Source organism: Anarhichas minor, unplaced genomic scaffold (genome assembly GCF_050575085.1).
Source record: "Anarhichas minor isolate MPS153535 unplaced genomic scaffold, ASM5057508v1 ptg000058l, whole genome shotgun sequence".
In the NCBI taxonomy this organism is placed as follows: Eukaryota; Metazoa; Chordata; class Actinopteri; order Perciformes; family Anarhichadidae; genus Anarhichas; species Anarhichas minor.
This window is the reverse complement of record NW_027466504.1, coordinates 7945154-8089332: the sequence shown is the minus strand read 5'-3', so window position 1 is coordinate 8089332 and position 144179 is coordinate 7945154. Positions and strand designations below refer to the sequence as shown.

General features: G+C 43.1%; 4 protein-coding genes and 2 long non-coding RNA genes across 13 annotated transcripts; 2 read left to right on the top strand and 4 right to left on the bottom strand.

Moving 5' to 3' along the window:
• Positions 1–13671: 13671 nt before the first annotated feature.
• Positions 13672–14622, bottom strand: LOC142933258 (transmembrane protein 121). The gene has a single exon (XM_076077409.1). It carries the CDS (start codon positions 14620–14622, stop codon positions 13672–13674), a length of 951 nt encoding a protein of 316 aa, XP_075933524.1.
• A 60616-nt stretch (positions 14623–75238) lies between these two features.
• LOC142933019 (phosphofurin acidic cluster sorting protein 2) lies at positions 75239–117437 on the top strand. Of its 3 annotated transcripts, XM_076077154.1 has the most exons (25): positions 75239–75658; positions 92366–92453; positions 98118–98207; positions 99108–99233; positions 100949–101111; positions 102423–102514; positions 102841–102921; positions 103283–103342; positions 105285–105436; positions 105597–105690; positions 106765–106848; positions 107500–107627; positions 107817–107949; positions 108037–108141; positions 108368–108474; positions 109539–109693; positions 109772–109882; positions 110837–110939; positions 111504–111536; positions 112759–112801; positions 112890–112932; positions 113197–113335; positions 113482–113705; positions 114302–114415; positions 114584–117437. In XM_076077154.1, the coding sequence occupies exons 1-25, from the start codon at positions 75252–75254 to the stop codon at positions 114697–114699; spliced, it is 2991 nt and encodes a 996-aa protein (XP_075933269.1). In that variant the 5' UTR covers positions 75239–75251; the 3' UTR covers positions 114700–117437. The 3 variants fall into 3 exon arrangements, with proteins under 3 accessions (XP_075933269.1, XP_075933270.1, XP_075933271.1); XM_076077155.1 differs by lacking the exon at positions 111504–111536; XM_076077156.1 differs by lacking the exons at positions 111504–111536; positions 113482–113705; positions 114302–114415; positions 114584–117437 and adding an exon at positions 111311–111429 and having other exon boundaries at positions 113197–113293.
• On the bottom strand, positions 98455–106197 carry LOC142933023 (uncharacterized). The gene is made up of 2 exons (XR_012947548.1): positions 101395–106197; positions 98455–101269 (listed from the first exon to the last, which is right to left on the bottom strand). It is a non-coding gene; the product is annotated as an uncharacterized LOC142933023 (long non-coding RNA).
• Positions 107505–114785, bottom strand: LOC142933022 (uncharacterized). 2 transcript variants are annotated; one of them, XR_012947547.1, is made up of 3 exons: positions 114559–114785; positions 107738–110924; positions 107505–107648 (listed from the first exon to the last, which is right to left on the bottom strand). It is a non-coding gene; the product is annotated as an uncharacterized LOC142933022 (long non-coding RNA). The 2 variants fall into 2 exon arrangements; XR_012947546.1 differs by lacking the exon at positions 114559–114785 and adding an exon at positions 113410–114431.
• Positions 117411–120686, bottom strand: mrpl2 (mitochondrial ribosomal protein L2). The gene is made up of 8 exons (XM_076077157.1): positions 120532–120686; positions 120021–120116; positions 119766–119934; positions 118864–119005; positions 118667–118782; positions 118445–118555; positions 117797–117870; positions 117411–117713 (listed from the first exon to the last, which is right to left on the bottom strand). Exons 2-8 carry the CDS (start codon positions 120093–120095, stop codon positions 117504–117506), a joined length of 897 nt encoding a protein of 298 aa, XP_075933272.1. The 5' UTR covers positions 120096–120116; positions 120532–120686; the 3' UTR covers positions 117411–117503.
• Positions 120687–121188: 502 nt separating this feature from the next.
• On the top strand, positions 121189–142861 carry klc1b (kinesin light chain 1b). 5 transcript variants are annotated; one of them, XM_076077394.1, is made up of 16 exons: positions 121189–121258; positions 127471–127741; positions 128058–128288; positions 129045–129123; positions 129374–129602; positions 129757–129844; positions 130567–130668; positions 131180–131353; positions 131708–131807; positions 133841–133893; positions 134160–134227; positions 134511–134619; positions 135063–135188; positions 140864–140988; positions 141171–141228; positions 141349–142861. In XM_076077394.1, the coding sequence occupies exons 2-16, from the start codon at positions 127493–127495 to the stop codon at positions 141424–141426; spliced, it is 1869 nt and encodes a 622-aa protein (XP_075933509.1). In that variant the 5' UTR covers positions 121189–121258; positions 127471–127492; the 3' UTR covers positions 141427–142861. The 5 variants fall into 5 exon arrangements, with proteins under 5 accessions (XP_075933509.1, XP_075933507.1, XP_075933508.1 ...); XM_076077392.1 differs by having other exon boundaries at positions 135063–135215; XM_076077393.1 differs by having other exon boundaries at positions 129042–129123.
• The last annotated feature ends 1318 nt before the right edge of the window (positions 142862–144179 follow it).

Genomic DNA, 144179 nt, shown 5'->3' with positions numbered 1-144179 from the left:
CATAGATTTAATTGCTTTGTACACTTGTTTCCTTCAAGTGCCCATAATAACAAGCTAGATATGATGCAACACTTTTACTGAAGTAAATACTGTCAGATCAGGCACGGCTTAAGTGCCTGCAAAAACAATTTAGAAGACAAGCAGAGAGCAATCTTAGCATCTCAGTGCATATGATTTGCAGGACCATAGTAACGCCATCTCAATCCCATCTGAATAAATCTATAACAGGCCATTCATGAAAATGGGAAGCCCTCTATTAAAGCCATTTGACAAAGTGGATGCTTGCCTGAATTCATTAATGCCAGGGGCCGTTCCTTAAGAATACTGATGCACTCTGACTTAATGTTTGGACTTAGCCAGCGGCCACAGAAAACCACAGTTATATTTTATGTTCGAATTATTAGAATGCATCCCCGGCAGCCCACTGAAAATGTGTTTATTCCTAATAAATGTGCCTTGTGCACAAATGTGCTTGTTTTGTTCACAGACAAACTGCAGTGCAACAGCTCGCAGTGTTTATCACCTGAGATGTGGGACACGAGGGACACAAGGAGCTTTTAAAATACCACTAATATTATTTTTCAAACCTGACGTTCCTGGAATTGACCACCAGCTTTTTAGTGGAGTTAATTGTCTCCAAACATTTTTCATACCTCTGTTAGAGCTGTCAGAAGTGTGTGTGTGTGTGTGTGTGTGTGTGTGTGTGTGTGTGTTTGTGGCCTTCATAGTCTGTTTCCTCCCTGGGTGCTCATGCGACTCCCTCACCGGAGCTGTGAATTAATCTGCTGGTAGTGAATCATCATGTCGCCTGCTCCCTGGCATTGGTTCACTCTAATCTAGTTCAACATAGGTTGTCTGACAGCAAGAGAGGGATGCTAGTTCAATATCCCTTTTTTACACTTCATAAATAAAAGTCTGTTTCAAGACTGGACTTCTTGAAACTCTGCTGCTGCTCTGTGATATCAAATATCTCCACCGTGTTCGCATTGAGTGAGAAGGACAGCCTGTGACACCGTACACAGAACCACAAATGCCTAACCAAGCCAAACCTTAGTGTCATCTAACCGAGAGCCCAACCGTATTTTTATCGTCTTTTATGATGGATGTCAGATTTCTGCTCATCTACTTAATAAATGAAAGTATAAGAAAGAGAGTTGCGGCGGATGATTATTTTGGGGGCGCCTTTATAGCTCTCCCCCTTCTTGCTGCCTGCGTGGTGTGATTTGTAGAGAGATTGAAATGAGGCTGGCTGGCCGGGCAGAGATTCACTCTTGATTTACACACGCTGTTAAATCACACAGACAGCTGGCTGCTGCCGCTGCCCACCGCCCCGCCTCAGACACAGATCTATCTCCGAGCAGGATCCCCTCCAGATTTCAGAACCTTATGGGCAGCTATAACACACAGTCCCCGAGCTGAGTCCCAACTCCAGCCTGCTGTTGACACTGTTGGAGGCTGTGAAACAACTGCCAGTGAATGATTTCTGGCCCAGGATTGCTTAGATACGTTGGACCAAACCTCAGAACAGAGAGGGGAGAATCGGCAAGGGAGAAAACAGAGAGGTTCAGAAGAACCTGCTGGTCAGGTGGCCATTGTTTGTGGTGGCATGGATAAGTACAATGACTCTCTGCAGTCCCGTCTCCCTGAGGAATATGGATGCTTTTCTTTCAGTGTGGGGAAAACAATTATTTGTTTGAATGAACCCGTGCTTTGTGTCTGCATGTGTGTTTGGTTGTAGAATGCAGCCTGGTCCCTCTAGAAAACTTCAAAACTGCTGATTTTTTTCACATAAAATCACAAAAGCAGTCCTTTTAAATTTGAATGCATTGCAAACTCACACATGTTGTTTACTTATCTGGCAGTGTTTTCACATTATGTTGGTGCTGTTGGATCTAGACGGATGGTTCTAACACAGACGGACACATTTATTCACGTTGGTCAATAAGTTCTTCATACTAAGTCGGGGTGCAGATGACGCATTGAAGACAGCAACAAGAGTCTTCGGTCACACTGTAAAGAATCAGGACACTGCATGAGTATTTAACAAGCACATCAATTACAGTGATAATGACTTGTACACACAACAGTCAGGGTGACTCAACTCATTAAATTGCAATTTAGCATGGAGCCCCCGACCTATTAATTCAATTTTTACATCGCCAAAGAACACAAGATTAGATTTTCAATTATTTTTTTCATTGCATTCAAATTGGGAGACCTGTTTTTGAGGCCAAAACACTTATTTCACAACAGTTTCTCGAGTACAGGAGGAAAGACTGTGTCATCTGGCGAGAGATTTTCAGACTGAATTGTTCAGGACTAATCTTGTCCGTTGAATTTTTTAAAAGCATAGTTTAAGGAGTCCTACTGAGTGAAGAACTTTCTTGGCTCTGGCGCATAAAATGGACCATTAAAGTCACAATCATCATTATGTCTCGACTACAAAATAGTTGCGTTGCATTTGTACCATTTACTCAGTATTTAATCAGTAATTGCTTTACAATGTGAGGTTATTTATAATAGTGTAATTATTGTGCTTTAATCACCGTGCTCTCACTGTGAAGCTTAAAAAGTAACAGTTTCTTTAATGAGACGGAACATGTTTCAATCTAAAATAGAAATCACATATTACATATTATATTATATTATATATTATATAACAATATTCATCTTTTCCAGTTGTAGGCTACATTTGGCTTATCGTTTTGCTGTAAGTCTGCAACACTGTATTATTCTTATCTGTATCTGAGTTGCTCATTTATAAGAACTGCTTTAAGCGAGTCTAACCATTCTGCTGCTCTCGAATGGTGCATCTTGGGTTCATCGTTAAAACATGTTGCATGATCAAGAATTGCACCTCACGAAGAAATAGGTCATCTATAGGGTAGCAATATAGACAGAAATAGAGCTCAACCTCCCATTGATATTCCCAACAGTAATACACACTTGTTTTCATGCCAGCGTTGCTTACTCAGGCTGTCATCACTGTAACAACAAAGCCTCCCCTTACACACTACACAGCTGTGAAAAAAACCCTTATTTACCAGATACCACATTGAGATCACTCGGAGCACACTTTACATGCATAATCACTAGCTGAGCACGGTGCTCCATGCAGGAAATACATTCCTTTGCTAGATCCAACGTTGACATCCAAACATAGTGTAGATCTCTAACATAATCATTCAGTACTTTATCCAAAGTATTCTGGTCTTTGACATGGACTGAAACATTATAGTTGACATGAGGGTCTCATTCTGGACAATGATCTGTCACATCAAGGCTCATTTCTCATATCTGAAACGTTGCAGCCAACCCTTTTTTTAATACAGGCTTAGTGTCATGGCGGCTTATTACCTTATGTGCTGCATGGTTGGCATGAAGTACCTGCTGGCAGCTGAACTGAGGCTGCTGCTGGGAACTTTTCTGTGCTTAATCTTATTAGTGCAAAAGACCTCTTTTCTTGAGGCCACTGTGTGTTTCCCCAAGTAATTCTGTGTCACCCTTGAGTGACAGTGTAATGCGTAATAGATTTTACTTATGGTGTCAGGTAGTTGCATGCAGTAAAGCCAATGACACACACAGGATTTGTCAGCCCTATCTCACTCCCAGGTTGTCAAATACCGACGTTTTTTCACACAGGGCAACCTTAAGTGTCTGAGATGCACCAGGCTGTCGACGAACTCCAATGTAAAACCCGTCCACGGCATAATTAAACACTCAATGCAACTGCTCCACGAGTCCTTTCACTCAGTCTGCATAGCTAGGAGGACGGGGTGGTTGGATGGGTCAAGCATACAGGTCTTTCCTCCAGGACACAGCTGTTCCTGTCCCGTGTTAGTTACGTACATAAGTTAACTTCAGTAATGTACCTGACTTACGTCACAATAACTTGCAACACATGTGTAACGTATTTGATTACGTCATGATGACTTACATGAAGCACATAACGTACGTAACGTACTTAACTTTCGTATGTAGCTTAAGTTATTTAATGCACAGCTAGCCTGGCTCTGTCCAAGGATGTCCTAAAGCACATTCATTATGAAATTATACCTCATTTTTTAGTCCATGCATCTATTTAGTGCAAAACTGCAGGTTGCGGGGTACAGGGGTTATATGCTGGACTATTTCTTGGCTCTGACCCGTAATTTCCAGCTTGGCAGAGAAATAGGTTGGTACATGAACAGTAAATTGCCATTTTTACATGCTGTTATTTGTAGACAACAATATACAGTTTGTGTTACTTAGTGAGCTTTAGACCTGCTGGCGGGCGGATTTTCTTATCATTGGACGGAGCCAGGCTCGCTGTTTCCAGTCTTTATGCTAAGCTTAACTAGACTTAGACAGATATAAGAGGATATAGATTTTTCATATTACTCTCCTCCAGAAAAGCAATAAAACATATTTCCAAAAGTGTCTAACTATTCCTTCAAACCTACAAGCTGAGGATGAGCGTGGGAGTGTTACCTCTCACCTCAGAAATCCACGATGAACCAATAAACTCTTCTGCTAGAATGACACACTTAAACAGAGGTAAGTCATCAACGGAAATTCAGAAATCATCCGCATAAAATCTCATAGATTTTCAGTGCTCAGCTGTCTCTTCCTCTTTACCTACCAGCTCCGAGGTTCTGGTTTCTGACCATATCTCTATCGCATTACGTTGTCCATCCCCCCACCCTTCATCCACCCTGCTTCATCTTGATGTACTACTTTCCTGTCGCTAATTAGGTTACACGAGCGCGGGTTCCAATGGAACGATTAAATCCCACAAGGTCGTGTCGGTGTCAAAGCTAGAAGTGAACTGTTGGTGGAGAAGAGTCAACATTATACTGTATGTTAAGTCTTCAACCTACACAGCCTGCTGTGAGCTGGATATATATTGCTCATCAAAGCATAAGGTGCATGATTGCCTATTTTTATCTACGCTATTTTATCAGCTTGGCAAGTTGGGTGCTTAATATATGCCTCCTACTCATTGTCCAACAATGTTTCAGAATTTACGGTTTAATGAGCTTATAATTAATCCCCCTTGTGTCCACAGACACAAAGAAGGTTAGGGAATGTCACTACATGGCCATCGATACAGAGGCGGGTTCGGTGACGGTGGCCAAACGTGTCCTGCCCCCTCATTATCTTTTTGGCTAAACGGTTTCCCAAGGGACATCTCTCCGAGAGGGGTCACTCCTGTGCTGTGAGATTTCGACTCATCTTTCTCCTCCTCCTCACCATCCTTGTGGCCACAGTAAAGCTCAGCTCACTGCTTCCATCTATATAAGCAGTATATTCTTTAGTCTGCCTTCTGTGAACGCCACCCCCCCCCCCCCCCATCCCTCAGTGAGCTGCAAGCTGCTCCGTCTTCTCCCTATCTCTCCACAAGCCACCCCAGCCCTCTCCAGAGGCCACTATACCACCCTGGCAGTCTGGAACTATATATTATAGCCATTTAATACACCTTTGACTTTTCACTTCACATTAATAAAGTTGCTCTAATGATCAGCAACCTTATGTCCTATGGCATCTCTTTAACGAGGCTCAAAAAGGTTTGCATCATCAAAAGGCCTCGTTCTCTGAGTGCATGTAAAGTTTAGAGATGTTTCCACTAGTGTAAACAACTTTGCTGTCAGGTACAGGCTGTGTGTTGTATTATAAGCCAGCTTCATTGATCAGCTCTCTGCTGCTGTAAGTGGTTTGCGTTTCTGTTGTGACGTGTTTTCATCAGCTGTGATCTTTCTTCAGTTTCTTATTATTTAAAATGTGACAAAAAGTTCTGTTTAACAAAGAAAACAGGAAAATACTATTATTTAGAATTTCTGACTTGTTTTTTGTTTTTATCTCACTTACATAAACCTTTTAATAACAAAAAAATTCACTGTCAGTTATAAGGCTGGACGATATGGCGATATACTGTATATTGTCAAATGATATTAGAAATGTCTATCGTTTATATTTTTTCTATCCCAATGTAGAAAAACCAGCGGCCGAACAGCATTTGTGAGTATAACCAAGGCTCAACTCCAATGTTAACCAATCCGCGCCATAATTATATATTATACATTAGAACTGGAGGAGGGGTCAAACAAACACAGGACTTTCACTTCGGAGACTGGCATTCATTTCCCGATGGATTTTTACTGATGACGTTATGTTAAGTGACACTATGTCAAGTTTTTTCACAAAGTAGCTTTGTTGCGAAAACCGCCACCGTTTCACAAAGTCAACCATGTGAAAACCTTCTGCGTCAAGATACTACCCAATAGATCGCCCCTGGCGTCGAATTCTCTTTTGTTGATAGACGAGTGTGTCGGGATTCACTACTTGTGATTTCTTCCCTTTTGTACGACTTTTCTCTTTCTGTTGATGCTTTTTGTTTGTCGTATTTGCTTATATAAAAAAGGAATAAAAGATTAATACAGTGGATCTCAGTTGGACTTGAGTCCTTAAATGGTATGTGTCACAGACTAGAGACAATATAAAGGTGAGATACTGCAGTAATAAAATTATGGAACATTAATAATTTGAAAGTTTTTCACATGACAAGATTCATCAGAAGCCAAGGTCAGTCAGTTAATTCGTCGAAAAGAGAGATTGATGCAGTGTCCCCAGGCTTTGCAACTGCAGTAGCTAATCCTTCAGGGTGAAACATTGTTTTAGCTACAAAGAGACTGAGGTAAGAGGCTGATTGTTAAGTTTTCAGTGAATTACAAAGTCCGACTGAAGTCAAACCAGTTATTCTCGACCTTTTGCTGTCAAAAATTATGTCATGGTTATAATTTATGTATAAGTATTATCTTTTTTGCTATATATAATTCAAAGGAGGATAGAAATGTATTTGGGTAGGCCTTCTTCTATCAAGCGTCTGAGTGGGCATATTGAGGCAGAGGCAAAGAAAATTAACTTCTGCTGATAACTGTTACTGAAGAGCCAAGGCTATATAGAATAAAGACCCATACTCAACATATATGCAGCTAAACGTTTAACCTGTTTTACAGCTAGACATCTAGCCTGCAAACTGACGTTAGCAGTGCACTTTTCCATGTTAGGGGCAACCCAAGATGTAGGTTATTTAAATTTATATGAATTATTAATTATATGTATTTATTTTGGGGCACATATGTTTTTCTCAAATTAAATATATGTATAATATATATGATATGCAAATATTTTAAAGTAAAATAACTAAGTTGAGCTAAGTTTGGATAATGTTGGCAAAACCTTGACAAGCAGGCGACAGAAAGACGGCTAGCCTAAACTACCAAAACCTACATGGCACCAAAGCAGTTTGGATTCGTCCCCTTTTGGAAAATAGTCTTGAGTGATGTGATTATTGTGATTATTAATAAGCAGCATCTGTAGTAGTGTAGAGCATCTGGACCCGTCTGTTTGCTCACGTAAAAACACATTGAGTCAGTCAGTCCTGTTTTCTTGGATGAGGTTCTCTGTCTTTCTGCTTTAATCCTGAACATTTCACACCAAAATCCTACCCCGAGACAAAGGCAGTGAACAACAAACCAATTGCACTGTATCTTGTTTTACTACAGCCATTATATGCCATTAAAATTAATTTGAGAGGGAAATATTTAAATACTCTACACTGGGGTTTTAACACAATTCAACAAAACACTGATTTCCATTTGCTCCATTATTTCTTAAATCCCCTCTACAAATGACCAGCTCCTGGGTGGAAGAAGAATCATTATGTAATTGTGGATTAACCGGTGAGAGTTGGAAACCAGTTTTTAGAATTTATCGTTTGAGCAGAAGCACCAGGCTCAAACGGTCTGAATAACCGTTTCAGACTGTTTGAGCCTGGTTTATACCTCACTCATTTACTCTAATGTGTTCATGTGGCTTACCAAGAAACCCTGTAGAAGTCTTAAAAATGAGAGATGGTCTTGTCATAGTTCATATAGTGAAGTGGAAATTAAGGGCATGGAGGTTGGGTGCAGTCCAATATTCACTGACCTTTTAGATCTGATTTCCTCTTCACCTGCTCATGAGAGAAATGTCTGCGTCTTTATGTGATGGAATTCTTAACCAGCTGCCAGTTTGCTTCAGCTGTTTTGTAGAAACAGCTTGTGGGGTTTCATTAGATAAGATACTCAACTATTAAGTCTACATGTGGGACTAAAAATGAAAAGAACGCACCGGCATTGTCTAAAAGCCGAGCAGTGGGTGGCTATAGACTTTTTGACATGTCATAGCATGAACAGCACAGGTGTTACTGACCATTCACTTTTCCACACGCATCTGAAAGAACCCACACGCTTCAATCAAGCTGCCTACACTCACGCTATCCGCACGTTAACGAGAGCCAAAGTGTATTTTTGCGCTTCAAGTCTATTTTCATTTACACATCTAACTACAGTGATTGTGTTGGGCTCTGAGCGCTGCCAAAACACAGGTGACCTACACTCAATAGTGTGCCTGAACTCATCCTATGTAGACCCAGATGGCAGGAAAGCTAAGCCAAAATTGGCTAGGTTGTCACTGCTCACGCTAACTTGTTGCTCACGCTAACAGGATGCTGTGTAGACACGGTGTAAGCCGTGTTTTAGCTTGATAGCAATTTAAGGTAACGTTAGCCAACGTCCTAAAAGCAGGTGTTGCACTAATCACATTAACTATTTATGTGTCCCAGTACACATGCCGAATACCAGGGCCCTGAAACTGAAGCAGCTAAATGGAATCCAACATTCATTAAGTTTATTATTTACACCTGTGCTTTTCCTGCTGTGAGATGTCACAATGTCTTCTGTGACAGTGTAGGACCTAAGGTTCAGAAACCTGTGTTGTTTTTTCTTTCTCATCTATTTAACATAAAGAGGTCAGTGATAACTGTCTGGGGGAAAAAGGTTTACATCAGTAAAATTACACGAGAAGCTTATATTAAGACACCCAGGCATATGGACCAAGCATTTGGAATGACAAACGTGTCAGCAAAATATCTGCTGACGCTTGTAAATGAGATTCATTCAGTGTGTTAACACGTGTAATTGGGTTTTCCTTCTGTCTCAAAGGAATAGTTCAGATGTTTGACACAAGGTGCCCCTAATATTGATGCATGCACGTACTCTAAAGATCCTGTGGACATAGATGTTTCAACATCTGACACTAAAATATTTAACCCTTTTCTTGGCCAGATGCTCAAAAATGACCTTAACTGAACACATCATCCGACATTTTTAACGAAATACTGACTGTTGCAGGGATATCTTTCCTCCTCTGTGAGGCTCCATTTAATCTTTTAGGACCCAGCTGAGAAGCGCCCCCAACCAACAATTAATGCTTAGTCAAAATTGTCTGGCTCTAGCCACTGTCATGCCAGCGGCATGTTGTGGAAAAATTCGAATGTCAGATTTGCCTCATTAGAATGAAAAATGTTAACACTGGTCCTCGCCAACAGTATTACAAATGGAATCAAGGAACTACAACAACATACTGGGATAAACAAATACCCACGATTGAAGCTATACTAGTCAGCATACATCACACGCTAACCACTGAAGTACTAGCTCAGCTAAATATATCCTGAATCTGGCTTTTCAATGTTGGGCTGAAATCCATTTTGCGGCGGGCTGGTTTGTGGGAATGTAGCGCGGGGAGGTCATGGTAAGAAACCATTGCCGTTTCTCCTAAGATTTGCCAGCACTCACCATCTGTTTCATTAATGCCTGCGGTGGTTGTTTTGATGGCAGTTCCCTCACCCTTGGGCTGGATGCTGTTTCAAGGTAAAACGGCTCATCAGAATGAGTGACAGGTGTTGTCGAGCGGACTTGAACGTCTGCAGGAGGCGGAACTGGCAACGAGGTGAAATGTTTAATCCCGTAGCTTCAACCAAACACCAAGGTAAACACGAAATGAAAGACCTCTTGCTGTTTTTTTAAAACGGTATACTGCATTTTAAAACCAAATGATTTGAAATATAAATGAAAGCACAGTCACAGACAGTGATCAGTGTTTCCTTTGACAGTATGACACTGAGCAAATGTTCTTTTAGGTCTTCAGGGACTTGACTAATACATTTGCATATAAATGGGTGCCTGAGAAAAAAAAGCACTGTAAGCAACCGAGAGAATCATAAACCATCTGAATCTTTTTACAGGTCAACAACTTCTGACGGAAAACAAACCTGCAGAATTGCCGGGGATTGAAATGCTAAATCTCGAGAAACACGTTTAAAATATTTAAGCGCCTCTCCATAATTCACATTCAGCGCTACACGGGGCCTCCAGCAAACCGGCTCTCATCTCCGACACCTGGGTTCCCTGTTGGGTCGACCGAAAGTTGCTGGCAGTCCTGCAGAGTGACCTGATTATTAGGATGATCATACTGTAGCTGCGAGTCACAGGCTTGATCCTCCACCGAGTTCACACTCCACAGCTGTTGTTAATCCTCGCCCGAACTGTGCACGAGCAAGATAGTGAGACCTTTCCCCCGTTACAGCGGCGCCTGTGCTCTGCAGTCAGATCTCCTCTCATAAAATGCATCCATGCGTGTCTGAGGGCTATATGTGAGGAAAGCGTCTCGTAAATACGCTGGCTGTAATTTGGTGATTGAGTGCACTAGAGAAAAAAAAGATAAGTTGCACAAGTGTTTTGACTGAGGAACGGATAATTGCAACCGCTCAGCGAAAATAGTTCAAGGATGTCAAATGTTGCCGAGAGCTTCACAAGTCCTTGCAAAAATCTGTGTACGTATTGCATATTTAGTAGGAATTGGATGAGTCTCGAGCTCTGCATAATGGTTCCCTGACCTCTCTGTGCTTTGCTCATGTGCACAGCATCTACATTTTCAAATTAAAAGCCTTCATGATCATGCGAACTGGCCACTGTTTGGAAGATGCACAGTGCTTTATGTGACAGCGTCACGGAGGAGCATTAAATACACGCAGTGCAGCGGCATCACTTTTCCTCTGCTCAGTCAAAAAAAAAAAAAGTCCCCGCCAGTTATTTGTTTTTAGACAGTGGTCTTTCTAAATCTACAATCAGTTACCCTCCGGACAAGGGAATCGATACTTGATGAGCATTCATTTTCTGTGCTGGTTTGTTCTCCTCGTGCTTTAACATGTCTTCCATGAAAAATACATTTGTTTCCCAGGCCCTGTTGCCATCCCAGACCGCCGAAGGTCGAGCCGTGAATTTACTGCAGCCGTTTGTCTTGCTCGCTTGGCACGCGTCGCTTCTGTCGGCGTTAATGTGGTGAGTGTGTAGGTGCATCCAGCAGCCTACCCCAGTTTATTAACATTCGAGAGTGCGCAGCAAAAGAAAAAACATGGTCATCTGGATGAATGCAACATTCATTCAGGATCTGGCAGTGCGGGGGAGGGTGAGGTGAGGCTGGGGTGGGCGGGTGAGGGTAGTTTAGGTTGGGTGTCTGCCCGAAGGCCCACTTGTGGCTTCCAGACGAGGTGATCATCACTTTGTTCTTAAAACCATTGTTCTTAGCATTAGTTTCCATTATGTGCTCTTCTCGTACCCACATGCTCTTTTTTTTCCTGTCAAATACCTGCAGGTTACATGAACTAGAGACTGAGATGTTGGTTTTTGTTGTTTGTTAGTTCCACAGTGCTCACCTAGCCATGGTGTGTCTCTGCCCACCGTGCATTGCATGCTGGGATGGATGCACTTATAATCTTATATTTGAGATCTGCTGGTTGAATGGCAAATGTTCTTCTCCACATTTTCGGCTTTTGACCATGAGGACACATGCGTGCCTGAGATTGAATGAAGAGGATCAACCCTAAAGTCAGCTTGCACTGACTTGAATGCCATCTTTTTGACAGTATTGTGTACATTGTATGTAAATCTTTTGTCTCGACTCTAAAGCACATAAAATTATTTTTAAATAGGAATTCTTCGTCATCCACACAATGAAAGCTGCCGGTTTCAGCAGAAACCTCATTCAGCACATTCTGTATCAGGATGAACGCTATCCTTTCATTGCTACCCTTCTGTAAGAACAATCCATTCCAATAGTATATTATAGTGTCTAAATTGCTGATGTTACTTTATAAGACATCAGCACAGACAAATAATGCTGCAGCAGTCTTAATGTGATGGTTTGGGGCACATAAAGTTACCACCTTCCTGTAGCTGTGCCTGGCACAGATGAAAATAACCAGCTGTTCTCTCGGGGTTTTAACAAACACGGACAGCCAGTCTGCTTTAAATAATGTGAGCAGTCACTGGTGAGAGAGACATTATGCAAAGGAGAGTACGAGAGAAAGGGCCGATTGTAAAAATGTAGTACTTTTTTTTTTTTTTTCAAACTGTGACACCTGTGACAGTATAATTATTTTTGTCTCATTTACCACCTGACCGCATTGTTCAACTTGTCTTTGCATATCTGGCTTTGTTAGTCACCCTCAGTAAGAAAAAGAAAAAGCATCCTTCCATTTTTCAGTGGCCTTTTGACAATCATCAGTTGGTGTTCTATGAAAGTACTAAAATGTCTCCATTAATGAAAAGCTCAAAATATTCTGACTCAACTGGTGGTGATGGAAAGAAAAAAAGATTGCCTGAGACGGAGAGAGATTTGTCATATTAGAAGGCATGATGTTTTCTTGGCTGTAGTTTGGATTCACATCGCTGGACCGAAGTATCCATTTTGTCCTTTTGTGTGAAGAAGAAAATAAGAGTGCTTACAAAGATCTGCCGCTGCCGCTAAGCACAGATAGTCACTGAGCGCCTGAGGAGGATATTAAACAGGTTTCCTTATGTGGGAATCATTTATCTATCTGCAGTGTTGCCCCTTGGCTGTGTATTCTGTCCTATGGCTACGGCACCACAGTCACCCTTTGCAGTGATCTAACCACTCGCAACTGCACAGAGAATGTATTAAGTGTTCCCCTCCTCGCTGGAAATATAAGCTGGAATATGACTCTCAAGATGAATGACATTGCACAGGCACCACTCAAGCAATAAAGTAGTTCCTAATTGCCGACTGAACCAGAGCGGGAAAAAAATCATTGTCTATTTTCTTTTGTAACCCAGGTTAATTAAAGGACATTTAATTAAAACGTGAAATGAACTCAATTGGACCAATAACTTTAAAATGATTTCATGAAAAAAAAACAAATCCCTTTTACAGCCAGTGAAAGAGCAGGGAAGCCTTTTATATTGTACACAATACTTTATCAAAGAGTCACATATAAAAACACACTTCTTTCAAGAGAACGCTTTAACTGATATTTTCACAACTTTGATTCTCCCGTTGGCTGCTCCTCCTGACTTTGACGCGTTAAAGTCCTCGACTACTAAGAACATCCGAGCAACAGAAATACACACCACGGCACACAGACCCTTAACTTTAAGATTAGAATGCAACACACACAATTCAAAAATATATCCTCTAATCCTGCAGTAGTTTGCTTCTTTTTTTTTTTTTTTATCTTTTGTACAATTAGAAAAAATACACAGTTAACTGAATTCGTCGGAGGAAATGCTTTAACAAAGTCTCAAGTGATTTTGCATCATGACAGCTTTGGATACGTCACTTCTCTATCATCGCTAACTGCGTCCGCAGTGTCCCGTGTGCAGTCAAGCATCAGCGGAGATCATGGTCGAGTCCGCGTGCCCTAAATGGGGTGGGGCGTTGTGCCCTGTCGGCATCCTGAGGGTCATATATATACATGTAGACATCTCCAGGATCCGCCTCACCCTCCTGTCATGTGTGGTCACATGTTGTCACCTCGGGGAGGGGCGTCTGGTCCTGCATAACCACTTGAGGAGGGGTGGGGGCGGGGCGAGCGTGGGCCACCGAGTTCTTTTGCAGCTCCACCCCGAAGGCGGGAGAGGCGTTCTGTAACTGTCTCCTGTACTGAACGAAGCTGCAGGTCTTTAGGATGATGGCAAGGATGTTCTTGCCTATCAGGATCCCGGATACCCTGGCGTCCCGGTACAGAATCATGTTCCCCCCTCGGATGAAGAGAGTGATGACGTTGATGGTCACCATGCTGAGGAGGGGGTACAGGAGCATCTTGTGGGGCACAATGTTGATGCCCTGCATGCTGATCTCGCTCAGGGACACGCAGGGCAGCACGAGCAGCAGGATGTAGCAGTAGAAGAACATCAGGCCCTCCGCCCACAAGGGAAGCCCCTTCTTCTGAGGCTCCCACAGGTTGGCCTGGATGTCCAGTATGTCCAGCAAGTCCACCACCACCCAGAAGAGGCGGTTGCGGATCTCCTCACGCTTCTTGAAGGCGCGGACGTACTCCATGTGGTCGATGGCCACCAGCACCACAAACAGCAACGGGATGCAAACAGACAGCAGCAACGTCAAGGCTTTTCTGGCCAGGGCGTCCAGGCTCTTCCTGTCCGCCTTGTAGTTTTGATACACAAAGTAGACCTTGATCTCCAGCACAAAGATGTAAAGGAACCAGAGGATCATGGCGTAGCCTCGCTTGGACGTGCGCACCTCAGCACCCACCCACACCGCCACGTAACGCAGGACGATCAGGAAGCAGATGTCTCCCACCATCACCATGATGCAGATGCCAATCTTGCGCGGCCCGTGGTTCTGCTCCACGAGGTAGGCATCAATCAGCGCCATGCTGCTCATGATCAGGATGGTGGAGAGGCACACGTGGGGCTTGTTGGTGGGGGGTGGAGGTACCATCCTTGCCTGGGCGAGAAGAGGAGGAGGAGGAGGAGTGTTGTTGAAGAAGGAGGGAGTGAAAGCGGGTGCTCAGTTTGTCCAGCGAGGAGGCAGATCAGATAGTGCTGCTAGACAGCGGCGTTCCCCTCCATTGCTTCTGCCTTGGCCAGAGTCCAGCATGCATTAATAGGATTCACACAGAACACTTCAATCAATCTCCTGCGTGTGCCCAAGCCACCTGCCAGGTAGACGGTACCACTCATTTAGTAAATTATGTCCATTGACAAATGGTCTGCAAACATACAGGTTTGTTATTGTGCAAATGAATTAATCTCAGGATGTGTCTACCTTTAACACCTTGGCAAGCATTTATCAAACACAACACAGCAGTTTAATCAAGGAGTTGCCTTTTCTGTTATTAAAATAGAAAAAAAAGAAGAAAAAAAAGCTGCCGCGATGCGTTCCCACTCCAGCTTCACCTCCTCTTTCGTACAAGCTTAAGCCTGCAGAGATAAAAGAAAATCCAGCGGAATACTCACTTGTGTCCCTCTTTGTACTTTATCCTAATGACTGGCAGCGAGCGATCATCCGTGAGACTGCACTGGGAGATCACAAAGCCCATCTGTAATCCACAGGAGAAGAGAGGAGAAAACGCATGGGATCCTCTCCTTCTCTGACAGACGTAAATCCACCAGTCATGGATATATTACTCTTCTTTTTTTTTCAAGCAAAAGAAAAATCCCAAAATATTGCCGTCATAATCCACTTACTGCTCAGACTGAATCAGGAGCAGACCGCTCTCAATTCCTGCAACTAAGAATAGAGGTTGTTCTGTGTTGTGCTTAGATAGAGGGTTTAAACCTCCAACTCCCCCAAAACGAGAAAGTTATTCTTATTGGAGAAATCTCTGCAGTAAGTCCTCCTTAAAAGATAATTTCCTCTCCAGAAGTTTTCCTCTTCATCATCCAGCATCCACGGACAAGAAAATGTAACATTTTGCATCTGTGCAAGTTTGTGTCTCAGCTGAAGAAGGGTTGTAGGTAATATTTGAAGTGCTGCGTGCGTCTTACTGTCCGTCCCCAGTCTGCTGTGTGTGTGTCTGTGTGTGTGTGTGTGTGCAGGTTTCAGCTGCCTCCACGCTTGGCTGTCGCTGTAAAATGCTGCCCCCCCCGGCGAGATCCTGGCTGCTGCACCGTTTTCTGTCTCCTGCTCAAGCAGCTTTTGCCAGGGACACCAGGATCAACAGCGCCAGTGGATTCCCCTGTCTCCGCTCAGCAAGCTCTGCCAACACCGCCGGTGCCGTGTTGCTCCAACGCCACCCGCCTCCGTGCACTTCTCAGCCCTCGTGCGAAGTCAAGAAGAGAGAGAGAGACACTCCTCTGGCGCGTTCGGACTCACACTCCCGGGACAAGCTCTCTCTCTCGCAGGCAGCCACCCTCCTCTTCCTTCTCCCTCTTCTGCTCAAGTAAAGGCACTTGCTGTGTGGAGGTGACGCTCAGCAGACCACAGCTGCAGAGCGAGGCAGAGAGAAAAGAGGTAGAGAGAGAGAGAACAGTTTTCAAGGAGGAGGAGAGAGAGAGGGGGGGGGGGGTGAAGACGAGCCAGCCTTTTTGCAGCTTAGCTGAATGCACAACTTCTCTCCATCACCCTGATTTATTTTTTTTTGTTCTCCCTCTCACATCCCTCTCTTCTTTTCACATTGTGTCTTGTGCTGATATCCTATTTTCTCAGGCTGTTTCTTTTTTGGCTCCCCGAAAGAGCCCTGATTTCCTTCTTCCTTGAGGATCCCCCTTTTTTTTCATCGGGTTTGAGGTGCAGAGATGACAAGTGATCCAAAGAGGAAAGGGGAGGGGGGGGGGATGCTCTCTAGCATAGGATGAAAAAAAATGTAAATATACAAAAAACGCTTCCCAGCAGGCTGTGTGTCTGCAGTCTGGGGAGACATGGGAGAGGGGGGGGGGGGGGGGGGGGAGTCGTGCAGTGGCTCCTCCTGACAGAGAGCCTTTCTATTGATCTCCTGACAGAGCGGTGAATCAGGAGCCTGAGATGGGGCCAGGGACCAAAAGAGATGAGGGGTGAGGGGAGATGGGGGATGTACAGATGTGGAGAGAGCAAATGACAAAGGGGGCAAAATAACAACAAGACGAGGAGGCCGAGTGACATGATAGGAAGAGAAAAGGGAAAAAGAGAGAGAGAGAGCAGGGGGGACGTGCGGGGTTGGTGCTAAATGTCAAGGGAACATTTTTATCCACTGAGATGTAATAATGCCTGGGCTGGCAGATAATACTTGTGCAAAAATATATAAAGGTGAGGAAAGGTTGGTGCGTTTTCTCCACCATGCAGTATGTTAACGTCGACTAGCTCTGTTTATCCAGCTGGGCCAATTAGCAATAATCCTTCCTCAGAGGAACCAAACTGCTTTCATTGCTATACAGTGTGAAGCCTTTGTGCTGTTCACTCCATGAGTTGCACTTATTGAGGAGTCAGAGAGTATTGGTTTTTCTATGCAGTGTGGCTGCACTACACATCCAACTGTGTCATGACAACTCAACATAATTGCAATCAATCATCCAGATTTTTTCAATGAATATGGTTAAGGACTTACCAGCTGTGGATCAGCTGACAGCCGCCCTCATGGCTGTTTGACTTGCCTTTATCATGGAAGCATAAAAAAAAATCAGTCAAGCGAAACAGCCGTTTGCCTTTCACCAAGCTGCTCTCTTATTGACTATTTCCTCTGGATTTATCAGCCATAATTAAGCCACGACAAGCGCAGTGATGAGTTGGATCCTGCTTTGCCAGCAGTCTACCGCTACTACGACACGTCAAGAACAGATTGTTAGAGAAGGTGGCCCCCCCATGGTGAGAAGACTGGAATGAAAGGTCACAGGTCTGATGCCCGTGACAGGCAGCGCGCCCGTTAACAGCCGCGTGTCCTTGAGCCGGACACCAAACTGCTACCTGCCCACTCGTTTGCTGTGTAGCAACAGCTAAACGCCTGAGTTGTGAATGCATGTGAGTGGACGGCTCGTCTGTTCCACGAGGGAACAGCTCCGAGATCTTAATAGTTTCACTCCCCCCCTAAAATCAGTATGGGAGATTGACACAGCACCTCTATCACCCACTTTGTTATTCCTCCCATGTCTCACCCAGTGATCTATAATGTATATCTTCATTTACATGCCTTTTGTAATACACAGTGGAGTCCAACACCATGATAACCTCTCCATTTAAAAGGGCAGTAGACCTGAGCTCGGACTCTGATTCTCATCTGCTGAATATCTTCTCTTATACATACTCAGCATTTTGTCTTTCTTCACTCTGTGTTTATAATTCATGAGCGTAGAGGGAATCCCATCGCTGTCTCTTTAGGGTATTGTCTATTTTAGATTGAGCCGATTTAATGCACTGGTTCATGGTTTATTACAGCTTGTTTGTGTCACAGTTCTCATTCCTGATTAATGTAATTATACTGTAGTAACAACAGGAGGCTAAATTTCTTATGATTTACGAGGTTTCGGCCAACAGAAATACATCCAGGGGTCTTGTGTGTCCTCTTCTGCCCTTTCTCCTTCGTCCATCATGCCTCCTACAGAGGACTGTCCTTGGCTCCTGGACAGGGCCACTGCATCATCCACTGCAGGTCAACATACAGCAGATATCAGATGACAAAACACCAGCTACATTCTCTGCAACATAAAGCATAAAACAAACGGAGACCTTAAAGTACGGAAGCTGCGGAGAGGCAACGCCCTCGCTTGAGGAGAAAGTAGTTCTGTTGTGAAAAACTAAAATGTTTAATTCAATAATTTCGCCTTTTAAATGTGATATTTGCCTTCATGCAAGTATTTGAGCATGTTTTCTCAGAGCATAGCGCAGAAATGTTCCCTTGACAACCAAGTGCAGCAGCTTGAGAAACGCATTTCCTCGTCGCATCATACAAGATGTCATGGGAGAAATTCACCAATGCAAGCTGCACCTTCAACTCAGCTGGAATAAATGCATAAAATATGTTTTCTAAACATTGCTGGAAGAGTAAAAACAAATGACACCTCACCATCGCAGTGAGAGAATCGGGCTTTCAAGAGCAGTTCGTTCTTTTGGCTGATTGCAATTGTTGGCTCAATCAGCAACCTATTCGTCATTTTGTCTTTGTGCAAATGTCTACACGGCTTTTATTTTCAGACGACTGTTTCTGTCTATGAAAAGCACAGTATGCCGATGACTTGAGGGGTTTTTCTTTTACAACTTTTAAAACACATCATGCACTGTTGAGGCTGATGTGATTTCCTTTGTGTTTCGACTGCAGATGATTTACTTCAGAGTCAAGAGTGAGGCATGTTTAATTCCATTGTGCTACGGAAACCCGATAGAAATACCTCCCAATTGGAATTATCACAAGATAATGACACGGGTGGAACGTTTCTATCCTTTGTCTCTTTGATTGTCGTCATTGCACGGAGAGACATCAGGTTTTCAGTGTCTTGACATTCAACACGTGTTTTGCAGGAGTTGTTTGCTGGGGGGGAGGGGGGGGGACAAAGGCGATGGACACAAACATGGATTAATTGCTCGGGTTTGTCAGCTGGGATTCGGTGTCAGCAAGTTGTGAAAAGATTGGGGAATTTACATCACCAAAGACAATTTGTACATGAAGCATAACAGTGGAAATAGGACACATAAATCACATTAGCTGTAACCCTGAGTCTGCCATCGATTACCTACAGGAAAACAAATGGGGGCGTTAAGGCTTCCCATCCTTAAACATCCCCATCAGGGTTATAACCAGCAAATGGGAATGCATGAAGTGGACAGACTAAGCTGCTCCCCCATGTGGCTATTAGATCAGGGGGGGGGCACTACCCCCCCGCCCCCTCACCACCCCCCCAAAACCCATGCTGGAGGTCATTTCAATCCCCACGTAGCTACGACATTAAACTGACGGTAACATGAAGGAAAAAGAAGTGTATGCTGGTATCTTTGCTGTATTTGACATGACGTCAGGTCAAATGTGAGACAAAGCCTCGTCAACAGCTCTTACAGAGGATTGACGACTACAAAGCAGACCCGGATCCAACAGTATTTGCATTTCATTGATCTCGCTTTAGAGTCCCATGTGGGTGGGCTGTGCAACCGCGGGGAAGAGAATGATTGCCACATTATTGCCACAATCCAGAAATCAACAGAGAGACATCTTGATATCCATTTGTGCAATTCAGAAACCTTCCAACTTAACAAACCCACTCCACCCAGAGACAGACAAACTATTAATCATCTGCATTATATCATATTTAACATTTAAAGTTCACATCTTGTTGTTGCATAATATAAAGAGGGGGTGGTTCTTGCATCTCTCCAAATGCTACCTAGAAACACAGCGAGTGATAGATTGCTTATGATCACTGCTCATGAGCACAGATTTTATTTTTTTATTTAAGCCTCCCCCGGTGTGAGAACAGGTGGGGAGAAGATGTCCGCTTTGGACATGCGAGATGAAACACGTGTAAATGATATTTCCAGCACAAAGAACCCTGGACACACAAAAAGAGATTTGATTCAATAAATTAATTTATGGTATTAGAGGATTTTTGTCAGGTTCAATGTTTACTCCCTTCTCAGTTTGTATCAGCATTTTTTTGGACTGTTGTTTTATCCATCTAGGAGCAGTATTTAATTCTGACAGTTATAGCTGTGGCATTAGGTTTTATCCATGTCTTTAAATCACAAAGCTTATGGTGGCCTGTAAGTGACATCAATAATCAGCCACACTATCCTCACTATCGCAAATTCTCAAGAGAAGAGCTGATGTGCCACCAAAATAATGTTATCATGATGCCTTGTACATTTCATCCTCATCAAACTGTTAAGTGCTGCCATCCACTTACTCATGGCAGCATGATCACTGCTGAGCAGCTGAAAATGCAAGGAGGTGATTTGGGGGGGGGGGGGGGGGGGGGGGGGGGGGTGAGAGGGTTTGGAAATCTCGACGAGCAGTAAGATTTGTGTCGAAAACAGACGAGGAAGTGGGTTTCAAAAGCCAGTAATCTCTGCACCAGATGAAGTAACTGTTGGTAGTGTACAACCTTCAACACATATTACTGTACATATTTTTGATTAACGTTTTAAAACCTTCAACGAAACATGATTTTGTAGTATTATAAATATTGGTGGTGCTTTTAAACTAGGGACCTTCTCCCAGTCTCCTTTGTTTACAGTGAATACTGAGATGATAGTGGCGGTGGAGTTAGTGTCACTCTGGGACGCTGTGTTTTGATGAGCTAATTGGCAGCGCATTTTCTTAAAAGGCTTTTTGTTAACCTGTCGACTCTCCGCCAATACGCAGCGTACATCCTGATGGACTCTGCAGCAATGATGTTGAGTGACTGAAACGGAACAGATTGGAAGAAACAGAAAATATAATGGTGGAGGTTGTCAGTCAATATTAACGACTGTGACTCTTTTGATAAAACGAATGAGGTTACAGGCTCCCTTTTTAGAATTTTTGTCTCATGAATCTTCTTTTTGAACGCAACACGGAGCCGAGAAAGAAAAGTTCACTACATTATTAAATATAAAGATAGTACGTAAATGGTGGTGTGTAGGACAGCGATTTGTCTACAGCCTTATTAGACTAGAAATCATTGATGAATTTCCTATTTGTGCAAGCCGCTCTGTAGTTTCCTCTCACTGGATAATTGAATGCAGATTACAACTGTGATGCAGCCATTTAACCACAACGAATATTTGCTCCCTTGAGGTTGCTTGTGTGCACAGAAACGCATGGTATTGATGAAGCTGTCCACAATCATAACTAAAAGAGAAGATAGAAACTGCCATGTTCGTTGCCTCTTTGTCATGGTAATTTTGCATGCACCACTATTACTTATCAGTTGTTTTTCTTCTCATGCTGCTGTGTAATCATTTGGATATAAATATATATATATATATTTGTATTTATGAGCGCTGAGGTGAATAAATCCAGTGCAAGCTTTTTTTTTAAGAATAAAAAAAGGAAAGAACTGATTGATATCACAAAACTAAAATCTAAATAGCAGTTTTATCGCAAGCAAACGATGGGCACCGGCTTGCATCATTGTTTGTTCTGACTTATGAAGTCATCTTCACGAAAAACAGCACCACAGAACATTCACATTATGCGTTTCTTCCTTTTTCAAAGCACTGAGCAGGGCTGCCTCTCGATCCACATGTGCATTTTCAGTGGCAGGTTTGCCAACTCTCCTCACAGGGGACCTGGCTGATTTAGGGAAGGAGTTTATAAATGGAAGACACTGTACATCCCCGGCTCACCTTTCTTTCAGAGGACGACTGCTTAGTTAGCTTAATGAGGCGCGCGCGTGTGTGTGTGTGTGTGTGTGTGTGTGTGTGTGTGTGTGTGTGTGTGTGTGTGTGTGTGTGTGTGTGTGTGTGTGTGTGTGTGTGTTTCTGTGCTTCTGTGCTTGCTGAGAAAAGAGAGGGTACAATTGATGAGGAGACTTTGCTGAGTCCACTTGGGGAAACGTTATCTCGCATGCTGCTATTGTTATGAGAGTATTATCAACTATCATGTGGCAGGTCTGGTTTCAATCTCTGTGTAGCACCTGTACGATAGCGTTCAAACAACTCCGGTTGACGCGATATTTCCTACTGATATGTATCTTGACAATAACTCACCTTCTCTGGGAGCAGAACACGGTAGCAGCGTGTGCCATCCTGTCTGCAGAGCTCGTACAAGACGCAGCTCTTGGTAAATGGCTGCACTAATATTGCGCCATGACTGACAGTGGCCATTAATCACTCAGCCTGTGGAGGATGAGTTTGTTTAATAATCATTGTAGCTTTTACCATTGCACGTGTATTCTAGAATCCATGCACAGTAGTAATGAGCTGAGGTAGATGAGAAACATGAGCGAGGTCGTAAATCAATTCTGACTGACTGGAGATATACAGAAACAAGTTTTATGTGGTTAGATTCTTCACTGAGAACAGCTAGAGGAGGGTCTGTCGGTGTGTTTACTGTGCAGCTCATGTGGAAACTGTGTTTGATGAGTTGTAAACATTGAAGAAATGTGATTATAATTAAACCATAGAGTACCCCACCAGTCTTTACCAGGACCAACCAGGCCTGTTTACGGAGTCCTGCCGTCCTTGTTGCTGGTGCTACACCTGTCACGTTCGTACGAGGTCATATGAGGTTTACAGTGATAATAGTGGCGGAATTGTTTATTTCTTTTTTGAAACCGTGTGTCCATGATTTGAGACATAGCAAGACAAAAGCAGGCTTCTTGTTTCTAGCCAGAGGCCAGCTGAAATGACAGCTGTTTGGCATATTTGATTAGCTGGAGCTAGCTCGCTAATTAAGCTAAGGTTAGTTCCGTGAGTTGGTTAAAAACGTTGTCTCCGGCTGACTATTTTTATGTTTCTAGGTTGCTTGTTTCAAAACAAGAACACTGTAGAAGGGGGTTTGATGGCTACAAACATGATATACTGCTAAAAGACAGAGGCTAAACCTGCATAACCAGACTATATGTTATCAGTTGTTGATATATTATATGACACATGAAACTGAAGGAAGAGTATTGTCCTTGTACTGCAGTGTTGTAAGTATAAAAAGCACAAAGATAAGATATGTAACCGTTTGTTTCACATTTAATGTTACAAAAGAGCACCGTGGTTTTACATTAGCCGAGGTTGGTGGAGCGCAAACTTCCCAGAGAGCAGCTAATGTTCACTCAGTAATTAATGTGGTTCTAGTATAACTGTGCTTCTTGGACCACGTGTTGGTTAGCTGGACTTGCTAACAGTTTTAGCTTACTTTAGAGCAGTTAAACACTGTTCAATCCATTTCTAAAACTATGTCTTCTGTGGTTTTGGTTGTGGAAGGCTAAGAAAAAGGACACCACCATCCAAACTCTCTATATGTAGTCATAGTCTGACTACAGCCCCAAGCAGGCCGCTTCAACCGGCAAAGGAATCCCAAGCTTCAGAACTACCAGCCTCATTAGCAAACCAACATCGTCTGTGAAGCTGAGATCAATCCACTGGGCCATAGATACAGGAGCGGGGTTGTGTACTGCATACATACTCTGTCAGTATGTACTGCATACTGCCTACTACATTAGCATTCAAGTATGCCATTACCAGCAGACTGTAAACACTGAAGTAATGCCTACTCAAGAACAATACGTCTGCTCTGCGCATCGATCACAGCGTTGCATCTGCTGCAACACATTTTGGGGCAGTTGAGACTGTCCAGTAAGCTCACGTCTTATAGGCTACTCAGACATTTTTGCTTATTTTGTATACATCCGGACATTTCTCGCGTACACGATCTACATACGATGGAGTTGTAACACACTGTATACTCAATTTCACATCATACTAATTATGAATACTATAAATAGTATGTTAGTATGCGATTAAGAACACAGCCGGGGCTCGCTGTTCGGAGATGAACTCGGGTTAAGTGGAATGACTTAAGCGGGATTAGGTAACCTGTGATGGTTATCAATATCGACTGGACTTTAGCGCATATATATATATATTTTTTATTAAGTTATATTTTATAAATATATATAAAGTAAGCTAGCTAACTAGGGCAGAAAAAAATACAGCAGAAATACCGCAAGGAGTCAATATATCACTATGCAAAATACTTTAGAGAGATATCTCTCTTTCATGTGCTTTTTTGGCTGGAGAATGAAATGTGCTCGCTGGCTCGTACTGTAGCTCCATCCTCCATCGCTAAGCAGGGGAGGATGCAGGATGGTGAGGGGGAGGGGGGGGGGGGGGGGGGAGGTGGGCGCTCAGAGATTGGGAGTGCTTTGAAATTCCAATGGGCAGGGAGGTTTGGTTCCAAAACAGAGTAGGCAGTTTTTTTTTTTGGAAAGACAGAAATTTGTGTTGTGTAATTCCAGCAAGGGAGGAAGGAGAGAGGGGATAGGGGGAGAGGAGGTTCGTTCCCAGATTTGAGAGACTTAGCAGCTACAATCAGCAGGTCTCAGCAGCTGGTCAGGTTGCAGCAGAGTTACTGATGTTAATTCACAACCTTGGGAGACCCATGTAGATGTATTACGGTCAACTGTGTTCTACGAGATATGAAAGCTGTGTTCTACGAGAGATGAAAGTTGCACCTGATGCACCTTTTAAAGGACATTTAAAAAGAATACTCTCACTTTGAATCTTTTCCATTCGGTAGAATAGGGTCACAATACGACACAGCAAGCATGATCACTGTCCCAATGGAGACTCAAAAGTAAACCATTTAATTTGGCACTGACTTGCTCACGATGTGTGACTCACTTTCTCTCTGTGAAAATGTGCCACCGCTACTCAAAACAAAGTATTTGGGTCAGTCAGAACTCGCAGTCCTGTGAGACAGAGGGACGCCACCCAACGGCACCAGCGCTCCGAGGCGTCGCTGAACATAACCAGTGTGTGTTTTTTTGGCTAAGATGTAGCGCCAGCAGCGCTTATTTAAATGAATTGGAAGCTGGGCTGCGATTCCGACCACCCATCACAATCTCCATTGTCTCGTGCCAGAGGCATTTGGTGCTGGCTAGATAAGGGGAAATGAGATAGATACACATGGAACAAAAGAAGAAGGACCCGTTTGACTGAGATATAGTCTGTTAGGAGAAATCTGCTTTGATTAAGGTGCGTTTATACTGAAGTGACATTATTCATTAATGCAATTTCTGCAAGCAAAGAGCGCTTTTGTTTTAGCTTTTGTGTGTCTGAGTTTTGCAAGAGGCATTTAGTCCAGTTTCATAACAGGGGAGGCGGAGGAAAAGCCTCTCATCAGAGCTGTATTGGAACACCTCGTTTTAGCCCAAAAGATGCAGAGGGGAGGGAGGGAGGGATTGTAAAGGAGGTCTGCCCTACATTTTTGAGTTTCTAATGCTCAACATGATGCCGAGGGGGAGCACAGGCTAGTCTGCCCCGCAGTTAATACAGAAACCATTTCCTTTTCTCATGATCCTTCCGGCTCCAAAAAGAACCTCATTTCAGTGTCATTTCACTGGAGAAAAAAAAGCTTCATGAAATATCATGAGTTTTCTTCAGAATTTCACCCAGAAATGGAGGCGTCTGAGCGAGTCCTCAATCCAAGTCTCCCCAGGACACTGTTCCCTGTCGCACTGACACTTTGCAGGGTTTTTTCTTATTTATTTTTTCCGCATCACTGGGCCTGAAGAGAAGGATCCTCACGCCCCGCGCTACAGACGGCGGCTCTTTGTCTGTCTGGACTCCCCAGCTTTCACATACTGTTTTTTAAATGACTGAGCTGTTAGAGGAAAGTCAGCATGGAAAGCCCATTACTCTGCCATCATCCTGGCTCTTAGAAAGAGAGCATAGAGAAGTGTGTGTTTACTGCTCAGGCAGACAGGAGGAGCACTGAGTACATTTATGCAGAGCTTTGTTTTTCTGTACAAAGCAAGGAGCAGGAAAAAGCTTTTGAGACGCCGTGCGCTTTAGATTAAAGTGAGGGTTTCACTTAAACATTTCGCCCTTTAAGCTACAACAACAGATTTCCAGGTACCATAATGACATATGTGCAGTTTGGCATTCGCTTTAGCACTTATGTTACGCATTACGGAGACAGCTCCTTCTGTCAGCAGCAACCCCTCAAGTAGTTTGGCACTAGCGTCACATGAAGACTATAACATCCTCGTGGTCCCTGGAGTGAGGGAAGAGTGATAAAAAGGACAGACATTTTAAAGTCAAAACTTTGAGAGGGCCTTCTTGTTATGCATGATCTATAATGGGCCCACCTCTGCTCTGCAGAACTCCTCTTGCCAAGATTAAATGTGCATTAAGTGTATCTAAATCACACAATTTCAGATTGGCTTTAAGCGCTTCCTCGCCATCTGCTAATTCTCTAAGTGTTGGATGAGGGAACCGACGCCATTAAAACCGGTGTGTGTAATGTAATAGTGTTACATCTCATCCGATTAACCCCAAATGATTGTGACTCCACACATCCACTCACATCTTCTTGACGGCCTTGGGTTTTGTTTTTACTGTGGAATTTAAAAAAAAAGTGAAATGAGTTTAGAGTAAGTTGAAAATGTTCCTTTCTCGTCAGCTCATCGTCAGCCTCTTCAGTTCATTATAACCAGCTCAGGTGCAGTCCAACAAGCTCGGCTTCATTCTCTTCTTCAAATTAACACCCTGTGTTTGCCAGAGTCCTCTCCACAGTTCTTTGACCACCATCAGAGGAAATTATAGGGTACCTTGATTGAGTTATCAACCTTGGCCCACAATCAGGATCTCGCTCTACTATACATAATGGAGCACGGCTCTGACGCTGCCAAAGTGTAACATAAGCCTCATCGGAAGACTTTAAAACACAATACAATCCTTTTGTGAAACTACTTCTCTGTGATGTACTTGCTTGATAAATTACACCGACAATGATTTCATGTCAAACACTTAAGGATGCTGTTTAATGCTCACAAATGACTAGTGTTACATCGCTCCTAAAAAGAAATGAGGCGTTCAGATTGTATCGTAGGTGCAGTAGATATACCATATTAAGCTTTCAATATGAATAGTAAACCACAGAACCACTTTTTTAGCTCTCAATAACTAGCTGTGCAGGGTTTCTGTTTTTGTTTTTTACATATCACTGTCTGAATATGACAGATTGAGCTGTTCTCCACTCGTGAACTTTTTTCTGACATTGCGACCTTCTGCTCCGATTAAAGACTGCAATGTGAGCGTACAATGTGATCAATCTGAACCAGCCAGATGCGGCTGTGTGATCTTGTGTCTGTTAATTTTCCACGAAGCTCAATATTATGTTTCTTTTAAAAGTGTAACAATTTATTCTAATGTCTATGTGGAGGCAAACTGAGTGTTGTTATTCAATAAAACACAAACAAGCTTTCCTTCTGCTAATGTAAATACTAATGCTAATGCTCAATGGAGCACCAGACAGTGTGGTTAAGCATTTGAATGACAATAATTATGCAGCATTTATGTGAGCGGCCTGCCAGAATTAATCCTCGCTCTTACAAGACTATAAATGCAGATACAGATTAAGGCCAGACTGGTCTCTGCAGATGGGGGGGTTCAAAATTGACTCCGCTCACTGACAATAACTGGAAGGAGGTAAGTAGTTCACGGGAGTCCATCCAAGCTCTCCTCTCTCCACACTGGCAACAAATGACGGAAAATTGCTTATTTTGATAAACGCCGCATAACTGTTCAGTATGTCCCATTAAGTGGAATCTGCACTAAAGAAATATGGAAACAATTTACTGCATGTCTGACTCATGCATAGGCAATTATTTGAAAACATAAAGCACATACATCAGCAATACGTCTAAGTGAAGGGTAATTAACCAAGCAAGTCATTCAGATCAGCACGACCGAAATGCATAATCATTCTAATTCAAAAAGTGCATATTCCCAAAAATATATAGGAATGTAGAGGCGAGGTAAAACACTGAATAAAATGTTTATCTGAATTAACTGGGGCATAACGGGAAGTCGAGATCAAGGGGAGAGTGCTCAGTCAAACCATGATCCAGCAGCATGGACTGAGGGGTGAAGGAGGGCGGAGTCCCCGCGGTCTCGGCCTCTTTCCCTCCGTCTCTGTTTCCAGCATGGAGATGTCAGCCAGTGTGCAATCAATTTCTCCACTGGCCGTTCAGGTCCATCTACATTTTTCAATTCATTTATACTCATTACCAGGAAATAGCCGGAGGCAGAGGCAATTTAAGCACCTGTAATATAAGGCACCTCAAAATCATTTCCTGTCGCACTGTTTTGGTTTTGAATCGATGTCATCAGCAATCAGGGGAAAGGGAAGGTTTTAAGATTGTTGTGGTCACAAGCAAACGTGGAATAGCGGCAAGCCATGAATATTATAATAGTTTAATCCTTAGTGTTATTTACCGTATTCAAGGACTTTGATTTGAAATGATGCAATTTTAGAAATGCTTTTGTTCTTCAACAGTTAGCACTTCAAAATGCACTTTTTCGTGTGAAAATGAACATGATGGATATGCATATGAATGCAGAAATGAAAGATCAGGGTTAGGATTAGTATTGTGAGTAAAATGATTCCAGTAATCATATTACAGATCAATAAATACTTCACCAGTTTTTGAACGTGTGCTCGTGGAAAAGGGTCGGTGAAAAAAAAAAGAGTTAAAAACATTATTTTGTGCAGACTGGGATAAAGGTTCATGGGATGCAGGTCATGATAATAGCGCTGTTGAAATTTCAGTTTGGGAGAGCAAGCCCGACAAAACAACTGACGCACCTTAAATGCAGAAAAGTCGACATTTGTAGAACAAACGGCAAATGTGCAGCATGTTTTCTCTGTGGATGGGAAGGAAAGGCAGTCTGAGCACTGCCTTTCCTTTATAGAGATAAAAGTGGTTGATAAAGTGGTCTTATCTGTGACCCGGGTCTACACCATCTAAGGCTGCTTTATAGAAAGCTGCTAAAGCTGGCCTCTGGTAAGATGTGGAGGAATGTGCAGCACAATAACTGGCTTGTTGTACTGCCATGTCCTTCTAGGTTGTTGCTCAAAGATGTTTTCAATGAATGATGATGACAGAACATGACCTGTCAATTTGAGAACATACCGTTCACAGTCACAAAGTACAGCTGTAAGGCAAAGCAATGTAACTTTTGAAAAATTAAATAACACATTCATCCTCAAATAAAAAGATGAATTCCTGAGCAACCAGAGATCTGCACTCGTATCTCCGCCAGGTGTGTCTGCAACGACCGCTGTATTGTGACATTTGAATGAATACAACCCACGATCGGCTAAGCTCGGTCAAGTGAAATTGTATCACTTGCACGTCTCACACGACAGGTTCGCTCGCTGAGCTGTGCGATTACTTGCGGCCCCGGCCGGCCCGGGGGGCTGGGGCGGTATAGCGAGTGAGGACTCGGCACTCGATCAATGGCGGTGTGAAACAGGCAAAGTCTTTTGAAAGTGTGTCAGTCGCCGCAACCACGAGAGGTCCTCGAGCCTGCAGCCATTAATGAGCACCCAAAATATTATGCAGTTTGGTTCGGTAGATTGCGAGATTAGCCGTGGACGGACACAGAGCTACACAGGCATGCATGCACAGACTCACTCACACTCACTCACTCTCATCCTGGCGGAGATAATAATAGGATGCATCTTTTCTCTTATACACTCGGGGTTAGCTCTTACACCTTTACTTGATCTGGTATGACCAGCAGCTTATGGTGGCTAATGTTAGCTAATGCTGTGTAACAATACTCAATCAGTTTCTTGTTCCTTAGACTACATTATGTAATTTACGATTAAGCCTGTGTTTGTCACTCGTGTCCGTTAGCAAAAGGTATGTAGTCTCAAAATTATACTTTTGTTAGGAAAATGATCATAATTTGAATGACACCTAAACTTTTTGTACTTTTCTTTACTTAGTTGATATTCTTAACTGTTTATTACTTATTTATATTACTAGTTGCTCTTGATTTTTACTCTGTATCTTGTGTGCACTGTCCACTTTGCTGCTGTGATCCTGTAAATTTCCCCACTGCGGGACTAATAAAGGATTATCTTATCTTATCTTATCTTATATATCCTTTATTTCCTTCTGCACAGTACTCAACATCCTTCACTGGAAAACTTTAAATTGCCCTGTGAGTGTTTTTTAAATAGCCCACATTTAGGCTGTTTCCTGGTATAGACAGGTACATCTGTAAGTAATCTGGAGAAAATGAGACTAACTGCATGCCTCATGTAGCTTCGACTGCAACAATTTCTCCCTTGGCTACAGATCTATTGAAAACGTAAAACCGTGTGTCTTTTCCCCCCAGCTGTCTGAAATTCCTTCTTTTTTTTTCCTTCCAGCCAAAAGCCAACTACTCCACCACATAATAACCTGGACTGGCTGTTCAGACAGTGCGAGCGGAGCTTATAATGGCCACTGTCACGGTCTGTCAGCAAGAGCAGGTAATGCCCGTGTGTCACCTCATTGTGATACTGGTCAGTTGGGGCTGAAGCCATTCCAGTGCACGGCAGATGGGTTGCAAGCACACTGAAGCCGAAATGAACAGCCTTTTTGTTCACTCTAAGAATAGAAGAGTGCCTTCAAATTTGTAAAAAATAGTTTATGATTTTTTTTGATGACGATAGGCTTTGAAGAATTGATCCATAAGAGGACAGATGACAGTCTGCGCCAGATACCTTTTGCCCTTTACTATTTTTCATTCTTGGATTTTCTGCCAGATTAACAACAACAACAAACAGCGCTTTTCTTGCGTCGCTTGGTATTTCTTGTTTATGTGCAACTTCTTGTTTGACTCTTAATATGCAAACCCATCCGCAGAGACAAACTCCTCTGCCTCAAAATGCTTTTCTTTATGAAGACTGCAAACACCTCTCTCACCCTGCACTCACGTCCTACAATGCACATACCGTCTGTGTTTCAACCTACTCATTAAAGCTATACTGTACCTCTCAGAAACACTGCTGGGCACTCATCATAGATGCAGCCACACTGCATGAGGCTGGGATGCCTGCTGTCTGCTGCCTTTACTGAATGCTGAATGTTGAGAAATGTCAAGGACTCTGTCAATCAAGTGTCTCCTTGCACATGTTTTCTGCACCAGTGCCACGGATATAAATCTCAGATTCCTGACAAACTCGGATTTTTAAATAAGAAATACCAACGCTTTTGTAGCTTATAACAATAGCCTGAACAGCCTAACACACACACTGGGTGACGGTGTTAGTTAATCTTAAATCTTCATGTATTATTTGGTGATTTTTCAAAGAGATTTGCATATTTTGAAGCAGTTTTTCCTCTCTCTCTCTCTCTCTCTCTCTCTCTCTCTCTCTCTTTCTCTAGAAAGACTCACTAGCTGAGCCCATAATCCCTGAGCATGAAACATCTTGAGTAAACTCTGAGTACATGCGACTGCACATTCGTGAGTCATGACACCCACTTCTACTGAGCATACACATGAAAAAAATTCATTTCCCACAATTAAGTCCGTCTGTCCGTCTGTTTGTAAAAGAAAAGGTCCAAAAAATGTGGCCATTTTTCCAAAACACCTAGGCGTTCCCCAGGATGAGCTGGAAAACGTGGTTGGAGAGAGCTGGGATGTCTGGAATACCTAAAGTGAAGCGATACAGAAGTGCTTTAAGCTTACATTCTTGGCCAGCATGGAAGCGACTCCTCTGGTTGTATGGACGTCTATGAGACAATGACTTGACTTCTCATTGAATTTACTTCCTCAGTACACATTGTAATCATGACATCATGGGCTCAATCTCTAGTTTTAAGTCCCCTTCAAAACAGCATGATGTTCATTTAGTAGATTATGGCCCTTTGTAGAGTAATATAGATGATGAAGCAGGGTATGCTTTAGAGCGTCCAGTTGGCAGCTTTAACCCTTTCACAAATCTGCACTGCTCTGCTGCTGCTGTATGAATCTAACACTTTTAGTTTACAATGTAGAATCCATCGTCTGAGTATATACGCGGAAATGTACTAAATGGGTTTTATGTCTAAAAAAAAAGCTTAACAGCGGTGGTGGGGAGTGATGTAATTGATGTATGCCCGAACACCCACTACCTCTGCAAAGCCTACCTCATTCTCAAGCCAAATTGTTGCAGGTTAATAATATATTTTAGTTTACTCTTGTCTGCTGCAGCCAAGGACTCCTCAGGAGAGAGAGACTAACTTTGCATCCTGACACGATATGTCTCTGTGCTGCTGCAGCTAAACACAGACGACATCACTGGCAGGGACTTTGTGGTGACTCTAGCACACCATATTCTGCTCAAAGAATCATGGAGGCCACCACACGCCAAACCTTTCCCCAACTAAGCCTGATGTTTTCTCCACTTTCCACTCTCTTTGCTCCTGGTCTGCTTTGGCACAATTTGAACTTTGCCACTTACTCTTGGTGATGGATTGTTTTGTTTTTTTCCTACAATCAATTTCCACTTTCTGGGGCTGTTATTTTGTTCCTTTGAGGGTTATCTCTGCAAAGACCAAGGCCTGCATGTTGTTCTTGCCCTGCAACGTCCCTCTCCCTATCATCAGTCAGGCTTGTTGCACTTTAAGGGCTCCATTGACTTGGAGAGTATAGATCCCCTACACTTCTAACTTCTTGTTGGATTCAGTTAACATCCACTCCTGTCTTAGTTTTTCGCGTTTCACTGCCTGTGTTGATCTTTAAACTGGACTTGCTTCCTGCAGCATGCTACGCTGCAGAGACTGTGAGTAAATCCTATACTTACTGACTAAAGCTGATCATTCCTGTGGGTGTCTTACGTTATCATTATCAGTGGTAACATCAGCCAATCTCAAGCTTGCTTTTTAACACTCTAAAGCTCTTACCAGTTCTCTGCACAGTTCATGTTACACCCATTTTTTTGTTAGAGCCATTTTCTATCAATTTTCCATGTCTTTGGTAGCTGGACCTTGCAGCAACAATCTGCCTACCAACACGTAAAAAGCTCAGTAATTAACATGTTGTAACTCGTTTGTTTAATGCGTACAAAAAACACGAAACCCCAGGAAGGCACTGCTTCTAGCCAAGAAATAGTCCACAACATAACCACAGTGAAACAGCAACTTTTCTTGTATGAGATATTATAAGGTAATTAATGAATTTTAAAGGAGTTGGTCGACAGCTTTTCTTACCTTTGGACGGAGCCAGGCTTGCTGTTTCCCCCTGTTTTCAGTCTTTATGCAAAGCTAAGCTAACCAACTGCTGGCTGTATCTTCATATTTAACAGAGAGAGACGCGTGAGTGGTATTATCTAAATCTCTGCGACGTTGAAATGCGATCCCTACTTGGAACACTTTAGTTTAGTCTTAAGTTACAAATAAACTTGAATCTATCTATATGTGGATATATTACACAGGTAGAAGTTACATCTCAAAGGTGCAAGATTCGAGATTGGGAGCATTTCAATTGCCTCTCAACGGCTCTCAACACGGCGTCGCCTGAGCCGGCGGCTAACGGCGCGAACAGGACAAACTGCAGCAAACGTGCTGACAGAGCTAACGGTGTTTAACTGAAGGGGGAACTGGGGGGTGGGTCCTTCAACCTATGCTACGACAAACCGCCGCATGATCTCAGTGCAGAGCAGCGGCCGTGAGCGTTGCCAGTATAGCACGCTCACATGCACTAATGTGATAACCAGCTATGTCAGGCAAGCAAGGAGAAACAACACACACACATTCTCTGCTCAGGTACATTACTCCACTATATCTTCACACATATAGTAGTTGTTTGCTGCTATTTCAATGCTCTGAATCCCTTTTATTGCGCCTTTAACTGCAGTCGTGATGGATAGAAAACCTCTAATGGAAAACTGGAGCAGAGCTGACAGCGTGTTCGCAAAAAGAAGAAGTTTTAAGTTCGCTAAGAAAATAGGTCTGAATGAAAGATGATCCCCTGTTCCTCTCTGAATGTCTCATCCTCCCTCTGTGCACTTCCAGACTCTGCTCGGGTTTGATACTTTATGCTGTTACACTCGACAGCTTCACACGCAAAATGGCCGGCGAACCTGAAACTAGCACTAAGCTTGTTTTTGTTTGCTTATTAATGCAGGCAAAAAATGGAAATAAGCAAAGGATGTGTGATGAATATTGAACAGTTTTAAGCTTTGAGCAACATATGCCTATTCTTGTATATAAATGCATAAATTAGTATGTAAATGAGGAGCCCTTCTGCTTAATCTACTGATGTGTCAGTTATTTAGTTCATTACAGGTTTGTCAATATCTTCATTATCACAACAAGGACATGATTTTCCTCCAAATTAAAGAGGGGTCTTCAGTTTGGATGGAGCATTGCTCGCATCATGATCTACGGGGTATTACTCAAATTATTCTGTGCAACTCTCAGAAGTCTTTAGAATAGATACTAACAATGATGCGTGAATATGAATGAATTTATGAAATGAGTACACAAAGAACCTCTGCACTCGTACAGCAAACTGAAACTTTATTTTGCAGCTGGAAAGCGTTTGATGGAATAGAATGGCCCAATTTGTTTTATCATTATCTGTCATTTACAAAGTTTTCTGCAAGAATTCAAGGTGACCGGTAGGTTTTAACTGGTATACAACATTTCTTTTTTTGTGAGTGAAGTGTTCCTTCAAAGTCTTTTGATTTAAAATGCAGTGATGAATGAATGTAACCTTGATGAAGCGTATCCACTTCCTTCCCTTCCCCCGAACACTTATGATTCAACAAGGATACTGGGAGCAGCCTCTCATATTGTCTTTCTACAAGCTCTTGGGCAAAAGTGTCGACAGCTGACGTGTTAAATGAACAACTGGCTTAAAACTGAGGAAATGGAAATGGAGAATAAATTTGATTCAGTCAGTGTGACTGACAATTAATTGGTTTTACACATTTTCCCAACTCATGAGACTTTTAACTAATTAAACTCAAGTTCAGTGTGTGGAATTTAGTGGCATCTAGTGGTGAGGTTGCAGATCGCGACCAATTGAATACCCCTCCGCCCACCCCTCCCTCTCAAAGCTTGTCGGAGCACTACGGTGGCCTTCAGGTAACCTAAATACGCTAGAGGCCTTCTGTTTGGTTTGTCCGTTCTGGGCTTCTGTAGAAACCATACGGAGACGTAAAGGGCTCATTCTAAGCTAACGAAAACGCAACGATTCTTAGTTTCAGATGATTATGCACTTGTGAAAACATATCTGTATATTATATTGTATTTATTCTAGTAAATACCTGTAAATGCTACACACTGGCCCTTTAACACATTTAATGTATTTTTAAGGCAGCAGGAAAAAGCTATCCCTCTACTTGCTTCTAAAGTTTTATAGTACAGTAAAGTTCAGTACACTGCGTCTGCATACAACATTTAAATAACTGCATATTGGCTGCAAATTGAATGAAACCTAAATCATTCACTTGTATACAATTCAACTTAATTGTTAACTGTGTTACCTTGTGAACAGGTTTTTCACTATGGCACTTGATAACTTAAGTAAAAAACAAATAAAAAATAAAAAAGCTGTTCTAAAAGCTTATTGTTCTTATATTTGTGTAAAAAGCAAGTTGGAATATTGCATGCATCCAATATTTTGTCTTATTATGAAGTAAGCTAACAAATAAATAATCCTTTCAGACATTCCTGTGTAGTTTAATGTTGACACAGTGCTGCACTTGTAATGCCTGTTTCTATGCTGATGTGTGACATGATACCTTTGTGCTGCACTTGTTCCTTCTGCTTTTCATCTCACTTGAATCAATCATTTCAAACACTGCTGTTTGAAACATACACACACACACACACACACACACATTCTTGGGACTTGTTTACTATGTGACCTTGAAATAAGTTTGACAGATAATTGCAGTTTCACACCGACGCTGTCCGTGGAGGAGCAGTCATTATTATTGAGCGGCTGCACAGCCGTGTGAGCGAAGAAGCAGGCGATCATGAGGGGTCGCCTTTGCCTAACGGCACTCTCAATATCTTCGGGAACCAAATCCGTCGCATTCCTAATCATTAAGCACAACCTCAATCTATGGCACAAAGAACCTAAATTAATTTATAGCCGGGCTTTTCACACATACTGATTGGCGTGCCCCAGGCCGCTCCACGTATCCTCGTACAGGGTTTTCAGTGTATCGACTGAGTTGTAATGACAGCGCTTGGAGCAGACGAGAGGCCGGCTGTGCAGTGGGGGAAAGGAGGGACGTGAGGCCGACACACCGAGACGCGGCACTCGCTGGCCGAGATTCCAGCAGCTTCAATTTGACAGGCTTGATTTGATTCGGTGTGTGCGAGGCTGTGGTCTCCACAAAACGGTCTTAGATGCAATTCACAGAGACGAAATGGCTCGGCCCGTTTCTCCTTTATGTCAAAGTTCTGGGGAGAATGTAGAAGTCTGAAAAAAGCCTTTGTAAAGTCTCCTCAGCTTCACAAGACATCCTTTGGGAATTTCAGACTTTTCAAACTTTGCCTGGATCATCACTTGCGCCCCTAAACTTGGCGAGACATGAGTAAAGATGGTTTTGAAATGTGTCCTGTGTGGACTTTGTACTTTTTAAAAGGCAGTTATACAGATTTCTCAGCATCAGCCACTAAACAAAAGTTCTTCCAAGTTTCACTTCCCGGAGAAGCTGAAGCATGGCCTCCAACACAGAGCGCTGCAGTACCAAACATAAATAGTATGAGGGTGGCTTCCTCAAAGCCTTGGAGAAGACTGCAGACACTAAGAAGAGATTGTAGAGCGAGGTAGGAGGAACAGCATGTTTAGCCGTATGAGAGGCCTGTGGGGTGTGTTGAACTTCTCTGTTAAGCCCTCACTTGCCACCACACCTGATGGTGAGCCAACGCTAGTATTTGATGCTAAAAATGTTACTTCTGTCCCGTAAAGTAAATGAATTTTGCAGCAGAGTCTTTGTTCAGGGTTCTCTTAGATCTGTTTACATGTAAGCACTAAGATGTCACAGCGTCTTGTGAATTTAACAAATGCCCTTCCCGGCTTTCCATTTGGAATGAACGGAGGGAAGCAGAGTGCAAGAAAACACACTGTTTATATCTTTATTTGCCATATGGTAATCACTCCACCTACTGTACACTTCTGATGATATCAGCAGGCACATCACACACATCTACATGACGCCCATGTCCACTTTTGCCACTCCATTTTCTATTTGTCCAAGTAAATCACTTTCAAGACCGTCTCATTGAAATGCAATTTTCTGTTGCCAGACAACAGGGAAGCACCGGTGAAGGTCCATCGAGGGCTTTATTTTCTCTGTAGGAAAACAACATTAATGTACTTCCCATTTGTTTGATTTGTTCTCTGTCTCATACCTATTTTAACGGTATTTGTACTTCAGGCCTTGTCGCTATATCCTTTAGGACAACGCTTCTCCAGCAATGTTAAACGGCGTGTGAGGACAGTTTTTCTCCCCGTTCAGGTCAAAATGCAACACAAGAGATTTTGGGATATGAATAAAAAAAGTCACAGTTGCCATATGGGCTGAAAACGAAATTAATGATAATCTTTTGCAGAGTTAAAAAAAAAAATGTCATAGGTTGCCTAGTGTCTTACAATTAGTCTCCCCAGACTGAGCGGCGAGCCGACACTGCTTTTTCTCTGGAGGTGAAGCTTTCATCCTGCACATTTAATTCCAGGTGTTACTATCAATAAAAAAATCAAGATTATTTGGTGCATAACATTAATGATAACTGAATAAAAAGTCCTCCTGCGTGCGGAAATGATTGCCACACAAGTGCCTCATAATTGAATGGTAATGGCCTTTTTTTCTAGTCTTTAAAACTCAAAGTGGATGCCACCTCGGAGTCTTAATGACCACAAGTGCCAATCAATGTGTGAGAAACGTCCCGCGGGTTTTCATCAAGACGCGTAAAATAGTAGACTGTAACACCGGATAGCTGCACTGCAGAGCCAAACGTTTTTCACTTCAATCTGTGGCATTTCAATATGAATAAATTATCAGTTGGCTTCTTGTTATCCCCTGCTGATATACTGCAACACAATAATGCAATGTACGTAAACCTGCAAACCGTTATATCGTCTGTTGTAACCCTCAAGCACACAGGAAGTGGTGTGTTGAACATCTCCAGCCTTTGATTCCCTGATAAAGTCTTCAAATGTAAACTTTATTCATATACAACACCTCTTTAGCATTACAAAGCACTCGTTGATTAGTTATATTTTAAGAACTGCTTCTTTATTAATCTTCCTATTTCATGGGAAAATAGAAACAAGAAAGTGGGAAGAGACTCATGCCTCAACAGTCAAACGGTTTCATATTCAAACTGTTGATGTCATCGTACTGATCACGTTGACCGATCAATGAGAGATCCGTGGCACAGAGCAAAAACACCACATCAAAGATTAGATTGATTACTTTTTGTTACTGCTTTCAACTTTAAATGAAAAAGAAAGGATCTGAAGCTTTGCCAAATTAGATTTTCCCACAAAGACGTTTATCAGAGTATACGGACGAATGGCCTGTTTTTGCATTGTACTTTGCTGAAATCTTCCCTCTGTTACCAGTGGTGATGTCGCCATAGCAACATCGGTGAGGCAGCCATGAAGTGAACTCCAGTCCGTGTGAACTTTTCATCTCTAGAAAACTCAGTTGCCTTGCTGCTTTGTGGTTTTCACGCTATCGATCCTGAATCAAATCCACACAGATGTGTGCGCAGCGAGAGACGGCCTTCTTGTCTCACCTCTGTAAACCCAGTTCAGAGAAAGGACTGTTTCAGAGGAGACTTCAAATACGCTTTCATTCCTCCAGACAGCCATTTTATATATATATATACTGTATATATATATATATATATACAGTATATATACATATTTATATAGGATAGCATAAACTCTGGCTGAAACTCATTGTCCAAAAGCAAACAGTGAGGATGAGGATGAATGTGACAGCAGCTATAAAACTAACCGTGATTGTGGCCTTAAACACCAACGCTTCAGCATAAATCGCCAGAGATATATTTCAGTTATATTTCATATTTAGTTTGTCCGTTTACGTGAAATGCCGACTCCTTACTTCAGCCATTGTTTGCCAATTTTTATGGCTCATTTTTGGTGCTCTCTGGGCCTCTCTTGTGGCGCCGCAACAACCTCAATCAATTGTGTTTGTCGGCCGGACGCGGCAGCAAATCCCCCCTCCGGCAACACAGAACCACCTGACAGCTTGCATTACAGCGAAATTGTGGCGGTCACTTCTCTAACATGGAGTTTGAATTAAGCAGTTGATTATCACTTGTGAAAAAGCTCTTCTTTCAGCTTTCTCATCAGTGTGGAGGATGACCTTCAGAGCTGTGTGGACGGAGGAGGGAGCCATCAGAATTAATTAAGGCTGCTGCCCTTGTCACAGAAGTCCTGCTCGTGGTTGTGATAGGGGTGTGTGATTCTCTCTCTCTCTCTCTCACTCTCACTCTCTCTCTCACACACACACACACTACTTATAAAAAGGACACAGAGTACTGAGGGCTACAATTATTACTGTAAGCTCGTTGGGCACGTACCAGAAGTAAATGAGACAGAATAAAAAATTACAGGTATAGATTAGCTCATAAAAGAGCTGAATATATCATTTAGAAAAAAAAGACTTGAATCCATGTTGTGATTTATCACCAGAGAGATTTGACAAAGGCAGAATAAGCAGGGGGGGGGGAGTCGAAGGGATTACCCAGCCTGCTCCAGCCCTCTAACTCGCCGTGTCAAATCTATCATAGCCCGGTCTCATTGCCGGGGAGTCAAATACCGACACTTTGTAACGCCCCTCGTTACGATGTAAACCCACCCGCTTCATTATTAGACGCTCAGAGAAAATGCTCCGGGAGTGTGATGACGTAGCATTACGAAGAAAAGCAACAGGTGGATTGGTCAGACACAGGATTTGTGTCCCAAAGTTAAGTTAGGGATGGTTATGAATTGTTTTTTTAAACCAACCACTATGGTTTTCCTAAACCTAACTTAGTGGTTTTGTTGCCTAAATCTAAATCAAATGATTTAGTTTAGCCCAAAGATGATTCTTTTCACTAATCTTACCAAGTGTTTTTTTGCCTAAACCTAACTAACGGGTTCTGTTGCCTAAAACTAAAATATAAATACTTATTTCAGCGCAACCATCATTCTTTTTCCAAACTAAAAGCCTAAACCTTGCAAGTTCTTTTGTTAGAATGCACAACATCAACCATTTACCTGTGACTGTGCGTTCCAGTGGGTAGGGGTAAGTGTCAGTGTGGAAACGTGTTGTCTGTCATTGAGTGAATAGAGGGTCCAAGGCCGTCATACAGCCCATCATCTAGCCCCCAACCTTTCTTTCATAATTCGCCCACATCTCACTCACTGTCTGCCACATCCAGCTCTCACATTCACATTGATTCTCTGTGAGATTTCTTTTTTTCTGTCTGTCTGCTTCTCTCAGACTGCTCCTGATCCCAGGAGTGGATGGCCACATTTTTAAAGAGCCATAACTAAGGTTTTTACTGGCCCCAGAGCTCTGAATGACCACCATCCATCAGCAGGGGTAGCCGGCAGTGTTGTTGATCAATATCAATGACTCGAGGATCACTTCGCAAGGCGCTGACATTTCCCCCTTTCCAAGCGTTAAGATCTATTTTGGAGACTAATCACATTTTTCAGCTGTTCTACGAGGAGCTGGCAATACAAGATGTTTCAGTTACCAAGTAAAAGCCGTGACGGAAGCCAAACATTACAGCACTTAGATTTTCTAACATTGACATCGTGATTAATATCTTCATTAGATATTTTCTAGATAAAAATCCAAGCCTGACTGGCATTAGCAGAGATAACTCCATATATATATATATGGAGATATATGTAGGTATAGATATACAGTATATATATATCTATATAGATATAGATAGATATATGTATAGATATATAGATATATGTACATATATATATAGATCTATAGATCTAAATATATATAGCAAAAAGCAAAAACTTTGCCGTCTGTTTACTTTATTAACATAAAAGTTAAACCAAAATCTGTCCCTAACCTTACCCAAAGTGCTTTTGTTGCCTAAACATGAAGGTTTGCATGTTCTGCACTTTATGCCCTATGTCTCGACTCTCTTCTGGTACAAAAATGTAGCGCTTTCATCACTCACAAAAAGGTTTCTAATTAAGATAATCAAGGCTGCAATTACGTTTCCCACCACAGCAGAACTGGCAAAACAAATAATCACTGTACAAATGTAATTTTTTCAAGACAGGGATACATTATCTTTGAGTCAGAAAGATACAAATCTGGGCAACAAAGTGGAGTTTGAATTGAGCTACGTCTAAAGCCAGAGGTGTTAATACCTTATCCAGATGGCTAAGTAAAGCCTGCAGTCATAAAAAGGGGTGAGATGCAATCAAAACTAGGATAAGGTCACGCACTTTCTGGCAGTCTCTCCTCAAAGTAAAACATGGCGTTGCACTCAGTTTAACACGTAAAAAGTGTTGAATGAAAAAAGAGAGCTTGGGAGAAAAGTCAAAGCCCTGATCAGTTCTCGCCACCGCACACCTGATGAATCGCTGCGTGAAGTGGACGTGATTATCGTATTGTCAATTATGGAAAGCATCCATAATTCCGTAGCAGCCTTCCCAATTCTGACATCCGAAAGTTGTGGTGGAGGGGGAGGATTTCAGACGCTGCACGACTATCTGACAAGGACATCACTTGAGCCACAGAGATATGTCAGCAACCACGCCCAGAAACATACATCTCCCCCATTGTGAGGGTCGCAGAACCCGCACCTCCGACAGTGATCACGATGCATTTTGCACAGAACAAAAGCTCCACCAAAAGCAGGAGGCCGCATGACTAAACTGTAGTCTTTCTCACAACTGAACTTTATTTGACATCAGTGAAGCTAACAGTGGCGCACATGAAAGCTGTCTTTATGATGTAACTATTTGATCTCTTCTTTGAAATAACAAATCTATCAATGGAAGGCTGAGCTAAAATACACACATGGAGGAAGAAACAAAACAGAACCTCCCCTGCTCTTCCAAAAAACTCAGACTGTCTTCTTTTCAGCATGAATACAAATTGAAATACTTTTTCAGAAAGACTCGCATCTGATACGGGACAAAGGAAAATCTGTGGCTGGTGAGTGAAGGGTATAGCTGTGCAGCAAGTAGTTAGCATTTCTGCTAACAGCAATCATGCTAACGCTAACTTATGTGAGGCTCTGCTAACCTAGCATGATGCTAACTTCCTTAATCATCTGTTCGACATTTCTGGACCTAAAACGAAATGAAAGTGTGTTCCTGCTAGCCTACCGGGACAGAAAAGTGTTTGCTAAAATTGTGTGTGCTGTTTTTTCTCATCATGACTATTAATATAGTCCTCGATTCTGATTGGTTCCGCGCTCGTTACTTAGCAGCTCCTCGCAAATTTGTGTACCTATTGTGAAGTGTTACCCCATTGGCAATATTAAAGGCCAACCATGTTATAAGAGAATATCACCCAAACAAAAAAAAGATAAAAATGTCTCCCTGGCAGTGCCAGAGAGCTGTCAGTGATGTTCCACAAAGTCGAAAGTGCAACAGTGGAGAAAAGGTACATATTGTTTCTTGGAGACAATACAAGAAACTCCTCCAAAGGTCTGAGCCACTGTGGCAAGAAGAGAAAGGGAGAAACAGGAGGAAACAGCACTTGTAATGTTGAATATTTTTGAATATCCACGTTATGAACATATTCCACCAACAAGTGGTGTACTAAAGACTTAACTGAAAAATAGTTTATTTGTTATCTCTCCATTCACAGAAAGAACACAAACTCACTTGTATCCAGACAATTGAACAACACTGCAGAGAGAGATGTCCCTGTGTGTCCTTATGTGTCTGGAGGGATTGTGAGTCCTAGACTAGAAAGACGGATTCATCGATTCTTGTCTTCTCTCCAGGTGAGTTTTGATTAATTCCCATTGAGGTAATTGGACTCCTGATCCACATTAATTCAAAAAAGAGACACCTGTCGACTGATAAAGAACAAGTCAGTGTTTCATCAACATTTTAATCACAGTGTAAATTAGTAAAAATGTATTACTATTTACCACGGCGTTGTCACCCAGTCGGCACCGGAAAGATCATTAAACTTTAATATTAACAGTGTGAGTCTTTTTAATAACTTATTGTTTCTTGAGAACAACCGCAGTGTTAAAAAAGATAGTAACAACCCAGTGTGAAGTAATGGGTGTTACAAACGGCACACAAATTAAACCTGAAGTGGGATTTAGTATTTCTTGACAGTATTTCAGCTGAGCCAGTATGTTAAAAAGCCAAATAAAATGACTGAATGTGGAATTAACCGTTTATTTTCAACTGAATTACCTAAGCAGAACTTAAGCAAAGCTAGTCAATATCTATTCATCAACAATGGGTCAAATGATTATGTGTAATGTTTAACGGGTCACTCGTAGGGATGAACCCTAAAAACATACCACTCTACTCTGCAGTTTCCCTCAGCTCCACTAAACATTTTATTTTAAATCACTGTTATACAGTATAGTAACATATGGCTATGAACTTTACTGTTTTGGTTCAATCTCACCGCTCTCACCAGTGTTGTTTCCAGTTGCAGCAGGCAACTGGAAACCAAAAACAGAGCTAAAAGCGAGTGAATATTGGGCTTAGATTCATCAGGTGGCCAGAAACCCGACTCCAAGTAAATGATCATGCTGCTCCAGAGTCATCGTGGCAAAATGTGGTCCAGGAAACTGTGGCGGGAACTACAGAACCACAGAGGCGGTTTTGAGTGCTTTGCCAAGTGTTTATATTTCTGTCTTTATACGGTGCAAGATGGTCTCTAATTTGTAATAATGTTTTGCTTCTTAAATGGAATAGTTCAGTGGACAAAGCATTGAAGACTACGGACTTACAAACACATTGAATAAAGTACTGTAGGTTATAGTGTTGATGCTGCTCTGATATCACAGGAGTAAGATCTATACTCCTTAGATAGCAAGCCAGCGTTAGAGGGTTCTTCTGTTAATATCTGTGGTTTTATGCCACAGTTTCATGTGTACTTTATCGGATGCACACAACATGTCTAGATCGATGCATCAAAGTTTCTATGAGCCTGTCATTCATCCAACATTTCGCCTGGTTTCCCTCGAAGTCTTTTCATGCAATATCTATTATACTGCAAAGTTGAGCAGCATTAGAAATAATTAGTTCATTATTTTACAATTTAAGATCAAGGGCCTCACTGCCTTTTTTCCCATATTAAGTGAGACGCCTTTGCCAAAAAGAGCGAACTGTGACAGCACTGAAGAGCCGCATCAAGCCAGTCACACAGCTCACTCTCTCTTCATGTACATTTTCAGCTTAATGAAAGAAGTTTATAAGATGTGCCTTTTTTCCAGAAATAGACATTTGGGCGGGGGGGGGGGGGGGGGGGGGGGAGGGAGGACTGCGACAGTATCCATTGGCTTTGATGTAATGTTAATTGGCTGTAAATGTTCTGATTGATAGCACTAAGGCGACGTAGACAAGCTCTTAAGCTCGTACTAACAGGCCTCCTGCTGCTTTATTGCAGCGCATCAATAACCCTGCAGTATCTCTAGCACTGTGTCTGCACTCACACTGTTGCTCTGCTTGTCTCCTTTCTTTCACTCATCAGATAGGGGCCTCCCAGGGCTCCCTCAGTGAACAAGTTACGTGCCTGTTTTGGGCTCCTTTATGAACAGTAATCTATCGCGGCTGGCATCTTCCCTGCGTACTCGTGATGAATGCAAAAGAAAGAAAGCTTCAGAGAGCACGGAGCGCAGCTTTTTCATAATTCTGATGCTCAAGACAATATATCAAAGCTTTGCAGGGGAAGAGACAGTCTTTAATGGTTGCTGAAATTGTCTGTCATTCCGAGCATTTTTACATTCGGATCAGCCCAGTGCCGATTGTTGATTCATTGTGCCTCCTTTCGACAAAGAAAATCCACTTATTATGCTGACCGACGCAAAACAAATAACCGATTTTTACAAAGATGTGTTCCATGTTGAAGACACTTTTCCCAAATAAGCAACTGTGAACTGTGTTTTCACATTGACTGAATCATGAATGCTGAGCTGTTTATTTATGCTTGCCAGAGGGGCAAGAATCTCGATTTTGTTTGGACGTTAAAAGGCGTTTTCAGGGGTTCTTGTTAAACTGTGCATGCCTGACTTACACTTTTGAATAATGAACAGATATCTAGTCTTGGATAGTGAGAGTTGTTCTCTTCATACTATGACTGACAACTCTGTCAGTGTGACCAAAAACAACAAAAAGCATAAGAGTGTGATGTGAAGAGGCAAACAATTGTGTGGCAAACTTGTTCTCATTACAACCCGACAGCAATCAATAAATCAAATGCTCTGACAAATCTACCTATTTCTATCTACTTGCCTGTGCATATCCTGCTCCTGCACTCACTTGCGCGTCACCGGAGTCTTAAACCAGCGGCTAGCTTGACAGCTGTTCAGTGTTTATGTCCACAATGATCATTTTGGGGGTGTGGCTTTGGAGGGAGGCCTGAAGGGATGGTCTGTCAGTGTTGCCGACTCAGAGACATTCTCGCTAGATTAAGCGACTTTTGGAGCTAGGGCTGCTCCTCGCTACTTTCATTGGTAAAGAGTTGGCAACAGCGGGCTGGACTTTTTCAGTTGCATCATTTTTTTTAAATCTAGCAAACTGCTAGTTTCTCAAGATTATCCACCCTAGCTTTAAATGGGAGGACAAAATTGTGACTTATATTGTAAGAGTATAGTACTCTTATTAATGTTTTTCTGGACTAATGTTTTCTTCCCACGCATGTTATAAGTACAAATGATTTGGAATTCCAAATACCAAAGAGATCCATTTGCGAACACATTCAGAAATCGGAGGAATGTGCAGTTCATATTTGAAGGTTATGGTAAGCCTACTTCTGTACAAGCGCCGATGTTTATGGAAACTCTGCAGCAACTGACTGCAGAGTTTCTGTAAGCACAGGGACTTTCACAGCCTTAAAGGCCTTTGAGGGCTAATCCGCTACTTTTTAAAAAGTCAGAATAGCTCTCTTGCCTGAGAAAACAACATAACCTTTATTCACCTAATACAGACCATCTTAACACACACACATTCTAGCCTTAGGGAATAGCACATTATGCGTGAGAGTGTGAGTGTGTATATGTGTGTGTGTGGTTAACATTACTCTGTGTGTGTGTGTGTGTGTGGGCACAGTGGCATGAATGCTTGTCGTTTGTGTGAGCTTGAACAAGTGCCCGAAAAACTGATATCCAGAAAGATCTAAAGACAAATAGCTGCGAAGGTAGCGCGCCTCGCATGACAAGTGTGGATAAGCGATTATGTGTTGGCTTCAGCGGAGCAGGTGATTCCTCAGTCCCGCAGGCAGGAGGTGAAGCATTTCAGCAGCGCCAAGTGATGGCAGAAACATCAAAAACTCAGCAAGCTGGGAGCTCCGGCTACGCCTTGCGAGATCAATGATAGGGGTTACATCTACAGCTGTTCTCTCAAGAGGGTTTTGTTGCTAGAAGTGTGAAAAATGAATCCCGGCACTGATGTGGTGTGTTCATTACGTCCACTTTTGATGTGAAAAAATAAATAAAACCCTCATTGGTAAACGAGACAAGAGCCTGGAGGAGATTAGAAGAGGTCGCTGATAGAGCAGATAAACAAAGGTTTCAAAATGGACCTGCTTATTAACTACGTTCTGGTCTTTTCTATGCGGCCTACGAATGAGAATAGTACATTCGAAACTCTATTTGTTAACATGAGAAAGAAAGTGTCTCTGGTTTTCCTTGCTGCCCTACCTTACCATGTCCTATTGATGAAGCCACAAACCTGGTGTCAGCATGACCGTACATCCTGCATCCTCCCACTGCAGCAAGACTTGAGGCTCACATGAATAATTTGTCCATCTGGGAGCAGTCGATTTAGCATAACTGACTCATCTATCTGTGTGTGAAGTGCTGGGCCGCGCTAAGATTGCCACCGACACACAAGTCAACTTTTTTGCAAATGTTCATGGGTGATTTTACGCCAAACAGATTTGCGGAGAGGCTCTGTTTTTCCAACTTCACGGCAACATCAAATTGCCTGTGAAGGCGCCGCCCACTGATACATGAATAACTGATCCACCTCGGGATGAATATAAGATGTATGGCACATAGTTGGTTTCCATATGGCAGCAATGCTGGATAATTACTCCGTAATTACCTTGAATGTTTGCACTCTGGACCATTTGCCTCGCCAGCTGTCACTGCCGAGGCATCTGCAGGATATCGCAGCACGTAGCAGCTCACACCTTGGTCCCCCTTTGACCACCCAGAGCCACATGCTCATTAACTAACTCATAAAAAAGTACAGGCAGCACTGCCTCTACCTCCCCTTTTAGCTTATTTGTTCCTTTACCCACTGGTCCTCTCGATAAATGCCATATCTTCGTGACTTAATAGGAACCGCATTGCATCGCGGCGAGTTCATCCATAATAAACAGAGGCGGCTGCTCCTTCGGCGCCTGCTCGAACTGAGACCCCACTGCAAATCAGCCAAGACTAAGAATACGATAACTGAACATTCACGAGTGGATTATTGTTCTATTGTTCTAACAGGAGATTTAAAAGGAACGAAGAACATACTTCTCTTCCACACAATCAGTTCACACATCTCTCATGTCTGGCATCACAGACATAAATATGCTTTCAAAGCACCTGAAACAATGTAGTCGATGTTTCTGAGAGGTTTTTAGAGCGATACAGTACGCGTCTTTTCACCTTGAGGTGCCTTCTTAGTTGCTCCCTCTCAGTTGGTCAAGTTCCCGCCTTTATATTTGTCACTCATCTTGTCTCCTATGACTGCATCTAAGGCTGAGTTGCCATCAATACAGACAGCACAGGCACCGTCGGTGAAATCTGAAGATCTGCAGTGTGTCAAGTAATTATGATACTCACACCGGTATCGAGCTCAGATTCCCAAAGAAAACGCCCCCCAAAATGTCCCTCAAGCAGCAAAGAAAACTGTATATTTATACATATTTACAGAAGGTGTGCTGCTGTTATTAAGTTTAGATATTGCACCTAAAATGTATCTGTTTAAAGAATTAATGTGTATCTGTGTCTGGCAGACGAACTGCTTCCTCTGCTTTTTTACTGTGTGTTGTGCTGCCGGATGATCTCGGAGGCCTCACTGGCTCATATCTGACAGGCATATCTGATTCGTGTTTTGCAGTGCAGTGGTCCAGGGACAGGTGTAATCAGTTTGGATTTCTTGGATTGCTGTCAAGACTGCTGCTGCATTTCCACCGAAGTCAATTTTTTTTCAGTCGTCAGATAAGCCTTGCATTAATTTCTCCGCACAACGCTGCTTCTGCTGTTTTGTGATTTGCAAGCGAGAGATTGCCAATGTCATGGCTTTATGTTATCTTTAAAAAATCAAAAATCACAGATTCCGCTCCTGTTCTTATTCTTGACACACAATTACTTCAGGAAAAGATAGTTCAGTCAATAATTTACACGTCCGAGTCTTTTAGCAACACCAGTATGTTTTTGTCATGAAACAAGTCGAGTAAGATGTCTCTGGTTTTATCGGGCTCTTTTCCACATATCAATAATTCATCCAAAAAATGTATTTCCACATGTTCATAACCTTGTAACCGAAAGATGAAACACTGTGCATTCCACATAATCATCGTCTGCTTTTGAATGATGTTTTCAGTCAATAACTCGCTTACATCCCAGCAGGAATGCTTGCCGAACTTAGTGGGAGTGTCTTTTCAGGGTTGAAATCTTATCAAAGACTCAGTGGGAATCAGATGACATCCAGCCTTTTTGTGTTGTTTGACAGAGATGACGCACTGCAAACAGCATTTAGGCAGAGGGAAGAATTTCATTTTTGTTCTATTGGTTCTCAATTTGTGAGGCTTTACGTATTTATACGGTCTGTGACTGCACATAGCTAATCACTCAGGCTGGGAATCAAATTGCCAATCACATCACTTGTTATTGTGACTATACTCCACGTTGTCGCGGCACCGCTGAAGAAATGCAGACAATCTCCTCGCTGCGCTCCCAGTGAAGCAGAGGAGATGTGCAGAACAATATCATTTGATTTCCCCGCAGTGCAGCTCGCAGGCGTGCCAGCCAGAAACCACAGTCCCCGAGGATCGACACCCCGGGGCTCCTCCAACCACCGGACTCCATGTGAACTTGTTATCCGCCATTTTAAAAACTTGGAAAGTGTAGAAGTTTTGATACTTTCCAGTGTTTACAACTTAAAAGAGTTGAATGAAATGTACTCATTATATATTCATGCCAAGCGTTAGATGAGAAGATTGATGTGCACTCTCGTGTTCGCTGGAATCAGCAGGCGGTTAGCTTAGCTAAAGAGCTATGGCTCTTTTAAAGTTCCGAAATATGCCCGCTAGCACTAAAATCTTTACTAATAAACACATTATATCTCATTTGTTTAAGCCGCATGGTGACAAAAAGACTCTAGGAAGTCCCTACAACCAGCTCCCACCCTTTATGCTAGGCTAAGCTAACTGTCTGCTGCCTCTAGCTTCATATTCAGCAAACAGATATGAGAGTGGTATCAATCTTCTTATATTTTGGCAATACAGCAAATTAAACTTTTCCCAAAATGTTGAACTAACATTGAACTTATTTGATAATATATATTTGCAGAGGACGGAGGAAAACAGTAGAAGTAACACTTTTGGGTGTTTATCTGATAACAATTGGATTACTTTTCAATGAAACAACACAACCTCAAAATATTAATAATTCATAGTTATTATGACACCCACTCAATATTATAATTATGCATTCGAAACAAAGTCACCTTTACTTTTCGGTAGAACAATCTAGGTAGCGATACCCAAGGGTAGTGGCCAGAAAAATCAAGGTCACTGGCTCTGCAAGAAATTATTTTTGAAATGTTAACAGAAGGCTTCAGGTGCTGCTGTGCATAAAAAGAAAAATAGAAAAAATGATTTACTGGAAGAAATGCTCACAGAGGCTGCATATCGGCCTACCCAATAAAAAATATATTAAAAAAAGTGTATAAGGCCATTGGTCTTCAAAGAAAACGGTGTTTGTTGGAAATTATTTTCACCAGCACTCCCTTTACTTCTCTCGGCCTCATAAGCAGCCACACATAAAGCATCTGGCATGGGCAAATTAGAGGATTAATGGTTGCATGTATGAAACCGAAGGTTATTCTACCGAGCAGGGGTCAGAGTCAACCATATATTGCATGCTGAATGAAAGTGTGAGGATTTAATGAAAGAAATTGTAAGGCACACCTGAATTGAGGGGATTAAAGGTAATTACAGTTCATTAGAAAAAGTGCTTCTGGAGCAGAACTCTGACATTCCCTTTAAGGGAAATTAGATTGCAGGGGATCAGCGTGACCTGCTTCTTAAATGGCTTGTATAGTTTTCTGGAGGAACGGCTGCCTCTTCCCATTATGATTCCCTTATATAAGTCTTGATTGGTTCTCAAACCTCCTCAGTTAAGCAGCAATTAATACTCCGCTAAAACACTTTAAAAGTTTGCTTTGCCCCTTGTTAGGATTTCATGCCGTGCTAAGCATTGGAGCAATGTTTTGACTGTGGAGAGGGAAACTACTCATCCTGCATTTTCTGTAAAAACAAGCATCACAACATCTTTTGACCTAAGGGGCTGCAAACTTTCTGATAACTTAACCACAGGCGTGTACTTTAAATACTCAATTCTGTTTGCATGTAAACAGTGAAATTATCCCAAACTAATGCCATTCCTCTACTGGCTGTGGAGGGTTCATTTTCCATTTGATTGCATTAAAACAGCATGTGTCACCTAATTATTAAAAGGTAAACCGTGTTTTTCAGGCTGTGAAACTGGTCTCAAAGTGTTTGGTCCAACAAAGAAGCAACTGTAGGCTGTAGAGACATCCATTAAAGGAAGAAGCTCTTTTATTAAGAATACTACAAAAAAATAAAAGAGTAACATTGAGCATATGGGAGATTCTTGGATAGCAGTGGAAACATAAACTAGTCTTTTATTTCTCCTCTTTGGAAGGCCTTTCTTGGAAGCTGCAGCATTAGCAATAAACTGCACATTAAAAAAGGGAAACAAATCCAAGTCTATTAAGTCAAACAGCAGCCCGCTGAAACAGAAAAATAAAAAAATCCAGTTGAGGATTTAAATATTGGAAATCACACGGTGCAGAATCTGTAGGGAAAGCTTGTGCTTTAAGTATCAAACGCATTAAAACCAGAGAGGACCAAGAAAGGAACATGATCAGAAGAAACAAACAAGAAGCTGACAAACTGGCGTTGTGTCTTTCCAGAAGCTCCTTTGACACATATCATGCCCTGACTTTCACTGTTCTTCCCATGTTGTGTGGTGAACTTTGTTCTCAGTGTGGATCTTTGTGCCTCGTGAGTCATGTCCGTCGTGTTTTATATTCCACCTGCGTGCTCAGTAGAGAGCACAACTCAGAGCTTGTCACTGACAGAGGATTGCTGCGACCTATAATAATACCAAACCTGTCCACCATCAGCATCATTCGTGAGTATATTGTCAGTCAGTGCAAGAAAACATCTCTCCTATAGATTTCATCTCTGTGTACAGTATGTGAATCCAGAGATCCAGCATTTACAAAACTACACAATGGGAGAATTATGATATTGTTGCTAGAGATAGTGTTAGGAAATTACACATGTGATAACTCTTTCATCTTTTCTCGCCAAATACTATAATATACAAGATTCATTTGAACACATCATGATAGCGTTATAATTTACCTTTTGTCAGTACTGATTTTTACTGAAAGCATTACTTGATCGCCTCATAATGTAACGTTAACTCAATGAAACCTCCGCACATTAGCGGTTAGCTCCGGTGCTGCTAGTTACGTTACCTATTCCAACATGTAGCAATATCAGGGATTGGCAAATACAAAGCATTAATGCCGACATCTCGATCGCATATTTTGCCTGAGTAACGGTCGATAACGCTCGTCATTGAAACTTGAATTCACACTATGACGGTTTAACTGTGTAATTACTCTGATTCATGCATGTGTGGCACCCTGTACCATTTAATGGCTACAATTATTTGCACAGTTGTTATTGTATTGTGAATCGGATTGTGATTTTAATTCACTGCCGCTGTTATTCTATAAACTGCCTCTGAACAGCAGATCAACCACTATACTAATTGATTCACAATTTAATGTATATATATATATATATATATATATACACAGTATATGATACCTAAGTTTTTAAATGTACGTATGTAAACATAAATGTATAAATAAACACAGTAATAAATAAATACATGAAATATACAAATGAATAAATACAGATACAAGGACCTGACTTTTTCCGTCCCTATACCGATAATGAAACCTGGGTTTTGTGTATCGGCCGATACCGAGTACCGATCTGATACCGGTGTTATTAATTAACTGTATGCCTCACTGTGTGGAAGTTCCTATGATCATTATTTTATGTCTACGGCCAAATCAGGCTCGACTTAAACATTGCTTTCCTAACTTTGAAAAACAAAATTAGACAAATAAATACATAGATAGAAATGTACTGAATTGTTAATTATTTAAATATTGGTATCCAATACCAGATCTGCATGTCGTCACCGATAGCTGATTCAGCTATTTGAGTCAGTTTTGGACTGATATCAGGAATATGTTTCGGTATCGATGCATCTGAATAAATAAATAATATTAACGATAATTAATACTATACAAGCGTTGGCGCTCTGTGCAGCAGCGTGGGCGGGGCTTCAGGTCTCTTCAGACAGTTGATGATGTCGTCAGCGGGTCTTTACAGCCCTCTGCTCCCTTCTGCTGCTGGATGCTGGATATATTAACCTTTCTAATGCATTTCCTTGCCATAAAACCTTGAATTGCAGCTGTGTTTGAAAGGTGCTGTGACATTAAATGAACCTTCTTGCCTTAAAGTTCTCAAGCCACTTTAGACTCGTACTAAACCAGCAAAATGTTGCAGAAAGTAATGTTCAGGTGTTTTTCATTGAATTATTCTCTTTAGATGACCAACAGACTATAGACACTATATTTGGGCCAACATGTTAAATCAGTTGAGCCAACTTACTGTATATCTTCAGGCTGTTGGGTGCAAATGAGAACTCATCAGTGATTGTCCCTGAATTTATACATCAAAATGTATTTTTACACATTAAAATATTAAACATGACCATAGTACAACTTAGAATTTTCAACAACGATTTACAAGCATGACATAATTAAAACACACATTCAATTAAAAAAAAAAATTTTAATTTTATTTTATTTTTATTTTATTTTTTATTTTTATTTTATTTATTTTTTGTATAGCCCAAAATCACGAGTTACAAATTTGCCTCAGAGGGCTTTACAATTAATTTACTGCAAGGGTACTTCTACTTTTGGTACTTTAAGTACATCTTGCTGATGATAACATACTTGACTAAGGTTTTGAATGCAGGACTTTTACTCATCGTGGATTGTTTCATCAGTATGGTATTAGCACTTTTACTGTAGTGAAGGATCTGAATAATTTTTCATCATCAATCTGGACGGAAACTAATTATATTACAGCACTAGATACTGAACTGATATGAAAATCAACAATTTTGCAGTTGCCATAAAGTGATTATAACCAATTGTAACATGAACATTTTTTTTTGTTTTTATCGTTTTTCAGTTCTTTAAATGCAATTTTACTTACAATTGCTGAGTACTTAGCCTCAAACTAATATGTAGCACCAAATTTAGGTGCATTAATGTCACTGTTCAGGGGGTATCATTTCGATCTGAATGTCTGCAGTAACTCTGCACAAAGGTACGGTCATCGGGCACATTCATCTTCCAACTGCTACTGCTTACATATGCAGCTGCAGAGTGCTGTACATGGAAGTCCCAACTGAAAGCACTTGCACCTCCCATGGCAACTTTTCTTACAGGAACACTAGGCCAGTTCCTGACAACTGGCTGCGATGGGGGGTAACGTCGACCAACATACCTGCCATTTCTCTCCTTTCTGTGTCCACCCCCAATCAGTAGGACTGCCGATGTCTGGCCTGGAGATAGTTGTCTGGCCCCAGATGATCCCAGCCTGATAAGCAGCATGCTTTGCATGTTCTCTCAGGGCTGCCTGAGTTGGTGGAATAGTTCAGGAACTAGCAGGCAATCTAACAACACAGCTAGCTAAGAGACGAGCAGGTACTTGTCTTTTTCATTAGCTGTTGATGAAAGCACAGACAACACGGATACAGCGCATCTATCCATGTTTATAAGACCTGACTCTCGGATAGCTGCCATGCACGGGACGACGACGGGGAGGGACATTAGTGATGCAGAGAGGTGACAAAAATAGCTTTGAACAAAGTTAATGTAATAACTTGTGTTTGATGATATTTGTCTTTGTTATTTTCGTTAAAAGTTTGATCTTTGATAGAGTAATGTGGGTTTGTTAACCCTAAATTAAAATGATTTATGTTATAATAACAGAAATGTGCTTAAATATCATTTTACATTTATATAACTGCATTTACAATATTTTTACACTTGAATAAACAATAATCAAACGCAGAGACAGTTATTTAACAATATGTTAGGAGTAGTTACAGTTATACAGTCTTACAGTTACAACCGGCCCTTTGAGGGAAACCATGATGCTGATGTGGCCCGGAGTGAAAATGAGTTTGACACCCCTGCTGTAAGGCGTCAAAATGTCAATGTTGTTTTTGTAGCTTTGTTTTATCAAAGTTTTATCAGCTTAATGTAAGAAAGCAAAATGGCCTGTTTCAGAATGTATTGTCATTAGACTAATATTGCTAATGCATGCTCATGGAATAATGTATATACAGCCTTTTATGTTTGTTTGTTTTTGCCGTTGGATGCCGTGCCACTTATCAACCACCCTGTATACTGTTGGGCAGTTTTAAGGTGCCTCTCAATGGCTCTCAACATGGCGGTGGCTGAGCAGGCAGCGCTATAACCTGAGGGGGAATCGGAGGGTGGGCGCTATGATTCTGCGACACACTATGATGCAGCGACACACATCCACACATTAGCTGTCCTCTCCCTCTTGTCCCACTTCCTCATGCCAGTCCCTCCTTCATGCGAGCGTCTTGTTCCTCTGATCTCCTGCCTGCGATACGAGGCTCTGGGCACATTGGCCCTTGCTGTCCCGTGGGTCCCCTGCACCATCAAACACTCAAGGGGCCCGTCCTGCCTCCCATCTTCCCTCAACCCTCTGCCACTCAACAATGCTTATTTGAAGGAAGCTCATTCATTATGTAATGCCGTCTTCAATTATTTATCCTCCGCTGAGCTTCCATTAACATGCAGGGAGCTCATCTGTTTTCCACCGTGGTGTTCGACAGTGGTGATCCGTGTGTTTGCCACCTTAAATGCTAATAGTTGTCACGCTGTATGTCATACAACTCCCTGCAGACCAGATACGAGACTTACAATTCATGCCAGGTGTTAAATCTTTTTGAAGTTTTCCTGTCTAATGGCTCGGAAGCGAGTGTATGTGTGCCAGTGTGTGTGTTTAAAGGCCTTGGGACTTTTAAAGGTAGCGACAGCTTTAATAAATATGTATCTATAATAATCATAATTACTTGTGTATTCATTCGTTTTCATTACTTGTGTATTTTTTTAAAGCCTCAGTAGACTCTTTAACTGGCAAACCACTTACAGTTGTTATCTGTCCATGTGTTTAAGCGCTCAGTTCAACAAGCTAATACGCTGTTTGTAGGACGTGACCTCCGCTTTCTCTTCAGACTGCTGTCTGCTCCATCATTTTGTGTGTCAGAGCGACTCGAGCCAAGCGATGTGGTTGAATGTTGGATTCCCTCCAAGAAGCGTCACTTTATTGATCTTTTATTGCACCATTTGTAGCCATTAGGGCTTTTGTATGTTTTTGTATTTTTATTATACTTCTTCATTAAATTGCTTAACCTAAAGACGCTGCGGTTAACTCAAATTGTTCAGCAGTGTTTAAAGTTGAATCGAGCTGATATTGTTTTTGCCTTAAACTATCTCGAAGACTCTGAAATATTAATTTGTATGGACTCAGATCCATTGTACTTTTTGTCTATGGTTTGAATCATTTAAAGTGTGCTGTATGGCCTAATTAAGTCTGATCACTGTTTCCTTTGCACTCACAAGTCTAATGTTATTACCAAGAGATCTCACTGCAGGATGTGGGAGATGTTGGATTGAGAAAAGGTTTGCAGAGTGACATTATTTCTATTTTAATTTTGGTCAAATCTATAAAGAATTGATCACAAGGATGTTTAAAAAGAAAGGAACTTTATATACACACTAGAAGGCTTGACTGTAAAGTTTAGAGGAGACTGTTTGATGTTGCAGATTAAAGAAATGGTTAGAGACGACTAAGAGAAATCTTTCAGGTTGTTGCCAAGTTTCCAACTGTGTTTCAAATTACTGGACAACAACAATGATTTAAATAAAACGTTGCCATTTTAATAAAGTAGTTGCTAATTGCTCTTGATTGTCTTTGGTTATATTCTGCTTGTGGCTTTTCTTTCTTTTCTTGCACTTTTGTGTCACTAAGTAAACTGTATGTTTGTCACCAGTTGGCTTCTATTCTGATTTCTTTCTTTCACGTTTTAGTCTTTGAACCTACGCACCTGAGACATCCACTCTAAAAAAAAAAGAAGAAAGAAGTGAAGACACCTTCACCTCCACATAAAACAAATGTGCAGCTTGGATCTCACCATCAACAGGTATTTGGAGATATCTGCTTCAATATCATTTTAAAAGCAGGGGCATAAAGAAGCTGAACTGAAAGACACGAGGAAATTAACTGCAAATGAAATATGTTAATTAAAAGCATTTGTATAGGAAATGCTTCACAAAGGCCTGTATATTTTAACCAGCTTGGTTCATGTCAAGGCTTTTAGAGCCTTGACATTAACTAGCTATGAGTGTTTTTGTATTTTGCAGTCATGATAATGGTTTGTTAGCATACATATTTATTTTGGTTTTAAAGATAAGAGTGATTGGAAATCATATTTCTCATATTATGACGTCAAAAATCACCGTGATTGTATTTCCTGCAGTCGAGGAAGTTAGAGTTTCTTTTCGGTTATCTTCGAGCCGGTTCGTGTAGCTTGTCATCCCTGTCGTTTTAGTATGAAGGACAGAAAGGTCAGATGACAAGCTGTGAACGTGACTTGTGTCTTTTTGAAGTTGGTAATGGAAAAGTTGGGATCGCGGTCTTCTGTGGAAAGAGGTCAGGTGAACAGTACAGTACCTGAGCCAGAATGGAAGCTAAAATGTCACGGGAGATCAAGCGCTCTCCTGTCAAGGCCTCTGGCCCAGAATACCTGTCACAGGGTTACACGGCGTAGTAGGCAGGAGGTGCTTCCGAATGCATACCCAGGGACCAGCACAGGTCAACACTTTGAACCTCCAGCTCTTCACTTTTAGGAGGGATCCGAAGGACCTTGAAGTGCTAGAAGCGACCGCCAGCGACTGCTCCCATGGCCTTGTGGCAGGAGAGGCATCACAATGACATATAGAGTCTGACGGCAGCCTTAAGCTGTCTGTCAGCGTGGGACATCCTGCGGTGCCCAGAAGCCCAACAGGGGCTAAGGCAAAGAGTTTGACATATTGCTGCCCCCGTTGCAATATTGATGTCCATTGCGATGTGTGAAAAGCCCGTCTGAACTGCCCGTTGTGGTGAATGTAAGCAGGACTGACCTTCGTCCCACCTCATCTGTGAGGTATTGCTTAGGGGCTGTTCTAGATCATCTGTAGTACCACTTTCACTGTATTGTATTGCAAATACATTCATGTGGACCCCAGGGAGAGGAGCTTCAGTTGTTACAAGAGCTAAATATGATGTAAATAAACAATCAAGCCAGATGGCGCTATAGCTCAAACAGGAAGTGTTTTAATGACATTTTGGAATTGGCCCTGTGCATGTGTGTTGTGAAGCCACTGCTCCCAAAGGCATGAATTATGGAAAGCTCTACATGGAAGGAGGAAATAAATTTTTTTTTAATGTCATGATTGCAATACAGATTTAAGACGTCTAGTGGCCATATGAAATAACTCTAGTCCATCAGGAGTAAAGGAGGAAGTAGTTGGATGTTGTTATAGAAGCACAAAACATCTGCCTTTGGTTTTTTTAACCACATAAATGTTCCCAAGTCTCAATCATTCTTTTAACCACAGAGATCAAGACACAATTTGTTATTTTGACCCAAACCAGAGTGTTTCACTAACCTTAATAATTTGAACCTTCACCTAATCCTCATTACGATTTTGCAAGGGACTGGCAAATAATGCTGTCCTGCCGATTGGGCTGTCAGATCGGAAAACAAGTTGTCGTTCTGGAGGGCAATGGCTAATGACGTATTTTGCAAGCTGCAAACTGAAAAATGAAGCCAATGCAGAAATTCCAGATACTCCACTGATGTTTTCTGGGTCTGGGCCTGCGGTGTATCAATGGGTTTGAATGTTGGTTAGTTCTGATGGGCAGGTGGCACCTTGCATGGTGGCCCCTGCCATCAGTGTATGAATGTGTGTGAATGGATCAATGACATGTAGGGTAAAAGCGCTTTCAGTGGTCGAAAGACTAGGAAAGCGCTGTACAAGTACAAGTCCATTTACCCTTTACCATATCTCGCCTTGTACTTTTGGTCCTTTTCGAGAATATTGGAGTCAATGATAAATGTATCACGTTGTGACAAAAAGCATTTTTTTACATGAACATTTCACCCAAGAATGAAACATTATTCATCGCTCCGGTGAAAGGTGTATGTACATGACACATTTGAAAAATGAGAAAAATGTCCTCATTCAATAACTAATACTAAGGACACAAAAAATCAATATCATCTTTTTGTAACTGGAGTTATTATTATGGACGATGAAGAACATGTAGGTCATTAATCAGTTGCCGTCACCACAGACTCCTCAGGGGCCCCTGCACTATCCGACAAAGGGGACTGGTTTCATAAAACAAGCATCGCTCCGTCCTTTATGACAAGCTACCTGTGTGCAGCTGTGAAAGTGGGGCAGCGGCTAAAAGAAGTGACAACCTTGTGCATAAAACTGATGTCCTTAAATCTCTCTCCATCATGTGAGGGAGACTTCTGAAAGCGCTGACTCCCACAGTCGGTTCAGGCCCTTAACTGCCGAGGTCACATCTTCACATCAGAACAAAAGTGTCAGACAGATGGTGCCAAGAGCAAAACTTTGACTCGGCTTTGTCTATCATCTCCCATGAGTACCTTGGGCCGTCACCGCCGGGGGAAAGGCAAACTTTCAGATGATAAAGATGGATTTGATATATAAGAAAAAATACTGAACATTAAATTTGAAAACCTGTCCCATCTATCAATTCAAGATGCGCTTTAACGATAGCACACCGCTCCTTTCCTCCTTAATGAAACGCACCTCCTTTTCTGATAAGTGTGAGATATATCTGGAGGTGACTCTTTTATTTGAATTTTTTTGCAGAGACTAGTTTTGTTTTTGAGAAAATTGGGCAGGAGTAAAGAAACTCTATCCCTTTGATTTAAGCCCAGGATAGACAGCTCTGAGGTAAAGTAAGCTGTAAAGTATAGTAACTCTCACAAGCAGTCGCAGAGTGCCAGAGAAAGAGTTTGTTGAGGTCATTGTTAAACCCTGTAGTATAGGCTTCACATCAATAGATTTACTGAAGGGAAAATAAAACGCCTACAAAATCTGACCTCACAGGGGAGTACTCTCGTTGCGCTTTAAAGTGCTAAACACTTCACAGATCCCCATTTGTCTGGACCGATGTGGGTTCAGAAAAAAAGAAGAAGAAAATAAATCTCGGCTGTTATCCTGTCTTGCACGAACGAGGTCTATTGTTCTGCCTGCTCACTTAAAGTTATAAAAATGATTCAAAACAGCATCAGCTGTCCTGCAAACTGTGATTCCACTTTGCATTCTCTGTTAGCTCCCCCCCCCTCCTCCTCCAGCCCTCTTCACTGTAAACATGGCTGATTAAGGATAGAACGCTGTTATATTTTAATGACTCCTGCAGAAACATAGTATCCGGCTTGTTGTGCGTTTGAAGGGTGAAGTCTTAATCTACAGAGCCACATTGTTGCAGAACGAGCAGCCTGTTTGTTGGCAGCGACTTGGTGTCAGTCAGTGTGAATTCTGCTGACTTTGTTCTCCTGGTGGGCATCAGAGGAAGCAGGAGAGGAAGAAGATAGAGACCTCGGAATCTTGTGCGAGCAGCCAGCCCTACACGGAACTGGAAAAGCAGTCCGCAGGACCTTGAGGGAAAGCCCTGATAAGAATTTTGTCTTATCATAAATCCCACAACTGAATTATTCATACGAGGCAATTATATTCTATCTCTTATTTGATTCACAGTAGAATGTGGGTGTGAAAACAGTTCTTTGAAGTTTGGAAATGTTGGCCGTTGGCTGAGGGAATAAGTTAACAAAAACATTTTTTTGCATTAGCGGATGCTGGTGTAGCCTGCTTTGATTGCAAATGGCAGCTCTTATTGTCTTATATCCGTTTTTTATTCCTGAAACAAGAAGACAATACACATAGACAGCCACTTAGAGAGAGATGTGATTTAGTATTTGCTTTACATAAACTAATCTTCTGCTATGCAGACATCGTTGGACTGTGTGATTACATTTTTAAAGGTGCTTTCATGTAAACAATCATAACTGAACTGTGAGACTTGTAGTCTCACAGTTGCTGTTCGAATTGCGTTTAGATAATGATGCTCAGTGAGAATAGCTTTTGAAGTTGTAATCCTTTGTGCGGTGTGATATTATAGGTCCCAGAATTCATGCGACATTGATAACTGATCCGCCATCAAAAAAGTGCAAAAGCTACCGTGTTACCGCTTCATGTTTCCTGTGGCTGCTTGACAATAAAAGCCACCCCGTGTTTCGCCGTTAAACGCCTTTAATGTGAAACAGCAGCAGTAGGATATTCTGTTTGTATAAGCAGTAACTTAATACAACCCTGCTATGATGTAAAGAGAATGACTGGTAAACATCGAGGCTCTTATCAACGGGATAAAATCACACTGGATTACATTTCTGTGACTCTTGCGTGTCTGTAGCGGCAATTTAAATCCAGGGCAGGAATGACGGACTCTGCCACAAACCATTAAATCTACTACATATAGCTTAGGTAGATTTCAACATTTCATATCTCTCCTTACATTTACGCCACACTTAAAGCAGCAGCTCAGTAACACTGTTGTGTATTGGGTTTTGAGCTTGTTGTTGTTGAGTATTGTAATCTCATGTGTTAGAAAGGATTGTGTAGCCGGTGCTCCTGCAGTGTGTGCGTACTTGATATCTGCCCAGTGGGGTTTCATAGTTCAGGCCAGTCAACACTGTAATTTACATCCAGATGCGTTAAACTATTATAATAAAAGGTATAGTTAGAGCCCTGCTGTCATTAAAACCGTCTCACAGCACAAACACACCGTGGCGGAGCTGCTTCGTGGCTTGTGATGTGTGTGCAACACTTCTTACTCAACTCAAAGGTCTCCCTTGAGAGCTTGCAGGCATTCAAGATCAAAGAGGGTTTAATAAAAAAGAATTTCAGGTTAATTTCAACATAAACCACATTTGATATTAGAATAATTTCATTGCTCAATAGAAAGTGACTATATCCTCACTGAAGTGGGGCGAATTCAGTCGACCAAGGGCCATGTGAGTCTTGGATGTGTGATGTGAGAAATTAATTTCACTCAGCCAATCTCAGTATCCTCTCTTGACCTCGTCACCTTGGTGGCAATCTATGTTTTCTATGGAGAACCTTCAATGTTCAATTTCTTTGAAATAAGCTGAGCTTGGAAATGTATGTCTTAATGGGCAAGGTTACTCCACATATACACAAGGCAGCACCTTGTGAGTCTGAGTGCATTCCCCTTTCCCTAACCCTCTTTTATTTTCTCTCCTATGACATGTAATACTCACAGCACCCATTACAGTGTGAGCCTTTATAGTGTGAGCCAGCATCTGTCCTCGTGACCGTCAGGCTATGAGTGAGTGCAGAGCCTACGATTGCTCTCCTTAATATGCAGCTCCGGCTCATTGAATTCTTTGGGGGGTGAGGGAGCGAATGAAAACACCAAGCACCTGCCTCGCTGGGACAAGCAAAGGTTCACGGTACAAATGCGAGATAACATCACGTCTGTGTAGACGGCTGAATGCAAAATGCTCCTCCAACATGTTCAGATTCAGCCTGCTGAAGTTGTGGAAACAAATGCGGATCTTGTTTTTTTCTCTGAGTGGGAAGTTCACATCTCTCTGCAGGGGTTGGTTACAGCGGTCCAATACGGCGTCATGGACTGGAATGAGGGGGGGGAAAAAGAGCTTGGAAATTGACTGCATCTGCCGCGTGGTGATTTCACGATCGATTGCTGTGTTGTGTAGGTGGAATTATCCAATTGCTTGAAGATGGTCCCCAAAACGACCTCCTCAAATCACATCTAATAACAGTCCATTTGTATCGACCCTGCTGTGTGTGGAGTTTTTGACAGTGGTTTTGAGATGTGTGCGTATCCGACTTCACGTGGACAACAATCATCCTCCAGAGAAATAGGAGCAAAATACCATGTGGCCAATTACACTCTCTGTTATACATGCCAGGCCCTATAAGAGGAAGAGACGAGCGCGAGACCGAGGTTTGAGCTCAGCAAAGAGGGACAAGGATGAGATTGCTTTGGTAAGCCTGTTAACGGGTCTGTTTGTGTGTTAGGACACACACACACACACACACACATAGACATGGGAAGGGGCTGCGTGTTCAGCAAGCCAGTGTTTTGCATGGTCTGTTCATCCATCACCATGATGTTTTGCTTGGCTGAAACATTTTTAGAATTTTTAGCAACTCCCACTGCAGCCCAGTTCTTTTTTCTGTAACAAATGCAAATGAAGTCTGTGAAATATCAGAAGTTGTGTTACTGAAAATACTGTCAACATTATGACTGGTAGTCAGTTTTGCCCATGGCATGTCTGTCTGACCATTTTTCTTCCTATTTTATTATTCTACCTATAGCTGCCCAGTGACTACGGGCAGAAAGTAGCAATTTGCTAAAAACCTGCAACTTTACGCCTCTCCTTATTTTGTATGAGGTTGATGCTCTTTGATCAAATAAAGAAACATTACATAGTGTGTGTGTTTGTTTCAGGGGAATGACGTTTGGATGAGTAAATATAGATTCGCATAGGAGAGATACCCCTGCTCTATGGGGCCCCAGGGCAAAAGTGAACAGTAGGATCCAAGCTCAACCCATCATCCTTCACTTTCTGTGCACTGTGTGTAAGCAATAGTTATTCACTTTAGTCTTTGGTAACTTGTTAAAAAGGGTACTGCAGAAATTTAGTATTGTACTTCCATGAGGGACTCACAAGAGAAGGATGGAGAAACGAATGCTCATTTCCTGACTTTTCACCCGTACCATGATTTAAACTTTAAAAAAAATGGATCCTATGTTGATGACATCACCAAGATATATTCTTAGACTTTACAAAGCTCTCTCTATTCATATGAATAAAGCAGTCTTAGCATGTAAACTCTGTGGAGAGCCCCTTTAACACCTTTAATATGCACTAAGTGATTACAACATTGATAGATAGATTTAAATAAGAAAGGACTTAAAACTAGACTTTAACTTCCTTCTATGAGGAGGGACCTCATTACATGAAATTACAAAATAGACTACTAACTCATAGAGCGGTGCAGGAATGAGTCCTAAAACACAGGAATGAGTCAGCATCTGGTTCCCTCACCTTGAAGTCAATGGGTTTTTCAAATTGTTTTTTGATTAGATTCCTGAAATAAGGTCTGTAATTCACACAAGCTTAAGAGATTTTAAAGTTTTCTTCTATGATATAAAAAACCTTAACATCTGGGAAAGCAATCAGACGTTTATAACTCATCTTTTGGAATGTCTAACTGCAAAGTGTTTCTCACCGTGAGAACAAACTAGAAGCACATTTGACTTCGCTGTCATCAAAACCTTTCAACCCTTTAAGAAACATACTCTAATGACAAAAGTTCCAGATCAAATAAATGCAAATGTAGACTCAGTGGCAGAAATTTGGAGCTGGAGGATTTAAAGCAGTCGGCGGCTGCTCTTCATGTGTTAAGGTTGAGGCTTTCTCTTCAATAATAAATGACAGGAGAGCTCTGCAGGATGGGGTGCTGGGCAGCGGGATGAGAGAAGGGTGTGTGTGCAGTATGAGGATCAATAGATGTTTGTGCATTTGTCAGATCTTATGGACAGCACATGCTGTGTATTAGGTCTCTACCACACGCCTCCACAGGGGTCTCCAATATAATAGTTCCTGGATACACTTTGGGTTTACCAATACATATTACTGGGTAAAACTCTTCAATTGTATCAATTGTATCTGTACTCTGTAATATATTGAACAGAAGATATACAGCGCTGAATCCCTAAATGTGACGTTAGGCACCTTTTGTCTATAAACTGTACCTACAATCCTGTAATGTGACGTTTTCCATCAGCAGTCAACGGTTTATACCCCTGACATCTTGATCTACATCTATTGCATTGACAGAAGTGACACAGCTGTCAGCTACAAATACAAATCGAGCATGCAGTGACAAACCATTGGCTTTTATGTGCCCCCCCACACACACACACACAGACTCCCCTCACCCACTCATTGACCTCTTGTGAATTTTAAGGGATGGCTCAAGGGATGGCAATGTCGGTCAGTCGATCGTTCCACCACTTTGGTCCAGACTGAAACACCTCAAATGGCCATGATGTTTGTATCCTCATCAGCCTCAGCTGTACTTTGTGTTTAGTGCTAATTAGCATCAGACCCTTGCACAGTACATGTTAGTTTAAAACTTAAGGATTTAATGGCCAGCATATAAAGGACTGGCTTTTTCTTTTGGACTTTGCTGTGGGATGATTACATAACCAGCAATATCTCCGCTCCTTTGACACAATCCCACTTTCATTTGTGCATGATAATGTGACAGCTCGCATGGGTCCACAGAATACATTTTAATCCCCCTTCTCGGTGGCTAGAGTGAGACAGACAGGCAAAGAAAGTCAACACCAACTTAAAGTTATTTTAGTAATTAAGCCAGCGGCTGTGAGGAAGTTCATTTTGATTAAATAAGGGGATCATTTAAGGTGATAATCGCTGTGAAGAAGAATGCAAATCCGCACATTTGTCGATATAATGCTCAACCTCCTTTTTATTTCCTCGTTTGATGTGTCAGTGTGGTTGATCGCTCATTTGGTTAGATACCGGCTAAATGAACCAGACCAAATCTTGCCTCTCGGTTAATTGTCCTGGCAGATTCTCTGTTATATTTTGACATCTGACTCGGTTGCCGTTAAATGGTTTGACAAGTGCATCTGTCAAGCCATTCAGAATCTCCTTCTAAGTCGCAAAAGCCAAACAACCATTAACCATTTCTAATCCTCAAACTGTGGCCAAGTAAATTCCCCATCTTCCCATCAGCTTTAGAACTGCAGTATGAAAGTTAATCACTGGAAAGTCATTGCTGGACTTCAATGATATGTTTATGGTGATACGGAGCTATTAAAATTGGTGTGAGAGGGTAAATGAGGTGACGGCGAGTAAGCTGCTTTGTGACTAGGCATCGGGCTAAGGAGAAGGAGCTGAGTCATTGAGGTGACAGTGTGTGGACAAGATAATGAAAACTCCAATGATATCTAAGAGAGGGAGAGAGGGACAATAAATCTGTAATCTGTGCCTGGAGATGTGATAACCCATTACCCACATAAAGATAACATCTGGTCCCCACACTCCTCACTGGTGTGAGATAACAGACCATTTTACATTTCAGTTTCTTATGCTTTTCTAATCCCTGGGCCCAGGCAGTGAGAGTCGCCCCAGTAATCATTCGCACAGCCACACACAAACAAATTTAAATCTCCTCGAAACTTCAGAAAATTAACAAGGCTCATTTTGTGTAAGCATGCCCAGCTGTTTCCCATACAGGCCTGAAATGACCGGAATATACCGGCGAGCCAAGGCTCTGTTCCAAATTGACTTTCAGCATTCACCTTTGTATTTTGCCATATAATGCAAATCCATTACATATAATGACCTTGCGTCATATGCGATTACTGCAACCATCTCGCAAGTGATCTTGAAATTGATATTCTACCTTAGCATTGTGGCTGTTCCCTTCTGGTTGTTTGACAGGGTGATAGAAACTATTTCATCTGGTGTTTTGAAATAAATCCATTCTCCGTCATTTCGCTCTTGGTCCAAAATCAAAGAATGACAGTTCGCTATAAGGAATAAGAAAATCCTTTTAAAAAGTTCATTCAGTATATTGTCAGACACTAAAACACCCAGCAATATTTTTTTTGTCTTTCACAGATCACAACTCTTCTGTGCCTCTTTGCTTTTTTTTCTGCGAAAAATGCAGCATTCTAGGTAAACAGGGAAGAATACTGGCAATGACAAAGTACAACCAAAGAAAAAAAGTCTTGAAGGTGAACATCAAAAAAGTTTTGTTTCATTTGGTGAGCTTTTATTCGTCCGAAATTAAACACGTCTGCACAAAATACATCAAGAAAGTGATTGTTGGCCTTGATGGGAACAGAATCAAACATCCAGCTGGAGAGGCAACAACCTTGCAGCTTCATTGTACGATGAGATGGATTGTGTGGGTGTCTCGACGTATAAGTGCACAACCTTGCAACGTCGCACCGGTGAAGAGTTCAGTTCAGCTATATGCAGAATTAACAGAATACAATTTAATGAGTGTATGCTTTGGATCCGTGCTTGGCACAGCATGCAGCTTCAGGTACTCTGTTCCACATATCTGGGTCAGAAATCCCACTGAGAAGCTACCTAAGTTGTGTTTTCTAACAGAGAGAACACTTTGATTTGTCTGTCTCGGTTCCTTGCCTTTCAGCTTTCTGTGATAGTCGACTGTGTGTCACAATCTGGTGAGTTACCGCATGTGATTTTGAGCCGGCTTAAACCTAGGTCACACAAAACACACTAGAAAAACCTGTGCTATACCCAGACAACCCTACTGTGTCGGACCAGGATTTTATTGTCATAATAAAGTTATATACCTAAAATCCCTAAAAAGGAAATGGCGATACATGGTATGTGAAGAGCATTGCCAGATTAATCCCTTGACAACCTCCCAGGATGCATTGTGTATGCAAATTGTTGTATTGTAGGTCAGCTGGAATACTAGCTGCCTATGGTTCATGTTAAGCCAGTTAGTTTGTTTTATTTAAATTGAATACAAATTTATTTTAAAATATCCATATGGGTACAATATCAAGTGAAAATAATATAGGTAATAAAACTAGATTTGACGCATCGGCATACAAGACAAGAAATAATGTGTCATTTTCTTCAAAACATTGTTACCGTTGCAACTTAGTTGCGTATAAATGTAATTCCTAGCAGACAGGAAGTCACTGCTCCCGGCCAAGAAATAGTTCCAGCACATAAAATCATTATGCTACTTGTCGTTTTACACTTATACTAACAGTATAAGTAGCAGAATGAAACAAATCAGATATAACGTGTTAATTATGAGTTTTAGAGGTGATGGTTGGCAGATTTTGTTAACTTTGGACAGAGCCAGGATAGCTGTTTTCCCCTGCTTCCTGTCTGTATGCTAAGCTAAGCTAAAATAAGATAACCAGCTGTTGGCTGTAGCTACATGTATTCAACGGACAGAGGTGAGAGTTTTTTATCGATCTTTGCATCTAATACTGTGTCCACTACATCAGCTTCCTGTTATCGCCTGCTCGCTCCTCACACCTATATGTCACCTAATGTCACCCACACAAATTAAATAATTTAGTGAATTAATTGGCACAAGGATTTAAAGCAGGTGGTGATTTTAATGAGCCAAGAGATAAGGAGATCCTATACAAGCTGCAAGAAATGAAGTATGTGTTTTGTAAAAGAAGAATAAATCAAGACAATGTGATTGTTGCCCATCAATAAGGATGGAGCACCACATTTTGGAGGCATTTTAAAGGTGCAGATTGTGCTTGGCAGAGTAAAGGCAGTGTGCCTAGTTTTATGGTCAGTTTTACTGTTGACATCTACAGTGCATATTCGCAGTTTATGTCGAGCTTTATACGGCACAAGCCTCAAACATAATTCTTGGCTGAATATGTGCTGCTTTTATGTTCTCTCAATCTAACGTTGAAGGTATAGGTTGTCACACACCAAAAGCACAGGCTTACTTTGACAGCATTTAGTTTGGACAGGGGTCAGGAAAAAAAAAAGCTTCTGACATTTAAGGCTCACCGACAAGATAAAGCCAGTGCTGCTTTTCTGTTTTAGCAAAGTGATCCTTACGCTGTTCCTGTTCTGCTCTGTCGCTTACATTCAGACATGTCAGTTTGCTGCCCTGCAGTGTCCACGAGCAGAGCGGTGAGGGACGTCTGTGACATGTTATGGACAAAGGTGAGCGTGGCCTGTTTACATTCACAGTGTGCCGCGTGCGTCCTGTCACAGCTCAGTGCCTGCTGAAGGGCAACTTGAATCAAGGACGAGCAATATAGTATATATAATGAGCATATCTGGCAACAAGTTCCAGCCTCTTCTGTTGGCTCTCAGGAAACAGTGGTGCATTCACTTCATAACTGTCCGCTTGGATAAATGTATCATCATCTACAGTACAGTGTGGGTGGTATTAGAAAAAACGGTAACATCCTGTCAGACTTAATCGCAGCTATGCTATTCCCTTGAAGTGCCCGTCCATCCTTTTACCGCAATACAACAAGTATGGACATTTGAGCTGGGGGGCAAGTACGCCCGTTCTCACATCAAAGCAACATTGTTTGGAATTCCATGGTCCAGTCTGTTTTTTATTACAGTACAGCAGTTAGTTGTTAAAACAGCATCAATCTTGGAGTGGCAAGGATGCGATCCCTCCCCAGCGTGCCACCAATACAAACTTAATGAAACATGACCAAGGCAGAGGTCTTACTACACCAGGGATCCAAACCAACTCTCTGCGTTGTTGGATGAAAATGTTTGTCTCCCCTGTGTCCTCTGACAAAAGGCTGATAGCTTTTCACACACATGGAAAAAGGAAAAGATGAGTAAACTATCTAGCGTTCAACTGCACATTTTTCAAAAGCCAGAAAATGTCAACTGATTTCAGGCCAGATGGAATCGTCAAGTTGTGGCGCTGCCGCCTATGAAGAAGATGTTGCCCACCATTGCAGGGCTTTTTGAAATAAGCTGATCGGTGTTATTTTTTTACTTTTGTTTACCTCCGCTTCTTTTGTTTTTGTGAAAGGCTTGCATGCTTACAAGTGATAGCTTCCTTCAGAAGTGGCATTGAAATTATTTGACAAACCTGCAAGAAATACAAACGTTCTACCTTTCAGGTTGTCCCGGTATAATGATGAGAATCTGTCTGTCATCACTGAATATGTTTCCACTGGACAGAAGACTAAAAAAATAAGACTTTGGATTTGCTTTGACAGCTCATGTTTAGTGTTTTGTGGCCTACGCTTGGATGGGCGTGATAAACACACAGGCTGCACTCTCTGCACCAACGTGGCTGAAATATTTGCACGTCTGACGGGTAGAGCAGATGTGCTGTCGCAGGCATGGCGTCAATCCACGTTCAGAGATGGCATTTCGAGACAAAGACTTGTTCCTCACTGTGACTTCGGGGAATGCTGTGATAGACAGATACCTTTTCAATTTCGTGGCGAAAAGTAGCAGAAGTTTAGGGCTGTCTGATTGCAGTGGAGTTCAAAGGATTGGGGAAGAGCAATCAAACGTACCCCGGGGCTGCCATTTTGGATATCTGGGTTAATGGCAGAGAAAACATGTACTCGCGATCCAGCTACAACTCCAAAGCAGAAAATAATCAGCTAAGCTTAAAAGGGCTCATTAGGAGGAGCTTTTTGTCTGAGAAACATGTCGCCAAGCGGGGAGTTTCCCTCCCCGCGCCTCTTTTTACTCTGGGAAATCTAAATGCAAAATGATTCCTTTCAAACAAAGGTTCCCATCTGAAGGCATTTAGGAGAGGGGAGGAAAGACAGCAAGCTGGCAGGTGCTTTTCCGGCTTCTACTTAACTGAGAATTAGAATGGCAGCAGAACATTTCCCCTAATGTTGGCGCTTGTCCAGACATGCCTTTTGTGAGGCTGGCAGTGCAGTGGGACCTGGTCACAGGAGATGCTGTAGGTCTTTAGGACTCCTGCACGGCTTTTGTCTTGCCTGCCTGGCTTGTCTCTGTTCTCTGCGGCTGACTTTCATGCAAATGGATGTCATAGCTCTCCAGTCTCTCTTGTCTTTCCAGGCGGCGTTGTCCAGAGCGGGAAACACAATGAGTGTCGGGGGAATCTGCCTGTGCATTCTTCAGAGATCACTGGCGCTGCACTGGCACCACTGAATGGATGAGAATTATGAACGGCCTTTATGCAGAGTTCATGTGCGGTGAGATCAGGATGAGATTCAAGGCTGGCACATGATGTCCCTCCTGATTTGCATACTGTGTGTTCTAATAGGATTTCATCGACTCATTCCATCACTTATTCCATTCCCCTTGGCTGTTACCCTTCTTCTATCCTCTCCCACCACTCTCCACTATCTGCGTTTCCTCAGTATGACGCCGTTAGCGCAAAACGGCAGACGTATAAGGGGTGATTTTATGTTAATGCGCTCTGCGTAAGGAGAGTTTCCATAAACAAGCAGCGTGTTGGCTAGCTTGAATGGGAATGTCGGTGTCACCCGTCCACCCGTCCACAGCTGCTGTGCCGCTGGATATCCATGTACGCCTTTGTACAGAGTCAAGCAACTTAATTTACACTGTTGTTGTATAAAGTACTGAAGCAATAAAAGGCCAACTCAACATCATACGGATAACTTAGATTGGTCAAATTCAGACTTGAGCATCCAGGCCACAAAGGATAATCCATTAATCAGATTATCAGGTTGTATTCTGTCAGTCATGTGGTCCAAGCAATGGAAGTTCAAATGAACGACATGGAAACATGACATGTGCATTTGTGGACCCCACCTTGAAATGACCTTTCAAAGAGTAGAATTTAAAACCACATTAAGTCAGACAGATGATTTTCAAAGTAAAATATCTTAAGTGCTATGAGCAAAGAGCAGATATTCGATTGTTTAACCTGACCTTGGATCTACATTGACTGGTCAAGATTGGGAATATACATGCAGAATGATGTGGTCCTGTTTCTCTCTATAGATGTTTTTGTCTTCCTTTTCACGGCAGGAAGTGAAAATAAAGTTCAACAGGATTTTACAGTATTGTTGAGTTGGAAGGATCTCGGGTTGGGTTTGTTCTTGCCGTCTTCTCCTCTCACATGTTCAGTGAGCTTTAATTTCACCTCCCCCACAATATGTTGCTCTCATTTGTATTATCAGTTTTTAATCAGTGTCGCAATCCAAACCACGCAGGAATAATGATAATACCTGAGATGAATCAAAACACAGGAAATTGTACATCGATTGTGCTGTTATGAAGGATAAAATCCACAGGACATAATATCCTTAATTTGCCAGGCTTGCAAAACCGTAATTAGATCAGCAGCTTATCTGCAGCCCTTAGTGTTTTGAAGCGTTATTAGTAGTGAGAGGTGTGCCGAGATGTTACGCAGGAGACAGAGATGTGCCTTGGATTGATCTGCTGTAGCTACTGTAACGGGGCATGTGGCAATCTTCCCAGCAGATTACAAATAGACAGGAACTTTAAATTGTGTCTGACTGCTCAACGGAGACCAATCACTCTGAGGCGAGAGATGTGTGTGAAACGGGATGGCATTACAGTGAAACTGTGCACAGTTTCCCTGATGAATTTAGACCCCTTTAAACTCACGTGAAATGCTTTGGCTTTGATAGATCAGACATTTTCTTTCACCGCAGTTTAGGAGATCACTCCATCAGTCTCCTCTGGAACACCAACCACTTCAGAGAAAGCTGACAGCAACCTCAATAATAAAAAAACAACAACTGGAGTGCATGTGCATGTTGATATTTGTTGGTTTTAAAACTGAGAAAAGCACTGCTGAGATATGCATGGAGGCAGTTCAGGGCGAAAAATGATTAATGTCTTCGTCTGTCTCATTTAATCTTGTCCAGTTAACGTCTTTATCGCGGCACAGAATGAAGCAGGAAGGCAGGTGTTGACTCTGCCTCCAGAGGCACCAACTCAGATAAACACTGGCTGCAGGTATTATACGACTCCCACGCAAACTCATCCACGGCACGACTCCACGGAGCTCCTCGGGGGGGTCAGCATATGGCTGCCCATAATTTCCTCTGTGCATCTGAAGTGGCCCCAAACACTTCTCATTAATGCATATGGTCCAGCTTTAGCTGCGTTACAACTGTGATTGACAACACTAATATTCCCTCTGCTAGAACAATGATCACATTATCAGATCTGATTGGTTTGAGCCGTATCACCAAATTGCAGGACGAAAATCCAGCAGACACAAACTTACTTCCTATTATCCCCTCCATTGTTCCCCGGTGTGAACTGCAATATCTGGTGGCAATCCTTGAAGGGAATTACAAAGCAGACCCTTTTCTCTTCTGGTGTTGCTGTTCATCACACTCACACATCACAAAGACCTGATGCCCTTTAAGCTCTACCAACAAGAACATGCGTAGCTGCAATCGCAAAGCCCCCTTGCAGTGATTCAGAAAAAGGTTTTTTAGCTTGTAATCCAAGGCTCGCTCATTAAAAATGTCTGACTTTGATGGCGTGGAGGTGGCGCAAGCCGAAAACAAAAGCTCCCGCCTAAAAATAAAGAGGACGCATTTGCTTGTAACCACTCTGGCATTTTGAAAGATACTGTGGCTTTCAGTGAAATATCTGAGAGAGAAGACGCTGTTACCTAACAGATGATAATTAGTCATGTTTGTTGCCTGTATGCTTCCGTCAGAGAGATGCATTGCTTGCTCCCCTCTAACAGGAAATGCCCTGCAACCTTTCCAAAAGATTACACTACGATGCAAACATTACTTCTTTGATTTTGTGGGATGTTGCCTGCCGCTGAGCAGATGTTATCTGACAAACTGATACTTGGGTATTTTATTCTCTCCGTGCAGAGTGTAACAAAGGTGAAAGGTGGGCTCATGAAACGTCAGACTTTTGGTTGTGCAAACATCGAGGGTGTCACAGTCTCACAATATATGCACCCACCCACTCACATAGGAGGAGAAGGTTCAATCAGGAGGGCAGAGCGAGAGAGAGAGAGAGAGAGAGAGAGAGAGAGAGAGAGAGAGAGAGAGAGAGAGAGAGAAGAAAAGAGATGCAGGGAGAATAACGTGCAGACAGTCTGCCATCTAGTGGATGAATCACAATGTGCAGGTTAGTGTTTCATGTCCTACATTTTCTTGTAGTGCTGTTTTGCAACACTGGGAGGCGATGCACTCCATGCATGTATTCATTAGCCATTACGACCATTCTGGTGATCTTGAGGCAATAGCATTTCTTTAGGGCAGAAAATGATGATAAAAAAATAAGAAATACCAGAGGGAAGCCAACACGCACTGCAGATGTATTTAGAAAAAACTCTAGTCTTCATCTCCCGACACCTTGATATAACAGTTATTTCCCCCTTTAACATTACTTGTATTGATACAAAATATATTATCTAACATCTAGCTTTCTCTTTGTCTTTTTTAATTTGATTTAAAGCACATTGAGTTTTACTCTCTGTATAGAAACTGCTGTATATATAATATGGCCTTGCCGTACCTTGCCACACATATATTGATGAATTCTACATAAGCCTAATCTTGTTCAAATGTATTGTCGGAATGAAGAATAGTAAGCTGAGGAATGGCCCATTTAGGAATTGCATCACGATTTGCCATCATCATTATTATAGCAGCAGATGTTGCCACTGTTCCAGTCTGGAAGACTAAATGCTGTCAGGTGCACAGAGTTGCCTAGCAATGATTAAAGATGAGATTGCTTACACTCACGGCATTTCTTTGCAACAGCGACCATATGTCCCATGAGCTTGTAGAGAAGTGTAGAGTTTAGTAGCATATTTCACCTGTGGGTGTCTCTGTGAGCCAATGGTTTACCGCTTTACTGAAACTCTAAACAAACAGTTGAAAAGAACAATGAAGCAAAGGTGAACCTGACAACAATAATGATTTGATAGAAGTATTCATCACTATTACATAATAACTGATTGTACAAAACACAGTAACAACATTATGTGTTCAAACAGTCAGTTTAAACAGGCTCACACACGTTTCCCAACCCTCCTGAGCATGTCAAGTCAAGTCAGTTTTATTTGATTCCTTATAGTCACAGTTACAGTCAATGGCTTTCACAACACTGGCATTTTGAGGACAATGACTGAATCAAATGTGTCATCGGAGACTGATGATGAATCACGAATAACATTACAAAAGCAGGTTCTGCCCACTTGAAAGTTTGTGAAAGTTTTAATTTAATGGTTAGACACAACCATGCACAACACTATGTGTTCATTGTGTAGCCAGGTATTTTCATTGCAAAAAAAAGGACCAGGAAAACAACTGTTTGTCTTAATCCTTGACAGAAACGCAACTATGTCAAAGTTCTACTACTCCCCGAATAACCAGTTTGAAGAGCATTTACATTAAGCTATACTGTATTTGCACTACCTCTCCACAACAGCTTACAGCAGTACACCTACATGGATCTAAAACTAAATGCTGCATTCATGAGCACGAAGAACCAAATCAACTATAGTACCCCTGCATGTGGTTACAATTTAAAATCCTTTCAGTTTAATAGACTTGCCTTTATTTGTGTGAGAACTGTTTGTCTCATAATAGGGCATGTTTGAGTTAATATGCTCAGCTGTATACAACACGATTGCCACTTTTAGAATGTTGTTGGTCTGGCATGTCTGTCCATGCAATGTAAGATTATATTATGCATGCCCAATCTTCTTTATTAACAATTCACACAGCCAACAAAACAAATGATGGAGGAGGGAAATGAACAAGGCTGTGGCCAAGCTGATTATTTTCTGTAATATACCACCTGTAATAGCTACGCAGTATTTCCCTGCGTGCATCCGTAATCTTTACATGTAAAGTGAGTATAGCGTTGTGTTGTGAGGCCTGGTTGATAGTACAGATGTCCCACCCTAGAAGCAGGGACGTGCTGCCCCCTATCAGATCAGTAGTGGCATGCTCCGCCCCGCCTATCAGCATCTCCAGTCAGTGTAGAGGAGCTGGGAGTCTGGAGGAGCACGAGCAGGCAGCGCAGACTTCAGCGGCTCGCGCGTTCGTCCGACACTCAAGAGCTGCTCCCCAGGCAGTGGAGGTGATGATGGCGGCGGCTGTAGAGAGAGGAGGCGTCCGGGCCGCTTTCCTGAACCCGAGCAGCAGCGGCGGCGGTGGACCAGCACCGACAACCCTCCCGACCGGAGCGTTAGCCGCCGGGGCTGTGGTCCTAGGCTCGGGCTCCGGCAGCATGCCTGTACCCATGAACCTCTTTGCAACCTGGGAGATAGACCGATCATCCCCAAGCTGCGTACCGAGGTAACGTTAACAGTTGTGTCAGCGTAAAGTACCACACAGTGTTGACAAACCACCACGTCGTTTAATAAATAGTAGGCTAACGTTGGGCAAACAACGCCCTCGTTGACTGTAACGTTAGGCGAGAGTAATGAGCTGCCACACATTTCCAAAACACTGTTGGGCTGGATTACTAGCAGGCTAACTAGCAAGGTGGCTAATGCTAAAGCTACCTAGCAAGTCGCACTGGTGTTCGAGTGTCTCTCATGTTGCATGCTGCAAGCATTTGACTCGAATTTAAATTTTTTGGCAATAACTAAGCAGTCGGCCACAGTGGTCAAGGTGATGTCTAATGTACATCATCATTTCAGACGTGGTCTCCAAGTGTGCACGTTGTTTTGTTCACAGTTGGTGTATCCAATTTTATTCCGACTGTTATGATAACTAGCTAGCGTTAACAAAAGTTCAGCTAACCTACGTTAGTTTATTGGTCAGAGCTTTGTGGCTTCTGCTTTGTGGCTACGTTAATAAAGCTTGGGAATACATTACATTTTCCTTTGTCCACGTAGGCCCGTGCTTGAACTGATTTACGGAATGCATGCCACCTAATGGCAACATAACTATCTATAAATACAGTGGCACGGATGCCGTTGGGCTCATAACTAGTAAACATCCTTTCCATCCTTTTAGAAGCACTGCGTGTCGCGAGCTGTCAGGGCGGCCAGCTGCCTGTGCAAGTGAAGTCCTCGTAATGTCGTGTTTCGGGTTTTGCGGGCTTGTGTTGTGTTTATGTTCCGATGCCCCTGCGTAGCTTCAGGGTTTGGCCAACCGGTCACACTCGCAGCCATAAGGCTAACTCAAACAAAAACCTCGGATAGTGTTGACATGCAGAGAGTAAACTGTTTTGATCGCCACTTTTTGTGTACGCAAATCACAGTCACCCGCATTGTCCAGGTGTTTTTCAGTAATGCTCTGCATCAGTATTCATTGTCAGTGAGCAGGCACTGATGCCACCTGACCAGAAGCCTCTCGGGAGCTGTGGGCACATTAATCAGCTTTGACCTAGATCTGTTCCACTCATTGGGAGAGAAGTGGGCTGGCAAAGGGGAGGGTTTCCTACACGGTCGATGAGCGCGTGCATGTGTGCCTGCATGAGTATGCAAGTGTCAATGGCAGCATAGCATGTGGAAAACATGGATAATTTACAGTAAATCTTTGAAATCTCCGTTCAAATATTGTTCTGTTTTGCGGGTGGAAACCCAGCTGATTTGAAGCCAGCCAGAATGAGAATGTGAGCGTGTGATGTGATAGCGTTGCTCTCTAATTCGACAGCTTTATTGCCATCCCTTTTTTGTGACCTCAATCTCATGTCTACCATGACAAACACTATGAAGATCCATGCCATTTGTCCTTGCTGAAGGTTTCGGAGCTCCTTTCTTTCAACACAAACGGATAAAAAAACAACGTACAAGCAACTACAACTGAGCAATCTTCTAATAACCGTATCCATTAAATGTTAAGACTCCTGGCAAGCAGAGGAAGCTGGAGACATGTCGGTACATTCATGTAGTGTGCCATACATAGCGCATTGATTTCCCATATTTCTGCCTCTACACTACGTGCATACAAGGTGCTGTATTAAAGATGAATAAGGACAAGGATGACAATGGATTATTAATGAGGCACAGTCACTAGTCATTGTTCAGCACAAGACTGCAGTGGCTGCCTGAGTTGATGTCTGGGGTAGTTTGTTAGATCTGATGTGTAGCGGTGTAGAAGTGGCAATGATGTACGACACAATCGTTTATTTAGGCTAAAGAGTCGTAGTTTTTGTTTTGACATAGTGGCTTGAAGTAATTTGCTAACTCTATTTCTGCCTTCTGTGTTTTTTTTACGCAACTGGTGTGAAAGGTCTAGCGTTGAGCCCAACCCAAGGCCTGTTTTGGGGATTCTGCCTTGGCATGCTTTCATGGGCTGGGCCATTTTGTGTGCAGCTGTTTGCTCCTCTGCTAGCCTTTAGCAAATGTGGGTGTCCGGCTAAGGGGCAAGGTTTCAAATGAGGGCGTCGGGCTTTTAGAAATTGACTGTTTTTGTCATTGTAGTACTCAACATCTCACACACAGCTCTGGTTAATATGACGCTGTATTTAAAAAAACAAAATCATTAGTCCTCCTAAACCCCTGCTGACAGGCACAACTATGGCACTGGGCTGCTAAATGACTTATTTTTCTATATGTTTTGACTGTTGCACAGGATCAAGCTTGATTGATAGAGATATTTGTTATATCTGTTATTTACACAAGGAGTATTTTACTCTTCCACTTCGTTATCGATTGCTTGTTATATCTCAATGCTACATAAGCTGGCACATAAAATGTTATTGCTGAGTGTGATACAGTATTTGACTGTTTTTCCCCCTCCGGCCGAATGTTGTGCTTCCTTAACAGGCCTGTTGGGGCAGTTGGATTGTTTTTGACTTCCCTGCCCGCCAGCCTGCCACCATCCAATGTTTCTAATACCATGTGGTGTTAGTGATACAGCTTATTTCTTATCAGCAAAGTTTTTTTTCCTTCTTGTGTTATCCATCTTCTAAATATCTGGAGGGTGTGCTGGGAGCTAAACAAATTGCTGACCAATGCTTTGGGAATGTTGCTGAAAAACCAAAGACAGCTTTGGGATAAAATGCACAGGAAGGATACAGTATATATACTGTATCCGGGGTTTAGCGGCCTGCTCAGGAATCCAAAGCGTCTGCATGTATCTATAGCAAGGCACGCATTAAATGGACATGTGCAATCGATGGATGAACGTATTCGTTGTCTTTTTTTCTTTGCTCTGATGTTATACTGGCGACACGGTGATGTGCAAGTCAAATGTATCTATGTCAACTTATCTATTTGTTGAGGGAACGATTTGGTATTTGCAGGAATGGCACTAATGCAAAGGTCAGAATGGTCCTGTGTTTATCTACGAGCGATAGAGAATGTGTAGCAGCATGTGAGGGCTGGCTTCTTACCAAGTTCAAAGATCTTTTACAACTTGGTGCCAAAAGTCGTGACCTTTGCTCTCATCGCTAACATGACGGGGGGCAACCTAGCAATTGTGTCGCGTTTGCCGTTCAACGTCACCGGGCTTGATTGTTTCCAACATGGTTGTTGTTTTCACGCTCTGGAAATATCTTTGCGTGACATTTTCAGTCCGTGGTATTTTCTTTGCTACAAATATGTGTCTTGTCTTTTAAGTTTGACCGTCTGGGTTCAGTGAGGGGAAGAAATGGCAAAGGTTTTCTCTCGAGGGACAACATCAACAACATCTTTCCTCTTTTCCTCTGACGTTTATCTCTCGAAGGCAGCAGAGCATCCTTCTTTCTGTCCGTTTGGTTCATGCGAGTCCTGAGATGAACTTGTTCTCTTGTGAGTGGCACAGCTTTATCTGGATAGTAATTGAGTGTCCTCTGCAGCCTCTGGTCAGATGTTTGTTTTCTTCTACCCCAATCCTGTATATTGGATCAGATGGATGCGTGCTGTCTGTGTGTGTGTGTGTGTCATCAAATAAATAAGGAAAACAAACTCATGCCTGGACCGGACTGCCACATTATTGTGTCCTATTTGTTCTAGGTCAGTGGATATAGGGCTGAGGGCTTCATAACTCTTTACATGTACCGTATGCTGCGACACACGCAGCTATTTATAATATCCGGAAGGTTGAATTGTAAGCATGCAATCTCCAATATCATCCCTGGCCTTAATCTCTTTGATTTAATGTCTTATTCTCTGCATGTTCATTTTTAAAACTCAAAGATGAAACCATTAAATCAGGATGCAAATAAAGGAGGCTTGTCAGTCAAAAAGGATGAGCTTACTGTCCCCTTTCAGCCCCTCGCTAAACCCTCCATCTCAAGGCTGGGATATTGTTTTTCCTAGTGGGGGAGCTGCAGTAATCTGATTTCATAACAGGAAAAGAAGAGCCAGTAATCCGATGCTGCACACAAACTCGGTCTGCGTAATCCACCGCTTCCTTTTGCAATCATGAATAAGGCCGGTCGGCCTTCTCCGGCGCCCTTCAGGATTGTGACACGGCACTCCGCGTCCGTCTGCGTCTTGTTTTACAATCTTTGTTCGGCCACACCGTCTCTATCGATATCTGATGCAGAGCGTGTTGGCACAGGAATGTCCCTCTTACTGTGATGTCAAAGTCAAACATCTCTTTGGGGCCATGTCACTGTTCCTCTCCTACTTGATGAGTTTTTTTTTTATTTAACGCTGAATTTGTACGCTGATTGATTTTGTACCAGAATACAATTACTGAATGTTGCTGATGATGAACTATACTCTTCTTACATTGAAGAGTTACCCCAACAGTTAATTGACATTATATTAATGCCCAGAAGCCACACTACAATAAAAGCATTGGACTTCAGGGACAGGAGTTTGATAGATACCCGCATAATGGCCATGGAATTTAAAGCTGCAGTGTATTTGCTTTTTAATGGTAATTTGTTTATCACCACATCCATGGTATAGGGAACTAAACGATTTTGGGCTATTTAGTCGTTTTTTTTTTTTGTAGGTCCTTCTTCAAATATGTTAGTAGGGTTTTGGAAATATGAACCGATAACTGGTGCAGTTCCCCTTTTGTGTTATGCTATCCTTGAATAACACGAGCCCTAACTCGACTACACGCTCCATCAGGCTGTTCACACACTTTCCTAACAGTAGACCAATCAGCACCCCCCCCCCCCCCCCCTTTTTTTCATGCTCACTCCCACTGCCTGAAATGTGTCAAAATTCTCTTGGTTTCCTTCCCTGGCTTCCTGGAGGAGGAGGAATTTCATCGAGAAACATTTCACATTCCTGGCTGCTAGAGGGGCCGATGGTGCAGATGAAGCCGGGTTGACTGTGCTCTGCCCTCGGCCCCTCTTTTGTTTTCTACCTGCTCTCTGGGGAGGGAGGGCAGGATCGGAGCTGTGGATTGCCCACCCTGTTGAAAAGTTTTCCACATTTGCAAATGTGCTGAACACTCATGTTGAATTCCTCACAAAAGGGAAGAAAGGTTTTGTCCCCCTCCCTGGACCTCAGAATGGGAGAACGGCCAGATTCGTTTGTGGGTGGATACCGGGGGTCTCTGCTCGTGAAGAGATCCAACTTCCTGATCCAACAAGTGAGGCGAGGGGAGCTGTCCTCTGACACGGGGAGGATCCTGCCTAAATAATCACTTTGGGGACAATGTGTCTCTCAGCTCATTTCTCTCTTGTTCTTGCTCTACTTATTTCCCACCTCTCCCATTCAGGCATTTCCTGAGCTGCATGTGCCAGCAGCAACACAGAGACTATTACTTCAGATACAAAAACAGCGTGGTGTGGGTGAACGAGAGCACATGAGACAATCATTTGAAAACATGAAGCATTTTCAGAATGGCAGTCAGAGCCCCCTGTGCCGCATTCTAGCAGGCTCTACTCTAGTAAACAAACACAGGTGGGTTACCAAATAGTTTCAAATGAAATGGTGAAAAGCGTTGTGTTTATCCCGCTCAGTCAAATGGGGTTCTTTTTAAGGACAAAATATATTGCTAGCCCTATTCACGGAGCATTTATTTAATCTCGTTGATGTGCTCATAAACCCAGTGGAAATGTTGCCCTTGTCTTGGCTAAATAACACCGAGAGGAAACAATCAACACCATGCTGTGTGGTTGAGGACATAACAGTCCCTGGAGTGTCAACTCTCAAATAGCATTGAGCTGGATGGCCTGCCCACTTGTCTAATCACAGATTAAGGCGTCTGAACTGTCTGGAGTCCTCGTTTTTCTGCTCATGTTTCCTTTTGCTCGATTAGCCCCACACTGCATCTGTGCCACTCTTCTCGTTTTCTGTGCAAAAAACAGTTTTTTGATGGTTTCATGGACAGCAATTAGGCTTTGTTCTAGACTTGAATGAAACCCAATAGATATGTTCACTGGGGACAAAAAGCATTTGGTCTAGGACTAGGCTTTAGGGCTTGGGTGAGTGTACTCCACCAGAACTAGTTCTTAAGACCTGCTGTCAGACCATGTGGGAAATTGAAAGTGTTTTTCCAAGCAGAGGATGGAGGACATGAGTCCTTTTAATGCGATAAGATATTCAACCATCTGCCAGTTTACCGGCGTAAAACTGGCCCCTTAATGCTTATCCAGAAATATAATTTTTGGGAAAGACCGGAGTTCATTTTACTGCTTTTAAATGTGTTTCAGTCTGCCATACTACGAAGCGCTGCGCTGAACTTTGGATGGGATTCTCCGTAGGAAACCTCAGATTGTCTTGCTGTTTGACTCACACTGGTTGGCTGTTTACCCATTTGGAGTGGGGCCTATCTTTAAAACTAAGCAAGAGAAAAGCTGGCTTACTATTTTGTTTTTATTTTTTAAATCTTTTGCACCTTCTCTTTTTTGTAGCTCGCAGTCTGTAGAAACAATCTAGCTCTATCTGTCCGTCCTGATGGAGTCATTTCTTTTCAGATGAAAGCTTCCCGTCTCTACGGCGGCTCTTTTCAAACTGTAGAGCGTTTGTTATTTAGTAGCATACTGTTAGCTTTGGTCATTACTCTGACCTAATTAGCGTCACCTTGGCTTCACTAATATTAGAAGTCCTGCTGCAAAAGGAAAAAATACAGATACTGTGAGGAAACTGGAGCTCGGATACATTCAGCACATTAATCATTTGGACATATTCAGCCAGGGGGACGTGGGCTGGGAGGAGGAGTCAGAAAGCATTTTTTGGCCGCCGATCACCGTTGCTCTTCTCCAGTAATAGTGCCGAAGCAGTATAATTACATGCGACAGCTGTTTTAACAGCTGCATTGATGTCTATTACAGCAATAGACGCAAGTGGCAATGCATAGCTTGTTTATTAGGTATCCTTCCTTCTGGGATTTTTATTTTTGTTTTATCTCTTTATCATCAAAAAAAGCAGAATCATATTTGCTGATGCTGACCATTGTACGTGTATTGATTGCACAATTCCCTGTTCACAGCGGCCCTTCATTATTCTTTGTGGAAGTGTTGTCTACTTTGCAGAAAGTAGTTTTGAGTTAGAGTCCAGTTGTGAAAGGACTGTTTGTCAGCTGCAGTGCAGCAGGCGTCGTTGGCACAGGTAATACACAGCAGGCTGTATTCCTAAGGTTATACCTTCTAACCTTGGTTCCGCATGCTTCCATAGTATGTGCAGTAACCTCTTTACCACAGAAGTAAATACAGATGCATGACAGCTGTTTGTCTTTGCTCACAGGCAAATGAGGGTGTCGGGTCTATTCTGTGTAAAATCACTGATGAGAGCCGAGAGATGGATATGATGGCTGCATGAGTTAAAGGGCAGGCTTAATCCTCTTTGATACGCCATATGGCAGCATGAAATATGTATAGTGAAACTGGATTGAGCCTTTGGATAAAATGTCAGCCGTTTAACTGGAAGGCAGCACCTTATTTTGCAAATTTTCACACCCTCTAAAGAGGTGAATGGGATTAGGTATTAGCTGTAGTCTTTGCTGGCTCTTAGATTTCAAACAATAAGTAATGTTTTGATTTATTCAATTAGATTTTTAGCCAAATGTGATTCTGACGTGTGAAACCTTCCAGGGGTCAATGCAGCTGATAGGCAGCATCTTTTTCATTGCATTTTAATCCTTGCCCAATCCAGCCTATTCATCAGAGCTTTTTTTTTAAAGATGAATCATTTTCAGCGATTTTAGAAAATGCTGACATCAGCAAGCTATAACTACTGTACCCTGACATACTTTTACTTTTTTTTTTTTTTTAACATTTCCAAATAATGGCTGAAATGATAATCACACTTATTTTGCTCAGTATTCAGCAAAATTGTCAAAATATTCTTTATTCGTCTCTGGCAACTAAGTAACTGTTCTGCAATTTAAAATTGACTTCATTCGCATTAACCGTGTATACACTTTACAACCTTTGCTACAGGCAAAGGAGTGTTCCTACCAGTATAGGACAACCTTGTCACCTCACAGGTGTCGCCTGTATCTGTTAAACTGGTTACCACAGACTCATTGTGAAGTCATTGTGAAGATTGCCTGCAACAGGCCTGAAGTTGAAGAGGACGCATAGCTGATCTTGTCAAGGTGTCTTACTTTTGGCTCTGAGTTTGCCTGTAAACATGTCACGTCTGGCCTGATCTCGTCTCGCAAGGCCACCGCAAACACGGGCCCGCTGACCTCATCAGTTTTGCGGTCGACGGCGAACAAAAGAACTGTCTAGCACTGCGAAAACGGCAACAAAGGACGACAGCCACGTACCGAGTTCCTGAAAATGATTGTGAGGTCACTGACTGAGGTAGTGAATGCAGCACGTGGTTGTATTTGCTATTAAAGAGGCTGAGAGTGTTGAGAAAGAAGCAAGAAGTCATCTGACAGTCACATGTATCTTTCGTTTTAAGACTTCGTCTGTTCATTTGGCGTCAGTAGAACTGGGAGACGATCTTTTTCACAGCGAGTGCTTGACTTGATGATGAAACATGGGGACAGGTTCTCCCTTTTATTGGGGAGGGAGGGGGGGGGGGGTGTCATTGAACACCAAGCTTCTTTTTTTTATTTTATTTTTGGCCTTTCCTCAAACAACCCTTTTCCTTCTGCCCTGTATTTCTCAATAGGAAACAGACACACTAGCACACCCTTCATTATCAGAGGAAAGTCTACCTCCCACACAACAAGAGCATACTGGTCAGACCTCTGAATCACACTCCACAGACATAGCTTTCTTTTTATTTTTCAAATGGGCGTATGAGGGAAAGCACAAGCTTAAATCACTAAACAGAAATAAAATCTGGCACTGAGCTCTAATGCACCATCCCTGTGTAGTATTACATAAAAATGTGCCGGTAATCCCGTCAACAGTCGATTGTGCCACACCTCTGGGGAGCCTCATGACCACAGAGTTCACAAAGACCATATTACAGAGTATTATGACGGATATGAGTGCAGCTATTACGTCCTCTCGCGTTCTCGGAAACAACCGGTTTATCTGCTCCGCAATCCAATTTTTCTTTTCGCAACACGTCCCTCTGGCTGGTTTCCTACCCGACCAATGACACCTGTCCTGTCCTGCCTTCCCATTGTACCAAATCGCTCCGTCGCAGCTCGTGCGTCTGCACCAGCTGGGCCAACAAAGCTATAATCCATCCTGGCAATGACTGGGCAAAAACTACATGTTGAATGAGGGATATGAAAAGGCTGAAGGGATGTTGTGTGGTTGCATCTTAATTACCAGAGCCAGATGGAATGGATTCTGTTTATCATTACGTTCAGGTTTTTGTACAATTTTGTCATCTTTTTACAGTTAAGTGCCAAAGTGAACCAGACTGTAGGTCTATTTCAGCTGTGTTTCTGACCCCGATTAGCCGCGCCTCGGGTGTGTGACGCAACTATGTCATGGCAGGTGTATTGCTCAGGACCCGAGAAAGCTCATTGTTGGGTGGGACATTGTTTGTACGAGTAGTTCTCCAGAAAGCTGCAAACGCCACAGGCCAAGCATGCAGCCCATTCTGAACAGGCATGTTTTCACGTGCACTGCACAATAATATCTAAATGGGGAAAAAGGTTTAAAAAAAGAAAAAAAGTACTCGTCATGGATTTAGATCTGTGTGTAGTTTGCGTGTTCTTCCTGTGTGGGTTTTCTCAGGTGCTCAGGTTTCCTCCAACAATCCAAAGATAAGCAGCGTTTAGCCACAGCTTGGCTAAAATACGGCCGTTGGAACACAGTGAGCATACAGGTGGAGAGTAGAGTAGAGGCTTATTTAGTGCATGTAAACATTTCCAACAAGAAAAAATGTAAGATGAGTAAGGCTTTTTGCTGCAGGCCACCTTTCAAGCCTACACGGGTTTAGTGTTTGATGCTCACATCATTTAAGCCTACATAACATTGTCTACATAATGTCTACATAACATTATAAGAACTCTGTTTAGCTTAATCACATAACTTCTGGCCAGGCTTTGAGCTGGCATCTCAATACAACATATATTGTATTGTGATGTGGTTAATGAGTGCACACCATCTATTGTTTTGCATTGTAAGAATTAGTGCCTGATGGGAAATGTTCATTGTTACAAGTTTAGAAGATTAAAGGATATATTTGTAATGTCTGTCTCAATTCCGACCTCTGACATTCAGCAATGTGTTTGGCAGAAAAACTGACCTCTTTGGCACATTGCCGTCATATGAAGGTTTCTTTCTTATCCAAAGGTCTGGTCGACTTCAGTCTCAGTCAGTCTGTTCTTATGGTGACCATTAGGTTGTGAATCACACATAAACATAACTGTCACAGAATTGCCGAATTAATCGTTTCCTCTTGTTCTTTGTGCACCCCGGTCACGGCCTCTTCCTCCTCCGTCACTGTGAGCCAGAGAAGATTTCATTCAGGGAATTAAAGCCCAACCAGCATATGGCCATCTGGCAAACACAACCAGATATTTGAGGGCTAAAATTCCCTTTGAGCTTGCATGCAAGCCTGAGTGCAGACTAAGCTCCTATGGCACTTCCTACTGTGTGGACCTGTTAAAACCAATCTATGCAGTCTTTTGGATTTGTCTTCATCGCTCTCAATGGAGATTGGCTCCTGAATTACTCTCCAAATATCTCCATTTCTTTGTCTAACAACTGTGAATTTAATAACCAAAACTCTAAAGAGGATGATTTGTGCTTTCTCTGTTTGTTTACAATATGTCAGAAAGTCTAAGAATAAAATGTCAAATATAAAGAAAGGAAACTTGTGTGTATTGCCGCCGGAGCAAATCTCACTGGCCGCATGGGCCTCACCGGGAAATGGTTTGCCCCCGTTTTTCATGTCGGAGAATAAAATATTCGGAAGAGATAGCTTTTATACCAGCATACCCTTTATTTGGTCTAAATTATGCAACTGGACATGATCAAATAATAGTCTTATGAAAGAACAAAGTGCTATGGCTTTCCTCAGCAATGCCATGACTGGAGAGAAAAGGCTTCTTTTTGTTTTGTCAGCCCCCCTACATACAAGCCAATACCATACACAGCCTCCTTAAGAACTCCCTGCAGAGCATTATGTGAAAGCATGCTTTATGAAAAGAATGTGACCGCCTTCACCTCTCAAACAGAAAATAGGAGAACCAGCACATTGAATGCACTAAAAGCATGACTTGAAGTCTTTTTCTTTCTCGAGCTTGGAAGCCCCCCCCAGCACATACCAAACATAGACAGTGTCTTTTTCATTCAGCCCTGTTGTTACATCACTCATCCTCCACTTCCCCACTGCTTTGTGCTGCTGATAATTGCCGTGCAGTGATCCGAGGGCATGGAACTGGCAAAACATCAACGAGAACGCTGACCAGGGGGAAAGAATTACAAAAGTGTGTTTTAGTTTAGGCTGCATACCATTCAATTCAAAGGGTTTCATGGGGTCTCTCTCTGTGCCGTGCACATTCATTTTCATGTGAGCGCCGTATCCCTATTTAATTTTTTATGGCCCTATGAATGTTCCGATGTTAAAATCCCTGCTACTAATTCTTCAATCTTTCCAACTGAGACGAATGACAACGTATTTATCAATACTACCATTGTGTAAGCAGCCACATCTCAAGATGTGTCTGTCTGCTGTAGCTGCTGTCTCTTTGTAGGCTCTTGAACTTAAGGGTGTTTCCATCACATGTTATTTGAGATGCTGCTGTCACTGGAGTGCTCCAGAAATAGCGTAGAGATAGTAGCCCCATGTACTCTTACACGCCAGCATATCTTGGACTAATGGCTTTGGAGGATGTTGACGTAGACGGGATCTGTGTTGCTTGTTAACACCAGGCAGACAAGAAAAAACACTCCTGAGTGATGATTTATTGTTTTTTAACACGGTAAGCTAGACTTTTTGGAACAAAAAAGAATTTCTGTCATCTGAACATGGAAACATTGAATATTTATAGCTCTTAAAGATTTCCTTTTTAGAATATAAAAAGATCTGTGAACTGCCTCTTTTTATTTTGGCTTTTTAAAAGCAAGTAATCGACAGAGCGAAACCTCTGTGATCTCAACGTTGTCGCCTTCATCTTGAATGATATTCCCTCAGTCACGTCTTCTAAAGTCTGAGGCAGAGTGCCGTGGGAGTTGATTTCAGATCTGGGTTTTACATTTTATAAATACCCTTTTGAAGTCGGTGTTATATATATATATATATATACTGCGTCTGTTGTCACATAAGCAGTCTCCAGACAGACATATCATTTCCGCAAAGAGGCCAAACTCAAAGCGGCGACTTGCCGAAGCTCGGTGTCGGGCCAGAGGTTCTCTTTGAGACCCGACTCCAGAGAAACGTATGTGAGGCCCGTGCGTGGGTTAAAGAAAGCCTATCTCAGGAGAGGGTGAGGTCAGAGAGGGGCTAACAAAAAGGATTATTCACTGTGTGTGTGTGTGTGTGTGCGCGTGTGCGTGTGTGCGTGCGCCTGGGATCAGCTGCTCCCTGACTTCCACCCTGCTGTTCACCTTTAATCCACCTCCCACAATTGATTTAGTTTCCTTCTGATGTTCCAGCCTCGCTTCAATACAGGTGGGCCAAGTTATTCAGTCTGCACTGGAAGCGAGAGAGACAGACAGACAGACAGACAGACACATCAATAGTGTTAAACACTGGTGTGTACAATGTTCAGATGTAGTTGCACGTGTGTGTGTCATACATTTCATTTTAGCTTCTCTTGTCAGCGGATGAAAGAAAATAGATGAAGCAGCCGAGATAAGATAATGCACCATCATGCCGTATAACCCGCAATCGCAGGCCTCTTATCTAAAGGTAAATATTTGACCACGGCAGTTTGAGTGCACTGCCTGATACGTTGTTTTGTTTATCCGCGACAGATAAAAGTGAAAGGATTTCAGCGTAGCTCACAATCACCGATGCGCCGTCTTTCTGAACTCTGTGGCTCCTTCTAATAATGTGTCATTAGACGGAATACAAACCAATATTCATTGATGCTGCCTAACTAAAGTGACATGGCGCTTATATGGTAGAGGTTTTTAATGCTTTTTTTGTCCTCACACTAAACACAAATAGGATTCACTTTGAGCAGTATAATCTAAAAGAGGGGAAACGGCCTCGTAATCTAATGGCCTTGCTTCACTTTAGATGCCTAAAAGGTCAACAGTTAATGACGGTACAGCGAGCGTCTTGGACGCACTAATGGGCTTACGTGCAGCAGCACTACTTACACTGCGGTGAGTGATGCCATGTCGGCTAAACCTATTAGCCGTAGAGTGCTCTGGCACCTATTGGGCACCCTCCGTCAGAACAGCCAATAACGGTTCGGTTTTACGTGATACGACACTCGGTTGTTTTATGTGTCCATGTCAGTAATTGAAGATGTCATGTAGAAAAAGATTTGCACGTCTACTGTAATTAGCCTGTCGTAGGACATGCATTCTGATTCCTGCATTGCCTTAGAGCTGGATTGACCTCCACCTGATCTAAAATGATTAGTCCCCTCACGGTTTTGAAGGATAAAAGTGAGCTGAGTCCTGCATTAAAGGTGTTATCAGAAAAATATCAAAAGTAAAAGTAGTGGTTCTAGTGGTAGTGGTAGTGGTAAAACGTCCCCATGTGACTGATGTATCATTACTGATGTCTCAATGTGTAAACAGCATTTTACTGATCGAGGTGGAGCTAGTTTTAACAATTGTATATACGCAGAGTTAGGTAGTTTACTTCACTAGTTCCCAACCTAGGGGTCACAATATAATATCTGAGTGGTTCGGAGAGGAAAGATGCAAGAATTTTAATTACCTTTTTAGACTTTTCCCTAATCTTTCCTATTTTTGTTTGAAAAATATTAGAAAATGTTGCTCTTTGAGCCTCAAGCTATTTTCTTCAATTAATTTATTTGAGCAGGTTTGAGGGAAATGTCTCTTCACAATATAACAAGGAAGACTGCGTTTGTAGAGCAAGTCACGAGCCACAAAGGTTGGACACTACTGGTTTAATCTCTAACAGTATGTTGAAAAACCCTATTTTGTAAAGTTCTTGAAAATGGTATCTGTCAGATAAATGTAGTGGAGTTAAAGTATAAAGTAGCATTACATTAAAATATTCAATTCAGGTAAAATGACTGAAAACTGTACTTAAGTGCAGTGCTTGGGTTGATGTACTTATTTTCCACCTCTGATCCTCCGGAGTATCAAAACCAGCAAAAGAGTCAATAATAACCAGGATACCAGCGTGCATGTGATGATCAATAGACTCAGTCGATACCAATGATGACCCAATCAGAAGAGCTCGGCAGGCACAGATATGTTGGTTTAACCTGCGCACGCACCAAAACTGAAGGAGGGATCCCCCCCCCCATGGGCTCTTATCAACTGGGAAACAGACAAAGATAAGTGAATGCTTCACTTATCTTTGCTTTCCACCGCCTGGTCAATGAAATATTGAACTAGAGACTGCTGTATGGATTCTCCACCCACCCGGTCTTCTCTACAGATTGATAACACTGTTGTGTTTTGGTCCTGTTTGGCGTAGAGAGGCGTTGCTTTGATCCCACCCCAGGCTGTCTCTGGGAATGTGGGAATGACATGCCAAAATGGAGGATTAATGCATCTTTCAAGTGGCCTCTGCAAGCCCTTATTTTGATCTCGAGTGTGTGCCAGTGTCTGCTGACTGTACCATAAAATAACAGCCCCTCCCCCCCACCGTCCTGTAACGGCAAACGCACGGTGCATCCATACCGAGAAGGCTTTCTAAAACTATCTGAATTACGCCCGACTCAGTGTATGCTCCTTACAGCTATTTTAGCCCGGTGATAAGTGAGTCTGTGCGACACCTGGTCCGTCTCTGCAGGCACCGATCGGGTGGCTAAGTGAACTGGCACAGGGGCAGACTGGCACCGGGCCAGAACAGATGGCTACGGCGTTTCACTCGCACAGTAACACAGTGGCAGACAGGAGTGGAGCTAACACCTCTGTCTAATAATAAATAAATAAAATCCCTGGTTCCCTAGGTGACCCCTTCAGCGCCTGCAGCCTTTTTTAATTACATCTGAATGCCAGTCTACTGAGAGAGAGAGAGCGCTGGATAGAGATGTTGTTAAACCATCAGCAACGCTTTCTGCCTCCCTCCCTCCTGACAGAAAGCTGTGGCTGACTGGTGACTCATCCCCACCATAACATAAGGCAAGCTGGATCCATGCGCTACCTACAAGGTTTAGCATTTATTTCTGCCAGCCCCAAATAGATTTGCTTTTGTTATTCTAACGCAGACGAGGTTAATCGCGCAGCCGTGTGGATTTGGCAATTTGCGCTCGACTAATTCCAGTAAAATGTCGCACGGTTGTGTCGCCACAGATTTGGGCCGAAGGGAGATGAAAATGTGATACTGTCGTCATTAGGCGTATTCTGTCGGCTGCTTGGATAAACATCTCTTCAGGCTGATGAATGAAAGAAAGTGATGGGTTGACATTTATATTAGCTAACATATAGACTACCATCTCTTCCCAATGTCAAAGTTGGTGGAACTGGAATCTAAGTAGAACAAGGGACATGAAAATGCATTGTGACAAATCAATATTTGACACATTCACTTCACATTGTTCAGTTGTATTGAACCTTTAAGACTTAACATTTATTTATTGTTTATGCCCCACAATATCAACTACTAAACAGACCACCCCATTGTTGTCGTCTCTAACTCGGTGATCTCCGTTCTGCTTGAATGTGATGATTCTCCGTGAATCATACTTGCCTAGCAGCACGGAGTGCCCGTGGCTCAGGGAAAGTGGGTGACTGGATAGCTATTTGTTTGCTTTGTCTCTCTCTCTCTCTCTCTCTCTCTCTCTCTCTCTCTCTCCCTCCCGCTTGGCTCTGGCTCCGACTGATCACAGTGTAATGCAGCTGGACTTGTGGGAAAAGTGGGTCAGGAGGAAGTTTAGCAAACTTGGCTTGTGTGTTGTTGACTTGCTGTGGAGTGTCTCGCTGTAGAGCCAACCCTGAAGGTTTTCTGGAGGGGTGGGTCTAAAGGAAACGGGGATTTTGAAGGTTACAAATTGCTGTGGACCCATGAACGAGGCGTGGAATTGAGCTTGTGTCTGGCTCAGTTGTTGTTGTTTTTATCTGCCTCTGTGTTCTACAAGATAGGCTGGACCTGAGGGGTCACCAGGGGCCCTCTGATTAAATAATACAGGTTATTTTACTGTACTTCTTGACTTCCTCCTACTCCGCCCAGTGTGGATCTCAGCGTGCCAGTCACACAACTGTATTTCACTTCTTTAGAGGCATATGTGGGTATATGTTCCTTACTTGTGTTATTTAATAATGAACAGATGTCAGTGAGTCACATAGGCCTCTGTGTTCAACAAGACATTTTACTGCACCACGGCTCGTCAGAGCATCTGTGCCATGTCACCTTCCATGAAGAATTCGCCCCATAAAGCTGACAACGTGGATCCTGATTTAGTGGCACTTTGGTGAGCCACCCCTTCACAACGAGCCGTAGATTCTTTCCTTGATGACGATGGACACAAAGCGGAGTAGAGTAGGGTTTGATTACTAAGTTGTTCACTCACTTTCCTGAGTGAACAACTATCATAACCGCTGACTAAGGAAGAATAAAGGCACAAGTACGGCCATGCTTTTCATCCCCAGATGCTGCAGCGTGTCATGAATGTGTGCTCACATTGCGTTAGCCATGCCACTAATTTGTTTATTTTCCTCTCTCCCCCTCTCTTGTTCTTTCTCTTTCCCCACAGGCTCTGCAGCCTCACGCTGAAAAAGCTGGTCGTCCTCAAAGAACTGGATAAAGAGCTGAACTCCCTGTCTATAGCTGTCAAAATCCAGGTGGGTGGGTTAATCTCCCATGTGCAATGTGAGCAACGGGCTCACATTGCACAAAAACATTCGATAGCAGCGTGTCACGCTCTGGAGCCTGTTGGGTCTCTGTCTCTCGATTCTTTGCCGGGGCTGCGCTCTGTTGAAAGTAATCACAAAGCCTAGGCGATGATAAAACATGCTCCTAATCCCGACAATTGATTAAAAAAAAAAAAAACCTCCTTAGCTGCGCAGGAAGCTCCGGTGAGTCACATCCTCTCAGGTGCTTCTAAATGACAGCCTAGCATTACCACTCTAAGCAGGAGCATTAGCACCTTAAGGCGGATTGTGCATCTTACATTGATTGCTAATGCATTTTTTGTGACAATGGGTGTGCAGGCCTAACATGCCTGAACATTCAAAAGTACAGCGTCATCCTCCTTGATACAAATGCATAACTAGAGAGAGATGTACTGCAAAATCTATCTTAATTGATAGCAAAAACCAGCAGATGGCTTGGTAGGAGGCAGATAGCAGATGTTTCAATGTGTGAACATCTGCCGTGGTGCCTGTGTTCATGGCAAAAGTTAATTTTACAGTTTGCAGCTCGCTAAACAAGCATACATTTGGTTCGCTTGCTGCTGTAGAGTTACAACTTACTTCCTCTACACTGCAGAGCAGCGGGACGATAACTGTGGAGATGAGTTTAGTTGTGCTCCACTTTTTAAAGTCACGGAAGCAACACGTTCCCATTCAACGATCACCCACAATGAAGTGTGCCTGTATGGAAGACTGAGAAGGAAAAAGAGACAAAATATATATAATGAAGCACAGATTAAGTTATTTTTTATTTTTTTTAATAAGCAAAACTGCTGCTGTGAACTGATTTCCTTGATTATATTTCAATTTTTTATCATGGAACACTAGACCCTTAGTGTTGATGTAAAATAGTTAAGACACACTCATAGACTCATCCGGAGTGTCGGAGTGTTGGAGCCCTGCCTTTCTTCTGCAGACACATGCCTCACAGTTTGAAAACGCACACTCAGCAGAAAGCCTGGTTGCGGTTGTAAAGATGATGGTCCGCTGCTTCTGAAACCGTTGATTCTGAGAGAGAACTATGACCGGCGAGGGCAAGTGTACACAGACACACGTACGAACACTCTGCCCTGAGGTGGCCGTGTGGAAATAATTCTCAAAGGAAAAAGTCTTTCAATCTTTCTTGACTGCAGTCGACCAGAAAATCCACAGAGAAGAGAATTTGAGAATTAGACTCACCTAAAAGCGAGACGAGAGGACGGAGACAACTTTTTCTGTAACTTTTAGCTGAACGATTTAGTGCCATTGAAAGAAGAGAAAAAGCTTTTCTGCTACCCACACAGAGAGAGATAATCTAATATATAGCCTTAAAAGACCAGTGCTGTATTTTACAGATACTTGAACTGCCTTTTTTAGACTACCTTTTAAATCACATAGTTAAAAGAGCTCTATATAAAACTCAGAGAATATACATTGCCTCTCAACCGTTCTTAACATGGCGACGGCTGAGCTGGTGGCCTGCTGCTAACAGTGCAAACAGTGGTAACAGTGCTGACAGAGTGTTTACTTTCATCAGCTGTATGAGCGCAGTGCGGTGTTTTTGGCTAAGAGCCTTGAAACTTTACTGGTTGTGTACTTACTGCTCTCTGCCTGCATGCCGTAATTCACCATTTTTCTTTCCCTCTCTCAATATGCACCCCCCCCCCCCCCCTCATTTTGAAATCAATTTTAAAATGTTAAAGAGGCGTTTGTCAATTAAATTTAAATAGAAACAAATCATCTCCCCTCAACTGTCACCCTGAAGGAGAAAGCTACCAACCAAGTGTGGCTTTATCCGTTAGCTACGTTGTCTCCGGAGCGTGAAATCTCTCCGTTTCTGTTGAGCCGCCCGGAGGACAGCCGAGCAGAAGCCATGTTCACCGCGGCTCCGGAACTGGAGCATTAAAAGCAATTTCCAGCAGGTTTTGGTTCGGGAGAACAGAGACGCTGAGGGGATGAAGAGACAGTTGGAGGAGATGACAGGGGAATAAGAGGGTTTTGTTTTCAGACAGCGAACGACAAAGCCTGTTTAGTGCACGTCATCGCTTCTCTGTTCTGCATACAGTGGGCCGTCTCTTCTCTTTCTCTCTCTCTCTGGGTCTCATCAGGTTAAGTGGCCTGCGTACACACACACACACACACACACACACACACACACACACACCCCCTATAATGGCTAACCATTTGGACGGTCTCCCAAAACCACAGCAGCCGGGCTGATGAGGCTGCAGTTTAGTCTGCAGGAGGCTCCGTTGTTCCCTTGGAGATGGTCTTCTGTTTTCTCACCCCGGAGACCGCTGGGGTCACTTCAAGTAGCTGAGGCCTCCGCCGACAACCCGCTGCTACATTTTCTGCACATTTGGTTGCGATGTGGTCGGCTACTGCGCGTGCACACGTGATTATGCAGTTTGTGTCCCGTCTTTTCTGTGTGCGGCCGCCTAAAGGTTGTAGCCAGACATTGATATCAGCTGGATTATGATAGGAAACGCGAGCAATCCTCATTTCAGCACAAGCCGCTGTCCAAGGCACTTCCATTTGCAGTCCACTCTCTGTGTGTGTGTGTGTGTGTGTGTGTGTGTGTGTGTGTGTGTGTGTGTGTGTGTGTGTGTGTGTGTGTGTGTGTGTGTGTGTGTGTGTGTGTGTGTGTGTGTGTGTGTGTGTGTGTGTGTGTGTGTGTGTGTGTGTGTGTGTGTGTGTGTGTGTGTGTTGGGTGAAAGCAGAGGCCTCAAAACGCCTTTAAAAACCTCTTCATTACGGCCGCACATTGAGCTCTTGTCCCGACCCTAAATCACTTCCTGCCTTTGCTGCAAACAGGAGAGACAATTTAGTGTCTTTTGAAATAACCTTGAGAAGAAGTGTAAAGTTGAACTTTTCCCACAGGCTCGGGGAGCGTAGAGTAGAAGGGCTGTAACACCCCCCCATCTGGCCCCAGAGAGACAGTGGAGAAGCTTGTAGCAGGAGAGAGAGAGAGGGGGGGGGGGGGGGGTGTGAGTGAAGGGGAGGGGGCCAGAGGACATTCAGTGCAAGCTTTCCTTGCCAAGGCTCTGTGTTGTTAATGCATGTCAGGCAGTTTGAGAGTGCTCGCCTTTTGTGCCTTGATTCATTGTACCAGCCACAGAGCATAAGAAAAGGGTGCATACAAGGCCTCTTTGTGGAGCTCAAGTTAGTGACAAGGTCAGACTGGGACAGAGATCTACCCCGTGTTTCTCTCTGTGTACAAAACAAAGGCCGCGGCTACTGTCAAGGTACTGTTCGCGAGTCCTTCTGTGGAACATATTGAGCCCTCAGGCTGGATGGAAAAATGCTTTTTACAAGTGAATGCTTTGCAAGTATGGGCAAAGCTAAATATTTTCCCTATAGTCCTTCAAAGCTTCGCTTTCATTGCATGCATTAAAAACTATTGACATTGAAATACATGTTCTTCTTTTAAGATATTCACTTCATTTAATTTTACGAGGTACGCTGAAACAGTGTTATGTGTTTGCCCAGATGCACGCACGCACGCACGCACGCACACACACACACACACACACACACACACACACACACACACACACACACACATATATATATCACCCCTGTGCTCCAAAACCTCCACTGGCCTCCGATTGAACAACGCATCCATTTCAAACTTCTCCTCATTGCCTACAAAGGTTGCACACTTGTTAATAACAAGTTTGTAGACTAAGACTGCAACAGCCAGAACATGCAAACAGTGAACAAGAATGGCCGGGGCTAATGATCAAACCCAGCAGCCTCTTCCTCTCTGAGACAACAGTGCTAATGGGCCACTGAGCCTCCCGAAACATATTCAGCTCACTCGCAATATTCGGAGGATGTTTGCCGAAGATCAAATTGGAAGTTAGATAATGCCTTTAACGCGCCTTAGTTGGCAAAGAGCTTTCGGTTTCAGTGGAGAAGAAAATGTGTGTGCGTGTGTGTGTGTGTGTGTGTGTGTGTGTGTGTGTGTGTGTGTGTGGTGTCAGTTCTGTGCGAGAAATCACGCTCTATGCAATTCATCCATTCAGCTGTTAACGCTGCTTGGGTGATCGCTGGAAGTGTGCGTATGAACTGCACTGTAAAAGCTCTGCTTTATTGTGCTTGTTTGAAACGTACATAATGCAATGTGTACAACTCATTTCAAATCGCTCATGCATGTGTTGTACCTAAAGAGGCACCACTGCTACATCTAACCCCCTCTGGTATCTTGTGATGATTCCTCAGCACACACCCGGCCATTTAATTTGGTGTCTTGGTTTCTGCTACATGATTTAGCAGCTCTGATGACATCAGGATCCGGTGTCGTAGCCGCTGCATCCGACTATTCAAGAGTTCGTAGGCTATTAAGCCAGATGAAGGATATATTTACTGCTCCACGCTGCTCACCAAGTCTTACTTAATTCTACTAGCAGGTTCAGCAGACACCTGAACTAAGCTATGGCGACTTATGAAATCTGCACAGCAGTTGATGAGTTGCCAAATATATTACACAGCAGATGCCTCTCTTCAGCGCAGACATTAGATCGGGAACTTGAGATTTCACAAGCTGTTCTTGTTCTCACGTTTACACGCTGACTCCCGGTTTCAAGATTAGAAGAGGGAAAAAAAAACTTGCTTGAAGAGAATTAAACTGTAACTTGACGAGGAACATGATCGACTTTAATCTGAGGCTTGTAAGAGAAACTCGCCAAAGGCTGAGACGGGTTCTCTGAGGACACGCTGGGTGTCTGTGTCCTTGCATTTGGAAGAGACTTCCACAGCCTGTGGCATCTAAATCCCTGTGCTGTTTGGCCACAAGAAGTTTGTGCCAGCTCCCAGAATTATCCTCGGCGACGAGTCGCTCTCAACCAAAATAGCAAGCTTTGGGTAATATAGTTAAATTTGGTTACAGTCCTTGTTTCACCTGGACCAAACCTCCCTCTCAAGGCATGATTAAGAGTCCTCGCCAGTTGTTCCTAAGATGCTGAAAGTCGCAGTAGCTTATACCCTTTTCCCCACCGTGTATATGCAAGGGTTTATAAACACGGAAAAACCTGCTAAATTGGGAGACGGACTCCTTTCCCATTGCAAGGATGCCTGTGATTTGTGGTTAGGAACTTCTTTTTTTATATCTGTTATTGAGTGGAAAGTCAAACAAAGACAGTTTTGATGAGTCTTATGTTTCTGTCGAGTTTGAATGAAGTGTGTTTTACAACAATCTGCAAGATTAAAATGACTGGAGTCTGGTGGCTTTAAGGAGAACAAATTAATTGTAGGCTTGTGATTAGGTTGCTGATTTTTGAATCCTTGTGTCAGTTAGGAAAACCTCATGGTATGTCTCTTAGCAGGCCACATGACCCATATTTCAATTTTTTCTAGTAGCACTGTTCTCTACAAAGCAGTGAAGGAGGAGAGGACTATTTGTACCGGACTGCCTCAAGGTGTGAATCTGCACAAATGTGTGAATGTGAAGCAGGCTGGTCCTAAAATAAGGCTTGCACACTCGGGCCACTGTTGTCTGATAGAAATTGGCTCAAGAAACAACATAAGATGAGGGATTTGTGGGATGTATAGTGTTCTATATGTTGCATTTGTAGATGTGCTTCCAATCAAACTTGGCTTTTCTTTGTCATCCAGGGTTCGAAGCGTCTTCTGAGATCAAATGAGTACGTCCTCCCACCCAGTGGACTGATGGAGACAGACTTGGAGCTCACATTCTCACTACAGGCAAGCACTCTGACATTATACTGTGAATTCTCACACTGACATGGCAGTTACTTGGCGGGGAGGATTGTGTTGAAGCCTGTATTCACACTTGTGTGTGCCCCTTCTAAACCCAGAGCAAAAGTGTTGAGTTCAAAGTATCCACGTGTATCTAAATATGTGTGCTTACAGTATTTTGTATAAATTAAATGCTGTTTCATGTTATTTTGTAGTCAGAAGAGGTCTTCACTCACAGAAAGTGCAGCCTTACTCCGTACAGAAATACATTTTTATTAAAGTCACTGAAGCAGAATTATTTTATGATAGAATGTTTCACATTTTAAATAATAGACACTGCATACATGCTGACTATTTGCGGACTTGATTAGACGGACAACTATAAAGGTGAACTAAACCAGGACAAAGTTATGGATTTACCCATAAAGTACGGTGGCCCAGAGAGCTCAATGCTCTGCAAATTACAAAAACACATGCAAATACACTCAACACAAGCAAATTAAGAAACATCTTCACCAATTTGAAATTCGATGCGCAGCATTTAGATAACCTCAAATAAAAAAAACAAGAATTTGACGTCATATGCAGCATTTCACCGTGTGAAACTTGATCTTACAAGCTATTATTGTTTGAATATTAGAGACCAAGAAGGCAATGGTGAAAAGTCAATGTGAAGATCAAGTTCTGGCAGCCAGAGACGATATGACTCCAGAAGAGAACAGAGAGAAATATAGTTCTGAAGTGATGAATGTTCGCCAACAGTTCAACCGCAGTCCAGCAGACAGGTTTTTTTAATAGTTCAGTCAGTAGGACTGCATAATCTAACACCCATTTTTGTTTCCATCTAAAGGCTGATGAATCTATTATATGGTTTGCCTCATCTGACTTTATATTTGTTATTTTCAGTACCCCCATTTTCTGAAGAGGGATTCCAACCGACTCCAGATCATGCTGCAGAGGAGGAAACGCTACAAAAACCGAACTATCCTGGGCTACAAAACGTTGGCTGTGGGAGTCATCAATATGTCTGAGGTACCGTATAGTGTTCAACTGGGGCATCACTTTCAATCACTTCCCGTTGTCAGCCCGGTAAATTTCTCTCGAGGAACATAATTTTGCTCTGAGCTTGTGATTGCCTTCTGCTGTTCTCCGACAGTGACGGCTGTCGGTGTCCGTGTACCACGTCTTGGTTTGCCAGAGAGAGGGCCTCATGCGTTGCATATCATTTCAGATGACTCATGGTCATCACACGTACTGCTGTGTGAGATTATGGGCCATCTGGACCTGGCTTCATATACACTTTTCTAGAAGCAGTGCATTCAGCCATGCTATGCAGTGATAATGGAGCTGATAGAATGCCACCTATGGATGCTTGCTTGATGTAGATATTTACGACTAAGCTTTTATTTGTCCTGATCCGGGTCATTTCATGTTGAGTACTGCCAGTACATCCCTCAGCTGGACATGCAGTGGGGACTTTGCAGTTATGTCAGACTGAATGTTTAACCACCGGGCCATCAAGATGGCGCTTTTTGCTTTGGCCTGTTGTCGGTGTGGATATTGCACATTGAAACGGCTGGCTGGTCTTAATTGTGCCACTCTGTGGGTCATTCACTTGCAACACTGTGCAGAACAAATGTCTTCCGGTGTTTTAACGCAGGGGGGGGGGTTGATAGCAGGCTTACGAACATGGATTGCAGTAAACAAAAGATTAGAAATTGCTCTTTATATAGCAGATACAGATCAGTTTAAAATCGATCAGTTAATTGTCGTCCGATAGTGGGAATTTTATAAATGATGTATTATTCCGACAATGAAATTATAGCCATCCAACCACCACGTAACGTTGTATTTGAGAGAAATCGGGATCAAGGCGGAGATAATGAAAGTCACGCTTATTTGGAATGCACCTGTTCATGCTCAGCCCATGTGACTCTCCACCAGTAGCCCCAGGACAGGAGTTGACTGACATATGAAAACAAGGCTGATGCTTTATTATTACATTTTGAAATAACACTCAACCGCTGTGCTGCTTTTGGTGCTTGCTGCAGTGAAACGACCCACAGACTTCTATGAATGGAGCTAGATTGGCCATTACTGGATCCTGTTGGGTAATTATGTTGTCATCCGCTGTAGTGTAAACTCTCCCGTGCCCTCATTCTGAATCTGTCGGGGCATTACGTGGGAGGAAGTCACTTATTGGACTTTGCATGCAGCGTTTGAGTGCTCCACTGCCAGTGATTGAGCAAAATGATTCTACTCCCTGTGCAGCTATTCATCAAGTGAAATACTGAAAGCGCCCTTTCGCTTAGAATGAAAGCTCATCCTGACTGGATGATATGAGCGAATTGTCTCTTTACTTAGAGATAGCATAGCTATCATTTGCTAAATCTGCGCCAAGAAAAAAGCAGTGTAACAGAAGCAATGTCACTCTTTGTTCTGTCGTTATTGGCTCAGTAAAGCGAGAGAATGTTCTTCCATCCTGCCTGTCGGTAGAACAAATGTTATTTGTTCCATCTGCTTCGACATGGCTCGACAGAGTGATTGATAGACACGGGAATTGCACAAGACAATGAAGGCATCTCAGCTAGAGAGGACTTTGTATTTTTTCAAGAAACGATATTATTAGGAGCATTGCAGGGGAGGAATGAAATAACAGTGTTTTGGGTACAATTGGTTTAGAACCCGTTTTTGAATGGATTCTCAAAATCAATGTTCAGACTCGATATTAATCTTCCCGTGTCCAGGTGATGCAACACCCGACAGACGGAGGACAGATTCTGGGTCTCCATAGCAACGTGAAGGATGCGCCAGTGCGTGTGGCGGAGATCAGCGTGTACTCTCTCTCCAGCCAGCCCATCGACCACGAGGACGGGAGCGGTCAGGCCGGCCACAAGACCAAAACCTCAGGTGAGCACAGGCGTCCCCCCTAACGTGGGTCTGTCGGACAGGCCTGTACCAACGCTGCCCGGGCCAATCCCGTTTGTGATTTCAGCCGTCACTCTGGAGCCAGCCCTTCCTTTCCAGGCCCCTCTCTTCCCTCCTTCCACATGGCTCCTATTTCCCAACTGAGGACAGAATAAACTCCATTAATCCCAACCCCGACCGATGGCCAAGGATATGTTATTCTCCTCAGCTGAGCTATGGTTGTAATGTTGATTTTTGAGAGTTGAAAAAGATCGAGGGCTATTACCTTACGCTGTTCTAATTCTTGACGGGGAGAAATGTCGGGCCCCGCTCGGACTCCACGCCTTCATCCCGCCATGCTGATCCCCGCTGTTCTGGATGTTATTAAGGAGGCCGTTCAAACATAACAGATGAGATCATGCACCGAGTATTAATAAGAGTGTCACTCTGAGGCGAGGAGAGATGTTTATCTTTTTGCCTTTCTCCTCTGCAGTGATCCTTAATCACATCCATCCCATCTAAGAGCACAGAACAGGATGTTTCACAGGCGAAAGGAAGTCTGAATTGGCTATTAAGAACAAAAAGATCTTCCATCACCTGATCAGTCCTCAGCTGTCAAACACGCAGTAAAAACCACATCTTTAGGAATCTTGGCTGACATTTAACAATCGTAAAACTTTCAACCGCTGAAATGTCATGAAAACTTAATCGAAATGTGAGACACGGATCACAAAAAGAGCCCTACATTCTAATCTGTATTCAGCATGCACATTAAGCATTTGATTATGTCCACAGATATGTTTTTCCCCCATTACCGTAGCTCATTATTCATGCCAAGTAGTCCAAACTATTCTTTACTGATGAACTGTAAACAATAGGACAGGATATTAAGCAACTTCATCCACAAAAGATGGAAAATTGTCTTTGGGCTCAAACTGATATTTTTGAAAATTAAACTGAAATCATCATTTACAAAATCAGAGAATTAAACAGTTTTGTATGTTTCACTCATTGTGTCTTCCAGTGGCAGAATGAGAACACCATTTATTATTGAGTTGAGGAGGCTTGTTTTCACTCTGAGCAAATTGCAAACTAGTCGTTCTTTATTCCGAAAGACAGTCTCAGCACTAATAAGGCAGTGACCTTCGACCTTGACCCATTCCTCTCAGCCCACGTTTTTAAAGTATGTGGCCCGGGGGAGACCTGCAAATTTGAATCTTCACTTTGTGTATTGCTGGCTGATATAATGCTACACATGTGTCCCTGTGTTTTGATGTTTTTCTGTGTGTGTTCCCGTGCTTTGCCTACCTCCAGACCGCTCCCCAGACATGGATAACTATTCTGAGGAGGACGATGACAGCTACTCGTCGGAGCAGGAAGCCAGCGATGACGCAAATCATGGCCAGGTCAGTGCCAGAAAACGCTCCGGTGCAAACAGATCTGCAGCACCCAGCGAGATTAAATACATATAAGAAATCCAATGAGCACAATCTTATACAGCCAAGCAAAATTAAAGAGTCGACTTGCCCTATTGAACATGCTGATGCATGGTATACTAGTGATGTTGTATAAGAAAGAATAGCAGATTTTTGTCAGAAGCAGTTGTGCGTTCACAGTTTTTGGTTTGTATAATACAGATTTCTACATTTAGCTTATATGCATGCAGGTAGAAATGCAGGGGCACTGTTATGTTGAGGTTTCAGATATCTCATCCAGCCTCTGTGTATTTCAGGACCTTTATGATGAAGACGACGAGGTGAGGAAGCCCAAGAAAGCCCGCAGGAAAATGATCCGAACGACCTCCATGACCAGGGTTAGTTGCCTCCTTTCCCACCACACGGAGTTTCATGCTCGCCAATCATTGACTGTGAGAGTAACTCAAGACCTGCTTTTGCTGTCGTACAAGCGTTTTTTTTAAGGAAAGCACACACCGTGTTCCATTTGTCCGAGCCATTAGGACGATGCGGATGAGCACGTCAATGAACCCTGTGGGCTCACTGGACTGATCATAATGGTCTTTACATAGAGTGGCTGCGAATGAGTAATCCAGTGGACGGTTCCTGGGAGAACCGATGAGCCCGAGCCCAGCTGTCATGTGTATTTAATGATGACAGTTATTCCCTTTTCTGTTTTATTTTCCCTCCTAATTGCATGTTTGTTTTTTTCTGTTACAGCAACCTAACTTCAAGCAGAAGTTTGTGGCCTTGCTGAAGAGGTTCAAGGTAACGGATGAGGTGAGTGTGAAAACAATAATTGCTTTTGTTTTGATTGACACCCGAAGAAGATGTTCAATGTCAAAGCAAACGGCGTGGGGTACAGCGTCCTCTCTCAGGCCACCCTCCTGGAATCTCAGTCCGTCTGTTTATGAAGCTTTTAGCGAGTCGACTGTGAAACATATCAGTTAATATATTGGCCTAGGGGCCGGGGAAAACAATCTCGGTATTGACTGTCTAAACAGCATATTGCTGCGGCTAAAGTGCCCCTGACTGGAGAGGAATCGTCACCACAGCGGAGGTACAAGCATCATTATGGTGCTCGGCTGCGTTACCTCTGTGTTCCTGGATGTATGATTCATACCGTTCCATTAGCAGGATCCATTAACGACCCTTATTCTCCGCCACTTAATCTAGTGATCAATGGCGGTTTGTATGCACGCCCCGTTTAGGTTTGTGTTTCTCATCTCTCAAAGTCCTTTTCGAATAAATGTTTCTGCGGATCCTACATAATGGCTTGTAATCAGGTCATCAGCAGGAAGTCAACCATTTTATTTGCAACAACCCCCTAGATGTCCATTAGTACATAATCTGTGTTAGGCCATTATGATGTTAATAAATCTCCTTGAACTGTGAAATATATTGGAGTAATTGAGATTTCCATTGCCTTGTTGCTCATCTTTCTGACCCCAAAAACATAGATGACACTAGAAACAGATTAGGCTCTGTTTTAAACTACAGGTTTTCAGACCTTTAGGTTTATCTGTACCTTCTGTAGGCTTTCAAGAGCCTCTAGGCCAGGGGTCGGGAACCTTTTTGACTCAGAGAGCCATGAAAGCAAAATATTTGGAAATTTATTTCAGTGAGAGCCATATAATATATTTTAAGACTGAATTCAACTAAATGTGAGTATAATAAGCCTCTGAATTTATTGTTTTAAATAATGTTGTTGTAATACTCACAATTAATGCGACTTCTGCGACTTCTGCCGCTTTACATTCGACCGTTTCATCGATGCAATTTTGTCATTGCAAATTAAGCACACCGCAGAACCTGCTCTCTCCACAAAGGCAAATTCTTCAGTCCATTCGTCCTGAAATGTACGATACTCCTCATCCTTTTTTCTTTTCGCCATCTTCTTCGTCGAAGGGTTAGCTTTGAGCTAACGACCGAGAACACTGAGTCAAAAGGGGGCGTTTACCTGTTTACCCAGCAACGGCCAACGTCAGCTATTATCATCCAATAAAAATAATGGACAATTGCTCCTGCAGCCCTGAACAGGACATGAGCAGTGGAAAATCGATGGATGGATTAAAACAAGTGATAATATTTTATGTTTTATCTGAAAAGCCGAAATCTGCGAGCCAGATGCAATCATCAAAAGAGCCACACCTGGCTCGCGAGCCATAGGTTCCCGACCCCTGCTCTAGGCCATCGGAGTTGTGTGTTGCTGGATGCTTCTAGAAGCTCCAGGTGGCCCGCAGATCTTTCATCACCTCCCCTGTCTCTAATCCCTTCCATGTGGCCGGCCACAGTGCAGGGCCACAGCTCTATAAATACATAGCCGGGAGGAGGAGAGGGGGACAGACTGTGTTTATCTGCTCCCTGCCAGCTTCAGGAGTGGCATTAATCACCTGATTAGTCCACAAGCCTGCCTGTGTGCAGTTCCTATGATATACATCCCCACCATGCAGCTGGCAGATCAAGGCTCAGCACCTTAGCACTCCCTTAGCAATCACTTACCTTTTAATTGGCCTGCTTAGGACCAAGGCAGGGATGTATTTATAGCATAGATTTTCTAATTTTACAGCCTTCAGTGTCATTCTTCAAGCTCCATTAGCCCAGCTGTGAAAGTGATTAGCTAATGGACAGCACCAGCCACTCCCTCCATCCATGGCCGTGATAACAAATCCCTGATCACTGTGTACTGATGTGTTGATGGAGTGTCTGTCCCGTGCACCAGGTCCTGGACTCTGACCCAGTTGACCAGACCCAGGAAGTGGAGGAGGATCTGGACCTACTCTACGACAGCCTGGAGGTGTACAACCAGAGTGACAGTGGGCCAGAGATGGAGGACAACGAGAGCGTCCTGAGCACGCCCAAGCCTAAACTCAAGTATGTCTGTACTCAACCTCTTTCATCGAAGGCCATCTTCTCCGAAATAGTCTTAGTATTTATAGATGTTACATTATTTCTGATCACACCCTGTATGTTGTTATAATAAAAGCATTTTTTGTTAGTTTTGTCTAATTCCAATCTTTGTTTTTGTTTTCAGGCCGTTTTTTGAAGGGATGTCTCACTCCAGCTCCCAGACAGAAATTGGAAGCATACACAGCCAAAAAAGCCAGCAGAGAGAGCTGTCGTGTCCTGTAAGTTGATCGCCCGGCACTCTATTAAAAAAAAAAAAAAAACCCGTCGGATGCCTTTCTGCCCCATCGTTCACCCACAAAGGTCCGCCTCTCGGTTGCTGGAGAGGCTCTTTTTGTACACAGGGTTACGTAAAGGAATTGCCCCAGGACAGTGTTTAAATGTCTGGCAGTCCTCTGTGCTTCGTTGTGGTTCAGGGAGTCCCAAGGACCATGATGCAACAGGCAAGATATTCTGAGCATGAGTGCAATGCTGCTCCCACCCCTGCAGAGGACGGGGGGGGGGGGCTGTAGCCCGCAGCCCGTACCCCGCAGCCCGTACCCTATTCACCCCTACAGCCCTCTAGTATTTATAAGGACTAACACAGAACGACCTCTCCACCACCATCAACACACACTCACACACACATATGCTCAGAGAGAAGATTGGATGGAGCAATCCCTGAACTTCTACTCAGATTTATGGCCCATTGGAAACAACAAGGACAGACAGAGAGAGAGAGAGAGAGAGAGAGAGAGAGAGAGACATGTTGAGTGTAATGGTTAGAGAGGGAGTGCTGTTTATAAATATCAGGGAATCCATTTTAGCCTGTAATAAAAAAAGCCCGGCGCATTTCAGACTGCTATAGCCTTCTATTTCGCTCAATAAATGTCTCCAGTCGAACTTCATAAACCCGTCTTGCAGGCAAAATGGAAAGTATTTGATCTAATATTGAAATGAACTAGATGTTACGAGCTGCACTTAAACACTTTTTGTCAGGCGAACTTGAGCTCACAAGTGAGTCCGTAATTCTCTGGGGGCTTATGTATTAGCAGGCGCCTGGGTGAAACGTATAGAAGCTTTGAGAGATATTTATACTCCCCAGCTCTGCCACCGTCACCAAGCTTGACGGTGTGGAGCTGCCACTGTGAAATTGGCCAGTTACGCGTCCCAAGAGTGGTCAATCTTGACCCGAGCAGATGGAGCGCAGCACTTCCATAAGGAGCTGTGACAATTTGTCATTTATATTCACCAGAGAAGTGACCTCCGTGGTTAAAATGGTCGTGTGTGTGTGTTTGTGTTTGTTTACCCTGCAGAGTGGAGACTTTCTGACCGTGGACAGATGTAAATTGCAAGGGGCCCGGTACCAAGACGACAGCGTCACAGATACAGTCGTTGGGGTATGTGTTTGGAACATCAGCAGTTTCACTTCTTTTTTTTTTTCTTTGTTTTTAACTAAATCTCCCTCGAGCATCTCTTTCTCCGATTTCTTTCCACTTGAGTGCCCTTTCCTCCCATGAGTCTTAGTTGTTTTCCAGGAAAGAGGGAGGGAGTATGCAAGGGCAGGCAAACCAAACAGCACAGTCATCCATTATGGATCAGTGGAGCAGACAAGGCGGCCCCGTGCTGGATAAATCCTGACTGATGAGGATTGAAAGAGGGCTGTTGGTGTTTGTTGTAGTCTTTGTGCCGTCGGGTCAGCCTAACCTTGCTCGGCGACCATCGGCACCCTCTCTTGTCGCACCGCTCCAGTTCAAAGTGAATACCTAAAAACTGCAGGCACCTTGTCTCCCCTGCCACCTGCTAAGAGACCCCGACTTATATATATATATATTTTTTAATAATCTCATCCTTCGTGGTGGCCTCGCATCATTATCTCCAACATCAACAGCACAGCTCAATTATTTACCAGACCAGCACCTCTCTACCTCCCCAGAGTGCCCCAGAACCTGCGTGAGACACTGACTGTGGTGGTAGTAGTAGATGGGACATGACGGCCCCCTTGGCTCATCTTTACCCCCCCCCCCCCCCGCCCTCCTCTTTTGCTTTAGGAGCCAGAGACTGACGACAGGGGGCCACCAGCGGGGGAGGTGAGCAGCTGGGATGTCAACACTGAACGGGTGACCAGCACTGTTGGCAAGCTCTGCAAGACGGAGTCCCAAAACCACATGTCTCCCAGGTACACTGCCGACCGCTACATCTGCAAACATGCACACAAGATAGTGTTGTGTACACAAGCTACTTTAGATGTTCATCTTGTTTTTAAATGTAATTTGGAATGTGGGTTACCTTCTGAGCCCAGTTGATTAGCTTCCCTGCTCCGCCTGTCATGTACTTTGAGCTCCTTGTGCTTTGTCGTCTCCTTCAGCAAAGTGGAGAACAGGCTACAGAGGCGTCCCCGCAGCACCTCCATGAAAGACAGACAGAACTCCAAGGCCCAGAGCGACAGGACCAGCAGCATGGAGAGCGAGTGCTCCCCGGACTCGCGACTCATAGCGCAGGTAGACGCGTTGCAGATGCGTTCTTCACACACGTTTTTAGTCCGGCGGAGATGTGCTCAGACTCTTGGCTTCTCGTTCGTCTCCAAGGTTCCCAGGAAGTCTGTCTATGACCAGCTGAACCAGATCCTCATCTCTGACGAACGCCTGCCAGAGAGCATCATCCTCATCAACACCGTGGAGTGGCAAGGACAGGTGTGTGTCGTTAATCTCTTCGTATATTCGATGAGCTTGGGTCTCACAGGGCTTGCTGCAATTATTCCCCGGCGTTATTGCACAAAGACTGAAATACAAAAGAATACTGTTGTACCACAGTAGCATGTTTTTTTTTTTTTTCCCCCGCTGTCTCTCCAACCGGATCAACCCTGCTTCTTGCACACCCATTAACCCATCGTGTCCCTCTTGTGTGTTTTCCGTGCAGTATGTGTCCGAGTTGCTCCATGAACAGGGCCAGCCCATTGTGTCCACCTGCTCTGCCGCCGATGTTCAGGCTGCCTTCAACACCATCGTCACTCGCATCCAGAGATTGTGAGTCGCATACGTACACACACACACACACACACACACGCACACACGCACGCGTTGGTTGAACGACACGGGGCCCCCACATGGTGTTATCTCGCTGCCTGTTATGGCGGCGCAGTCCAGGCCAAACTGTGTATGTTTATGGTGGCTCGCTGCCAGAGAATTCCAGGACGGTATCGCTCACGCTGCTGAAGCTGCTCTCTGTCCGTGAACCCGTTCTATCTGAATGTGCTCGTTTTGCCACAAAAAGCTAAATTTCAGCCTTCGTCTCTCTTCCTAGCATCCATCTGTGTCAGTGGCAGACGGAGGCTGTGTCAGTCCGCGGCGCTGCTTCCGTTAAACCCGTTTTTCTCTTTTAACCCAGCTGAAGCGCAACTTTTCCATCCTTTACACACCTGCTCCTCAGTCAACCTGTTTGCTCCCGCTGCGGCCGTGTCGTGTGGAGCCATGTGCGTCTCTGATGTATGACATGCTCGCTCAGTGCTGTCGCTGCTGTAGCGGGCTGCAGGGTTTTTCCTCAAATGTTGTCACTGAGTATATGGACATTTTAAAGCTCACATATATTAAGGTCCCGTTCTGCTATTGGACATTATAATCTTACTTTATGACCCTTTAATGTCTCAAATTGAAGCATTTAGTCCTTAAGAAGGTCCTTGAAGTGACTTAAATATCATAATTAATCGTAAGAGGTCAAGTTTTGAACACTTTTAAGGGTTTAATTCCTTTTTGAGCTTAACTTGGTTGAGTTTACTTTTTCTTTTTAGACTAATTTTAAAGATGAATTTCTGTCTCTCATTGTAGGATTAGGATCTAAAAGCTGTTGCAATATTCGGTGTAACTTCAGAAAGACTTGCAGATACCTGCAAGTACCTGGTATTACAAATCATAACATGACGCCACCTGGCTCTCAATAAAAGATGGGACCGGTTTTGAACCAGTAAAAACCCTGCTGAGATATAAATCTTCAGGCAGCCAAGAAATCTCTCACCCACATCTGACCCACATCTTCCAGGATTCGGAACTCTCTCTTCCTCTTAATTACTCATTCCCCCTCTTCTCCCACGCAGCTGTAACTGCAATGCACAGACACCGCCGACGATGAAGGTGGCGGTGGCAGGCGACCAGAGTTACCTCAGCACCATCCTGAGGTTCTTCGTGGAGCAGCTGGCCAACAAGACGCCTGACTGGCTCAGTTACATACGCTTCCTGGTGATCCCCATCGGTAAGTCATCCCGGATTAGTACGAGCACGACGTGGTTTCAGCTTTGTTTTATACTCGCATTTTTCTTTTCTACTCCAGGTTCTCATCCCCTGGCAAAGTATGTGGCCTCCTTCGATAGCCGGTTCAACAGCATCTTTATGGACACTGCGTGGAGGGAGCTGTTCTGCAGGACGGAACGGCCCGCCTCAGGTAGGACGCATAGCTCTGGTGTCTGGCTACAAAGCAAGTCTGCGTGTCTAATGTTCGGCAAACTTGAAAGGGAAAGAAATTGGGTCAGAGCATGGGTCTGGGACTGATGGATGAGAAGAAGAGATTTTTTTTCCCCAATTGCAAAAGAGGGCTACAGCCAATGGCTCTAGATTATGGCGCTACTCCTCCTCCCTGTAAACTATCCACTGCTGCTTAAGAAGACCACCGGGCTGTCAGAACTCCAGTTTGTAAGTCTTGGAATTGTTTGCTGGCACACACACACACATCCATGGTTAAACTTGTGTTCACTTCCCTTTTTCCCCTCAATTCTCACTTGTTCTGCCCAGACGAGCCCAACAACCCTCACCCATCCCCACCTAATATTTCACTTCATTTACACCGCGTAGGTGCCAGAGTTACATTCTCTCACACACCATGTTGAATCACCTCAAAAGGGGTTTCAAGCTAAAGAAATAAAAGATGTAAGAAGAAAATAATACTGGGTCTTCTTACCTCATTCTTTTATCTTTGACATTAACTGCCTTCACAACACGCAAGGCAGTGTTTGGATGGGAATGGCTGTGAGGGCTTTCTTTCACAAGGAGAGTTAGTTTAGACTGCAGAGAGGCAATAGGCCCAAATAAGTTGACATTAAAAAATCAGCCCGTGTTGGTTAAAGTGTAGCCCGGGCTGCATGTGGCCCAAAGACCTTCAGTCTGACACACAATTCATCTCATCCTCTCGTCGTACGGATGACTTCACCCACATTTTTAATGACATTTTACCCCCCCCCCCCCCTCCTACTTCAGAGGAAGGGAAATGATTAATGCGTCGTCTTCCAGCGATCTGCTGTGTGTGAAAATTAGCATCCGCATCAATTGTCTCGTGGCTTGTTAGCCAGACATGAAACAGAAGAAACGCGTTGTTAACAGTCTGTCTCCCCGCTCCCCGCAGACAACATAGATGTGGCGGGACGAGTCGTTCAGTATCTGGTCGGTGCCAACGTGTCCCACCAGTTCCCCATCTCAGAGGCGATGCTCACCTACAAACAGAAGAGGTAAAGTACCGTTGATCGTTTTAAGTTTTGAGCACACTCATGTGCTGCATATGTTTGTGTATGCATGTATGTTTCTGTGCTCTTTTAAAGCATGATTTTTTAACTTTGAGTACTGCTATTGATGTCCAATATGTCTATTGGCTCATTGAAAATGAGTCCCAGAACAAAAATAGCCACGGCTGATCATCAGTTAAACTGCATGAGGAAGCTGTTTCAATGCATATGCATGCAAGCGGGCACATTCATAAATTAAACGCACACAAGTTGCACAGGTCAGTCGTCACCTTGGAGTTTATTCTGACATGCATAAAGGAGTCCAGGAGACGCAGGCTCTGGTCCACTTCAAGTGAAGCTGATGTTATATTTCATAGAGCAGCGCAGGCCTCTGCTTCCACAAAGTCCAACGTCAACCCGGCCGTCAGTCTCACAAACACAGACGCACTCTACAGACAGTCCGTAGCATTTTTGTGTGCATCCTATTGGTCAGAAGGTACTGAACACAACACACAGCTTTAACTCTGTTGCATTCCTTCTGCCCCCTTTCCCTTTTGATTTGCATTCAAGGAAAAGAAGTTTGTATTTTGATTTTTACATCAGGTATCTAATTCAACTCTTGGTTTTTGTTTTTGAACCTCCCTATTTTCTCTCCTCCATTTGGCTTGAGCCCCTTGCTGTGTCTTAACATTTCCCTCTTCACACTCGATACTCACTGTAACTTCACTCTGTCCTGACTGGTGTCTTTGGTTTGGTGTGTCTTTTTGATTCTGTCCTCTGTGTTGTTGCTATGAAGATTTGCCTAACAACCTTTGAAAAGGACCCGTAGTATTGACAAATTGGAAACCAGTCATTTTACAGACTTCATAATGACTTGAAAATGAGCTGCCTGGCGTGTATTGGCTCACCCTCAGGAGTGGCTCCATAATCATACACTTTCAATATTAGTGACTGCTGAGACGACTGTGAGGCAAATCAAGTATTTCAATACCAGTCAAAAGAAATAATATCAAAGTGATATTTCCCTCTGATTCTAACCTGCGTGAATACTACTCTGAACTCTGAAACACATGCGTTTCTGCATGTATGTAAAAAACAAAGTAATACCTACTTACCTTATATTACATTATGTTACAGCTTGTGATGCCCCATGGGGCTTTGCAAAACCCTTACCTTGCAATATGTAACACCACTGAAATATAAAGATATGATAGAGCGCTGGCGCTCGAGGTGGTAAGATTGCTGGGGATTGTAGTCCTTGTACCAGCAGCGCTGCTCGTCCTCCACTATGGTTGCCGCATGTTAGAAGACATTTGCAGAAAGATAACACTATCTCACCGCTTCCCTGCTGAATCTTTGGGTGTACTTTTGAATTGCTGTGCTCTGCGTGTGTATTGAACTTTATTTGACAATGCCTGCCGTGCTGTTTTTTTTCCCCCCCTAACTTTGTGTAGGCATGTATTGTTGCACCGGTAGCTCGGCACTAGTAGTGTAAAGAAGCCACGCGGTTACTACGACTGGGCCCATTTAGTCCCATGTTTTAAAAATGACTCCTAGTACTGGCTGATGAAAAAGACCCATTCTTCTCCTGGTTGTAAGGAGCGTTCCTTCCCATTCATCTCGTTGTAACATAAACCCAAGATGACCCCATTTCACCCAAGCCAGTCATGTGCCATTTCTGCTGCGATGGGACATGGTGCAGGTCATGCCACAGCCATCTCCCCTCCAGGACCATTGAGTGTTCGTGTGCACCTCTGGAGTGTTGACTTGTTGAAACCCCCCCCTCTGGTCATAATCACAGCCTCTTTACTGTCTCCCTTTACAGCCCTGATGAGGACTCCTGTCAGAAATTTGTGCCATTTATTGGGGTAGGATTTCATTTGTTTGCCCGACAGTATTGTTGATTCTTTGTGTTTAATCTGGTCTTACATGGAAAACTTCTTTTTATTCTTGCAGGTTGTGAAAGTTGGGATTGTGGAGCAAAGCCTCTCAACTTCAGGTAAGGAAGGGCTTTGTTGTTTTTAAAGGTGTGCTAGTATTTTGTCAGGTTAGCGTGTTCAACATTGCACCGTTGATGAGGAGACGGAAACCTTACGAAACACAAAAGTCTCTCCCTTGATGCTGATTCAGATCCGGAAAATGACCCGGAAACCTCAATATTCTTTCATTTGTTTACTTCATTTATTCGTTTGGGTTGTGGCTATGTTTAGTTTTACTTTGAAGCTTTGTTTATGAGACTATTTCCCCCCCCCCGATTTCGCAGTGGACTCAGACGATGCGATGGGGGTCAACACAAGCATCCTCTCCTCCCCAACGCCACCATCGGCTGGTCCGTATGGGAAGGAAATAGGGGGCACCCCCCCGCAGTCACCGTCTGTGTCCACCGCCCTCTCTGGAACTGGGTACGACAATACACACACACACACGCATAATTATCAGCAACAATACTACCTCCTATTATTTTGTTATTTCTCACTGTGAGCTGTGCTTTAGTAGTAAAACAAGAGGTTTCCGTGGTGTTCCTGACTTTGCCGGTTGTGCTCTGCAGCTCTCCGTGTTCAGGCAGTGAAGTGATGGGGCTTCAGGTGGACTACTGGACGTGGCAAGGCCCAGAGAAGAAGAAAGAGGGCGAGAAGAGAGACGTGGGACTGAAGAACACCCTGAAGAGCAACTTCCGTTCACTGCAGGTCAGCCGCCTGCCATGTGGAGGGGAACTCACCCCCCCACCCAGCATGGCCATGACCGTGGTCACCAAGGAGAAGAACAAGAAAGGTACGCTTTGGAAAAAACATGACTGAAAAGATCTAAAGTAAATCAAAATATATGGAATGATTGTATCTGATAGTCATCGCACATTTGTCTGGTTCTAAACGTGTCCATGCATGAGACAGATGTGTTGGGAAAAGTAAAAAAAATGACCAGAGAAGGGTTAAAAGAGTACTCTGCAAATTTTGCATTACACCTCTTTATGTTGTCAGACTCACAATGGACAGTTAAAAAAAAAAAAAAAAAAGGATTAAAAGCGATGCACACTGAGTATGACGTAAGATTGAGTATGTAGTGCGTTCACTCTGCATTGTATGTGGAGTTTGTGTACGTGGGGAAATGCCTGTACGTATACTACATTAGCAAGAAGAACAGTATGCTTACTCATCAGCCCCACAATGCATTGCGTCTGGGTGCCTTGAGACCGGCCGTCAGTCCTGTGTGTGATTAAATCTGTCATTTTATTAAGTTTCAGCATGTTTTTACTCTCCAGGAACTGAAGAACTGGCAACACACCCTGATGTGTAAAATTGAAAAGAAAGTGCATAAAGAAATATGTGTAGAAGATGATTTGTTTTATGCCTCCCCGTTTCTCTCTCCAGTGATTTTTCTCAGCAAGAAGCCCAAGGAGAAAGAGCTGGACTCTAAGAGCCAAGTGATTGACGGCATCAGCAGGTTGATCTGCACAGCCAAGCACCAGCACACGATGCTGAGAGGTGAGGCCCCCCCCCCCCCCACACACACAGCTGAGGCTACGCTGCCATCTGGTGTCGCTGTGCTCTATAACAGCTGCCAGTGCAAAGTCAGACGCGTCTATCCTGAAATGTTTAATGTGTTTTGCACTTCCTCCTGCGTTTACCTGTGAACCTTTTCTTCGTCCTCAGTCACGATCGATGGAGTGGAGTGGAACGATGTGAAGTTTTTCCAGCTCGCTGCCCAGTGGCCAACACATGTCAAGCACTTCCCGGTGGGGATCTTCGGTTACACTAAGCCCGTGTGACCGCGGCCACCATCCACCCGGCCATCACCAGACTCTCCGCTGCACTTGTCTTGTTTAGGCTACAGAGAAGTAGAAGAAGAGCCCCCCCCCCCCCCCCCCCCCCCTGGCAGTAATAGTTTTCCTGTGGAAATCTTGCTGACTCGCAACCACGTGTTCAATACACAAATTTCATGTTGTCAAATGGATGTTTTTGATGTCGACTGTTGTTGGGTGTTGTTGGTGTTGTTGTTGTTTTTTTTTACACACTACAAAAAGAACAAGTACTATTTTGTAAGATTTGTGCTACCGCCTCGGAGGTCTCTTGGGGGTATTTTGACAATTTGCCACATTTCGATAACGGCAGCTGTGTTTGCACTTTGTTTTTGTTAACATTTTATTATTTCTGTGAAATCCTACATTTATTGTTACTCTATAGACAATGGAGGAGTGTGATGGTGACGTGCAGTGGCGTGTGTGAGGTTGTTTGAGACCGTGTTTGTGTTTATTGTTGAAAGTTGGAATATTGCTGTGAATCTAGATGGAATCCTTCTCTTCTAACTCAGTGCTCAGTTTTCTTACTCGTCCCTTTACTTTCCCAAAAAGGTAAACTTTTATAGAAAGATACGGCAAGTTCTGTTTGTCTCGTTGCTTTTTAGGACCCCGTGAACCTAAAGCGAATGCTAAGAAAATAACCTAACGTAAGGTATTTTTGAAGGTGGCTATGATGAATGTAGCTATGGAGCATTTGTAACATGTAAGAAGTTCAAATCAAATCAATTTGTTATTGTGAGTGTTTGTATCGGTGTACATTCAGACTGTACAGTAACATCTACTTAGAAGCCGGGTAACGTGACACCACAAAACATATTTCCACTATCAACAGCTGAATGCCAAATTTAGTTGCGACTGTATGAACTGTCTTATTGTTTCAAGGCCCTCCCCACACCCACACACCCACCCACCCACACACACACACACACACACACACACACACACACACACACACACACACACACACACACCCCGTCCTGTTCAGCTCGATATACTGGCTTACCTGGGCGATACTGGATACTGGATTTCTCCAGATGTGCAGTGACGTGCACCACCAGAGCTCTTGGCCGGGCCAAACTTCATAGTATGTTGACCAGAGAACTAAAACCGTACATTTAATGTGTCTGTGGTCCCTGTGGAGATCAGTATTTAGATTACTGAGATATTAATCTTGGCAAATTTACCAGTTAGTGCTCCACATTTGGCCAGATGTAATCCCATTAAGCATTTACAGGACGTGCACACATCCTAACCAAGCAATTACCGTTGTGTCCTTTTTGTTACAGCTTCACCGTAGCTTCACTGATGGGTCGGTCAGTCAGTGTTGTGTAGGCCTGCTATGGGAAAATGAGTTGGACTTGAAACATGCTTCGGCAGTAGTGTCGAGCGCAATGCAAGTATTGAAAAACTTTAAAAAAATATGATAGTGTATGGAGTCTTGCCAGGTGTCCGAGTCAGTGTGTGTGCGTGTGTGTGTGTGTAGGTGTGCTATGTGTTTGATGGTACTCCCTGAATAGTGTTACGTGAAACATTTGCAATAGGAAACCTTTGGACAAAAGGCCTTCTGTATGAGGTAGTTGTTGCTTCTTTTTTTTTATAAAAGTGAACACTTACAAGCTTTGATTGGCTGGCTTTTGTTTAGTAATGTATATAAATATATACATATAATTTTGTGAATTGCAACCCCTCCCCCAATCCCTCCCCTCCCACTAAATTTAAAGCACAAATAGCTTCCCTTTATTCCTTGACATAAATGCCAAATATATATATTTCCAGAACTCATAACTATGAAGTCGACTTGTACAAAGCAAACACTTATTAGGTTTGTCATCTCTCATACATTTCCCTGACTTTGTAATGCACTTTCATGTGGTTTTATACATATTTTCACTCAAATTGGGACACTTTCTTTTTCTGTTGAGGTGAGCGTGTTGTATTTGAAATGTAAACCACTACCTGTAGTCAAAAGGAGGCCGTTCTTTTGTTTGCTCAATGATCCTTTTTCATAGGGATGTTTATGTTGATGGTGTTCGAGCGTCCTATGAGGTTTGCTGTCTGTTACTTTGTTTTGCCACTTGATGTTGAAAAGCTTGTTCTGTAGCTACCACCATACGTGTCTGCCTGTGACTTTACGGTCAAGTTTTCTTGTCTCCTGCTTTTCGAAGTGTTCGCCATCTTCTTTCAGTCGGGGAAACCAACTGGCCCTTACAAATGTGTAAACTCGGGCTGTGAAGCGTTCACCAGGGCAGAGTTGTTTGAGGGAATTTGTCATGAGAATTAGCCTTTTGAATTCTAAACGGGCATAATGACAAGTGTGTTTCACCTCGAGTTTTTTTTTGTTTTTTTGCCCTAAATCTAGACGTAGCATGGGGGTGTTTCACAAGACCGGATCAATGAGCGGGCATGCTCACTCTGTCGCCATCATTTAGCACAGCAACCAATGAACTCTGGAACATTAGCGATTCATTCATGGTGACGCTACAATTCCAACATGCCATCTCGTTGCTCCTGTTCCTTGAAATGCCACCCAGTGTCTTTGCACAAACCCTATTTTAAACGACATGACAGTATTTTTAAATTTACCACTACAAAATATGGATTACTCTGCATGTTTTACTATAGATGTAAATATGTTTTGGATTTTTATATTGTTTTGTTTCTTTCCATGCTCTCACAAGCGGTTGTGTTTAATAAAATTTTTAATCTTCTGTACAAACGGCTCATCTTTATTCATGTCAACATTACAAGGGTCATAAACAAGAGTCGACACTGTGTTACTTGGCTGAGATTGAGGGCAGGTTGACGTAAACCTTCATCGGCGGCAGCGGTTTGATCTTGCGTCCTGCCCAGCCTCCCTTTCTCTGCCACAGGCCGCTCGAGGGGCGGATGCCGAGCCAGCGGTTGCGCCCGGCTTTGCCGATGATCCGTTTATTGTGGTCGATGTTGGACACGCGTCCCACCGTCACCATGCAGGTCTCCAATACCTGCGTGTGTGTCGAGATGACAGCATTCAGAGCAGAGTGTGGTTGTAACACAGCAGGTGGAGTCTGAATCCAGATAAACTCACCTGAACCTGCTGCTTCGAAGGAAGCTGAATGATTGCCGTTCCGTTTACTTTACGGAGTAAAATGCCACTTGTGCCTGAAAAGGAACAACACACGACATTTCAGTTTAGGAATTATGAGACCCCTTTTTTCACAGCAGCTATCACCTTCTTCCAAAGGCCTGAGGCATTTAACCATCGTATGAAACAATTGATCTCTTTAATTAAACTCGCAGCAAAAGAACAGAAATTAGGTGTAGGATATGGCGGCATCTGGTGGTGAGGTTGCAAACTGCAACCAACTGAAATTTCTCTTGCTTGCCAAGCTTGTAGGGGAACGACAGTGGCAGACGCTAGAGCCAGTGTTTGGTTTGTCCTCTCTGGGCTACAGTAGAAACATGGTGGCCGCTTTGTATGTAGATATAAACGTCTCCTAATTTCTTAGGTATTGAAAAAACACCATTCTTATTTTATGGTGATAATACACAAAGGAAAAGATACTAATAAACATATTCCATTCCTGCGAATAGATCCCACTACTCGTGGTTCCTTTGATGTAACTGGACTGTGAATTTATGATTGGAATCCATCACCGCTTTATGACATTTCTAAGAAGATCCAAACATGCATTTAGGAAACACCAAGTACAAACACAGTCAAATAATAGACTACCTGCAGCACGGATGTACTCTGACCCCTTCCCTGGTTGTATCTCCAGGCTGTTCACCAGTGTCCCCACAGGAAGAGCTCCCAGTGGGTACGCATCACCCTCATTGGCCGAGACTGCAAAGTAAAACAAAAGTACACATCATTTAATGTTAAATACAGACGATCTTTACTCCCATCATCTCGAGTGACGGTTGGAAACACGACAAACCAGAGTTGATCTCATACCTGCCATGCGTCCAATAACTCCAGATGTTTTAATGATGTCTCCGGCCTGCATGTTCTCCGTGGCAATAATCCATCTTTTCCGGCTGCCTCCAGCTACCAGGGCGATGTCAGCGGACCTGTGTAGCACAGATTATGACCACCGACTGTGTTCAGAACGCATAATCAAAGAGTCACCGTGTGGCGAACGCTGACCTCACCTGCATGGGTCGTATCGCACTTCTACCACCTTCTCTTCAAAGGGCCGCGCCTCATTGTTGGGTTCGTAGCGCAGTCGCTGAAAGTCGATCCACCTGTATTTTTGTTTATGGCCTCCACCGATGCCGTGTGTCCGTATCCTTCCTGCACGGCAGCACAAAATACATCACTAAATGCTGACGGCCCTTTACTCAAGGCTGAACTTCACTTCTGATTGACCACTTCAGTGGATATGAAAATGATTATTAGGTAATTCTCATACTCCTAAAACAATCAAACAGGTGCTCTATTTCATGTTTCAAACCAGGCCTGCAGAACAAAACAATGAATTATCAATTATTCTGCCAATTATGTTCTCAGTTAATGGATTCATCCTTTGGTGTACAAAATGTCATAAATGGTAATAACAAAATATATTAAAGCCCAGGGTAAAATTGTCCAATATCTTGTTTTAGGTCCATTTCAACGCTGTTCAAGAGTTGTGAAAATGTTATTCAATTGGATGATTTTTTGTTTTTCCTAAGTAACGACTTCTGTACATAACCTTGTACCAGTTCACATCAAAGGCTGTAACACTGAGTAACAATGACCGCCTACAGACCGTTTTAAACGCCAGATTTTTTTTCAAGCTTTTATTCTCTTTGTAAAAACAGGAAAAGGAGCAGTTCTACTGATTTTCCTTGTTCCGATCACATAAGTCTGGGTCTATCTTAAAACCTTCTGTGCTTATGCCAGTTAGGCCAAAAGACTGTTTTAAACTCGGTTTGAGATTTGTATTATTTTAACCTATTAGTAAAAACAGAACAAGGGGCAAATCCAGACCTGCGCATTAGATGTCAACCTCGTCCTCCTCCAAACACACAACAATGCATTCTATTCTTCTGCATTGACCTCAGTGTTTTACCTGAGTGGTCTCTGCCTCCTGTCTTTTTCATCCCCATAGGCCTGGTGGTGTACTTCTCCCTCTGCTTCCAAAATGTCCTGTTCTGCTCCAGACAGGCTGTGGTGAGGAAGCCCCTGCACTGTCCGACCGCCGTGGGCACCTGAGCTCCCAGCCTGGTCTGTGCAATAGCCTGTAAACACAACAATAAGCAACAGATTGTGTGGCGGTTGTGACGATTCGGATCTTCGGTGTGAATGACAGGCTGTGGATGTTTACCTGCGAGGAGAGCAGAGCAGGCTGGGAGAGAGTCAGGGAGCGCAGGGCTCGAGTGAGACACGACACCGCCATCATAACAACGTCCTCCTGACACAGCTGAGGAGCAGAGAAGAGCGGGTTTGACAGCTGGTGGTGGCTTCAGTCCATCTGTCTTTTCCACTACCAGGCGTGCAACTAAAGCTCCACTATATCCAATACGGTACAAACATTTCTCCTGCTTTTAATTCGGCATCTTACTTAACTCAGCCTAAAGGAATCAAACCATTAGAGGTCAATACAATAACACTTCCTACTAAGTACCAATTGTGTCCTATAATGTCATAAGCCTAACTTTGCAGTAACCTTACCAAATGGCTAATAAACATGAGCTATCGCTAGCTTAGCTTTAGGTTAGTCTGGCTCAATAAATACACCTACGTTTAATTTTCTGTTATAATAAACCGAGCCGAATTGGCCTCTTATCTCGTGTCCATTTGCAATATAACTCGGTGAAATTGTGACATAAACCAACCTTTTCATTTGACTTATTTCATCAACAAGCTTCTCGTCGGCGTCCTTCACAGTCTTGCACGCCGCGTCGCGCACTGATGACGTGGTCACCAATTCTGGGGTGTCACTGTGCAAGTTAAAGTAGACTATTTATAATATGACGTTATCCCCTGTCCCTTGTCAACAGCTTGCAGGGTACGTGTTTACACCTGAGTTAAATCTGTCATAATACACAGAGTACAGTAACATTAGATACATATACCGGCTTCTTCGTCCTCTGACAGCTGGTTTCAATTTCGCCGCTAGGTGGCAGTATTGTTGTTTTCATATTCGGTCTGCAGCAAAAAAAAATACAATGCAATGTTTGTCTCCCACCTAATTTCTCCTACTTTTCATGAGCCCCATGTATTAAAACAGTGTGTCATTGTCACATTTTATAGGTAAATGAACAATTAAAATGCTCTTTAGTGTTGTTTCTGTGTTGTAATTTATGGGCTATTATAGTTGTTTGTCTTCGAAAATTCGATTTAAATATTCTTCTGTCATATTCGTAGAGACATTTATATTTATTTTCTAAGTAAAGAATAGATAGATAGAGAGATAGAGAGATAGATAATTTGGCAGTGCCGAAAACAAAACATGACGTCACTATAATTAAACTCAGCCGTAGAGGCTGCTGGGAGAATCTTGCTATGCTGGAGACATTTTGGATTTAAAGGGGCTGAGCTACCCGTCAGACATAGCTCTCGGTAAGTGATAGCAAGCGTTACATGTTCATTAACCAATATTATAATTGTGTTATATATATATATATATATATATATATATATATATATTGCTGTATATTTAAGTGGTATTAATCTAAGTTACTGTGAATATAAAGTATCAGCTCTGCGGTTTTAACAGGATGAACTCGCAACAACTAGGGAGTGGTGACGCTAGCTGTTAGCTGAAGCTAGCTGGTTAGCTGAAGCTAGCTAGTCGCTAACCGGAGCGCTATACGATCAAAACGCAAGCGTCACTATGAGGTTAGCTAAAGTAATGAGTGCAGAAAACACGACAACCAATCTATTATTGATATAGACCCCTGTAGAAGGAGGTAGACAATCATAGACCCGTTGAGAACTGCGAAAGTCACAACAAAATGAAAACCTGAGTCTATTAATATAGATTAATATTATCTAATTCGTTGTTTTATGTTTTGAATGGATGTGCAAATGTTCAGAAGACTCTGTGACTGTGTTCCGAGCACGTTTAGGTTGCGCAGAGTCATTATCACAGAGCTACAACGATATTCAATCAAATGTCAAGCATTGTCTTCAACACTGCTGATGTTGTTGTTGGGCTGTGTAGACATTACAACGGTGTAATACGCACACAGGTGTCTCCAGGTAGAGCATCGTGCCTAACCTGAGTACCACCACGTAGAACAGAGATCTCTCTGCATCAGTAGCGACATTCAGGGGGACAGTTTTCAGACAACCAGTGGTGGGAGAGCAGCCCTCCGGCAGCTGGTGTCAAATGGTACGATGGAGGACTGGAGACGTTGACATCACCCTCCTGGTTGTCCCAGACCACTGCCACACCCTCCTTGATGGCCGGCTCTCCTTTGTGTCTGACGGTGATGCAAACGGGGTTGTTGGATTGCTGTTTTTGGCGGAAACAAGAGGAGGATAAACTGATCTAATGGTATCAGACTTCATCTAGTAGACAGGAAATGCGTGTCTATGGAGATTGCACAGACATCAACCACTGGCTTGTTGATGCACCCACTGCAGTCTGCCTTTTTTTCCATTTCCTATGCTCGTGTTTTATTATTATAATACCAACAAGCACCACACCCTCTCCCGAAGGGTCTGTTTCCATAGCGTGTGCAATGTTTTGTAGCTGCATTTGTGTATTTCCCTCTCAGCTTTTCAGAAAGGTTCTATGACAAACATGCAATTTTCAAGAAGAAAATAGCAGCCTGGTAAGAGTTTTTATCCTGCCATGGAGTCAATAAGATTCTATGTGCAATCACACTTGGCAGTAGCAAGTGCACACTCTGCACGCAATTAAGGATTATTCAATGTATCCTCTCTTTGGAGATCGGTGTGCAAAAGCACAATCGTCTGGAATGACGGTAGTGCAGTGATGGTTGGAGGAGATGAGGAGAAAGAAGAAACGGGGGCCTGAGTGATGATGATGTGATAGCTTGAGGCTTCTCTGGAGATGAAGAGTGATGACGAGTGGAGCTCTGCATAGACAAACTCGACAGGTAGATGGCCCAGATTTCCACCGCTGGGAGGGAAATAAAGCAGAGTCCACAAAGTTGTTTATTTAAACACAGAGCTGTCTTTTATAACACTGTAGGCTCCTCTGGGGCATTTGCAATACAACGATGAGTCATCAAACTTTTCTATGAAATTTTGTTCCTGATCCATTTCATCAGAACAATGTCAAATTAAGACTTGTCTATTTAGTTGGTTTTTGAAAAGATTTGTTTTAATTAGTAAACAAGATTTTAATGATATGAGGTTTTAAGATTATTTAGTATTGTATAGTATTTTCTGAGGTATGATCTTTACAGTCCACCTGTCACGTTGAAGGTGTTTGCTGTGCTACAAATGGTTCCCATCACTTCATGACCATTTACTTAGTTTGATTTTAGATTATAAGTGAAACGTAATGGTGAACCTTGTAAACCTTGTTACCTTAAACAATGGGCTCACCCGACCTGTATTGCTTGTTGCTGTTGTGAGAATGTAGGGCCAGCAGCTGAAAGTCTGTGTAATATTTTCGCCATTGAGTCCGTCCCCATTGGACCTATTCCTTTGTGTCTGATGAGTACAGAGGAGCAGAGTCTTAGATTAGGAAGGCTCCCTCCCCCACCCGACCTGCTCCTCCGCTCTCCTCCCGTGGGCGTGGCTGTCTCTTGATGTGTTCGCCCTGAGCCGTCGTTGGTTGTTCTGACAGAGCAGAGGGAAGGTCATCATCATCATCATCACCGCGAGCAGCTCCTCCTCCTCCTCCTCTCATTCCTCTCCCGTTTCATTTCCATTGGCCTGTGTTTCACACCGAAGGTTTCCTTTTCCATTTGTAAGGAGGATCACTTTGGATTAGCGCTGCAATTTTATGATGCACTTTGCCAGCGTGTAGCGCTGGCGCTGGAGGAGGAGTCATTATTTCATCAGCGTTTCACCGTGCCACAGTATGAGGCTCTGATCCGCCACTGAAACCGAGGTTAGTTTTCTGCTCCAGCAAGCTGGACCGACTGAAGAAACATGCTAGCGTGACTGATTGTAGATTTCTTTAGCCTTCAGTGGGCATTTAGTGGGTTTTGTAATCGATATAAAAATATTCTGAGAGTGTAATTTGCCTTTTTTCCATATGTTGTCAGTTGTTTCCCCTCGTTTTTCCTCATGAAAAAAGCCACGACCTCTTTGCTTAGAATAAGTCGTTCACTATAATGGTCCTATATTTTGTATAATGCCACTCTAATGGTCTTGGATTGTAAAACTACATTACATAAAATAGCCCATCTGCTGCAAAGCACCGATGAGTGGCAGCAGGAAGATCTGTTAATGCATCATGTCGTGTTAGGGTGGTAGGTCATGTAGCTCTGAGTCGAGGGATATGTTGAAAATGGTGAACGTGGACACACGAGGAAACCTTGTGCTTGTTTTAAGAAGTGGACATTTATTCTTACTAGCTACCTAACGTGCTGCTATTGAGCCTTAAACAAGACTTGATCCTGATCATTCCTGTAACTGATCATGAGCGCATTTGGGTAAAAGCCCAAATCCAATGAATATGTGCTGTTATATAGTGTGACATGAACATGTTTATTATTGTCCATAGAGCATTGTAATGCATGTCAGCAGTATGAGAAGTCATATTCTGGGCCTTGTGAACTGTTTCATATTAACCTTTGACGATATAATTCGTTTTTTTGTGCGCGTGATTCGCATGAAATGCAACAAAAGTAAATGTTGAAGATTAATTCAAGGGCGGTCTTTGTAAAGGAAAAACAACCGGCCCGTTGGACTTTGTCTCACCTCTTTAAAGACTTGAAACATATTAACTTCCGCTGAGGAAAACAAAAGTCCTCGATACAGCTGTTTGTGTGTTTTGATCGGGGCGAAGCTGCTCGTTTCTCCCCTGACTTGACATGAAAGCGCTTGTTCTCTTTGTTAGCGACTGTGTACACTCTGCTCGTCAGGCCTTTCATCCACACTGAGTAACTGTGCCGGGTAATACGCTCTGTGATCTGTGAATACGCTTGATCTTTTCCAATAGATCATTTCATTTCTTGTTTCAGAGCAGGTAAAAGCTTCGACGTCGGCCCTTATCGGGAAGGAGAAGTACTTCCGGCTCCCCTGGCAAAGCAAACTTCTCGTCATCTTTCTCACGTTTCTTCATGCAGAGTTGGGCTGTTATCATCTCTGCCCTGCCTTCATTTTACTCACCTGTTTCTGTAGCATTATTTTAGAGCATAGAGCGTAGGACTCTAACTGCTGCACAATGTAAGACAGTCATCTCTTTGACCATGCAAAGGAGAGTACTGCTTCATTTGTTTATAGCATTTGAATAGACTCTTTATGTAAAGTAGCGAGTCCGCTTCTCTAGTCTTCTTTAGTCACTTATTTGTGGTGCATCTTTCACGTTAGATTTCCCAAAAACATGTTACGTCTTGCAACCACTGACCATAAACCCTCAATGTGTATACCATTGTGCATATTTTCTCACCAGAAATATGATACTTTGATATTGATACTTGGCCTCAATTCAGTTTAAAAATATATTAAAAAATCAAAAAAAACTCTGAAGAGGTTGGTTGTCTCTGTGGATTTGCTGTTTTTACCGCTCTGCTGTTTTCTAATTGCAAAATGGAGGTAAAGAGATGATCGTATATGAAGTGCAGCAAAGCACTTCATTGCGGATGAGAGATGCTTAATATGAATAAGTCAGCATTGTAACCTCTTAAAAGAGCTGCTGTTAGCTTTGCATCAGGCTTACTTCACCCGTCGTCACGCTTGCCGTCTCCACACAGAGGCTTCAGGAACTTAACGGAAAAGCTTCTTTCGGAGGATAACAGGAAAAATCAACTGATACCCTTTTTCACGTCGAACGTTATGGATTTTTTGAATTCTTCAGTGGATTTAAATAAGCTGGTTTGTGAACCCGAGGATGGTAAAGCTTTTAATTGGAGGAAAGGAAAAACGATATCAATTCAAGCTGTGAGGGTTTCCCCCTCTGTATCCTCTCATACACCCCATAGTGTTGTTGTAACTTTTTAATATCTTCTGCACATCCTGAGCCTCCAGCTGGTGGGACAAAATGCTCCAGTGTCTTTCTGATCAAAGCACGTTTTCTGTCTTGAGGCGAACACATTCTGGTGGACAGCCATCAGATCTGCAAAGATGAATTGGATTGTTGGTCAAAAGATTAAACAAACAACTAATCATTTAACCGACGACATAATCAACAGATAAATCGAATATAGTGACAATAATTGTTAGTTGCAACCCCGACAGCCGTTTACCATCACGTGACGTCTAATAGTTTGGTTCTTAACCCAGCGATTACTCGCCGTCGCTGAATATTGATGGCAAATCTTTTCACGGGTTTTGCGTCTGCGCTGATTCCAGGTCACATCAACGTGGTTCAACATAGCTGGCAGTGTCTCTTCTGTTGTCCCATCGCACAGCAAATAGCGGTTTGTTTCTGGCTTTTGTTGATCTGCTTATTTCGTCAATTCACTGCTTTTAATAGACAATTGCTGGAATACAAAGTCGCAAAGCAGGGAGTGGCTCACTAATGGTGGAGAGTGTTCTTCTTTGGGCAGATGGCTCTCAGCTGGTGTTTATAACTCCCCCCCCCCCCCCCCCCCCCCCCCCCCCTTCATCCTTAACCTCTTACCCTCACTGCTGTTAAAATATAGTGCACCAGCTCAACGCAGCCTGGGCCCCTGTCTGAAGGGCAGGGCCACTTTTTTTTGCACAACGTAGCCAACAGTTACGTGGCTCGGTGAGTCATAGGTTATCTTCAGACTGCTTGGGGGGAAAATGGCACATGTTCCATGCGCTCACCAAAGGGCTGACATTTCTTCAGCGCACGATATTGTTGACATTGGTGTTTTTTGGACCAGATGCTAAGCTGTAACCCGTGAGGCTTCTGTCGCGCCATCCTCTCCTTCGACTCTTCGGCCGGTCACGCAGCCGGCTGGGCCTCCGTTGGCACCAGAAGGCGGCCACACGGCGGCTTGAGCTTATTATAGGTGTCGAAAAGTTAACCGTCTGTCCAACGTAATTATATGTCCCCGTGGCCCCCCGGTTAAGCATAAAGCAGGCACATGTCTTTACTCTGTATGTGTTCATTCATGCAACCATCGCAGCGGAGTAATTCACAAGACTGTGTTTCATTGAACAACCCTTCTTTATTTTCTCATCGAACTGCATAAATTCTGACTTTGTTTAATTAAACAGCTCAAAGAAATGCTGACCTATCTCGCTCGTGAAATTTGAATCTCTCATCTCCACCGCAGCGATAAAACATGAGTTCATATCCTCCTTTTATGGCTGTCCCGGTGCACGCGGATCATGCTAAGAGCCCATTAGCCGAGCACAGGAATGAGTTCGGGCTCTGTCTGCATCAAGGGCGGGGCCCTACACCAGCACAGATCGAGATCTGTAGACCAACAATGGAGAGTGGCCTCTTGTCGTATCACAACGGCAGAGAAGGCCTGAGACGGTTTTTAGTGTGAAAGATCATTTTGAAATTGAAGATACTCTCAGTTAAATGGAGGAAAAGTAACGAGCCGTGTTGTGACAGCTGCAGTTCAGCCAAGCTCTCGCGTTCTGTTTTGTGAATTTCAGTGTTAAACTAGCACAGCTGCATCTTTTGGAAGTGCCGTTATGAAAATGTCCTCGGCGGCTGCTGCTGTTGTAACAGACTGCTCCCTTCTCTCCAATCTGTACAGGTTTCCCTGAGCTACATAGAAGATGTCCACCATGGTGTATCCGCGGGAAGAGAAGCTGGAGAAGCTCTCTCAGGAGGAGATCATCTCCAACACCAAGCTGGTGATCCAGGGTCTCGAGGCCCTGAAGAATGAGCACAACTCCATCCTCCACAGCCTCCTGGAGACAATCAAGTGCCTGAAGAAGGACGAGGAGGCAAACCTGGTGCACGAGAAGTCCAACCTGCTCCGCAAGTCCGTGGAGATGATTGAACTGGGCCTGGGAGAAGCACAGGTGAGGCCGGGTGGGAGAGGTACAATGGATATAGCCTGGTCACTTGGACGATATGAGCAGCAAAGAAAACGTTATTTAAAAGCAGTTTTTAATATCAGAATGGGCAGAAAAATAACTTGATTCACAATGTAGTACTTCTGTGTTTCTGTCTTCTGCTTCCTCATTCTATACTGAGCTGGTGTGGTGATCATGATTCACTCAGAATCAGCCCCCCCCCCCCCCCCCCCCCCCGGTCATTTCTCTCTCCGCTTCGCCGCCGCAGACGCTTAGTCCTCGTTAAACGTCGCTGCTTCTTCAATGCTGTCTCCGTCCCCAGGTGATGATGGCCCTGTCCAACCACCTGAACGCCGTGGAGTCGGAGAAGCAGAAGCTGCGCGCCCAGGTGAGGAGGCTGTGCCAGGAGAACCAGTGGCTGCGGGACGAGCTGGCCAACACCCAGCAGAAGCTGCAGAAGAGCGAGCAGAACGTGGCCCAGCTGGAGGAGGAGAAGAAGCACCTGGAGTTCATGAACCAGCTGAAGAAATATGACGAGGACGTCTCCCCCACTGTAAGTACTTTGAACAATCACAAATACACCGACGGATTATAATGTTTTTGTGTCTTTAATTCCACCGTGTTTTGAGTGTTGTGGTTAGATTGTGTAGAGATAACATGTTAGTCATCATAAGCACGATGATAAATAATAATACAAATCCTGTATTTTTTAAATTTTGAATCTGCCTTAAAATGATTTAACTGTAAAGTGCAGCAGAATGTCAATGATATTCGATACAGGAGAGAAAACAGAGCTGAGTGGTCTTCCAGGAATGAGGCCTTCTGGTCAGGTCCTTATTGATCCAATGGTGCATATTCTGACCTTATTCTTAGCCACAAAGGAAAGGCTCTAATAGCTTGTATCCATCAACTGCGTGTTGCAGGAAATAAAACCCTAAAGGATTCTTATTGTTCCCAATTTACAGCTTTCAGCAGGCTTCTGTGTTAAGGTCCATCTGAAATCACTGTTAGTGATAGAACGCTGACGTTGCTGCTTAATGCGAGGGTTGATGGGCTTTATCGAAATACGATAAGATCACCACAGAAATAAAATAACCGCCAACAAAGACAGATTCTTAACGTAATTAAGCCAGAACTAGTGAAACCAAATCACATCAAATATACATTTTAATTACATGGTTTCTGAAGACAAGCGATTGACAGAGCAGATATGAAGGAGACAAAAACACGGACATAACAGTGTTTCCAGATGGTCGTCTGCCGTCCGTTAGAGGATCTGACTGGCTGCTTTGTTTCGTCCTCTCAGCAGGAGGAGAAGGACCGAGAAACACCGAAGGACTCCCTGGACGACCTCTTCCCAAACGATGAGGAGGAGCACGGCCAAGGAAGTAGGAAACGGCCGCATTCAGCACTTCGGCCTGAATTCTGACTTTAAACCTGATAGCGTAGCTTTTCTACGATAGACCTGGGTGGATGATGTGGCGTCATCCCATTAAATACTCATTGAATTATCCCCATAATCCTCTTATTCTTTGTCACCGCAGTGATTGTTGACATGAAATGTGGTTAGCGATATAATCGGGCACGAGTTTGACCCTTTGACCGCCGGGCTGACCTTTGCCCTCTGTACCCCCACAGTGCAGCACCAACACAACAGCGCGGCCGTGGCTGCAGCCCAGCAGGGGGGCTACGAGATCCCGGCCCGCCTGAGAACCCTGCACAACCTGGTGATCCAGTACGCCTCCCAGGGCCGGTACGAGGTGGCCGTCCCGCTCTGCAAGCAGGCTTTGGAGGACTTGGAGAAGACCTCTGGACACGACCACCCTGACGTGGCCACCATGCTCAACATCCTGGCCTTGGTCTACAGGTCAGACACGGCCACTTATGGGAGCGTTTGCTAGTTCTACTGTTATTCGTCCTGTTTTGCTCCTGTCATGTTGCTCTTTTTATTCAGCACAAATGAATACAAAGAGCGATAAACGTTCAGCCTCATCATGTTGTCCTGTCTCTCCCTCTCACAGGGATCAAAACAAATACAAAGAGGCCGCCCATCTGCTCAACGATGCTCTGTCCATCCGGGAGAAAACCCTCGGCAAAGACCACCCCGCCGTGAGACTCCCATATCTTCACATGCACATATTAATCTTTAGATAGATTAGATTGGTCATCTGGTGTTGGGTCATAATTGCCACGAAGACTCCGGGTGGCAATAACCACAAAGTCCACAGTATTTACGGCTCTACTCGGTCTGTATGGATTTCCTTTTTTCACATTCAAGTTGAATATGTGGCCTGCAGGCTTTAAACTAATCAACCAAAGCTCCTGAATGTCTGCTCATACATCCAGCATTAACCAAACCACAAAGCCCTTTGCAGTCAGAATGCAACGAACAATGGCAAAAACATTCAAGTGTGCTCTCCATTTCACTGCCTTTGACAACAGATTTGTATGAATCGATTGACACTGTGGCACCGAAACACCTTGTAAAGCCTGCAGGAAGCTCTTAAAGCCCCGTGCTCGTCGCTGCAGCTCTGTGGGGGTTTTGCAGTTCGTCTCATATTGTTGCTCTTGTCACTCTGTCTGATCCTCGATACAGAATAATGAGACACAAAGACGGGGTACTACAGCCCTGTGTAATCCAGGTGGCTTTGAGCTCTTTGAAAGCAAAAGAACAAACATTTTTAGGACTGTGACAAGTCATTAGACAGCAGTAAATTAAATGCTGTTATTGTGAAGCTACGCTGCCAGTATGAAAGTAAAGGAAGTGGCCTTAATCAGGTTCTCTCTCTCTCTCTCTCTATCTCTCTCTCTCTCTCTCTCTGAATGTCCAGGTCGCTGCGACGCTGAACAACTTGGCTGTGCTCTATGGAAAGAGAGGGAAGTACAAGGAGGCGGAGCCTCTGTGTAAGAGGGCTCTGGAGATCAGAGAAAAGGTAGGCCACACCCCTCCATTGCACCAGCAGGGCCGTCCACAGCAGCGCTATCGAGGCCTCGTCTTAACGGCTCGACCAGTGAACAATTAGCTCATTGTCATAAAGTAATTAACAGTAATAATATTTTCAGAATGTCAGTTGGAGCTACTGTAACACCAGCGACTATAAATAGGGGGAAAAGAGCAAATGATCTTCTTAAATTCTCTGTGAAGTTTCCGCTGGGGGCCAATTACCGTGTTGAAGGAGTTTGATTGAGAACACAGCTGAAACTGGATAGCAGGCGTTGGGGGAGCGATGCAGCAGATAGATAGGAGACGCAATAGAGGGTACTAATAGTCCTGAAAGCTCTATTCTGTCCCCTCTGTATCGATCAGCCGGCCTTTTATTAGATCTGCCGAGTGTCTGCAGCAGGCAGACCTGCTTCTCGCTGACAGCAGCGAGAGAGAGATGCATGGGATCGAGTCAGGGACACAAACTGAGAACATTTTGCTCCCTGTTTTTCCCCCCTCAGGTCCTGGGGAAGGACCACCCAGATGTGGCCAAACAGCTGAACAACCTGGCTCTCCTTTGCCAGAACCAGGGCAAGTATGAGGAGGTAGAGTACTACTACTGCCGCGCCCTGGAGATCTACGAGTGCAGGCTGGGCCCAGATGATGCCAATGTGGCCAAAACCAAGAATAACCTGGTGAGAGACAAGTTTACCACAACCTCATCGGCTTTTATCGTGCGTCTTTTTCAAACCCTTCCAGTTCTATATCAGCTTTGTTTTAGCGTTGCTAATAGGGTACTAAGCCACTAGTCCTTTGTCTAGTGCTTTGCTTCTTCTTCTGCTTCCTGCTTCTGTCTCTAATGATGGAGCAGTATGCAGACGGTAAGGGAGGCGATGTGGTACAATATAATTTTTCAGGAGAAATGTGCAAACTCACTGCTCCTACTGTCTCAAGAGGGTCACACTGTGAGTCAATAGGCCCGTTTGATCCAGCGCTAAGATGTGCTTTCTCCTCTCTCTCTCTCTCTCTCTCTCTCTCTTCTTCTTCAGGCGTCCTGCTTCCTCAAACAGGGGAAATACAAGGAGGCTGAGATTCTGTACAAAGAGATTCTGACTCGTGCTCACGAGAAAGAGTTTGGATCTGTCGATGGTAAGGCCTCGTAGTGTAGCTGACAGTATACATGGCGCCACGGGTTTGAAAGGTCATTTTCATATCGCTGTGATCCATAATCTTTTTTTTTTTAATCAACCCAGAAACACAATAAATGCAAATTTATCCCAAGATAAATGGTGGTGGGTCACATCAAACTTCCTCTCGTAATACTCAGATTAGACTTGTTGTTTTCATCTTTCCTCCATCTTTGTCTGATGTTCCATCTACTGTTTGTCTCACATCAGCAGAGTGAGTGATGGACAGATGTTTAAAATGTGGACGATGTTGTAAGCAGGGGGCCAACCTTCACCGTTCAGAGGACACAAAGACTCTAAACAAACGTTCTAAAGCAGGGGCTAATGTTTTTCAGGCCAAGGACCCCCAAACTGATAGAGAGATGGAGCAGGGACCCCCGACTATATATATTTATTTTATTGTATAAAATTGTGTTTTATATTAAATGGGCCTAGTGCCATGTATAAACAAACCTCTTTATTGTGCATTCAGTACTAAGCTATTCAAATAATACACAGGTTCATATATTCATGTTTTTATTTTAAACATGTGCAAGGCACAGTGAGTAGGGTGGCCGTGCCGCTGCCATTTAGAAACATACCTTGTCAGCTGATACCAATGCCAACATAAACATTGTCTGTCAATTGCATGATAATCATGCACACAAGCTATTCAAATTGATGTTTTTATTTTAAACATAAATGTGGATACGAAAAATGAGTGATGGCCTATTAGTGTCACTGCCATGCATAAACATACCCGTTATCTTTCATACAATACTGAACTATTAAAATAATGGACACATTCATGTTTAGAGAAAAAAAAAATTTTTTATTTATTTTTTTTTTTAATTGTCTAATCAACCAAAACTTTCGCGAACCCCCTGCAGTACCTCCGCGGACCCCCTAGGGGCCGTGGACCCCCTGTTGAAGACCTCTGTTCTAAAGAATAAAGACTTCACTTGTCTGAAAGATCTTGCAATGTTCTTCTCTTTTTAATTTAAGTTGATCTTTTTCTGTGGGCTTCCCTCCAGGGATTAGATTGACTGCTTTGAAAAAGGGAATGAAAGGGACTCGACACAACGCTCCGCTCTGGTGCTGTTTTTTTATTCAAAAGCATCTCACATTTTTTCTGAGAAGTTTATTTTTCATGCGTCACTGAACTTGACAATAGCTCTCAGATATTTTTGAAAACCTGTTTGGAGAGTTGGAGGTTAAGAGAAGCAGCATTAAGCAGCAACAGATGTGTTCCTGGGAATGAAAATAAATACGCACAATGGTTTCTATTTTATCACAAGCAGTTGCTAATGGTGCTAAATATCTTTTAATGTTGAGTTATAAGTGCTATGTTTGTTTGTTTCTGATGCATATTTAATAATCTAATAGCTACTTGTAAATGTTCATAGTATCAGAAAAGGATCATTGTTTATATAGCATCACCAGTATCACCTATTTCCACTTGCTCAGGTTTTTCTTTTCTTTTTAAGACAATTTAATGGTGCATAGTGTTTTCTGTCTTGACATCTATTGAACCATTTCTTTCTTAATTTATTTGGATAAGAGTGTGAAAAGAATATGTTTAGAAATTAAATTTATAACGAAGTACCTACATTATTTCTAAAAAAGCTCAAGAATGCATTTTTCTGAATCAAGCTTTATCTTAATAATGACTGTCTTTAACATTTAAACAGTGTTAAATATTTAATATACGTTGACACTCTCTGTACCAGATCTCAGAATTCACCAGCCTCTTGTATGTATTTGAGAAGCCAAATACATAGAAACAATCCAAACGAGACTGTCTCACTATCAAGACACGCACATAATCGACAGACTAATAAAGAAACCGTAGCGCCGAGTGGCTGATGTCGCTCTCCTGGTCTGTAGGGTTATTATAACAAGCTCAGCATTCATCATCGGGGTAGTTCCTGCTGGATTCAATGAAACCTCCCTGAGGTCGACCTGTTAAGCTGTTGTGCTGAATGTAGACCACCTCTCCTGTCTGTTTGTCTGCAGCTGAAAACAAGCCCATCTGGATGCATGCAGAGGAGAGAGAGGAGATGAGCAAGGTGTGTAATCCGCCTCATGTCACTGTGAACACAAGCAGAGCAACATAAATAGAAGGAAACGTGTCAAATGGAAGATTGTGACTTGTGAAAAGTCTGTTTATTTAATTTCTTGGAAAGTGAAATATAGTTGATTTCCTACACACACGCACTCTATAAGCCCCAGTAGGAAGATGATATTTATATGTAAACACAGAAAGAAATGCTGCCCGTTTGAACCACCGCTCCCCTTCACGCTCTTCTTCCTCGTCTCCCTTATTTCCTTCCAGGGCAAACACAGAGACAACACTCCATACGGAGAGTACGGAGGCTGGTACAAGGCCTGCAAAGTCAACAGGTGAGGCAGAGCGTGATAAGCTTTTACAACGTGGTCATAAATAAAGACACGTGGTAATGAATAGAGAGATTAGTCACTTTAGCTGAGTTATTCTTTTAATGTGTGAAGAATATCTTTTCCTTTTTCTGTGTTTTCTCCTGTTCTTTTTCGGGGAATGTGAATAAATCCGCTTTAGTTTTCAAGTAGTTGACTTCATCTTTGAGGGTTTTTAGCATTTGCTGTGATCCAATTGTTCCTCAAATGACCTTCAGCTAATTGTGTTGGTTTTCCTGTCTGTGAGCAGCCCAACAGTGAACACCACCCTGAGGAACCTGGGGGCCCTGTACCGCCGGCAGGGCAAGCTAGAGGCTGCCGACACCCTGGAGGAGTGCGCCGTGAGGTCTCGCAAGCAGGTCAGCTGCATTTTATTTATATTTTTACTTAAATTGTCCGTTTCTGCATGCAGATAACTTAACAGTTCCTCTTCTTGTAAAATCCTAAATATGTCCCCCAAATCTCATGATATTTCTTTCCCTTTCTCTACAATGCTATGGATCCAGAGCAACACAGTAAGTGGTTTGTCTCTAACTGATAGCCGCCCCCCCCCCCCCCCCCCCCCCTAACATCACTCCCATCTCACAGACATTTAAAACGTCCCCTTGTCTCTGCGTTGCCTCTGTGACGGTGCCGTGAATGCATTACACAAGACAGAAAATCCCACTTTAATACCTCCATGTAACTCTCATCCGTATCCACGAGCTAACGTCTACCTCCGAGCTAAGTCTGACGACGGGACGTCTGTTTGTTTTGTGTGTGTGTGTGTGTGTGTGTCCTATCTGTGTGTTATCCGCATCAGGGCATCGACCCCATCCACCAGACACGTGTGGTGGAGATCTTGAAGGACACGGACGGCGACAGGCGGAGGAGCAGGGACAGCCTGAGCAGCGTTAAGTACGAGAGCGGCTCCGAGACCGGCGAGGAAGTGAGTATGGGCGTGGAGTGGAACGGGGTGAGTACAAATCCACTACAGTCGAGTCAACGCGGCCGGTGACCTCACCGGAAGAACAAGGCGGTGTCGGCAACGACGCTGGTGAGAGAGTGTGGACCGGTACGGAGCGGTGACTAGTTTGTGACTTGTGATGTGTAAGTGGGGTTTCTCTCACGTCACTGTGCTCAAACTGCACAAAAACACCAATGAGTCATTCATTCAGGACCTATTCTATGATGTCAGTGTTGCACATCATCATAAGAAGAATATGTTTTTTACAATATAAAAAAGATAACCAGTGGAACAGCTGCTCATTCCCAGTTCTTTGTGTGAGCCGTATCTGTACCGGTCCACCAACACCTTGTAGATGTGTCTTGTTCTTCTCATGAGGTCAACCTGGAATTCCTTTTATTTTGCAAAATGTAACGCTGATTGAGTGTCTCGGCATGCTGACCTGTTGTTGTTGTTGACAGCATCTTGAGTTTGCTTTGGACTAGATGTTCATGTTTTGTTTTGTTGTCCATTGCTTGTCAATGATGTTCCAGTGTCTCGTTTTAACAAGTGGATGTCATGCTGGCCAAGCTTCTGCACAAGTGGAGCGGTAACAAAAAGGAAGAAAAAAACAAAAGGCACACGCTCATTCTGTGGCTCCCTGGCAACATGTGAAATATTTATTTGCTATTATAAGACTCACAGAGATGCAGTCTGTCGAGACGTCTCTCGTTTCTACTGTTAAACACGATTGACAGAGGTTCCCAGTATCCTTGATGCTCGTCCCTCTGCGCAGTAACTCTTCACCCTGCTGTTTTATTGCCTCATTATAACGTCCACGCTGGCGGTGACTGAACAGTCCTTAGTTTCATTTACCCCCCCCCCAGGGCTTTTGTTTCTGCCCAGCGCTTCCCATTGGACTTGTCAACCCCGTCCTCGTTATTAAAGAGGCCGGTGCTGAAAGCGTGATATTCACTGCAGCAGTGCAGCTGGAACAAGCCCTCTGGTGAGGCTGACACAAACCAGAGGGCAGGGATGCCTCGTCTGAGCCTGTGCCTTTTTTTTTTTTTTTTTTTTTTCTTTCTCACTTGAGCGCAGCCACGCCCTTCACCGCACCAACCCAGTCCACAGCATGCATGTAGCAACGCCAGCCTGCTGGGTTCACCCTTTAACACGCACACTAATGGACCCATGTGTGCTCACATGGTTGATAAATGTCTGTTAACCTGCCTGCTGCTCTCTCTGAGTGACATTTAAGTAGAAAAGAGGGGGGGGGGGGGGGGTTGTTTGCTGGCTGCTGTTGTGTGAATGTGAATGCTTCTCTACACACACACACACACACACACACACACGTATGCATAAACACAGCTACTCAAAACTGCTTCACGACAGCATTCGCGTTGGTCTGAGTGTGCACCTGTCTGTGTCCGAGGCGTGTGAGGGCACGCAGAGGGTTTGCTGGGTGCGTGCTAGCGTTTCATTATCCCCGTCACCACCACAGCGGCAGACATTAAATGTGTGCAGTCCAAACAGGAAATGTACCCGTGACATTCTCATGCTTCATTTTTTTTTTTTAAAGATCGTTTCTGAAAGCGAACTGCCGCTTTTTGACTCAAAGATTGCTTCAGAAAGTCCATCAATCCATTCATTTACGCGTGTAGCTACAGCTTCTTGTGTTGAAGAGACGAGGCTTGTAAAGTCTGCTTGTGTGTAGATGTTTTGCTGAGTGAGGATGTGATGTTACTGCAGAGCTTTGCCCGAACATGTCTGCTCTGTCACTGAGGCTGTAGGAGCGCTTCACATACTCGTACAGACACCCGAGGGGACTAACTTGAGTGCCACACATTGGTGGCTGTGTTCATTGGTAGCATGTGTGTGTCTTTATGCATGATGTGATTTACATCGTACGTGTGTCTGCTGTTGCTTTTTGACGTTTTTTTCAATGTGCCGCCTGTTCGTCCGCATGTTGTCCAGACTTCATCCTTTTCCCCCGTTTCCTCTCGTCACTAACCCACATCGATGACTCATGCCATGACAACCAATCAGCCTGTCAATCAGATTTCCTCTTTCTTGCTCAGTGGATTGTACTCTCCCTCTTGAACTGTCATTCTGCACAATATGCTTGGGTGGGTTTGGGATAGTGACATCATAGACAGGCCAGATACTTAGTCGATTAGTCATTAAGGTAAAGGAAACAAGCCGAGGCTAGTACCCAAGAATGAAGACGCTGTTTTCACCCTTCGTCAGGTACATTTACAGCTTGAGGGAATGTTGCCTTACTGAGGTGAATGCAGGACGTTTTTAAACTCTGAATGCTGTTCATAAAGACGGCAATCGGCGTAACGGCTCCGTCAGTGCTGATGCTTGCAGATGTCCCACGTCTGCAGTGCACAGCGTGCCAAGTGCACTGCTTCCTGGTACCCAGAGAGGGAAAAACAGCTGATTCACGGTGACTGCAACCACCAACCTACCGCATCACCGACCTGCTTACCGTAGTGCAGCTGTCCTGAGACACAGAGGAGCAGCACTCCTGTGCTGCTGGATTTACACATCCTTTTTGTTTGTGTATGCTGCAGTTAGGGGGGGGGGGGGGACTCGGTGCAGGATAGATATTTCGACAACATCAGACGAGTGCAGCCAAGTGTAGAACAAGTTGACGAAGCTCAGGTTTAGCGGTGTGTAGGTGTGTAGCGTAGGAAGCCCAAACCCAGAGCTCCTAATCTTACAATGTGTGCCGTTTTTTTTTTTGTTTTTGTCTGTTTCTCTCTCTTTCTCTTTTATCAGGCCTAAGCCATCAAGATTATTCCTCCATCCTTCTCTCCTTACCCGACACAATAGCAAAAAGGATGCGTGTTGTCGTTCCCTCTGGCCTTCTCTGTCCCAACCAAACCAACAGCTCCTCTACCGTCCCCGGTGCCCCCCCCCCACCTCCGGCAGAGACTCGGAAAGCCCCCCAACCCCCTCCACCCTGTTCACCTGACAACTCCTGGGACGTTTGGTCTTCTCATCTCTGCTCTTTCTTTTTTCTTCCCCTCCTCCCTCTCTTCCTTTCACTCTCTCTATCCTCTCCTCTTACTAACTGTGTGTCGTCCACCATGTCGGTAATCGTTGCTTCAACTCCCGCTCTCACTTAACAGTTAAAAAAAAAGAAGAAAAAAAGTCATGGTGGGTGAAATCTTTTAGGAAGCCACTCGCACATTTCTCCTCTCTCCAAAGCAGCCATTTGTAATATTTCATCGGTGCACTGTAGATTTCTTTGGTAAGAGGAGCGGGAAAGTCATTTATTGGGAGAAGGCAAGCGACGAGAGATTTTGAGGATCAGTGTCACCTTTGTGACGGCCGCCTCGGCTCCAGGCGTCACACGCCGACCCGCCGTCGGATAAAACGTCACATCCACTATAGAGTCGATATATATATATATATTGCAACAGTAATTAATTTCCACAGCTGCTCTGCTTTGGTCTCAATGTGGATTAGTTTGCAGTCTGACCTCAAAGCTAGCTTCCAACTCTGTGCCTGTATTTAGCCGTAATACTTTGTTTTTTTTAGTTTGGGAATAACGGTACTGTATAGTTTTCATCAAAGGTCACTTCTTTATGACGTCTGCTGCCTCGTTAAAGCATTGCCATGTTTTTATAGATATATTCCCTTTTCATTTCAATTTTTTTTTTTTATCATTTTGTTTACACTTTTTCTTTTTTTTTTTAAATGTTGATTATTTTGTGGCTGAATATTATGGCGGCAGATCGTCACGTAGTGAACGACCAGAGGGGCCGACGTCGGCGAATTGGTCGGATCATACCAAGCAGTTGTTGTTGCCATGGTAATTTATTTTGCAGTTGCTCTGACTGGCGTCACTGTCCTTGATTTGAGGAGTGTTCACACACAGGCTCCTCCACGCGGGTACAGCATGTGCTCAGCATCACTGTACTCAGCATCCAGCTCAGATACCACCCGAGAGATCGATCAATAATAGCAGAATTTAAAAATAGTGGACGTAAATGCACAGAAGTTGCCTTTTTATTTCGTCGCTGCTGGAGTAGAAGCTAGTGTTATTGTTCCACAGTAGTGTTAGTGTGTGTTTGTGTATGTGTCGGTGGTGCAGTCTGGCTATGGATACACGCAGCTTAATGGGAGTGTGTTACCTTTTTCTGACACGGTTGTCAACATTGTCACTTTGGTGAATCATGTTTTTAGAAACCCCCGAATTTACAAGTGCGAGTGTTTCCTTCAAGATCAACATGTTATTGCCGATGTTTAACTAACTGAATGTAAAATATCATCTTTCACGTGTAACCGTAGGCTGTGTTTCTAGATCGGACGAGTGCATTCACTATACGGCTTTTTCTCGGTATGCTACTTGCCATTGAATCTTCGTTCCTTCCAATGAGTACACCTCTCCTGACGCAACTCCGAACAAAAGAATCGACTGTGTTCATCACATAATTATGACAATATTGTTGTGTTAGTGGAATGCTTATTTATTGAACTGTCTACTCTTGACATTATATAGCGTGACTTAAGTGGAAGAACGTCGATGGTAAGGTCTATAAGCACCATCTTAGTACGTAGGACTGCATCATATTTACCATTCTGCATTGTGAAGATTATATTGCATCAACACTTGTTGGTATTCTCAAATAAAGTTTTTCATTTGTGGAGTTCTTGTCTTTTCTCTGCGTCGGATGGAGACGTCTGTTCAGAGGAAACGGATTCTTTTAGGCTTCATCTCTCAGAGGAACGGAAACATTTACTCTTTGGCAGAAACATGTGAATGATCTGATTGGCCAACAGCGCCCCCTGCTGGTGATGAGCCTGTGATCACACCTCAAACACGTTTATTCACTTTTTGTTATGTCTTCACTGGTTGGTTGAGAATTAAAACACACACTATGCAGGACTGCTGGTGTGTGACAAGAAGACTAATCTAAAAATGAATGAATGGATGGATACATTATTATACACTGGAAACAAAAAGAAGCTTTGAGTGTCATTATTTTCATTATCTGTTGATTTCTGAATAAATGCATTAAATGTTCCGTCTGTAAATAGTCAGAATAAAGTGACAAAAGGGGGGAAATGTTTATTTATTGCCGGTTTTTTCCACCCAACAGACCCGAGCGCTGTCACAAAAGACAGAAAAGCTGCAAATTCTCCCGTTTTAAGATGCTGAAACAAAGTCACGTGTGACTATTTTACCTTCAAAAATACATGCACGATTATTCTATCATGAGAATGGTTGCGGATTATCTTTTGATAATCAATGAAGCTCTAATTACTGCAGATTAAATATAACACGCAGCACAATTTGACCACAATAAGACCAATCACACGATCGAGAGCAACCTGAACTACAGTTTATTCTAACGGGGTAACCTTCCAAGAGTCATCAGGAAATGTAATGCTGCTAATATTGCCTGCTGTCATTAATATTGCACACATTGATAAATCTAAATAAGGATTCCAGATATCCTTGTTAATTGCTCTTTAAATAATTTCATTTAAAAACAACCCGCTTCTTCGTGCTGTTTGGCTGCAACCAGCCATTCGTAAGAGGACTGGCCAACACAACCACTAATGCGACGCACAAACGGAATAAAAAAAGATGTATCTCTTGACTTCTTGTCCTCACATCTCCGGTGCGGAACAGACGGATTGATGGTTGTGTGTGTCTGCAGGACGGCAGCGGGGCCCTCCAGCGCAGCGGCTCTCTGGGGAAGCTCCGGGACGTCCTGCGTCGCAGCAGCGAGCTGCTGGTGAAGAAGCTGCAGGGCAACGGACCGCCGGAGCCTCGCAGCACCAAGTAAGAAACCCTCTGTTGTGACGACGGGCATTTAAAGACCATGATCCTTCTTGTGTTAGTAGTAAACACTGTCTGTGGGAGGCAAGTAGAGTCATAGTTTGGAATTTAACTCCCCAGCTCCATGAGTGGTAGTTTTGTGCCCTGATCTCAGATATGAACGTTATTGTCTTTCTATTCAACAGCATGAAGAGAGCTGCTTCCTTGAATTATCTGAACAAAACCAGTGATGACCCGTTCCAGGTGAGCAACATTTTGTCTTTTACATTTTTTTCAATTCATGCTGTATTATCGGAAGTGTCATGTTTTAACCCTCGTATCATTCCCCCTCTCTCTCTCGTGTCTTCTTCTGTTTCTCTTCAGACTCGGGCCGGCAGTTACTTCAGGGAGAGCCGGGGTCTGAGCTCCAGCACTGTGGACCTCTACTCTGGAAACAGCTGATCTGTTCAAGGAACCAGAAGAGGCTCCTTCCTTTGGCTCGTCCTCTTGAGCCATAATGATCGCCATCATCATCACTACCAGACCGCCTCCCACACACACACACACACAAACACACACACTTGCCCGTCAGCGTCCAACCCAAAGAGCCATCTCCTCCAACCTTCAGACCCAAAGACTTTTTCTAGTCATCAAAACATAAACGTGCATAAACTGCAGTTTGTTTTTAAACCCAGGTTGTTGCTTTTTGGTCTTCCAGAGACAGATTGCCTTATTATTATTATTATTATTATTATTATTATTATTATCTTTTCCCTCATTCCTGACGTTGGTGTCGCCTCAGTGCCTCCTAAATGTGGCCAAGACAACAAACCTCATCGCTCCCTCTTACTCATAATCACTGTGACTCTGCACTTTGACTGCATCTGTTGCCATATTGTCGCCTGTTCAGGTGTTTTTCTCCTCATGTTGTTTTGATTCTGGGATATTTGTTTTATTTTTAATGCTCTGTGTCTTCTTGTGCCATTCATTGGTTTATTAGTGCAAATTAGCAATAAAATGTCTATTTTCTCCAAAAAATAATAGTACTATAGTAAATAGGTTGGTTGGGTTTGAAATGACATAATGATTTTGTAAAAAAAAAAAAAAAAAATCATTTAATTTCCATTTTATTGTTTTTGCCGACTGAGATTTATTTGCGATGCGAGGTGTTGGTTAAAGCTTTGGGGAACAGGGTGACATTGAGTCATGTGAACTTCTTGTTCATAAGAAGTTTTGGTAAACTGCTGCTTCAACCTTCTACAGCTGTGAGATCCAAGTGTGTTTTTCTACGCAGGTTTCTCTTCCACTGCAGAGAGAATGCATTGATTCATCTTTAATCGGTTATGATCAGAGAGTACCGATGAACACGACCATGGAAATGTTCAACTTTTTAGACTGTATATATTTGAAAGAAAAGAACCGGTTCTCTTAATTCATCCCGGTCATCCTGAATGTTCTCTGGTGCCATGCGGGACTCGCCTGCTTCGAGCCCGTCATCTTATAATGTTGTTTACAGTGATTCAAATGTGTGATACATATGTGATAATTCTAGTTTTTGCACAATTCTCAGATGGGTGTCTTCTGTCTTTGATTGCATTTTTCTTTTTTTTTTAAATAGTGAAGCTCAAAAGAACTGGAATGTCTTGTAATTATTATTACTTTTTGATTGTTTTACATGTTAATCTTTTCAGCGTTTGTGATAAATGTATACATTTGATTCTGATCGTAAGTTCACAAATCATAGAGTTCATCAGGAAATTAATGAGAAGAGAATTGAGTGTCATAGTTGGTTGCATGTGCATCTGTTTGGATCTGATCAATCCCACGTGTCATGGAGAACGAGAGCCAATCAGAACCACTTTCTGATCACGATTCAGAAATAAAACCTTCAATTTTGTGTTTTTGTAATCTATTCTTGTGTGTTTGTATGTGGCTGAACATGTTTCTGGATTTGAAAAACTTGGAATTAATTGGTTTAAAAAAAAAATACTTAATGTCATGCCTTGCTGTGTCCTCAACCCTGCAAATTATAACACAGTAAATCCCACCAAGCCGGATCTTTAATGTCGGAGCCTTAAGTTCGTGTGGGAACCCTGATGCCTTGCCAAGATGTGATATGTCTCCCAGAGTGTTCCCTCCTCCTTGGTAGAAGTCAGCGCGGGGTTTCTCTGCTCCCTGGTAATCTCTCAGTATGTCTGCTTTAATGTGGAGCCTCAACCCTTCATCACTTCTGAGAGCTTTGAAATAACTAAACTCACCCAAAGATGGTTTGGTTCTACCGAGAGCTGTCGTGCTCCTCCTCCGAGTCGACGCCATCATCACAGAGACTTAAAGTTTTTTGTAAGATATCTTTTCCTTCATCTTGGTTGACTGACTGCATGTTCCTGTCAGCCATCTATGGGCCAGCTGGACCAGAAACATGGCACCAGTCCCACATACAGTACTAACAGTGGTGCCAACAGGGGCCGTCCCGTCCTGGTGAGAGTGATGCACTCGCATGGGCCGGATGTTTGCACCATTTATCAGCTTTCGAACTCCTAAATGTACAGAATGTGCTGCTTTGCAGCTGGTTGAGATATGATAGCGTCAACATACCTACAGGAACTATAGAGCCAACTAATATAGAGGTATAATACAGAGAAAATCATAGATAAGAGAATTAACATAATAATATTCAATAAAACATGATACACTCATTATATAGATTGTAATACTATAGCATGAAATAGGTAACGTCACAGTGAACTGACAATGGATTTTCTTTTCTTAATCCTTTATTTTTTACAATTAATCTATATGTAACAAAATGTATGAGATAAAATTATGCTGGACTTGATTTTTAAATAGTTTAAATTATTGCACGATATGAAAGTGTTCTACGTGCAGTTGAAGTAAACAGTGATCAGGTTGAACCAGGCGGTCGCAGTGTTGTATGTCTTATCCCAGGTTGGGTACGGGCACCGGAAGCTGCACTTCAGGAGAATTAATGGACCAGAATTCCCCACATTGATACAGGATGTTGGATGTTTTCATTTCAAAATAAAAAACATTTGGTGTACGGAACTATTAAAATTGTCGAGGTTTATTGTCTGTGAGGTCAATTGATATTACAACGCCAACATATAAGTGGAAATGAGTGAAAACGTACTTGCTTATGAAAGTTATGAAATTACAACTCATAACGTTACTTGTGAAAAAAATATAGTGGGGCAAAG

What these genes read in the sequence shown, in the direction of transcription:
- LOC142933258 (XM_076077409.1), bottom strand. Translation starts at nt 14,622, where the DNA reads ATGGTACCTCCACCCCCCACCAACAAGCCCCACGTGTGCCTCTCCACC.
- LOC142933019 (XM_076077154.1), top strand. Translation starts at nt 75,252, where the DNA reads ATGTCCCACCCTAGAAGCAGGGACGTGCTGCCCCCTATCAGATCAGTA. An exon ending in CTATAGCTGTCAAAATCCAG is followed by an intron (nt 92,454 to 98,117) that starts GTGGGTGGGTTA and finishes TTTGTCATCCAG; the next exon opens with GGTTCGAAGCGTCTTCTGAG. An exon ending in AGCTCACATTCTCACTACAG is followed by an intron (nt 98,208 to 99,107) that starts GCAAGCACTCTG and finishes TGTTATTTTCAG; the next exon opens with TACCCCCATTTTCTGAAGAG.
- mrpl2 (XM_076077157.1), bottom strand. Translation starts at nt 120,095, where the DNA reads ATGATGGCGGTGTCGTGTCTCACTCGAGCCCTGCGCTCCCTGACTCTC. An exon ending in CTGCTCTGCTCTCCTCGCAG is followed by an intron (nt 119,935 to 120,020) that starts GTAAACATCCAC and finishes TTGTGTTTACAG; the next exon opens with GCTATTGCACAGACCAGGCT. An exon ending in AGGAGGCAGAGACCACTCAG is followed by an intron (nt 119,006 to 119,765) that starts GTAAAACACTGA and finishes GCTGCCGTGCAG; the next exon opens with GAAGGATACGGACACACGGC.
- klc1b (XM_076077391.1), top strand. Translation starts at nt 127,493, where the DNA reads ATGTCCACCATGGTGTATCCGCGGGAAGAGAAGCTGGAGAAGCTCTCT. An exon ending in CCAAAACCAAGAATAACCTG is followed by an intron (nt 131,354 to 131,707) that starts GTGAGAGACAAG and finishes CTTCTTCTTCAG; the next exon opens with GCGTCCTGCTTCCTCAAACA. An exon ending in AGAGTTTGGATCTGTCGATG is followed by an intron (nt 131,808 to 133,840) that starts GTAAGGCCTCGT and finishes GTTTGTCTGCAG; the next exon opens with CTGAAAACAAGCCCATCTGG.